The sequence below is a fragment of the Papaver somniferum genome, unplaced genomic scaffold (assembly GCF_003573695.1).
Source record: "Papaver somniferum cultivar HN1 unplaced genomic scaffold, ASM357369v1 unplaced-scaffold_137, whole genome shotgun sequence".
In the NCBI taxonomy this organism is placed as follows: domain Eukaryota; kingdom Viridiplantae; phylum Streptophyta; class Magnoliopsida; order Ranunculales; family Papaveraceae; genus Papaver; species Papaver somniferum.
This window is the reverse complement of record NW_020622934.1, coordinates 6,479,964-6,624,142: the sequence shown is the minus strand read 5'-3', so window position 1 is coordinate 6,624,142 and position 144,179 is coordinate 6,479,964. Positions and strand designations below refer to the sequence as shown.

The following is a 144,179-nucleotide window of genomic DNA, read 5'->3' as shown; positions in this document are numbered from 1 at the left end:
GCTTCAGTCACAAAGTGGAGGAGAAGGGTTGGTCTATGGATGGAAGCGAAGAGAGTGTTGAGACCAGAATAGTTGATTCGGGAAGATTTGTTGTTTGACGACTTGTATCAGAAAGTGGAAAGCTAACAGTTGGGAAAGCTAACAAGTGATTCTGAGTGTTGTATTCTCCTGACCAAAAACTTGTCCTTTGTTGGTGTTGATGGTGGTTTTTAGCTTAGGGTTAAAATCGTAAAACCGCACATCTGACATGACGTCACTATGATTATTAGCACATTTATTGAATCGATCAGCATGCCTACGTAAGAATTACCAGGTTACCTTTAATGTGTCATGTTCCACGGCAGAACCCTTAACATTGATCGACATCATTTATGCCAAACCCTAATTCTTATGCTACCGCGCCAAGGCATGCCAACCATCCAGCCACATCTCCGCCCAAGGCATGCCAACCATGCCAGACGCACCATATGTGCCAATGGCATGCCAACCACCTTGATGCGCCATACCATGTCGGCCTTCCCTATGCGGCTACCAAAACGAAGGCGTGCGATGATCAACGGCCACCCTTCCATCTTAGATGCAAATCTTAGCCATCCAAGGTCGCCAGACAACGCATGGTAACCTTGGCCCAAACCCTAGTTTTAGCCACGCCAAACTGCGCCAAGACATGCCATGCCACATGTGCCAATGGCATGCCAACCACCTTGCCGCGCCATACCATGCCGGACTTCCCTATGCGACTACCAAAACGAAGGCGTGCGATGATCAACGGCCACCCTTCCATCTTAGATGAAAATCTTAGCCGTCCAAGGTCGCCAAACAACGCATGGTAACCTTTGGCCCAATGCCAAAACCCTAGTTTGGCCGCGCCTAAACCACGCCAAGGCATGTCACGCCATCCACCTTGTCGCGCCTAAGCCATGCCATGTCGGCCTTCCCTTAACGGCTGCCAAAACGATGGTGTGCGACAATCAACGGCCACCCTTCCATCTTATATGCAAATATCATCCGTCCAAGGTCACCAACCAACGCATGGTACCCTTTGGCCCAACGCCAAAATCCTAGTTTGGCCGCGCCTAAACCACGCCAAGGCATGCCGACCATGACACATGTGCCAATGGCATGCCGCTCCATCCACCTTGCCGCGCCTAAGGCATGCCATGCCGACCTTCCCTTCACGGCTGCCAAAACGAAGGCGTGCGACAGTCAACGGCCACCCTTCCATCTTAGATGCAAAACTCAGCCATCCAAGGTCACCAAACAACGCATGGTAACCTTTGGCCCAATGCCAAAACCTTAGTTTGGCCGAGCCTAAACCACGCCAAGGCATGCCTACCATGCCACAAGTGCCAATGGCATGCCGCGCCATCCACCTTGCCGCGCCTAAGCCATGCCATGCCGGCCTTCCCTTCACGTCTGCCAAAACGAAGGCGTGCGACAATAAACGGACACCCTTCCATCTTAGATGCAAATCTCAGCCGTCCAAGGTCACCCAACCAACACATGGTAACCTTTGGCCCAATGCCAAAACCCTAGTTTTGGTCACGCCCAAACCGCGCTAAGGCATGCCGGCCATGCCACATGGGCCAATGGCATGCCATCCACCTTGCCACGCCATACCACGTCGGCCTTCCCTATGCGGTTACCAAAACAAAGGCACTACAACAAAACACACGTTTAGTGGCAAAAAAGTTTGTCAGAAAATTCCTTTTTTTTCTCAAAATATTTTCTGAGATGGATTTTCTTTTGTCGCGAAGTTGTCTCAAATACCCTGTCTAGGAAAGTATTTCGTGACAAAATTATGAACGGTCACGAGAAAACTTAATTAACAACTAAAAATTTTTTGTCAATAAAAGTCTCTTTCACCAACGAAATAAAGTTGTCTGCGAAAGATATTTTAATGACCAAAAAATTGGCCACCGAAAAGCAATTTTTTGCGGGCAATTTTTTGGTCGCAAAAATGTAAATTCAAGGACAAACTAATTTGTCTTTAATGATTACTATTTAACACCAATTAAATTGTCTCAAAATCGAAAGTTTTGTGCCAATTTAATTTGTCCTTAATGATAATTGTTTAAGACCAATAAAATTGTCTCAAAAACGGAAGTTTTGTGTCTATTTAATTTGTCTTTAATGATAAATATTTAAAACCAAAAAATTGTCCCAAAAATGTAATTTTCGTGTCAATTTAATTTGTCTTTAATAGTTATTATCAAAAACCAAAAAAAATTGTCTCTAATTAATTTAATTAGAAACATTATAAATAGCCCCTGAATATCAAATTTTTGGAGACTAACTTGTTCGCCTCCAAAAAAAAAATTAGTGACCAAATTCCTTGCCTTAAAAAGAATTTTCGGAGACAAATTCGTCCTCTCCAAAACTTTTATTTTGCCTCTAAATTATTTATTAAAGACAATTCATTTTGCCTTTAAAACGAACTTTCAAATACAACTTTTTTTGCCTCCAAAAGCAACATGTTTTGTCCCAAAATATCCACAAATGACAACTCAGTTTGCCTAGAAATGCCTTATTCAAAGACGAATACTTTCCGTCCAAAAAATCGCCTCTAAATATCATAACAAATGACAAATAATTTTTCCTTAGAAAATGAATTTCTTAGACAACTTTCTTCTTCATCCCTGAGTACTTTATTAAGGACTACTTGTTTTGCTTAGAAGAGAATTTAAAAGACAAAATTATTCCTCTCTACAAGCTTTTTTATAAACCGCAAACTAATATAATTAAAAAAATTAATTTAATTTTCGTGATTCGTTTTTTTATTACAATAAAAAAATCATAACATATGTTGAGCATAAAATATTTATGTTTTATTAAATAAAATATTTAAATATGAGATTAACATTACTTTGGCAAATTGCCTAAAAACAATATATAAATTGAAATTCATCTAGTTCTAAACACTAAAAACTTGAAATCGTGTATTCATAAATTATTCATCAAGATTCAACATTTGAATCGATATCTCTAGTTTGAATAATTCGGAATCTGCTTGTATCTTCCATATTTTATTTTCTAGGTTTTCAATCAAATCTTCAAAAGACAAAATGGTCATGTCTCTTCTTTTAAATCTTCTTCCAGAAACCTCATTGTAAATCATCTATTTGCTCTCCTTAATGATGCTTTATTTACAGACCTCAAAAAGTTTGGGTTCTTCTGAATTTTTTTTCTGTTCCATGTCAAAGAGAGACTCATAAGTTGTAGCAAAAGTATAAATTACGAGTGATAGAGTAATTTTTTTTGAATAGTATAGTAAAAGATATATACCATTTTGTGGTATTTAATGAATGACCTCGACCCTGTGTAAACTTTTTGGCCCCTATTTGAGAGAGTTGCCTGTCGTTTCTACAACAATGATAAAATCATTATCCCATACCTAAACAAGTATAATTATAATAACTAGTAATAGTTATGCTAGTAATACCTTAGAAGTCATTCTTCAGTTCCTTCTTTTCCTTGAAAACGACCCTTAAAAAAATCCGATGGAAGTTTTAGAATCATAGACCTCCCTAAGATATATACTATATCTAAAATCAGGTAAAATCTTATAACCCTATTAGATTTCTATAAAAAAAAAGATTTATAGTAAATCAACTAAAACCCATTGATAATAGTTAACGAAATTTGATAAAACAAGTATAACTGAAAAGAAATATAAAACGAGAAGAGGGAAGATTTATTACTTGAGCAGTAGAAGGTTGAACTTCAAAACTTGAGAAACACCATATAAACTTGAGAAACACCATATGGAGAAAAAAATTGTGTAGAGATTTAGGAGATTTCTTATACTTTATATAAGGCGATAGATCATGAATTTTGAGGGAACTTAAATTGAAACACCATATAAAAGCGGGAATTTCCTCCCAAATCTTTCTTCATTTTTGTTCCTCTTATCTGTATTTTTCTCTCTTATTGCAACTTGCAAACATATCTTCTTATTAGGATCTTTAAATTCTTGAGTTTTAGAATATTATATGTAAACTAATACTGAGTTGTTTCCGTGTATTTTGAGGAACAAATTTATCTCCTAATAAATTAGGTGAGTTGTTTCCGTGTATTTTGAGAAACAAATTTATCTCCTAATAAATTAGGTGAGTTTTTTTCCGTGTATTTTTAGGAACAAATTTATCTCCAAATAAATAGTGGAGCAACATGTATGGAAAGTGGACGAAATCTCTCTTTTAAAAGAGAGATAAAATATCTTGCAAATCTCTCTCTTTTATTTTTGGAGAGAATATCGTGTAAAATTTGTTTGTTGATTATAAAACTTAAAATGGGTCATACTACTAATAATAAGACTTTTAAAGTTTTTGCGGTACACTGTTCTGGTCAGTTTAAAATAAACGATGGGAAGGACTTGGACTGGTATGGCATTCTTCAGATTGGGCAAACGGGACAGTGGACCTATCCACATGGACCTATCATTAAATTTAGTAAAACAAAAACCACTGACGTTCAAGACTAACTCATAAAGTGTCAAAATGAAGAAAAGAAAAACTAAAATCTGCATATTATAAAGTGTCAAATTGAAAACAGTAGACCTATATTTAAATGTAGTAAAATAAAAACCACCTGCTTTATCTAGTCATTGGGGAACCGATCCTAGTAAGAGGTGCAACAAATTTATAAGAGGGAATCGATCCTTGTAAGAGGTACAATATGTTTTTAGTATATGGGGGAACCGATCCTATGAACATGTGAAACAAGTTTGTAGTTTTGGGGGAACCGATCCTATGGACATGTGCAACCGAATACAATTAGTTACCATAAGTTGTGGGGAACAGATCCTAGTACCTAGTCAACTGAATTTTGGTAACTATCGTGACTATGTACAGTACTCACATGGAAGTAGAACCGAACTTGTTTTGGTAGAACCGTGAAACCCATAATTGGTGATTTGATAGGATAATCAATCACATAGTTCTTGGAATCCAGACGAACCAAATCTAAACTTGTTTGGAAGTGTGGAAAATCATTTTCAAGATTGTAAGTATGAAAAAGGACTTGAAAAGAAAAGATGTCGACATACTTTGAACATGTGCAGTAACTCTTATCATTAATTGTTCAAATATATTCCTTAATATATAAAGGAGAATCCCAGGATCGAAATAAATTGAGAATCTTTTAACGGGTGGAGTAGCCTATTCGGAGAGGAAAGTAACCTAATTAGGAGAAATCTCTTACGACCGCTCAGTTTAAAGACTTCTTTGGGATTGAGAAGCTCTATTGTTGGTGGGAAACTAGATAATTGCAGTTTATTATTAGTTTTCGATTGATTTGATTGACTAACAGTTGTTGAACTTTGATTGCACCTAGTTTGTTTATGCTTGAGAATCTTCTCTTCTGATATAAGATTCACTCAAACTAGATCGAAGTTTCGACGGAGATCTTTAGACTATTTGTAGATCTAAAGACGTCTTGTGATAATCCAACGTTAACAGACTCCGTTCTATGTGTGATTGATCACAAGAGATTCAAGTTGATTGTGTGCAGGTGCCGTTTGAAGATTAAAGAAGATTTGAAGACAAGAAGACTTTTTGGGTTCGTAATCTTTGGTGTGCACAATACTTGTTTCGTATGGAAAGGGATCCAACTATAATTGGTTTGTCTTTGTGATAGATTAGATTGATTAGTTGAGTAGACCGGCATCAATACACTTCTTTGTGATTAATAGTATTGATTGCATAGTCTAACAATTATTTCGGTCGTTGTTAAGAGATTGATCTAAGGACCCGACAAAGGAGTTTATTGGTTAAACGAAAAAGTCTTTGTTAAACTCATATCACGTTGTTTGAAAAGAGTTGTTACCGAACAGATTTGTTTTTCCTTTACTGTTTGGAATACGAACTAAGTGAATTGCTCCAAGTGCGTGACTTATTAACAAGTTGGAGGCGCAGGGATACTGAGGGAGCTAGGTGAACTATAAGTTTAGTTGTTTGGTCTCTACTATACGAAGTTGGTTTGATTTTGTATAGCGGATTAATTTTGAGAGTATTCAATCTGGACTAGGTCCCGGTTTTTTTTTGCATTTGCGGTTTCCTCGTTAACAAAATCTTGCTGTGTCATTTACTTTTATTTTCCGCAATTGTAATTGTATTTATTATAATTTAAAGTAAATTGCACAAACGTTAATTCCTATTTTACTTGATATACAATCCCTAGAGTTTGGTTAAGTCCGAACCTATTATCAAGTAAACATACTTCGTTGTTGTATTATCTCGATCTTGTATCCATAAACGATCACATGAAGTGTGAACTGATTAGTTGTATTGTCTCGACTCAGTACATAGACAATCACTTTCGAAAAAGGACTTATAGGTGGAAAAGTTTTATATTGAGGTATATTTGGGTACCCTCGTCTTTTCAAACATTAAAAGATCTAACAATCTGTGTTTGATGCGATCCAACCTATAAGAATTAAATCTATGTATGATTCAGTTAACGTAGTAGTATGATTTGATATCCTCAAGGTCCCATGGTGGAGGACACAAATGAAGAGTGCAATACTCTAATTAAAGGAATTTTCTAGGAGTTGGTTGAGAACTTACAACTTCTCGAGAAAGTCTCTCATATATAAGAGATGACACACCGATTCCACCTTATGATGAATCTCTCATTCAAGGAAATCAATATATCTCAAGAAGGATTCTCAACGGTAACCTGATTGGGATACTGAATACCTCATATTTTGCTTCTATTTCTCACTATGAACATCTCACTAAGAGAAATTGTCATATCAAAATCTTAAGGTTTGTGAATCTTGTCTTTGGTTCTTTATCAACAATATCCACAAACAATCATGTTGGATTAGTATTAGAAGCAACCTTATGGAAAGGAATTCTCGAACAGAGAATCAAATAACTCGAAATGTTTTCAAGAAAGCAAGAGCTCTTACTATATTGAAAAACAAATTGCAATAAAATTCTATTGCAATATAAGTCGAGCTAAAGAAACTCTTCGAACTTATGAGAAAAAGAAGTATCTTTTCATCTTTTCAATGAAAATTAGGCATATGCATTCACCTCACAATGGTTTCTTCGAAACCAGTGACGTGCTAAAAGGATTTGGTAATCCTGATATGGCATAACCCATAACTCATGGGTTGATCTTCGGTTCTGTGGACCATTTCGTTTCCTAAAAATACATGAACAGATTGGTATCATGCCTATTGGAAGAATCTGTCACCGAAAATATGTTCTCCTAAAAATAGATGTCTCCTCAATATCGGAAATAAAAACTTCGATTATTTTGCAAGTCTTTATAATATTTTTGGTCAAGGTAAATTTTGTGATTTCTCAAAAAAAATTATCTGAAAGCTCTCTTAAGCATACTTTCAAGGATGATACTGAACGAAGATCTAAGGAGAAAGCTTGCAACGATGATTCTCTCCAAGAAACTTGCTCGAAGGTTCAAGAGAAAGTGATACCAAATTCTCTGTATGGTGAATGGAGTAACCTGTGGAGAAATTGTCAGTGAATACTGTATTCATGAGATTGAAAAATGTCTTGATTCCTTGGAATCAGACAGGCTAACGTTGTGCAACAACACATGCTATCATTTAATTCAACTCACGCCCTCTTCAAAAGTGCATGCATCCAGTTTACTAGATGGTATACTAGACCTAATCGGAACAAGAGGCTACTTGATGAAAGAGTTGATACTGAATGGAAACAAGTACTCTATTACAAAGAGTTATTAAAAACAACCCATGAAAATTCGTCAGATGATGTTGTGCACCTTACCAATACTCTTAATCATCTTGAGAATGTTTTGTGGAAGTTTCAGTTTCTACTTGATGAGATTACTCCTTAAACGAAACTACGAGTAACCTGAGAAGACACTTGTATTAAAGGATGAATAAGTTTAAACTCTTGTTCAGGAAAATAGACTTCAGTTTTTGATTTCTTTCAATAATTGTAAAGTCTATTATGAATAAAACTATCTTATTATTGTGAATAAATCATCATTTTATAATATTTCTTGTGATAGTTTTCGGTTACATAGCCCGTGCTTGAATGTTTTATTTTATTGCTATGTATGTTTACGGGATGTTTGATTTCGGTTTTATTACTGTTTGAGGGTGAAAACAATTTCTGCTGATTTTGGTAATTTCAAGTGTGTGGGTGAGAAACGAGTCTAAACCCTAAACAATGTACTGCAAGAGAGTATTTTGATTCGAGAGATCAATATGTACAAATCCGGCCTAAACCAAGAAATGGCCGTTCCAGAATTGCTTCGGTCACAAAATGAAAGAGAAGGGTTGGTCCAGGGAGGGAAGCGAAGAGAGTATTGAGACCAGAATAGTTGATTCGGGAAGAGTAGTTGTTTGACGACTTGTATCAGAAAGTGGAAAGATAACATATTGGAAAGCTAACAAGTGATTTCTGAATGTTGTATTCTCCTGACCAAAAACTTGTCCTTTGGTGGAAATAGGTGAGACCTATTTATACAAGTCGCAACAAAACGTACCCTGGTCTAGTAAGAAGTGGAAACGTTTGAGTAAATGGAAGAAAGCGGTAACGGGTAACGCCTAGAATTGATGTTTCCATAATGAAGGAAACGTTTGACCATTACTTCCTGTATTTACTAACCCCCTCACTCTTATGACACTTTCTTGTAACGGGCGTAGTGTACGCCGCACGCTGTAAACTGCCAGACCAATACCCTGATGAGCATCCTTCAGTTTTGTGACATGTTTTGATGTCTCGAGTGTTTTCGTGGAAAACGTGTAGCATGTTGCTATTGTTTGGCAAGTTAAGACTGAGAAGCTTGCCGGTTCGGTAGTGACCTTCGACGGTCGAGATTTTGCATCTTGAGAGGAAGGTTAGTCGTTGATTGTGGCTACCTTCTGTTTGGTAGCCGATGGCGTGTCCATGGTTTTTCATGGCTTGCGTATGATCTTGGCGTGGTTGATTAGGGTTTGGTGCCGTGACCAAAAAATTGGCATAGCTAAGTGTCTGCCGTGGCCATAGAGTTGGCAGCGTAGCCAAGAGATTGCCACAAGTCATTTGGTGGCAAGCTTGTACGGCTGAGATTTGCATCTCAGAAGGAGGGGTGGCGGTTGATTGTTGCAACCCTCCGTTTGGCGTCCATCGGCATGGAGGCATGGCCAGCACGGCTCGTGCATGCTCTTGGCACGTCCCAAATTAGGGTTTGGCACAAACCGTAGAACTTTGGCATCGCAGCCAAGAGGTTTCCACAAATCGTTTGGTTTGATGGAAAGCTTGTACTGCTGAGATTTACGTCTCAGAAGGAGGGGTAGCCGTTGATTGTTGCAACCCTCCGTTCGGCGGCCAGCGGCATGGAGGCATGGACGGCATGGCTTTGGCATGGTTTAGGCGCGGCCAAGCTAGGATTTTGGCATAGTTTTAGGCGCGGCCAAAATTAGGGTTTTGGCATAGTTTAAGCGCGGCCAAAATTAGGGATTGGCATTGGGCCAAAGGTTTCCACGCGTTTGGTGGCGAACTTGGACAGCTGAGATTCGCATCTCAGAAGGAAGGGTGGTCGTTGATTGTTGCAACCCTTCGTTTGGAAGCCAACGGCATGGAGGCATAGCCGGCATGGCTTTGGCATGGTTTAGGCGCGACCAAGCTAGGATTTTGGAATAGTTTTAGGCGCGGCCAAAATTAGGGTTTTGGCATAGTTTAGGCGCGGCCAAAATTAGGGCTTGGCATTGGGCCAAAAGTTTCCACGCATTTGGTGCCGAACTTGGACGGCTGAGATTTGCATCTCGGAAGGAAGGGTGGTCGTTGATTGTTGCAACCCTTCGTTTGGCAGCCAGTGGCATGGAGGCATACCCGTCATGGCTTTGGCATGGTTTAGGCGCGGCCAAGCTAGGATTTTGGCATAGTTATAGGCGGGTTTTTGCATAGTTTGGGCGCGACCAAAATTAAGGCTTGGCATTGGGCCAAAATTTGCCACGCGTTTGGTGGCGAACTTTGACGGGTGAAATTTGCATCTCAGAAGGAAGGGTGGTCGTTGATTTTTGCAACCCTTTGTTTGGTAGCCAGCAGCATGGAGGCATGGCCGGCATGGCTTTGGTGCGGAGGTGTGGCTGGCATGGCATGCCATTGGCACTATAGTGCGACTGGAATGGTTGGGATGCCTTTGGCGCGGAGATGTGGCTGGCATGGCATGCCATTGGTACAGTAGTGCAGCTGGCATGGTTGGCATGCCTTTGGCGCGGAGATGTGGCTGTCATGGCATGCCATTGGCATGGAGGTGCGGCTGGCATGGTTGGCATGCCTTTGGCGCGGAGGTGTGGCTGGCATGGCATGCCATTGGCACTATGGTGCGGCTGGAATGGTTGGTATGCCTTTGGCGCGGAGATGTGGCTGGTATGGCATGCCATTGGCACAGTGGTGCGGCTGTCATGGTTGGCATGCCTTTGGCGCGGAGATGTGGCTGGCATGGCATGTTATTGGCACGGTGGTGCGGCTGGCATGGTTGGCATGCCTTTGGCGCGGAGATGTGGCTGGCATGGCATGCCATTGGCACGGTGGTGCGGCTGGACTGGTTGGCATACCTTTGGCGCGGAGATATGGCTATTAGGGTTTAGCGTGTCGAAACCCTAGTTTAAAATATGTGGCACGCGTGATTGGCACGTTTGGCTAGCATGCACGGCTGTCATGTGTAGAGATGATTAAGTCAGTACCGAGGGCTCTGCCGTGGAGCATCGAATTACGAGACATGTTGAATGGTTTAATAAATGTGCTAGTGGCGACATTATTACTCAAGTGTGACGTCACTGTTTGACTAAGGTTTTACGATTTTAACCCTAAACTAAAAATCACCATCAACATTAAGTCCCCTGCTTAGCTCGGAACAGGGGCATTATTGCGAGGTAAGCATAAGATGGTGACAGATAAGGACAAAACGAAAATGGCAAGTCATGAAAAGATGGTCAGGAAGATCCGTCTATCCTTTTCGAGAGGTAAGGAGAATTCGTGATTCCTGTGTTGGTGGCTTTGCGCGGATTTTTCTCGTGGTGCTGCTAGCTAGGTCGTGGAGTGGTTGGCATTGCTGGCTTGGCTTGGCAAGCCGTTGGCATGGTGTGGCTTGGCGTGAGCGTTGGCATGTGCTTGGGTGCTGGCTTGGTGTAGCGTGGGTGCTGGCACGGCATGGTGTGGGCGCTGGCATGGTGCGACGTTGGCTTGGCACGACGCTGGATTGGCGTGGCGCGGATTGTTGGAAAAGTGAAGCTTGTTCTTGCGGGCCCAATTGCCTTTTTCTATACATAGCTCAAATATGAAATTCTTTCCTTATTCAAATTCCAAAAGTGTCACGCCTATAAAAGGGTTTGCTCTCCTTTTTTATCTCTATCTCGTATCTTTGTTCTCACATCCTTGCGCTAGCGGTAGAGTGGTAGCAATAAAGCAGGCAAGCATATTCCAGGTATGTATTCCAGCGTTTATCTTTCAATATTTTTTTTTTGTATTGGTGCAAACCCTAGCCATAGGTGTATCTTCCATGAACTTGTAAAAATATTTCAGCGTGAACACCGCAGTAATGTTAGCCACCTCAATTATTATGCAAAATAGGCATGCACAGGAAGGTGACTGCCACCAATTCCTTTTCCACAGAAACCTAGTTTTTAGGGTTTCTCCTTTTCCTTGGGGTGACTGTGTGCATAGTTTCCGCGGTGGGGGCTTGCTTTCTTGGCCGGGTGCATATTTTCCGCTGCAAGGTACGACTTTGGCAAGGGACGTGCTTTCCGCGGAAACGTAGGGTTTGCCAGTCCCCATTTCTTCGATTATGAGCGTTATGGCTTGCAACTTAAAACAAATTGGTCCGCGTCCAAAATGGATTCTCCGTTGTTGATAAAATAGTTTTCATGCACTTTGTAGTAACTTCTCTTCGTACCCCTTTCTTTGTTGTAGTTGAAAACGTAAGCATCTTAAGAAGGTTTCGTTAGGATGTCACCTGAGAAAATCCTGTCGCGGCTTTGAAAAATATTGGCATCTCTAAGCCAAACATGGATGATGAATTTTTCACAACGTCCGGCACAGCTAGGAGAAATCATCATAAGTTTGTGCCCGTCCTTCTGACCGGTTCAGAGGGTGAATGAGACACCCAGTCGGTTCGACCAGGTTGTGTAATACGATTTTGCCTTCAGAGGCAAAAGTATCCTGCTTTTTCCATTGACTTCAGAATCTGTCAGAGTCCGTTGCGTTCTTTCGACAAGTGGATGCAATTCATGATAAGTCAGGATTGCGTAAAAGCAAATTTGATCAAAGCGCAAATCATTGGCGCTGTCACAGCTTCTGAGGTGCTTCAAATCAGGAAATATATCCCGAGCTTAGTTGCTTTCATCTCCCGATGGTGTCCAGACACTCACACGGCCATATGCAGGTGGGGTGAAATGACTGTCTCTTTGGAAAGTGTTGCTATCTTGCTGAACCTTCCCATAACAGAGAATCTTGATATCACCTTGTCTGAAGATGAAGAACAAATGCACGCTACTCTCGTTGCGAAGTCAAAAGGCTTTGTCAGGAAGGAAAACGAGACGAGGTGTTTCTACAGCTGGTGGGTGTCTCAATGGTTCCCAGATGAGTCGGAGCCAGATCAAAAGAATAGTACGCTTCATGTCGCGACATTCTTGGTTCTTTGATTATCCAGGGACATTTTTGACGACGACTCTAGTAAGAAGGAAATAAGACAAGGTCTCATTAAGTTTTCCATCGGATTAGCGAAAGGTGTTATTCTCCCCATTGGCGGCTTGTTTCTCGGTTCTTTGTACACACATTTGGATCATCTGGTTGCGGACATGCGTGCCTCAAACGGCTACATGAAAGTGGACTCGTACGTCCATGTTGCTTTTCTTCAAGCGTGGTTGTGGGAGCATTTCGAGAAGTGCGCTCCCAAACCGCTGGCTTTACTTCCCGATTCTTGGGGTGGTTCTAAGATACTTCGCTGGGTGAACAGGCGTCCAAGATCTGGATCGAACCTGGTTGACTTCCTTGAAAACTCCTACATAATAAAATTTCATCCATGGGCTCCGGTGCATAGCTCCATAGTTCAAATAGACACTTTTGCCTCTGTTCTGAATACATCTTTGCTTTCTGAAAAGAATACGAGCACTGGGGAGGTTGTGTTCATGCGAAGTTGCACGCCTGGTTATGTACCGTCTTTCTTTAGAGAATCTTGTCAGGAAGTCTCTTACAACATTGATAGGGCGGCTCGACATATGGGATTTGACCAAGGGGTCCCGCTCTCTCGTCAGTCGGATGTTCCAGAAAACTTGTTGCCAGCTGCTCTTGATGCTAGTGCTCTTGCGCCGGGTATAAGTCTTCCCTTCTTGCTCTCGGAACGAAATCCGACAACAACTTCTAAATATAACATATTCTGGCAGGACGAGTTCCTTGCCATTCATGGATTCGTGAATGACGTAGTGAAGAATACCTGTGGTAAGCCTTTTGCTGCAACTTTAGCAAGACATCCATTGTTAAGGGATCCTTCCTTGCCCAAACAAAAATCTCCTAACACGGACAGTCCCCAAAAGAAGGAGTGAAGGTCGAACGATCGCTCGGGTGGTTTTCGATCAGATTTAACAGCCCTTGTGACTTTCAGTTCTTCCAAAGTTCGAGTATGTATTCTTTTTATTGCCCAATCAGTCGGATTGGACAGTTCTTTCGTTATTTAAAATCTTTCCTTATTCCTTAACCATGGCGTGAACGCCTTTACCCAGCTTGCACGTAGTCAGAAAACGGTATCTTTCGCAGCAGCGTGTGGCAATGCTGAGCCCCAGAGAACGGAGGCTCTCGCGGCAAAGGGTGACAATGCCGAGCCTTCTTGCGGTGAAGAAGAGCTCGAAAAGGAGGAAAGCTCGGAATCTAGTGATGATGAAAATAGCTCTTCCAACAGCAGCGCTGAGTCTTCTTCTAGTCAGTCTGAAAGTGAATCGGTGAGTCTTCCACGCATTCTTCTTCTTCCTTCCTTCCTTTCTCTCTCTTTTTTTTTTTGAAAAATGTCTAAACCACGATATTGCAGGGAGAACCCGCTCCTGAAGATGGCCCCGAGGCGGAAAACCGTGGAGATACAGCTTTGTCTCCAACCGTGGCAGCTGCGCCTAGCGACCCGGAAATGGAGGTCGATCAAGATGAAGATGTTGTTGCGGCTCAAGTAACGGAGAGTGATCCAGCGATCGCTGGCACCATTGTAGTTAGGAATCCCTTGCCAATTTCCGGTTCGGTTGCGGGCGCCGTTTTCGCTCCTCCATACTTACTTCCTTATCCAGATCATGTGTTGATCTGCGGCTTCAGCGTTCCAGCCAAATACGAGACATTATATACCAAGATATGGGAAAGGTATGGACACATCTCCACAACCAAAAAGGTTACTAGTCGGTTTGTGCTGGTCAAGCGTGTGGAGGAAGCTTTATCTTCGATTGACGACATGTGCAAAGTGACTGGCCATATCGTTTATGAGGACGTGGTCTCAAGCTGGAAGTTCCATCGTGATGTGTGCATAGACCACGGGTTCAACGTTCCCTGGTTTGTTGAAGGTTTCTCTGAGATCGAAAATTTGCATACCACGGCGGCTAAAGGCCCTTCCGCGGATGAGGTCACACAGCAGGAGGCGGAGATCAAAAGGTTGTCCACGGAGCTGAAGATGAAACAGGCGGCTCTCAAAAGCACGAATGAGGCTTTCTCCAAGAAGAGCAAGCCATTACTAGATGGTTTTCCTTGAATGCACTCTTGTCTTCTGAACTTCTTTATTTAGGCTTTTTTTTTTGAAAGGCGAACAGAGCGCCTGGTTCATGGTTCGATTTGAATTGATAGATAATCGTCTCCTATGAGGGTTTTGGATTATTCTTTTGGAATGAATTGTTTTTTTTTTTTTGGTTATGACTATATGTGGCATAAATACCCCAGGAAAGTCATGGAGTTGTGAATATTGTGTTGTCAGTAGAAAGTATGGGATGAAATATGGGGATAGCATGACTGTCGGTTTATATTATCTATGTGAAAATTCTCGGTAGTAGAACATGCAACTCGTCTGACGAGACTTACTTGCTTTTTAGAGTCTCCCAACAAATTGGATCTCCCGGATGTAAATCTGAGTTTTTGTGGGCGGCGGCGCCGTGACTGTGAAAAGTCCCCAATCATTCCTAAGTCCCCAGTCGTTCCAGAGTCGTCTGATAACCGAGGTGGCGGCTAGTCTGCTTCCATCATCTCGATATCTGGGTTGAAAAGATGGAATCGGAAATCGGGAATTGATATTGTGACCGATAGATTAATCTCCCATTGTGGTCGCCAATTGTTTGAGGGTGGAAACAGTTTCTGCTGATTTTGGTAATTTCGAGTGTGTGGGTGAGAAATGAGTATAAACCCTAAACAATGTACTGCAAGGGAGTACTTTGATTCGAGAGATCAATCTGTACAAATCCGTCCTAAACCAAGAAATGGTCATTCCAGACTTGCTTCAGTCACAAAGTGGAGGAGAAGGGTTGGTCTATGGATGGAAGCGAAGAGAGTGTTGAGACCAGAATAGTTGATTCGGGAAGATTTGTTGTTTGACGACTTGTATCAGAAAGTGGAAAGCTAACAGTTGGGAAAGCTAACAAGTGATTTCTGAGTGTTGTATTCTCCTGACCAAAAACTTGTCCTTTGTTGGTGTTGATGGTGGTTTTTAGCTTAGGGTTAAAATCGTAAAACCGCACATCTGACATGACGTCACTATGATTATTAGCACATTTATTGAATCGATCAGCATGCCTACGTAAGAATTACCAGGTTACCTTTAATGTGTCATGTTCCACGGCAGAACCCTTAACATTGATCGACATCATTTATGCCAAACCCTAATTCTTATGCTACCGCGCCAAGGCATGCCAACCATCCAGCCACATCTCCGCGCCAAGGCATGCCAACCATGCCAGACGCACCATATGTGCCAATGGCATGCCAACCACCTTGATGCGCCATACCATGTCGGCCTTCCCTATGCGGCTACCAAAACGAAGGCGTGCGATGATCAACGGCCACCCTTCCATCTTAGATGCAAATCTTAGCCATCCAAGGTCGCCAGACAACGCATGGTAACCTTGGCCCAAACCCTAGTTTTAGCCACGCCAAACTGCGCCAAGACATGCCATGCCACATGTGCCAATGGCATGCCAACCACCTTGCCGCGCCATACCATGCCGGACTTCCCTATGCGACTACCAAAACGAAGGCGTGCGATGATCAACGGCCACCCTTCCATCTTAGATGAAAATCTTAGCCGTCCAAGGTCGCCAAACAACGCATGGTAACCTTTGGCCCAATGCCAAAACCCTAGTTTGGCCGCGCCTAAACCACGCCAAGGCATGTCACGCCATCCACCTTGTCGCGCCTAAGCCATGCCATGTCGGCCTTCCCTTAACGGCTGCCAAAACGATGGTGTGCGACAATCAACGGCCACCCTTCCATCTTATATGCAAATATCATCCGTCCAAGGTCACCAACCAACGCATGGTACCCTTTGGCCCAACGCCAAAATCCTAGTTTGGCCGCGCCTAAACCACGCCAAGGCATGCCGACCATGACACATGTGCCAATGGCATGCCGCTCCATCCACCTTGCCGCGCCTAAGGCATGCCATGCCGACCTTCCCTTCACGGCTGCCAAAACGAAGGCGTGCGACAGTCAACGGCCACCCTTCCATCTTAGATGCAAAACTCAGCCATCCAAGGTCACCAAACAACGCATGGTAACCTTTGGCCCAATGCCAAAACCTTAGTTTGGCCGAGCCTAAACCACGCCAAGGCATGCCTACCATGCCACAAGTGCCAATGGCATGCCGCGCCATCCACCTTGCCGCGCCTAAGCCATGCCATGCCGGCCTTCCCTTCACGTCTGCCAAAACGAAGGCGTGCGACAATAAACGGACACCCTTCCATCTTAGATGCAAATCTCAGCCGTCCAAGGTCACCAACCAACACATGGTAACCTTTGGCCCAATGCCAAAACCCTAGTTTTGGTCACGCCCAAACCGCGCTAAGGCATGCCGGCCATGCCACATGGGCCAATGGCATGCCATCCACCTTGCCACGCCATACCACGTCGGCCTTCCCTATGCGGTTACCAAAACAAAGGCACTACAACAAAACACACGTTTAGTGGCAAAAAAGTTTGTCAGAAAATTCCTTTTTTTTTCTCAAAATATTTTCTGAGATGGATTTTCTTTTGTCGCGAAGTTGTCTCAAATACCCTGTCTAGGAAAGTATTTCGTGACAAAATTATGAACGGTCACGAGAAAACTTAATTAACAACTAAAAATTTTTTGTCAATAAAAGTCTCTTTCACCAACGAAATAAAGTTGTCTGCGAAAGATATTTTAATGACCAAAAAATTGGCCACCGAAAAGCAATTTTTTGCGGGCAATTTTTTGGTCGCAAAAATGTAAATTCAAGGACAAACTAATTTGTCTTTAATGATTACTATTTAACACCAATTAAATTGTCTCAAAATCGAAAGTTTTGTGCCAATTTAATTTGTCCTTAATGATAATTGTTTAAGACCAATAAAATTGTCTCAAAAACGGAAGTTTTGTGTCTATTTAATTTGTCTTTAATGATAAATATTTAAAACCAAAAAAATTGTCCCAAAAATGTAATTTTCGTGTCAATTTAATTTGTCTTTAATAGTTATTATCAAAAACCAAAAAAAATTGTCTCTAATTAATTTAATTAGAAACATTATAAATAGCCCCTGAATATCAAATTTTTGGAGACTAACTTGTTCGCCTCCAAAAAAAAAATTAGTGACCAAATTCCTTGCCTTAAAAAGAATTTTCGGAGACAAATTCGTCCTCTCCAAAACTTTTTATTTTGCCTCTAAATTATTTATTAAAGACAATTCATTTTGCCTTTAAAACGAACTTTCAAATACAACTTTTTTTGCCTCCAAAAGCAACATGTTTTGTCCCAAAATATTCCACAAATGACAACTCAGTTTGCCTAGAAATGCCTTATTCAAAGACGAATACTTTCCGTCCAAAAAATCGCCTCTAAATATCATAACAAATGACAAATAATTTTTCCTTAGAAAATGAATTTCTTAGACAACTTTCTTCTTCATCCCTGAGTACTTTATTAAGGACTACTTGTTTTGCTTAGAAGAGAATTTAAAAGACAAAATTATTCCTCTCTACAAGCTTTTTTATAAACCGCAAACTAATATAATTAAAAAAAATTAATTTAATTTTCGTGATTCGTTTTTTTATTACAATAAAAAAATCATAACATATGTTGAGCATAAAATATTTATGTTTTATTAAATAAAATATTTAAATATGAGATTAACATTACTTTGGCAAATTGCCTAAAAACAATATATAAATTGAAATTCATCTAGTTCTAAACACTAAAAACTTGAAATCGTGTATTCATAAATTATTCATCAAGATTCAACATTTGAATCGATATCTCTAGTTTGAATAATTCGGAATCTGCTTGTATCTTCCATATTTTATTTTCTAGGTTTTCAATCAAATCTTCAAAAGACAAAATGGTCATGTCTCTTCTTTTAAATCTTCTTCCAGAAACCTCATTGTAAATATCATCTATTTGCTCTCCTTTAATGATGCTTTATTTACAGACCTCAAAAAGTTTGGGTTCTTCTGAATTTTTTTTCTGTTCCATGTCAAAGAGAGACTCATAAGTTGTAGCAAAAGTATAAATTACGAGTGATAGAGTAATTTTTTTTGAATAGTATAGTAAAAGATATATACCATTTTGTGGTATTTAATGAATGACCTCGACCCTGTGTAAACTTTTTGGCCCCTATTTGAGAGAGTTGCCTGTCGTTTCTACAACAATGATAAAATCATTATCCCATACCTAAAACAAGTATAATTATAATAACTAGTAATAGTTATGCTAGTAATACCTTAGAAGTCATTCTTCAGTTCCTTCTTTTCCTTGAAAACGACCCTTAAAAAAATCCGATGGAAGTTTTAGAATCATAGACCTCCCTAAGATATATATACTATATCTAAAATCAGGTAAAATCTTATAACCCTATTAGATTTCTATAAAAAAAAAAGATTTATAGTAAATCAACTAAAACCCATTGATAATAGTTAACGAAATTTGATAAAACAAGTATAACTGAAAAGAAATATAAAACGAGAAGAGGGAAGATTTATTACTTGAGCAGTAGAAGGTTGAACTTCAAAACTTGAGAAACACCATATAAACTTGAGAAACACCATATGGAGAAAAAAATTGTGTAGAGATTTAGGAGATTTCTTATACTTTATATAAGGCGATAGATCATGAATTTTGAGGGAACTTAAATTGAAACACCATATAAAAGCGGGAATTTCCTCCCAAATCTTTCTTCATTTTTGTTCCTCTTATCTGTATTTTTCTCTCTTATTGCAACTTGCAAACATATCTTCTTATTAGGATCTTTATAATTCTTGAGTTTTAGAATATTATATGTAAACTAATACTGAGTTGTTTCCGTGTATTTTGAGGAACAAATTTATCTCCTAATAAATTAGGTGAGTTGTTTCCGTGTATTTTGAGAAACAAATTTATCTCCTAATAAATTAGGTGAGTTTTTTTCCGTGTATTTTTAGGAACAAATTTATCTCCAAATAAATAGTGGAGCAACATGTATGGAAAGTGGACGAAATCTCTCTTTTAAAAGAGAGATAAAATATCTTGCAAATCTCTCTCTTTTATTTTTGGAGAGAATATCGTGTAAAATTTGTTTGTTGATTATAAAACTTAAAATGGGTCATACTACTAATAATAAGACTTTTAAAGTTTTTGCGGTACACTGTTCTGGTCAGTTTAAAATAAACGATGGGAAGGACTTGGACTGGTATGGCATTCTTCAGATTGGGCAAACGGGACAGTGGACCTATCCACATGGACCTATCATTAAATTTAGTAAAACAAAAACCACTGACGTTCAAGACTAACTCATAAAGTGTCAAAATGAAGAAAAGAAAAACTAAAATCTGCATATTATAAAGTGTCAAATTGAAAACAGTAGACCTATATTTAAATGTAGTAAAATAAAAACCACCTGCTTTATCTAGTCATTGGGGAACCGATCCTAGTAAGAGGTGCAACAAATTTATAAGAGGGAATCGATCCTTGTAAGAGGTACAATATGTTTTTAGTATATGGGGGAACCGATCCTATGAACATGTGAAACAAGTTTGTAGTTTTGGGGGAACCGATCCTATGGACATGTGCAACCGAATACAATTAGTTACCATAAGTTGTGGGGAACAGATCCTAGTACCTAGTCAACTGAATTTTGGTAACTATCGTGACTATGTACAGTACTCACATGGAAGTAGAACCGAACTTGTTTTGGTAGAACCGTGAAACCCATAATTGGTGATTTGATAGGATAATCAATCACATAGTTCTTGGAATCCAGACGAACCAAATCTAAACTTGTTTGGAAGTGTGGAAAATCATTTTCAAGATTGTAAGTATGAAAAAGGACTTGAAAAGAAAAGATGTCGACATACTTTGAACATGTGCAGTAACTCTTATCATTAATTGTTCAAATATATTCCTTAATATATAAAGGAGAATCCCAGGATCGAAATAAATTGAGAATCTTTTAACGGGTGGAGTAGCCTATTCGGAGAGGAAAGTAACCTAATTAGGAGAAATCTCTTACGACCGCTCAGTTTAAAGACTTCTTTGGGATTGAGAAGCTCTATTGTTGGTGGGAAACTAGATAATTGCAGTTTATTATTAGTTTTCGATTGATTTGATTGACTAACAGTTGTTGAACTTTGATTGCACCTAGTTTGTTTATGCTTGAGAATCTTCTCTTCTGATATAAGATTCACTCAAACTAGATCGAAGTTTCGACGGAGATCTTTAGACTATTTGTAGATCTAAAGACGTCTTGTGATAATCCAACGTTAACAGACTCCGTTCTATGTGTGATTGATCACAAGAGATTCAAGTTGATTGTGTGCAGGTGCCGTTTGAAGATTAAAGAAGATTTGAAGACAAGAAGACTTTTTGGGTTCGTAATCTTTGGTGTGCACAATACTTGTTTCGTATGGAAAGGGATCCAACTATAATTGGTTTGTCTTTGTGATAGATTAGATTGATTAGTTGAGTAGACCGGCATCAATACACTTCTTTGTGATTAATAGTATTGATTGCATAGTCTAACAATTATTTCGGTCGTTGTTAAGAGATTGATCTAAGGACCCGACAAAGGAGTTTATTGGTTAAACGAAAAAGTCTTTGTTAAACTCATATCACGTTGTTTGAAAAGAGTTGTTACCGAACAGATTTGTTTTTCCTTTACTGTTTGGAATACGAACTAAGTGAATTGCTCCAAGTGCGTGACTTATTAACAAGTTGGAGGCGCAGGGATACTGAGGGAGCTAGGTGAACTATAAGTTTAGTTGTTTGGTCTCTACTATACGAAGTTGGTTTGATTTTGTATAGCGGATTAATTTTGAGAGTATTCAATCTGGACTAGGTCCCGGTTTTTTTTTGCATTTGCGGTTTCCTCGTTAACAAAATCTTGCTGTGTCATTTACTTTTATTTTCCGCAATTGTAATTGTATTTATTATAATTTAAAGTAAATTGCACAAACGTTAATTCCTATTTTACTTGATATACAATCCCTAGAGTTTGGTTAAGTCCGAACCTATTATCAAGTAAACATACTTCGTTGTTGTATTATCTCGATCTTGTATCCATAAACGATCACATGAAGTGTGAACTGATTAGTTGTATTGTCTCGACTCAGTACATAGACAATCACTTTCGAAAAAGGACTTATAGGTGGAAAAGTTTTATATTGAGGTATATTTGGGTACCCTCGTCTTTTCAAACATTAAAAGATCTAACAATCTGTGTTTGATGCGATCCAACCTATAAGAATTAAATCTATGTATGATTCAGTTAACGTAGTAGTATGATTTGATATCCTCAAGGTCCCATGGTGGAGGACACAAATGAAGAGTGCAATACTCTAATTAAAGGAATTTTCTAGGAGTTGGTTGAGAACTTACAACTTCTCGAGAAAGTCTCTCATATATATAAGAGATGACACACCGATTCCACCTTATGATGAATCTCTCATTCAAGGAAATCAATATATCTCAAGAAGGATTCTCAACGGTAACCTGATTGGGATACTGAATACCTCATATTTTGCTTCTATTTCTCACTATGAACATCTCACTAAGAGAAATTGTCATATCAAAATCTTAAGGTTTGTGAATCTTGTCTTTGGTTCTTTATCAACAATATCCACAAACAATCATGTTGGATTAGTATTAGAAGCAACCTTATGGAAAGGAATTCTCGAACAGAGAATCAAATAACTCGAAATGTTTTTCAAGAAAGCAAGAGCTCTTACTATATTGAAAAACAATATTGCAATAAAATTCTATTGCAATATAAGTCGAGCTAAAGAAACTCTTCGAACTTATGAGAAAAAGAAGTATCTTTTCATCTTTTCAATGAAAATTAGGCATATGCATTCACCTCACAATGGTTTCTTCGAAACCAGTGACGTGCTAAAAGGATTTGGTAATCCTGATATGGCATAACCCATAACTCATGGGTTGATCTTCGGTTCTGTGGACCATTTCGTTTCCTAAAAATACATGAACAGATTGGTATCATGCCTATTGGAAGAATCTGTCACCGAAAATATGTTCTCCTAAAAATAGATGTCTCCTCAATATCGGAAATAAAAACTTCGATTATTTTGCAAGTCTTTATAATATTTTTGGTCAAGGTAAATTTTGTGATTTCTCAAAAAAATTATCTGAAAGCTCTCTTAAGCATACTTTCAAGGATGATACTGAACGAAGATCTAAGGAGAAAGCTTGCAACGATGATTCTCTCCAAGAAACTTGCTCGAAGGTTCAAGAGAAAGTGATACCAAATTCTCTGTATGGTGAATGGAGTAACCTGTGGAGAAATTGTCAGTGAATACTGTATTCATGAGATTGAAAAATGTCTTGATTCCTTGGAATCAGACAGGCTAACGTTGTGCAACAACACATGCTATCATTTAATTCAACTCACGCCCTCTTCAAAAGTGCATGCATCCAGTTTACTAGATGGTATACTAGACCTAATCGGAACAAGAGGCTACTTGATGAAAGAGTTGATACTGAATGGAAACAAGTACTCTATTACAAAGAGTTATTAAAAACAACCCATGAAAATTCGTCAGATGATGTTGTGCACCTTACCAATACTCTTAATCATCTTGAGAATGTTTTGTGGAAGTTTCAGTTTCTACTTGATGAGATTACTCCTTAAACGAAACTACGAGTAACCTGAGAAGACACTTGTATTAAAGGATGAATAAGTTTAAACTCTTGTTCAGGAAAATAGACTTCAGTTTTTGATTTCTTTCAATAATTGTAAAGTCTATTATGAATAAAACTATCTTATTATTGTGAATAAATCATCATTTTATAATATTTCTTGTGATAGTTTTCGGTTACATAGCCCGTGCTTGAATGTTTTATTTTATTGCTATGTATGTTTACGGGATGTTTGATTTCGGTTTTATTACTGTTTGAGGGTGAAAACAATTTCTGCTGATTTTGGTAATTTCAAGTGTGTGGGTGAGAAACGAGTCTAAACCCTAAACAATGTACTGCAAGAGAGTATTTTGATTCGAGAGATCAATATGTACAAATCCGGCCTAAACCAAGAAATGGCCGTTCCAGAATTGCTTCGGTCACAAAATGAAAGAGAAGGGTTGGTCCAGGGAGGGAAGCGAAGAGAGTATTGAGACCAGAATAGTTGATTCGGGAAGAGTAGTTGTTTGACGACTTGTATCAGAAAGTGGAAAGATAACATATTGGAAAGCTAACAAGTGATTTCTGAATGTTGTATTCTCCTGACCAAAAACTTGTCCTTTGGTGGAAATAGGTGAGACCTATTTATACAAGTCGCAACAAAACGTACCCTGGTCTAGTAAGAAGTGGAAACGTTTGAGTAAATGGAAGAAAGCGGTAACGGGTAACGCCTAGAATTGATGTTTCCATAATGAAGGAAACGTTTGACCATTACTTCCTGTATTTACTAACCCCCTCACTCTTATGACACTTTCTTGTAACGGGCGTAGTGTACGCCGCACGCTGTAAACTGCCAGACCAATACCCTGATGAGCATCCTTCAGTTTTGTGACATGTTTTGATGTCTCGAGTGTTTTCGTGGAAAACGTGTAGCATGTTGCTATTGTTTGGCAAGTTAAGACTGAGAAGCTTGCCGGTTCGGTAGTGACCTTCGACGGTCGAGATTTTGCATCTTGAGAGGAAGGTTAGTCGTTGATTGTGGCTACCTTCTGTTTGGTAGCCGATGGCGTGTCCATGGTTTTTCATGGCTTGCGTATGATCTTGGCGTGGTTGATTAGGTTTGGGGCCGTGACCAAAAATTGGCATAGCTAAGTGTCTGCCGTGGCCATAGAGTTGGCAGCGTAGCCAAGAGATTGCCACAAGTCATTTGGTGGCAAGCTTGTACGGCTGAGATTTGCATCTCAGAAGGAGGGGTGGCGGTTGATTGTTGCAACCCTCCGTTTGGCGTCCATCGGCATGGAGGCATGGCCAGCACGGCTCGTGCATGCTCTTGGCACGTCCCAAATTAGGGTTTGGCACAAACCGTAGAACTTTGGCATCGCAGCCAAGAGGTTTCCACAAATCGTTTGGTTTGATGGAAAGCTTGTACTGCTGAGATTTACGTCTCAGAAGGAGGGGTAGCCGTTGATTGTTGCAACCCTCCGTTCGGCGGCCAGCGGCATGGAGGCATGGACGGCATGGCTTTGGCATGGTTTAGGCGCGGCCAAGCTAGGATTTTGGCATAGTTTTAGGCGCGGCCAAAATTAGGGTTTTGGCATAGTTTAAGCGCGGCCAAAATTAGGGATTGGCATTGGGCCAAAGGTTTCCACGCGTTTGGTGGCGAACTTGGACAGCTGAGATTCGCATCTCAGAAGGAAGGGTGGTCGTTGATTGTTGCAACCCTTCGTTTGGAAGCCAACGGCATGGAGGCATAGCCGGCATGGCTTTGGCATGGTTTAGGCGCGACCAAGCTAGGATTTTGGAATAGTTTTAGGCGCGGCCAAAATTAGGGTTTTGGCATAGTTTAGGCGCGGCCAAAATTAGGGCTTGGCATTGGGCCAAAAGTTTCCACGCATTTGGTGCCGAACTTGGACGGCTGAGATTTGCATCTCGGAAGGAAGGGTGGTCGTTGATTGTTGCAACCCTTCGTTTGGCAGCCAGTGGCATGGAGGCATACCCGTCATGGCTTTGGCATGGTTTAGGCGCGGCCAAGCTAGGATTTTGGCATAGTTATAGGCGGGTTTTTGCATAGTTTGGGCGCGACCAAAATTAAGGCTTGGCATTGGGCCAAAATTTGCCACGCGTTTGGTGGCGAACTTTGACGGGTGAAATTTGCATCTCAGAAGGAAGGGTGGTCGTTGATTTTTGCAACCCTTTGTTTGGTAGCCAGCAGCATGGAGGCATGGCCGGCATGGCTTTGGTGCGGAGGTGTGGCTGGCATGGCATGCCATTGGCACTATAGTGCGACTGGAATGGTTGGGATGCCTTTGGCGCGGAGATGTGGCTGGCATGGCATGCCATTGGTACAGTAGTGCAGCTGGCATGGTTGGCATGCCTTTGGCGCGGAGATGTGGCTGTCATGGCATGCCATTGGCACGGCGGTGCGGCTGGCATGGTTGGCATGCCTTTGGCGCGGAGGTGTGGCTGGCATGGCATGCCATTGGCACTATGGTGCGGCTGGAACGGTTGGTATGCCTTTGGCGCGGAGATGTGGCTGGTATGGCATGCCATTGGCACAGTGGTGCGGCTGTCATGGTTGGCATGCCTTTGGCACGGAGATGTGGCTGGCATGGCATGCTATTGGCACGGTGGTGCGGCTGGCATGGTTGGCATGCCTTTGGCGCGGAGATGTGGCTGGCATGGCATGCCATTGGCACGGTGGTGCGGCTGGACTGGTTGGCATACCTTTGGAGCGGAGATATGGCTATTAGGGTTTAGCGTGTCGAAACCCTAGTTTAAAATATGTGGCACGCGTGATTTGCACGTTTGGCTAGCATGCACGGCTGTCATGTGTAGAGATGATTAAGTCAGTACCGAGGGCTCTGCCGTGGAGCATCGAATTACGAGACATGTTGAATGGTTTAATAAATGTGCTAGTGGCGACATTATTACTCAAGTGTGACGTCACTGTTTGACTAAGGTTTTACGATTTTAACCCTAAACTAAAAATCACCATCAACATTAAGTCCCCTGCTTAGCTCGGAACAGGGGCATTATTGCGAGGTAAGCATAAGATGGTGACAGATAAGGACAAAACGAAAATGGCAAGTCATGAAAAGATGGTCAGGAAGATCCGTCTATCCTTTTCGAGAGGTAAGGAGAATTCGTGATTCCTGTGTTGGTGGCTTTGCGCGGATTTTTCTCGTGGTGCTGCTAGCTAGGTCGTGGAGTGGTTGGCATTGCTAGCTTGTCTTGGCAAGCCGTTGGCATGGTGTGGCTTGGCGTGAGCGTTGGCATGGGCTTGGGTGCTGGCTTGGTGTAGCGTGGGTGCTGGCACGGCATGGTGTGGGCGCTGGCATGGTGCGGCGTTGGCTTGGCACGACGCTGGATTGGCGTGGCGCGGATTGTTGGAAAAGTGAAGCTTGTTCTTGCGGGCCCAATTGCCTTTTTCTATACATAGCTCAAATATGAAATTCTTTCCTTATTCAAATTCCAAAAGTGTCACGCCTATAAAAGGGTTTGCTCTCCTTTTTATCCCTATCTCGTATCTTTGTTCTCACATCCTTGCGCTAGCGGTAGAGTGGTAGCAATAAAGCAGGCAAGCATATTCCAGGTATGTATTCCAGCGTTTATCTTTCAATATTTTTTTTTGTATTGGTGCAAACCCTAGCCATAGGTGTATCTTCCATGAACTTGTAAAATATTTCAGCGTGACACCGCAGTAATGTTAGCCACCTCAATTATTATGCAAAATAGGCATGCACGGAAGGTGACTGCCACCAATTCCTTTCCACAGAAACCTAGTTTTTAGGGTTTCTCCTTTTCCTTGGGGTGACTGTGTGCATAGTTTCCGCGGTGGGGGCTTGCTTTCTTGGCCGGGTGCGTATTTCCGCTGCAAGGTACGACTTTGGCAAGGGCGTGCTTTCCGCGGAAACGTAGGGTTTGCCAGTCCCCATTTCTTCGTTATGAGCGTTATGGCTTGCAACTTAAAACAAATTGGTCCGCGTCCAAAATGGATTCTCCGTTGTTGATAAAATAGTTTTCATGCACTTTGTAGTAACTTCTCTTCGTACCCCTTTCTTTGTTGTAGTTGAAAACGTAAGCAGCTTAAGAAGGTTTCGTTAGGATGTCACCTGAGAAAATCCTGTCGCGGCTTTGAAAAATATTGGCATCTAAGCCAAACATGGATGATGAATTTTTCACAACGTCCGCCAGCTAGGAGAAATCATCCTAAGTTTGTGCCCGTCCTTCTGACCGGTTCAGAGGGTGAAGAGACACCCAGTCGGTTCGACCAGGTTGTGTAATACGATTTTGCCTTCAGAGGCAAGAGTATCCTGCTTTTCCATTGACTTCAGAATCTGTCAGAGTCCGTTGCGTTCTTTCGACAAGTGGATGCAATTCATGATAAGTCAGGATTGCGTAAAAGCAAATTTGATCAAAGCGCAAATCATTGGCGCTGTCACAGCTTCTGAGGCGCTTCAAATCAGGAAAGATATCCCGAGCTTAGTTGCTTTCATCTCCCGATGGTGTCCAGACACTCACACGGCCATATGCAGGTGGGGTGAAATGACTGTCTCTTTGGAAAGTGTTGTCTTGCTGAACCTTCCCATAACAGGAATCTTGATATCACCTTGTCTGAAGATGAAGAACAAATGCACGCTGCTCTCGTTGCGAAGTCAAAAGGCTTTGTCGGAAGGAAAACGAGACGAGGTGTTTCTACAGCTGGTGGGTGTCTCAATGGTTCCCAGATGAGTCGGAGCCAGATCAAAAGAATAGTACGCTTCATGTCGCGACATTCTTGGTTCTTTGGTTATCCAGGGACATTTTGACGACGACTCTGGTAAGAAGGAAATAAGACAGGTCTCATTAAGTTTTCCATCGATTAGCGAAAGGTGTTTTTCCCCATTGGCGGCTTGTTTCTCGGTTTCTGTACACACATTTGGATCATCTGGTTGCGGACATGCGTGCTTCAAACGGCTACATGAAAGTGGACTCGTACGTCCATGTTGCTTTTCTTCAAGCGTGGTTGTGGGAGCATTTCGAGAAGTGCGCTCCCAAACCGCTGGCTTTACTTCCCGATCTTGGGGTGGTTCTAGATACTTCGCTGGGTGAACAGGCGCCAAGATCTGGATCGAACCTGGTTGACTTCCTTGAAACTCCTACAATAACTTTCATCCATGGGCTCCGGTGCATAGCTCCATAGTTCAAATAGACACTTTTGCCTCTGTTCTGAATACATCTTTGCTTTCTGAAAAGAATACGAGCATGGGGAGGTTGTGTTCATGCGAAGTTGCACGCCTGGTTATGTACCGTCTTTCTTTAGAGATCTTGTCAGGAAGTCTCTTACAACATTGATAGGGCGGCTCGACATATGGGATTTGACCAAGGGGTCCCGCTCTCTCGTCAGTCGGCTGTTCCAGAAAACTTGTTGCCAGCTGCTCTTGATGCTAGTGCTCTTGCGTCGGGTATAAGTCTTCCCTTCTTGCTCTCGGAACGAAATCCGACAACAACTTCTAAATATAACATATTCTGGCAGGACGAGTTCCTTGCCATTCATGGATTCGTGAATGACGTAGTGAAGAATACCTGTGGTAAGCCTTTTGCTGCAACTTTAGCAAAACATCCATTGTTAAGGGATCCTTCCTCGCCCAAACAAAAATCTCCTAACACGGACAGTCCCCAAAAGAAGGAGTGAAGGTCGAACGATCGCTCGGGTGGTTTTCGATCAGATTTAACAGCCCTTGTGACTTTCAGTTCTTCCAAAGTTCGAGTATGTATTCTTTTTATTGCCCAATCAGTCGGATTGGACAGTTCTTTCGTTATTGAAAATCTTTCCTTATTCCTTAACCACGGCGTGAACGCCTTTACCCAGCTTGCACGTAGTCAGAAAACGGTATCTTTCGCAGCAGCGTGTGGCAATGCTGAGCCCCAGAGAACGGAGGCTCTCGCGGCAAAGGGTGACAATGCCGAGCCTTCTTGCGATGAAGAAGAGCTCGAAAAGGAGGAAAGCTCGGAATCTAGTGATGATGAAAATAGCTCTTCCAACAGCAGCGCTGAGTCTTCTTCTAGTCAGTCTGAAAGTGAATCAGTGAGTCTTCCACGCATTCTTCTTCTTCCTTCCTTCCTTTCTCTCTCTTTTTTTTTTGAAAAATGTCTAAACCACGATATTGCAGGGAGAACCCGCTCCTGAAGATGGCCTCGAGGCGGAAAACCGTGGAGATACAGCTTTGTCTCCAACCGTGGCAGCTGCGCCTAGCGACCCGGAAATGGAGGTCGATCAAGATGAAGATGTTGTTGCGGCTCAAGTAACGGAGAGTGATCCAGCGATCGCTGGCACCATTGTAGTTAGGAATCCCTTGCCAATTTCCTGTTCGGTTGCGGGCGCCGTTTTCGCTCCTCCATAATCATGTGTTGATCGGCGGCTTCAGCGTTCCAGCCAAATACGAGACATTATATACCAAGATATGGGAAAGGTATGGACACATCTCCACAACCAAAAAGGTTACTAGTCGGTTTGTGCTGGTCAAGCGTGTGGAGGAAGCTTTATCATCGATTGACGACATGTGCAAAGTGACTGGCCATATCGTTTATGAGGACGTGGTCTCAAGCTGGAAGTTCCATCGTGATGTGTGCATAGACCACGGGTTCAACGTTCCCTGGTTTGTTGAAGGTTTCTCTGAGATCGAAAATTTGCATACCACGGCGGCTAAAGGCCCTTCCGCGGATGAGGTCACACAGCAGGAGGCGGAGATCAAAAGGTTGTCCACGGAGCTGAAGATGAAACAGGCGGCTCTCAAAAGCACGAATGAGGCTTTCTCCAAGAAGAGCAAGCCATTACTAGATGGTTTTCCTTGAATGCACTCTTGTCTTCTGAACTTCTTTATTTAGGCTTTTTTTTTTTTGAAAGGCGAACAGAGCGCCTGGTTCATGGTTCGATTTGAATTGATAGATAATCGTCTCCTATGAGGGTTTTGGATTATTCTTTTGGAATGAATTGTTTTTTTTTTGGTTATGACTATATGTGGCATAAATACCCCAGGAAAGTCATGGAGTTGTGAATATTGTGTTGTCAGTAGAAAGTATGGGATGAAATATGGGGATAGCATGACTGTCGGTTTCTATTATCTATGTGAAAATTCTCGGTAGTAGAACATGCAACTCGTCTGACGAGACTTACTTGCTTTTTAGAGTCTCCCAACAAATTGGATCTCCCGGATGTAAATCTGAGTTTTTGTGGGCGGCGGCGCCGTGACTGTGAAAAGTCCCCAATCATTCCTAAGTCCCCAGTCATTCCAGAGTCGTCTGATAACCGAGGTGGCGGCTAGTCTGCTTCCATCATCTCGATATCTGGGTTGAAAAGATGGAATCGGAAATCGGGAATTGATATTGTGACCGATAGATTAATCTCCCACTGTGGTCGCCAATTGTTTGAGGGTGGAAACAGTTTCTGCTGATTTTGGTAATTTCGAGTGTGTGGGTGAGAAATGAGTATAAACCCTAAACAATGTACTGCAAGGGAGTACTTTGATTCGAGAGATCAATCTGTACAAATCCGTCCTAAACCAAGAAATGGTCATTCCATACTTGCTTCAGTCACAAAGTGGAGGAGAAGGGTTGGTCTATGGATGGAAGCGAAGAGAGTGTTGAGACCAGAATAGTTGATTCAGGAAGATTTGTTGTTTGACGACTTGTATCAGAAAGTGGAAAGCTAACAGTTGGGAAAGCTAACAAGTGATTTCTGAGTGTTGTATTCTCCTGACCAAAAACTTGTCCTTTGTTGGTGTTGATGGTGGTTTTTAGCTTAGGGTTAAAATCGTAAAACCGCACATCTGACATGACGTCACTATGATTATTAGCACATTTATTGAATCGATCAGCATGCCTACGTAAGAATTACCAGGTTACCTTTTTTTTAATGTGTCATGTTCCACGGCAGAACCCTTAACATTGATCGACATCATCTATGCCAAACCCTAATTCTTATGCTACCGCGCCAAGGCATGCCAACCATCCAGCCACATCTCCGCGCCAAGGCATGCCAACCATGCCAGACGCACCACATGTGCCAATGGCATGCCAACCACCTTGTTGCGCCATACCATGTCGGCCTTCCCTATGCGGCTACCAAAACGAAGGCGTGCGATGATCAACGGCCACCCTTCCATCTTAGATGCAAATCTTAGCCATCCAAGGTCGCCAGACAACGCATGGTAACCTTGGCCCAAACCCTAGTTTTAGCCACGCCAAACTGCGCCAAGACATGCCATGCCACATGTGCCAATGGCATGCCAACCACCTTGCCGCGCCATACCATGCCGGACTTCCCTATGCGACTACCAAAACGAAGGCGTGCGATGATCAACGGCCACCCTTCCATCTTAGATGAAAATCTTAGCCGTCCAAGGTCGCCAAACAACGCATGGTAACCTTTGGCCCAATGCCAAAACCCTAGTTTGGCCGCGCCTAAACCACGCCAAGGCATGTCACGCCATCCACCTTGTCGCGCCTAAGCCATGCCATGTCGGCCTTCCCTTAACGGCTGCCAAAACGATGGTGTGCGACAATCAACGGCCACCCTTCCATCTTATATGCAAATATCATCCGTCCAAGGTCACCAACCAACGCATGGTACCCTTTGGCCCAACGCCAAAATCCTAGTTTGGCCGCGCCTAAACCACGCCAAGGCATGCCGACCATGACACATGTGCCAATGGCATGCCGCTCCATCCACCTTGCCGCGCCTAAGGCATGCCATGCCGACCTTCCCTTCACGGCTGCCAAAACGAAGGCGTGCGACAGTCAACGGCCACCCTTCCATCTTAGATGCAAAACTCAGCCATCCAAGGTCACCAAACAACGCATGGTAACCTTTGGCCCAATGCCAAAACCTTAGTTTGGCCGAGCCTAAACCACGCCAAGGCATGCCTACCATGCCACAAGTGCCAATGGCATGCCGCGCCATCCACCTTGCCGCGCCTAAGCCATGCCATGCCGGCCTTCCCTTCACGTCTGCCAAAACGAAGGCGTGCGACAATAAACGGCCATCCTTCCATCTTAGATGCAAATCTCAGCCGTCCAAGGTCACCAACCAACACATGGTAACCTTTGGCCCAATGCCAAAACCCTAGTTTTGGTCACGCCCAAACCGCGCTAAGGCATGCCGGCCATGCCACATGGGCCAATGGCATGCCATCCACCTTGCCACGCCATACCACGTCGGCCTTCCCTATGCGGTTACCAAAACAAAGGCACTACAACAAAACACACGTTTAGTGGCAAAAAAGTTTGTCAGAAAATTCCTTTTTTTTTCTCAAAATATTTTCTGAGATGGATTTTCTTTTGTCGCGAAGTTGTCTCAAATACCCTGTCTAGGAAAGTATTTCGTGACAAAATTATGAACGGTCACGAGAAAACTTAATTAACAACTAAAAAATTTTTGTCAATAAAAGTCTCTTTCACCAACGAAATAAAATTGTCTGCGAAAGATATTTTAATGACCAAAAAATTGGCCACCGAAAAGCAATTTTTTGCGGGCAATTTTTTGGTCGCAAAAATGTAAATTCAAGGACAAACTAATTTGTCTTTAATGATTACTATTTAAGACCAATTAAATTGTCTCAAAATCGAAAGTTTTGTGCCAATTTAATTTGTCCTTAATGATAATTGTTTAAGACCAATAAAATTGTCTCAAAAACGGAAGTTTTGTGTCTATTTAATTTGTCTTTAATGATAAATATTTAAAACCAAAAAAATTGTACCAAAAATGTAATTTTCGTGTCAATTTAATTTGTCTTTAATAGTTATTATCAAAAACCAAAAAAAATTGTCTCTAATTAATTTAATTAGAAACAATATAAATAGCCCCTGAATATCAAATTTTTGGAGACTAACTTGTTCGCCTCCAAAAAAAAAATTTAGTGACCAAATTCCTTGCCTTAAAAAGAATTTTCGGAGACAAATTCGTCCTCTCCAAAACTTTTTATTTTGCCTCTAAATTATTTATTAAAGACAATTCATTTTGCCTTTAAAACGAACTTTCAAATACAACTTTTTTTGCCTCCAAAAGCAACATGTTTTGTCCCAAAATATTCCACAAATGACAACTCAGTTTGCCTAGAAATGCCTTATTCAAAGACGAATACTTTCCGTCCAAAAAATCGCCTCTAAATATCATAACAAATGACAATTAATTTTTCCTTAGAAAATGAATTTCTTAGACAACTTTCTTCTTCATCCCTGAGTACTTTATTAAGGACTACTTGTTTTGCTTAGAAGAGAATTTAAAAGACAAAATTATTCCTCTCTACAAGCTTTTTATAAACCGCAAACTAATATAATTAAAAAAAATTAATTTAATTTTCGTGATTCGTTTTTTTATTACAATAAAAAAATCATAACATATGTTGAGCATAAAATATTTATGTTTTATTAAATAAAATATTTAAATATGAGATTAACATTACTTTGGCAAATTGCCTAAAAATATATAAATTGAAATTCATCTAGTTCTAAACACTAAAAACTTGAAATCGTGTATTCATAAATTATTCATCAAGATTCAACATTTGAATCGATATCTCTAGTTTGAATAATTCGGAATCTGCTTGTATCTTCCATATTTTATTTTCTAGGTTTTCAATCAAATCTTCAAAAGACAAAATGGTCATGTCTCTTCTTTTAAATCTTCTTCCAGAAACCTCATTGTAAATATCATCTCTTTGCTCTTTAATGATGCTTTATTTACAGACCTCAAAAAGTTTGGGTTCTTCTGAATTTTTTTTCTGTTCCATGTCAAAGAGAGACTCATAAGTTGTAGCAAAAGTATAAATTACGAGTGATAGAGTAATTTTTTTTGAATAGTATAGTAAAAGATATATACCATTTTGTGGTATTTAATGAATGACCTCGACCCTGTGTAAACTTTTTGGCCCCTATTTGAGAGAGTTGCCTGTCGTTTCTACAACAATGATAAAATCATTATCCCATACCTAAAACAAGTATAATTATAATAACTAGTAATAGTTATGCTAGTAATACCTTAGAAGTCATTCTTCAGTTCCTTCTTTTCCTTGAAAACGACCCTTAAAAAAATCCGATGGAAGTTTTAGAATCATAGACCTCCCTAAGATATATACTATATCTAAAATCAGGTAAAATCTTATAACCCTATTAGATTTCTATAAAAAAAAAGATTTATAGTAAATCAACTAAAACCCATTGATAATAGTTAACGAAATTTGATAAAACAAGTATAACTGAAAAGAAATATAAAACGAGAAGAGGGAAGATTTATTACTTGAGCAGTAGAAGGTTGAACTTCAAAACTTGAGAAACACCATATAAACTTGAGAAACACCATATGGAGAAAAAAATTGTGTAGAGATTTAGGAGATTTCTTATACTTTATATAAGGCGATAGATCATGAATTTTGAGGGAACTTAAATTGAAACACCATATAAAAGCGGGAATTTCCTCCCAAATCTTTCTTCATTTTTGTTCCTCTTATCTGTATTTTTCTCTCTTATTGCAACTTGCAAACATATCTTCTTATTAGGATCTTTATAATTCTTGAGTTTTAGAATAGTATATGTAAACTAATACTGAGTTGTTTCCGCGTATTTTGAGGAACAAATTTATCTCCTAATAAATTAGGTGAGTTGTTTCCGTGTATTTTGAGAAACAAATTTATCTCCTAATAAATTAGGTGAGTTTTTTTCCGTGTATTTTTAGGAACAAATTTATCTCCAAATAAATAGTGGAGCAACATGTATGGAAAGTGGACGAAATCTCTCTTTTAAAAGAGAGATAAAATATCTTGCAAATCTCTCTCTTTTATTTTTGGAGAGAATATCGTGTAAAATTTGTTTGTTGATTATAAAACTTAAAATGGGTCATACTACTAATAATAAGACTTTTAAAGTTTTTGCGGTACACTGTTCTGGTCAGTTTAAAATAAACGATGGGAAGGACTTGGACTGGTATGGCATTCTTCAGATTGGGCAAACGGGACAGTGGACCTATCCACATGGACCTATCATTAAATTTAGTAAAACAAAAACCACTGACGTTCAAGACTAACTCATAAAGTGTCAAAATGAAGAAAAGAAAAACTAAAATCTGCATATTATAAAGTGTCAAATTGAAAACAGTAGACCTATATTTAAATGTAGTAAAATAAAAACCACCTGCTTAAAAAAAACTCAGATGCCAAGAACACTGTGATCACTCTATATCACTGTCTTCACCATTCACCACTATCTCGTCGGCATCCAAAATGTCATTATTGTATTCATTCAATGTCTCATCATCTTCGTCATCTGTTTCAAACAAATCATCATTGGGATCGTTAATATTCACTTGTACCATCTCTGGTTGGACGTCATCTCTATCAAGTTCATTTTCTTCAACATCATCCCCTCCCTCAAACGTAGATAATACTGGAAAATCCGCACCTTGCTGATAGGCCTCGTCAACAGTCGCGCCCAGATCATCCACCTCCGGAACATCCCACAAGTGTCTATGTTCCATCTTATTAACAACTTTCCAGTTTGCGCCATTTTTATGATCATCAACATAAAATACCTGCTGCGCTTGTGACGCAAGAACGTACGGATCATCCTCATACCATAAGTTGCTCACATTTATGCTTGTTAAATCGTAATCCTTTCGAATTTTATTTCTATTCGGGCTCACGTCAAACCAGTCGCACTTAAACAGCACTATTCGATATCCATGTTGATATTCCAACTCAATAACATCACGCAAAGTGCCATAGAATTCAATTGCATTTCCCCCATGTTCTCCATCAACTAACAATCCACTATTCTGATTTGTCCTTCGAGCTTCACGATCTTTAGAATGATATTTAACCTCATTAACATTACACGCTTTGTACGAGTTTACTCGGACATCAACTCCCCAAGCTAAAGTTTGCATTTCATCCGTGGCTTCTTTTTTGCTGTGCAGATCTTGTATCTGCGAAAAAAAAAATCGACAACAATATTATATACAAATTACGAAAGATGATATATACAGTGAGAAACTATCAGCAGTAATAACTCAGAAATTTGTACTCACATGTTTTCGAAACCATTCCGGAAACAGTGTTCTTTGCCTCCGTGATAGATTGACATTACTTTCTTCTTTCAACTCGTTCTTATGTTTCCTGCATCAGAACAAAATCATAAGAAGAAAAAAACTGAACGTGTGTCATTCTAGAAAAAAAAAGTATATTCAAGTATGCAAGTAAAAGTTATCACACTTCACATCTCTCCTACTTTATCAAGGTTAAGAGTGTAAGAAAAATAGAATTAACTTTGTACTAACTCTAAATGAAAATAGAGATGAAGTCTAGATGCAGGTAGCATACCACACAAACTGCGTCTCTTTTCATATTGATTCAATAAAGTTCAGTTTTTAAAAGAATCAGTGCAAAAAAAAATGTGTAAGAAAAATCTGTAAATTTATAGACTTTAGGACTGATAGGTTAACCATGCCTTGCACACAATTTTGATATTTATGCAACTTGCGTGATACAACAGCAGAAATGGCATGGCCGGGAGTGAAAGAGCGAGTTTTAGCACTTGTAAATGGAGAGACCCATGTGACGTCGAAGCAAACATCTTTACCATCTATCCAATTATAAACCAAAACGTCCGCTGGTTTTGTAGATTTAGAATTGTTGGTAAGGAAGCCCAAAGAAGCTTCTATCAGATTAGAGAAGAGAATATAGTACAATCAACCACCTAAACTAGAAGCTCCGGTAAATAATTGATATTATAATTGATGAAAATTGTGGAATTTTCAATTGCATGGAAACCTTGAAAGAGTTAAACCCAACAAAATTCCGTCCGAGATTGCAGACGATATTGAACAATTCCGGCGATGTTCCCGGTAAGTTTCCGTCTCGGCGAGAATGCAGATATCATCTCCCCTTATGCCGAAACCGGAAATATCGCCGAGATTCCGGACGTCTCGGCCTAAATCGACTACACTGATTGAAAGCACTGTTAAGAAATTAAAGTGGGTTCAATTTTGTAATGTTGTTCCCTATTACTTAAAATATGAGCACTGTTACTAGTGAAAAATTAATTTATGCAATAAAAAACTAATTTATGCTTTATTTATAGCCTATACACGTGAAAAAGAGGTATACCACCGCCTAGTTAGTAAGTTCGCAAATTATACGAGTATAATTCGCGAATCCGTCCGTATCGACCGAACCCGTACGTATCAGCCGTATGACTGAAACCCCGACTTAGATTCGCGAATTTCCAGCTAAAAACGAATTATACGCGTATTTACGAATTACCGAATCATACGACTCGTATAATACTTTACCACATCATCACTAAATTATCATTCTTTATTATATTTTTGACTTTTAAAATTTTACATACATCAATCTGATTCCAATACCACCAACATACATGTTATTTGCTGATTGTAATTCATATATCATATATATAGTTTATGTCAACTATTAAATTACTGTATCGAAGAAAGAGATTATATTAAAAATGACTTTTTAACAAGTTAATATATGCAGAATTTTGTACGCAGGATTCATATCTGTAAAACGAATTATACATGTACGTATGTCGTTCCGTATTACTGCCGAATCACGAATCGTTGACCGAATTTGAATTTTACAAATCCGTATAATACTCGTACGTATGCCGTTCCGAACGTTCCCGTACCCCGAATTGCTAACTAGGCACCGTTCAACAAAAAAAAAAGTACACGCGTAACATCCCACGAGTAAAGCAAGGGACGTGCTTGTCTCTAATTGGCTGTCATGGAGGTGTGTCTGATTGTATAAGGTATGTGCGAATTTCTTGAGATACTTTTCCATGGATATCTTCGTTTACTCAGTTCTTTCCTTTCTTCCACCTTCCCAAACCATAAGATTTTTTCCAGATTGGGAATGAAATCTTCCATATTAAGAAATTTTGGTATCTTCCTATGCTATAGATTTCGCTAATAATCTCCGATTAAAACTGAGAAAAATCATCTCCCGCTGTCGATTTCATACATACTCCCTCCAAAATAAATATAGGTAACGATTCTCGTAAATCAAGCAACAAATTTGCGAGGAAAATTGAGGTTTTAGTTCTTTTGGCGGGATGTTTCGCGCTAATTGTTTTTTAGGTTTCAAATTTTATCCAAAATTCAGGTTATATAAACCCTAAGGCATTGATGGAACATTTACATCTCATCTTCTCAGAAATTTATCTCAAATTAAATCCTAAGATATATTACATTTTTTCTTTTACATTAGATTTTTACATTTTTCCTTGAATCTTATTTTTTTGGTACTTCGATTGTGAGAAATAAAATCAATTCAATGCTAATATGTGATTATGGTTGTTGATGGGTTCCTCTTCCATGGAATTAAATCAATTCCAATTCTTTGTTTTTGGGTATGGTTGTTGATGGGTTCCTCTTCCATGGAATCAAGTCAATTCCAATTACTTATATCTATTTTTTTGTTTTTGAGTACGGTTGTTGTTATGTTCCTAATCCATGGATTCAAATAAATCCCAATTAATCACATGTGTAATTCCCTAAGAAGATGTTGCTTGTTATGATGTTCCTAATGGTACTTGTAAGTATGAAGGAAGGATTCAATATGGTCACTATAAACTGTAGCATTATACTTTGTTGTCTATTTTTATTAATCAACAATTAGGTTAAATCTTTAAGCTAAACTAGCTGAGAGGAAGCACTACTATGGGATAGTGCATCTTGGTGGATTGCCTTGGCCATTTGTCATGTTGCTGCCTTTTTATTTCCACAAGAATTTTTAGACTTTGATAATCTTGAAGCATCCTTGGTTTTTTATTTTACTTACACTTCTATACTTTTCTTTTCAGTTTGTTCTATTACAAATGGCGCCCCAAAGCACTGCTTCCACGGGTATGAAAAATCACAAATATTGTTGAAATATCAAATACTGTTGTTATGTTATGTTTGTTTGTTTTGTGAGTATTCAATATTGACATTTTCAACATGTTTTGTTTTTTTGTTTCAAGAATCAACTTCCAAAAAACGAAACACAAGGGGGATAAGTCGGGGAGTCGGGCTTGAGAGACTACTAGCGATGAAGACGGATCGAAAATTGCCCGTGAAGTTTAAAGAGTCTAAAGGTCAGGTCTTTTGCTCCCTTGGAATACAAATCATGGATTAAAATTCCATTGCATGACAGAGAAGCCTTAATGGAAAGGGTTAAGGTATGTTTAATAGTGTACAATATTTTACTTGTAAACTACGGGTTGACTTGAGATCCTAACTTTTATCTTGTTGCAGGACAAGTTCTGGGTGGACCTCAACGTCCCCTTTATCTGGGATTACCTACACCGATCAATGGGAAAGAAGTATAACAGTCATAGGAGTTTGATGTGCTCCTATTTCAAGAGTTTGGTCGATTCCTCTCATTCCATCGAACAAATAAAAGCTAAGCCATACAAAGATGTGCCCCATGATAAGTGGGAGTGGCTTTGCAACCACTTCTCTTCACCTGAATTTAAGGTATTACACTGATTTAGATTTGGTGGCTATAAAATTGCTTTACTAATGTATGTACTGATAACTTAAATAAAATTGCAGAAACGGTAGTTAGTTGGATCCAAAAACATGGAAAAGGTTCAGTACAACCATTGCAGTGGTTCCATGGCATTTGTTGTGCGTCATGAGCAGGTACTCATTTGTACTACTAATTACCGATTTCTGGTTAGTTGAATAGTATGATCTATTGTAACACATGAAATTGCTGAAATTTTTTTGATATTATTCTTCATGAAACAGAGTATGGAATCGGAAAATCACTCCCCTATCCAAGTGTTCCATGACACACACACTCGCGTGATTGATAAAACGACTAACAATCGAATCTGGCTGAGTGACAAGGCACGCAGCCAATATGTAAGTTATCATCATGTGAATAAAGGTGTCATATGTTAAGTTACAATGTTTTTTTTCATCTGGAACTATATACTTGCATCATCCATGAAACATAAATGTCTTTTTTCTGGGATCTGTTTAGCGTGCCTCTGTATCTAAATCTGTATATTTAGGTTCTTCTTATTACTTACACATGATCTTTGTGTAGGATCAAATGATCGCTATCAGAGAACAAAGCATGAAAGAAGGATCGGAACCTATAGATGAAGACGACATCTGTGCTGAGGTCCTGGGGAAGAAAAAAGCAAGAAGACGTGTAGCTGTTATGCAGTCGAATCAAGAAACTGAAGAACTGCGTGAAAAAGTCCGAAGACAAGAAGAAGAAATTCGGAAAATGAAAGAAGACCAGGTATTATTCCAACAGGATGTGCTGAATCGTTTAGGTCTGAATGTCACAGTTACAGACACTCATGATCAGTAGTCTAAGTTGAATTTGGTTTTACTGTTTTAGTTTGTCACTTACGAGACTCATGCTCAACAGTCTAAATTTTGGTTCCGTTCCTGCTTTGTATTACCTTCATTTGATGAGAAATAAAATTAATCTTTTAGATTCTCTAAGTTTTCAATCTTCTTCTCTACATATATCAGTCAATTATGTGGTTATTAGCTTTGATTTTTTTAAGTCTTGGGAAGCCATATGCTGATGCAGGTAAGTTTCTCATTAGTTTTTATGTGCTTTTAGATTCATGATACACAGTCTCTTTCCCTCTCCCTCAAATTCTAACAAGTTATCTTTTTTGATTGCAGATTGAAAATGATTATGGAACTATCGATAAGGCTAACAGTCTGCTGCTAAATCTTACAGGCCTGTGAAGCAACATTGATAGCAACTGATTATAAGGAAATTAAGCTTGGTGTCAACTTACAGATAACACTTTATCCCAAAATTGTCAAACTTGGATTGGTTTTTTTCTTAATCGTTTTAGTAATGATGACTACAGAAACTTGGGTTACTAACTATATGGGTTTTTGACAAGCATTGGTCTGGGTGAAATTCAGAAATTTAGAGAATGGGTAGTGGCCGGACTTGGTAATGGCTTGAATTTTGAAACTAGATTTGGTGTTGGATTGGGTCGCAAGTACCCTATTGGCTCGGTCCAGATGGGATACTTTTGCACCACCTATAGAAGTATCAGTGTAGAAAAACATAACTTTCATTTCGTGAATTTTTCTTATGCCAATTACCTTGAACTTTTCTCAGAATGTTCTCAAATATTAGTTGTCTTCTCTTTGTTGGTTTTGTTCTTAATGCATGGGTTCTTAGTGACACGGTTATTGTGAAAGTTAAAACTCATTCCTCTGTCTTATCCAAAATAAAACAGTAATAAGATAAAATAAAGGTTACCTCCATTATGATATGGATGATAATTCTTGCAGGAAAGTTGCATTTGTGTTTCTGCCCATGATGATGGAGCCGAGCTGCGCAAGCTTCCTTGATGACACCATTTTCATTGTGCCAACATTATAGTCATGTTGTTATTACAGTGAGTATTCTGTATCAGTGTTTTTTTTTTTGAAGTTGAAGAAGATAGGTCTACTGTGGACTCTTCACATGCTGCAACAGTCAAACAAGTACATCATCTGGTTAGTTTAATTTCTCCTGTGGTAGACACTATTTTTTTGTTACCGCCATCCCTCTCCTTAACCATTTGATCCAGATTGATACATATTGGACTTAAGATGGAAACTGATGTAACGATCAATAACATGCTAACTAAAAAATTCAGTGTTGATAATAGTCAACATGTGGACCATTACCTGTGTAGGATTTTGAATTCTTGCTGATGCAAGTATAAAACAAAGGATCGTACAATAGTTCAAAGCTGCAAGAGCCAGTTCCTTTGAGGATAATAGTTCAAAGATTCAAGACCCAGTAGGTAGTCATCTTTGAGGATAAATATTTTACTAGAAACATGTGTTTTAATATGGGAACTGAAGTTAGTCCTGTCAGTTCTGTACATAGTTGTGACAGTGATAAGGATGCTTAAAAAATTTCTCGAGATAATATTTTTTTTGTATCTTGACAGGAAATTTGAATGGAAGATTTTACAATTCATGGGTCTTTTGCATCTCTTGGTAATCAGTGGCATGACAGCAGTCGTGAAGTTCAAGCTTCCGTTAATGAAAATGATTATGGAACTATCGATGAGGTTTACAGACTGTTGCTAAATCTTACAGGTCTGTGAAGCAGCATTGATAGCAACTGATTCTAAGGAAATTAAGCTTGGTAATAACTTATGGTTTCAAAACTGGCTTTTAAACTGTAATGTACAAAACTGGTTTGATTACAGGTTTTGTGGATCTATCTTTTAAACTATAGCTTGAAAATCTTTATTTTCTCTTATCAGAGACTTAAAAGGCTTAAAATCCAGTAGGGAGCAATGATCAGATACAATCATCAGATTTGCGTCACTAGCAGTCAGCGATTATTCTGTAAAGGGTCATAGTTTGAGTCGCGGAATATTCGGATTTGCAGACCACAATTTGTCTTGCCACTAACAAAGTTTTAACGGAAAATTTTTATATTTGCTTCGTATTCATTTAGATGATGAATTAATTTTTATCTGCATAAATAGGTATAAGAACAAAAGTCACACGTCGCCAACAATAGTTTTTCGGACGAATTAAATTTTGTCCGCAAAAATAGATATAGGGATAAGAGTTACACGTTGTCATCAATACTTTTTTTGGAGACCAACATTTTTTCTGTCAGTATAAAAAATTCCATTTGCGACAACAATTTGTTTGGATACTAATAGTTCTAACGACAAAATCCTTATTTGACGGGCATTCATTTCGACAAAAAACTAATTTTGTCGGTGTAAGATACATTCAGGGACAAAAGTCTTGGATTGTTAGCAATAATATGTTTGGAGACTATAATTTTTCTTCGTCGCTAGAAACCAATTTCTTGACCGAAATAATTCGTCACAAAGAAGTATTTAGAGACGGAGACAGAATTGGTCACTATATTTGGTCACAAAAGAAATATTTAGAGACAGAGATAAAATTGGTCACCAGCAAGTTGTCACAAAAAATTTCAGTGACAACTTTTAAGACAGAATTTACCTTTTGTCGCGTAAAAAATATATATAGTGACCAAAAAAATATTCCTCCCTAAACACTAAATTTGTAGACAAAATTTTATTGGTCACATAAAATTTTGTCACTAAACGTGTGTTTTGTTGTAGTGAGGCTTGCAACGATCAACGTCCATCCTTCCATTTAAGATGCAAATCTTAGCCGTCCAAGGTCGCCAACCAACGCATGGTAACCTTTGGCCCAAAACCCTAGTTTTGGTCACGCCCAAACCGCGCCAAAGCATGCCGACTATGCCACATGTGCCAATGGCATGCCAGCCACCTTGTCGCGCCATACCATGTCGGCCTTCCCTATGCAGTTACCAAAACAAAGGCTGTCGACGATCAACAGCTATCCTTCCATCTAAGATGCAAATCTTAGCCGTCCAAGGTCGCCAACCAACGCATGGTAACCTTTGGCCCAACGCCAAAACCTTTGTTTTGGCCACGCCCAAACCGCGCCAAGGCATGCCAACCATGCCACATGTGTCAATGGAATGCCAACCACCTTTCTGCGCCATACCATGTCGGCCTTCCCATATTTTGATTTCCCACCTTGATTTTACTTAGGATGAGTCAATTATATTGAGTACAATGTAAAGTTTAAGTGTGGGGGAGTATTTTGCATAAAACATCCAACTTGTAGAGATTTTAGAGTCACTAGCATACTTCTAGGTATGTTTACATAGAGAATTTTGACCGACATAACTGAACTTGGAAGTGTTAGGGAACTACGTTATATTTCTTGCTTGTTAGAGTGTTAAATAATGGATTTAATCATGCCGGCGATGCCAATGAGGAGTAGGGAGAAATGCATTATTAGAGTTGTGGATCAATCATTAGTGGAGACTACCTATTTTCATATCAACAGAGGCATCAAACCAGATTTCTTTGTATATGACTAAAGAGCTTTCTTTTGAGTGTGTGTCACCGTACGTTAATTCCGGGTAGAATGGTGAGCTACCCAACCTCCCACCAATAGAAGTACTACTCTTTGATATCTTGAGTGCTAATTTTGTCAATCATGAGGGTGACGTCTATAGACGAAAACCACCTTCTTGTAGTTTGATTTGCAGTTAGCACCATTCTCTCTCTCGCCAACAACATGTCCATAGAAATACACCATCGTCATCAGCAAGCGGGGCGACATCAAAATCTACAAGGAAAGTTGAAGACGTTTGCGGTTTACAAGCAACAATATAAAGAAAATCAAAAATTTCATATCCAAGTAAAGAAATATACAGTGACCGGATTTGCATATACATGTTGAAGACTTACATATAATGGGCGGAATTCTATATAAAAATTGAAGATTTTAAGTACAAGAGCGAAGAAAATCAAAAGATGAAAGTTATTGAAGTTTATGATACGAACAATACAAGTTGTGAAGAATCAAGCGGTAAAGTACTTCACCATGGCCATTTTCATTGTTATTTTTGTATTATTTTTCTTGTCTATGAAAAAAATAGGAGAAAAATTTGTTATTTTGTTTTTATTTAATAAAGCCACGAGGAAGAAAAATATATAAAGAAGTTTCAAGCAACATGGAATAGAAGAAAAGAGTTACAATTGTAAAAGTTTTATGAATTTCAAGATCTTATCATCAATAGTTGAAGACCGAAGACGAAGACCAAGAAGATGAAGAAGACGAGCCGAAGGAAGGAAGACGTTTCTATTGGATGCTGTGAAAATGATGTTTTCATCACTACCGATCGGATGTGAAGGTGGTAAGTACTACCATCCTTGCTATAATGGTTGATTTCCTTTCTTAGAGATCATCATAAAATATCTTTTATTTCCCACGAACTTGTGGTGTCTCAAAAATAATCCAGAAGGTTTCCTTCCCACCATTTAACGTGTGTAGGATTTCTTTCTTCATTCCTACCTGCACACATGTGAGACCTATAAAAAAAAGCTGTCTTATTGAGTGAAATTATCATAAAATCCTTTTAAGTGAGGCAGAAGTCGAGGCGAAATGCTTATTGATCGCTCTCAAACACGCATTCTCTCATTATGGTGTGGTTATTTCTCACTCAACATTAAGAATGAGAATATGTTCTTTGGTATTTCTAACTTCTTATTACTAGCATGCAGAAACTTTATGTCCTCATAGCTCTTTGGATGCTTGGGAAGCTGGAATGCTTTGAAGTTGGAGTAGGTTTTGTGGGTATACCTCTTGTAAGCCCTCACGAGACTATAACTCGTCCACTAGGGACACCTAGGGGTTTAAAGGCATGTTGCATTAGCTAAGTGCATCCGTTTTCTCAACGGTAGAGAGTTGTTGTATTTAGGTAGTTTTCTAGAGGACTAGCAAAAGTTAAGTGTGGGGGAATTTGATAAGTGCATAATTCACATGATTTTAGTGTTAATTCCGTGCTTGTTTTAGTTAGATTTATTGCATTTTATCCTTGTTACTCTTGTTTTCCACTTTATTTGTTTCTTCAGGTGAATCATTCGAAGTCAATGGACAAGGGCTGCAAAAGAGCTATAAAGTGAAGTTCTCAAAGATCCAAGTATCTAAAATCGAAAGAAGTGGAAGAAGTGCGATGAAAAGGAGCAAAGGAGGTCGAAAACATAAGAAGGACCAGAAGACCAAGTTCAACTCATCCAAATTCAGGATTTCTTATAACCATATTGAAGAAAATTCAATTATGGAGAGAACGGCGAAAGAGGTCATTCCGAGTTCGGACGAATAAGTTGTGGCCAAAACAGTTGAGACGAAAAATGGCAATCTACAACACCACTTTCGGCATTGCTAAAGCAATACCGAAATTAGACATATTTCAGGTAGAGAAGGTGTATTTTAGACCCCAACTTTCGGTATTGCATTAGGGAATTCGACAATGCCGACTGAGACAAGCCTATTGGGTCCCTTTTGACGTATTTTGACTTCCAAATCAAGGAAACTTGGTCCCGGATGGATTCTAATACCTATATATCTTGAAAACTATATAAGAGGACCTCCTAAATATTAAGAGGATCATCTTTTACACAATCTTGCAAGCTTGGAGAGAAAGGACAACAACGAAGCTAGGGTTTCAGAGCGGTTCTCATCAATCGTGACGATTTCTTCTCTAGTTTATCAATTGTATAACATGGATGATCCTACATCCATGAGTATCTAAACCCATACTTTATTGAGGATGAATTCTAAGTACTATATATGATTTGATTTAGTATATGAATCTATTTTGATTTCTTCATATGATTATCGTTTGTGTTTATTATTAAGAATGAATATGATTGATTGATAGATTGTTTAGGTGGCCAACTGAATATATTTGTTAACTCAATCTAATTCTAGTAAAGGTTAGGATATTCTTAATTGTTGAATAACTCCTTACACAAGTAGAGAACGTGAGATCTTGCAGAGGGATTCAGTAAAGCAATCGCGTGTAAACACAACACTAGCAAGTAAACCGAGCGTACTGAGTCTAACTACTAGGATTAAACCTAAATTCACAAATAATAAAGCATTCAACTGAATTACATCTTGTAAGCATACCTCAAGGTGGTTCAGATGAGTAGACTCTGGCGACTAAGCGTACCTGTTCTCCAGTGGCTTAAGGGATTTTGGAGATAGCTAAACGTACATGTTATCTTATGATTGGCGATAATCTATGACTAATGATGAATATACTACTTTGATGAATATTTAGTTACGAAGAAGGATTCCTCGATAAACTCTCTCCCTATTGCTTACAACTCAATTTCAATTGCTTTATTTACTTTGTTTATAATCTAAAACAAACCCCCCCCCCCCATTTGTGACCGTTTTGACAACTAAACTCCCTATTCTTCATGGGAACGATCCTTGCTTCCATTATATTACTAGTTAATTGTGAGGAAATAAGTGATTTAATTTGATTGCATTCACGACACGCATCAACGAGATAAACTCGGCTCGAAATATCAAATGCGTATAATGTAAAAGTCTATATAGCTATTTGACTTAGTCTCATTAGAAGATATAATAGAATAGACTTCTGAGTGATGGATAAGCTTTAGTATTCACATACCTTTTATTGATGAAGTTCCTCCGAGCTCCTCAGTAGATCTTCTTCTTCAATTGGAGAACGTCGTGAAGTATAAATATCAACTACACATTCTATCCTAATCCGAGACATAGCTATAAGTAGACTAGAAATCAAGTATATACTTTTTATCAACTAAACTTGACAAACAAGCTTGAGATAACAACGCTTGCGAGTTTGACCGAGCAGTGCTCTAACAAGAGCCTTTATCAACGGATCATCAAATATCTTTAGCAAGATTGATTAGAGTGGTTACCAAACAAATTCTTCCTTTGTTGTTTGGAATATGATCCAAAGGACTTGTTATTCATGTGCTTGACTCTAGAAGTCGAAGGAACAGGGATACCGAGGGAACTAAGTAGCTACGGGTAGTCTGCTTGGTCTCAACTATACGAAGTTGGTATTAGATTTTATATAGCGGCTTAATTCTGAGAGTATTCAAAACTGGACTAGGTCCCGGAGTTTTTCTGCATTTGCGGTTTCCTCGTTAACAAAATCATGTTGTGTCTTTTACTTTGTTTTTCGCATTATAATTGTTAGTATAATCAAGTAAAATACACAAGTACGTTAACTCCGTAATACTTGATATTGATCCTATAGAGTTTCGGTTATTTTCGAATTTATTATCAAGTACACACTTTGTTGTTGTATTGTCTCGATCTTGTATCCATAGTCAATCACACAAGTGACCTTGTTGTTGCATTGTATCGATCTCGTATCCACAGACGATCATACGAAGTGTGAACCAAATTGTTGTATTGTCTCGACTCAGTCCATAGACGATTATAATCGGTAGAGTACCTATAGGTGGATAATTAAAATATTGTGGTGTATTTGGGTACCCTCGTCTTTTCAGTTGGTATCAGAGAAGGCAAACACGAAAATATCTAACAATCTGTGTTTGGTGCAATCCAACGAGATGATGGCATAGTGTTTTTACAGTATACTCTCCAGAAAGTCAATTTGTTTTCAGATCCTGATAAACAACTCAACAGTGTTAGTTCACACATTGAACACAACTTAGGAAATATTAACCATGGTAAGTTAATAAGAAAACAAACACCTGTGACGCACAAGTCAGATTCAGATGACAGTGATGAGATTAAATTTTTCGTAAAGCTTGTTGAAAAATATAATCTAAGAGATAATATATATTATCCATCTATCAAAAGGATTATAAAAATATTTTTTTTGATAAAGACCGAGTCTCATGAAGAAATTGTGCTTCAAGAAACTCTTGAAATTCATGAACCTCCTGACATGATGATAATCACATCTAGTCTATGTCAAGATGAAAATACAGTCTTGGTTCCTCTTGAAAAAGAATCTGAAAGTTCTGACAATCATTTTAAAGTCAGAATAGACTTATTAGTTAAGACTCGGATATGTGATTCTATCTTTCAGAATCTATTAACTAATAAACAACATCTTGATTCAAACAGACGAACCACCTATAAGAATCAAACGAGATGTGTTTCGAAACATGATCCTTTGACCAATATCCAGTCAAGAAAATCTGTCTCTTACAGCTACAAAGATCAACTCAAATGCACACAAACTAATGATTTCAGATCATTTAGTTTTGATCGATTGTCCAAATCAGGATCAAAGAAACAGTCTCATCTAAAGATGTTATTGTATTCCAAAGAAAAATTGGGTCGATCTAAGAATACTACTCAACTCATGACCCAAAGGGTTTCTGGTCACACTTGCAATCATATTCGTACTCGAATATATCTAACTGTTAAATCAGATCCTTCAAGTTGTGATTTACAGATGTGTGAAACCTATTCTTGAAATTGTTCCATAAAAGAAGATGTCTGAAAACATCAAGATAGATCTTGTTCCATGTGTAATATTGGGCCATTGAGATCTCACTTCAAGAACTAATATTGTTGATCGGGACCTCCTCAAATTCGTGCTCGATCTTAATAAATAGGGAAGTTCTTAAAAGATCACTAGGGAACATATGAAATGTATAAAATATATGTTTGATGTATCTGCATCATGAGCAACTTAAGTATTTCTCTAAAAATGGAATCTTTCACATTTTAGAGTAATACTTTCGGTCCATACCAAGACAATTCATGATAATTTTGTACAAGATATATTCGAACTCTCTTGACAATAATATTTCGAAAAATATTCCTTGATTTTATTTCCGAACTTGAGTATATTCACACCTGTTTTAATCAAACAAAACACCTTGTTCGGTGTTTCAAAACTCGGAAACTAAGTTTTATTTGATATATAAAACATCTTAAAAAACCGATTATTCTCTCTATAATTAGATTTCGGTTCAAGACGGTTGAAAATACTATTGATATTAATTCTCAATTACAGAAGCTTGAAACTTATCTCCCCTCTGAGATTAAGTGTTATTTCTCAAAAGAACATAAGAGGAATCTGAAAAAGCGGGGGTCAAAAAACCACACCCAATATTTCGTTCGGAAATCTGTATGTACTAACTCAAATATAATTCCAAGAGAATCAACTAGATAGTCAGACTCAATCAAGAAAAGATATCCAATAGTTATATCTCTTTATCAAATCAATCAGCAAATCAACAGGATGGAATCCGTGAACTGATTGGTATGAGAATAACTTGAACGATACCAAAAGCCAATATTCAAGTATTAATCAATTTATACCAACAACCAAAGGTTGGATTTACCAATTGATGGAACTACCCACAACCTGTGATATTTCAATTATATAGAAAATATAATGCGGAAAAGAAATAACACAGACACCATAAGTTTTGTTAACGAGGAAACCGCAAATACAGAAAAACCCCGGGACCTGGTCCAGTTTTGAACACCACACTATATTAAGCTGCTACAGACACTAGCCTACTACAAGTTAACTTTAGACTGGAATGTAGTTGAGCCTTAACCAAGTTTCACACCGATTCGTGTTCCTTACGCCTCTGAATCCCAGCAGGACTCTACGCACTTGCTTCCCTTAGCTGATTTAACCCACAACTAAGAGTTGCTACAACCCAAAGTCGAAGACTTGTAAACAAATATGTCTCCCACAAATAAGTCTATTCTGATAGATAAATATGTCTCCCACAGAAGTACCTATGAAGTTTTTGTTTCATCTTTTGATAAACCAAGGTGAACAAGAACTAATTGATAATCCAGTCTTACATTCCCGAAGAACAGCCTAGAAATATCAATCACCTCACAATAACTTAACTACGTGGTAGTAGAAAAAGTTACTGTGGAATCACAAAGAATGAGACGAAGAGATTTGTGATTACTTTTTATATCTTACCTATCTGAGATAAATCTAGAGAAAATCTTAAAGAAGATAGTACTCAATACGGTAGAAAAGTAAGAACACACAACTACAGAGAAAATAGTTTGGTCTGGCTTCACGAATCCCAAATGAAATCTTCAAGTCGTTAACCTATAATGGTTTTGGAAAAACCTAGGTTAAAGGAGAATCGAATCTAATCGCAACTAGAACACAGGAAAGTGTTGGGATTAAGTTTTCCAGTTACCAGAGTTCTCCCTTATATAGTCTTCAAATCAGGGTTCGATAGCTTTGAAACAAAGCATTAAATATTCACCGTTAGATGAAAACCTGATTTAAGTTTCAAGCTAAGTTTGCTTAAAACCAAAGCAATATCTCTCCATTGTTAGATGGTCTTAGCTTATTGCGCACAAATGAAATATACCTTCATTTTGATATGGGTAATCGTACCTAAACATGTATATTGAGTTGGCTCGACAATAGTTAACCGAAGTTAGCCATGTGAACAGTTTTGTATTAGCCACATTCATCTAACACTTGTAGATCAAATATGATGATCAATCAAACATGAAAGATACTCAAATGAATCTAATTGTGTTACTCATAGAGTTGTTCAATTGTTTATATCTCATAGAAGTATACAAGACACAGTTGAAACTAAATCGGATTTGATTCATGATTGTACAAAGTATTTAATTATACAATAATCAATTCATGAACATTACGCCACGATTTGCAAAGAATGCATTCCTTCATTTATAAATATATTTTTTCATGAGTATGAAACATACATAACCGATTTTAGAACTTTAAAAACTAAGTTTGCAAACGGGTATGAAAACTTTAGTTCCGGACTTTGGTCTTGTCCAGCAGTTTGCAAACGGGTACGCATACTGCTGTCCCGGACCATAACTCAGGTAGAAACGTTCGCATACTGGTATGTAAACTTGGTTCTCGAACTTTAACAGTTAAAACTGTTCGCATACTGGTATTCAAACTTGGTTTCCAGGCCTGATCATACCACAACAGTTTGCATACTGATATGCATACTGCGTTGTATCCAGATTAAGGTTAATTGTTCTAAACTCCCATTTCAATCATTGAAACATCCTTAGAAGACGACAATGGATGTCTCACACATACCATTAACTTATAAGTAATTTTCAATTGATCGAATGATCAATTCGAAACTTTTCTAGTCGACATAAAATGATTGTCTCACACAAATCATGTAAGATGTTTCAAGGAAATTATCACATGATTATATTTGACTTATTATTTAGTTTCCAACAATTAAATTGTTCCCGACTAAACTTGTCAAGAATATGACGAACGTAGCTAAAGCAAAAAGCTTTCAACTCGTATTTCGAGAAATAAGTAACCGAATTAGACTCAGCTCGAAATATCAAATGTGTATAATGTAAAAGTCTATGTAGCTATACGACTTAGTCTCATTAGGAGATAGAATAGAATATAATTTTGAGTGGTAGATAAGTTTTAGTTTCCACGTACCTTTTGTTGATGAAGTTCCTCCAAGCACTCCTCAGTAGATCTTCGGCTTCAATCGATGAACACCGTGAAGTCCAAAGCTCAACTACACATTCAATCATAATCTGAGACATAGCTATAAGTAGACTAGAAATCAATACTTATAGTGTTGATCACCTAAACTTGACAAACAAGCTTGAGATAGCAACGCTTGCGAGTTCGACCGAGTAGTGCCCTAACACTCGTGAGCTCGACCGGGCGATGCTATAACATTTACTATGTTAAGTATTGTGGTTATGAGTTGCAATATTTATTAGTTTATTATTATCCATGGCATGTATTATTTAGGATTCAAGTTTTTATTTTTATTTTTTCTCTTTATTAATTAAAAAAAAAAAACTACTGGATCATCCACATCTAATTCGCCTATCCGGGCATTGGATGGATTCAAATTCGTTGGATGCTAGATTAGATGCAGATGTCAAACTTGAGATTCATTATGTATTGAACTTGATGAGGGCGAGACTAAAATATGTCTAATTCGGACCGTTTTCCCCTAGGCATCAAGATATTTATCTAATCTAATAATTTTTGGCTTGGATCGGTTGGCTATACATAACTCGAGCGTAGGGTGAGCAAAACAACCAAATCCGCGGTTTGTACCCAACGTAATCCGTATTTTGGCGGGTGGACACCTGATCCGTATCTCGACGGATTGGGCACGAATGGATTTTTAAAACCCATAGTTTTCACGGGTTGGACGTGGGTGGAAACTTCACCCATCCGTCTGAGACCCTACCCTAAAAATAATGTTGGAGTTATTATTGTACGAAGGTTATGTTGGAGTTATATTCATATATTGTGTCCCATCGGTTAGGACTTAGTCTTTTCATATTCTCCAGAGTACTTTGTTTCTACATAATAAGTTTTAGTTCTTTTTATACATATACGTAATAGCTTTTCATCTTACAAATGCATCGGAAGTCCTCATTGATATCCCAAAAGTTTGAATTTTGGATTGATTGGAAACCTTCGTATCCATGAATATTTTAGTTTTTGTTGTTAGAAAAACACTACATTACTCTTGTTACATCGTAACTACTTAGATTCCAACAACTAAGTTCCAAAACTAGGTTATATTACTATTATTAAACATTTACCTATTATTGTTTATCTTTTTAAAAGTTCGCAAATTCATCCATTCATTTACGGGTGTCAAATCCAACGGATGGACTCGACGCTGAGTAATACCAATCTCGCATCAACCCATCCGTTCTGCATTTTGCACAGCCCAACTACAGTAATCGGGCCTTACAGTTATTACAGACTACGCGCCCTTTTCCTAAAATTGGGCCCAAATCTTTAGGTCCGTAACAGGCTAAAAGTGTCCATTTATAATACAAACCCCAAACCCTAAAAATCTCTATTTCTTTCAACTTCAACCTCCAGAGAGAGAGAGAGAGAGCCGAGGAGAAGAGAGAAGAAGCATCTCAATCTTCATCGATAAAAAATGGCCAAACGTATGATTAACTTCATTTCAATCACTCTTATTCTCAAGGTTTCTGTTATTATCCTTAGAAACTTACTTTTTTTTTTTTGATGAACAGGTAGGGGAGGAACCGCAGGAAGCAAGTTTAGGATGTCCTTGGGTCTACCAGTAGCAGCAACTGTGAACTGTGCTGATAATACAGGAGCTAAGAATCTGTATATCATTTCAGTGAAAGGTATTAAAGGTCGTCTTAATAGATTACCATCTGCCTGTGTTGGTGATATGGTTATGGCTACTGTTAAGAAAGGTAAACCAGATCTTAGAAAGAAAGTTATGCCTGCTGTTATTGTTAGACAACGTAAAGCTTGGCGCCGTAAGGATGGTGTTTTCATGTACTTTGAAGGTATAATGATATCTCTCTCTTGTTATTTTGGGGTTTTGTTGTTTCGTTTTTGAAATGCATTTTTGTGGATTTTTTTTTTAAATTTTTTTGTATGTTAAAATATTGAATTATTGGTTTTGTATGTTTGAATACTTTGAAGTTGATCTAAGAATTAAGATAGAGTTGTTTACTTACTTTCCAGGAAGCTATAATAATGTAAACTTGATGCATGTTAGGTTGTATAATTAGCTCTAGCAAAACAGTAATTTCTCCACCATTTTCTAGAACAAGGGTTTATAAATCAGTTTCATGATTAAATTTTGCTTATCTTCTTTATCTTGTTCTTGAATCCTGCAAAGGCACCAGTTGTGTTGCTATGATGAGAGCTCAAAATTTAACGAAAGTACTTGTACTTGATGTGAAGTAATCATGGTGCTGACCAGCACAATGTTTATCTGAGCGGTTACCTGAGCAATGTATGTTGAAATCTGTGATTGAAACTTGTTGATGCACCAGTTGTGTTGCTGTGATGAGAGCTCAAAACTTAACGAAAGTACTTGTACTTGATGTGAAGTAATCATGGTGCTGACCAGCACAATGTTTATCTGAGCGGTTACCTGAGCAATGTATGTTGAAATCTGTGATTGAAACTTGTTGATGCCCATGCTGGTTATGATGGATCTGTTTTGGTTTTTGTTGTTTGTGTTTCAACTACAGTTTTCCTCCTTGCCGATGGTGTTTCATCAAATTTTTTTCCCCTCTGCTTCCTTTTTTTGACCTCTTTAAACCTGTTTGTTTAATTATTACCTCAGTAGCATAAAATTATACAGCAATGATGAGAGCTCAATATTCTACGTAAGTACATTTACTTGATGTGAAGTCAACGTGTTGCTGACCAGCACAACGTTGATCTGAGCGGTTACCTGAGCAGTATGTATAGAAATTAGTGGTTTAGATCAGATGGTGACTATGACAGTCTGATGAAATCATTGTGGCGCCTTAAATGTAGTCCGTAATTAAATCTTTTAGCAATTGGGTCTTTTTGTCATTTGTGATGGTGTTTCATCAATTTTTCTCCTTGGTGATGGTGTTTCATCAATTTTTTTTTCTTCTTCTTGTGCTTCCTTTTTTCTTGACCTCTTTAAACCTGTTTGTTTAGTTATTACCTCAGTACCATAAGATTATATTGCAATGATGAGAGCTCAATATTCAACGAAAGTACATTTACTTGATGTGAAGTCATTGTAGTGCTGACCACCACAACGTTGATCTGAGCGGTTACCTGAGCAGCATGTATATAATTCAGTGGTTTAGATTAGATGGTGACTATTGTTAAAATTGTTTCTTCTAGCAATTGGATTGGGTCATTTCTTCCTTGAAATTGGTGCTTTATGTGTAATATGTGATTAAGTCTTCCAAGGTATTATAAAAATAAAAATAGGCTCTAGTTATAACTAGTAGTCTAGTACCCACAAGTATAGATGTGTGTTCTTTTTTTTTTCTTTTTTATGTTATGATTTTCATCTCTTTGTCATATTTAAATTTACAGTTTTGCATGTCAGTGAAGCCATGAACTGTCATTGAGTTATTGAGTTCTGAATCTGTTCATTAGAACTTACTTGGGCTCTTAGAATTTCTGCTGTATGATATTCTTGTTTTTTTTCTTCCCTATGTGCTTAGCCTGTAAATTTGAATTGTTTTATTTCTGTCTGATTTTTGGTCATTTTTCGTGTTTGCAGACAATGCAGGAGTTATTGTAAACCCAAAGGGAGAAATGAAAGGTTGGTAACTTTCTTTTATCTTGTTGTCTCTTGCATATTAAGAAATAAGTATATTTACTTCAAGATGGCATCCAAATACTCTCAAGATATTTTGGCTGGATAAAACCTCAAGATACTGTAAAATACTAAAAAGTACACTCCATTAACCTTCTCTTATTTTGGCCTGAATTTAACTGTAGTTCTTATGTGTTTGCCTGCTGTTTGTGCTTGTAATACACACAGGTTCTGCTATCACCGGCCCTATTGGAAAGGAATGTGCAGATTTGTGGCCTAGGATTGCAAGTGCAGCCAATGCCATTGTTTGAGAAGTCCCCACATCCTTCCTCCTAGTTGAAGAAAAAACCATTAAGTTCAGTACTGAGTTAGTTATCAGGTTGTAATTTGTTTTTCTTTTCGATTAGAAGTTCTCTTATCCATAACAAATCACATGTTCAGTCAGAGATTTCTTTCCCTGAAGGATTTGGAACTTCAAAGTTTTGCTCATTGCTTAAAAGATTTTGCTTGTTTTACTGTTGTCTTATTTTTTTACTGTTGATTTGTGTTTGTATTAAACAAATTATACCCAGAAATCAGAGGATTCAGAACATATTGAGCTTGTAACGAATAATACTGTTTTTAGACATCTCATCTCGTTAATTGCTGGATATAAGTGGGTAGAATTTTGCGAGACTCGTAATACAATGAACATATGATAGGGAAACATCAATACTGTTTTTAGACATCTCATCATTGCCTCGATATAGGTGGGTAGAATTTAGTGAGACTCGTTATACAATGATGATAGGGGAACACCCAGGGCTTATAGTCGGCCATTTTGGCAAGAGTGAATTGGTTCGTCGAGAATATAGTTCAGGAAAAGGGTTGTGTTGGCTTTGTCATCGTTTTGCATGAAGTCTTAGGTTGAGCTGAAGCTATTTACTGAAAGCAGCTGAAGCTTTTTGAAGGCTGCTAAGCAGATGCAATTTTCTATGGAGAACAAATATACTGTGCTATGCAATTTTCCGCTGATCAAACTACAAATGTACAACATTAAATCCACACCACCAAGTTCATGGGTGTGTTGCCACTCCGCATGTTGCTGTAGACTGCTGGACTAAAGAGTAACCCTCTTTGATATTTCGTTATGACATTTTTTTATGTCTACTACTCCCTCCGTTCATGACAATTACCATTACCTGCTAAATGAGTGAGGCAAGTTGCTCAGTTCACTAAATGATTAAGCAGACCGATAAGTGTCAAGTTTAGTAAAAATGGTCTAAGAGTAGACTATGTTGACATGACTTGAGCATATAGCTCTGATGATGCCAGCCGCAGGCATTGAGTAAGCGGAGTGGTGTGTTAGATGACCTCAGCTGGGAGGCTCGCTTGTAGAATATTCACGACTCAGGACATGGAGGAGGTAGCTTAAACTCAGGACATCGCATAAGTAAGATGAAGAAATTGGCAGCATTGTACCAAGAACGAGATGGACTACCCAAGCTATTGTCATTAAAAGAGTACCAAGTGTTGCGTCAAGTCATCACTGGCATTAGGCCAACACTAGGTAGAAGTTGGATAAAACCAAGATGTAGTTTGGCACCAATCCGTAGTAATAGGGGAGCTAGCAGTAGGCTAGCACTAGACTAGAACCACAGCTTAGGTTGGCGCCGGAAGTCACAGCGGCATGGTACATAGGAAGGGCACTAGCACCAAGAATTTATCCCAGCGCCAGACAAGGGAGGGCGCTAGCCAGGGACGGAGCCAGGACTGATAACCAAGAATTTATCAGTTTAACTTTGACCTCTTAGAAATGGTAAGACTTCAATTATGTGATTTATATTTGCACCCACAAGACTCTATTATTACAGAAAAACCAAGCCTAATCTTATTAAATTTGAAATTTCAGTGGGTGCAAGCGCACCCATTTGCGCTCACATGCCTCCGTCCCTGGCGCTAGCACTAAGCTATCGTCAGAATTATAGTTGGCGCTGGTCGTAGGAAGAAATTTAGTTGAAGCTACGATATCACAACATTGTGATAGGGACGCTTAAGCACCATGATTTTAGTTGGCGCTGGGATATATCCCAGTGCCAATATCCCAGCGCCATGAGAAATTTAGGCTAAGGCCATTGTTAGAGGGTCGTGAGTAGGGCTGGTGCTAGTCTTAGTTAGCGCCAATGTGCGCTTCTATTGCGTAATTCACACTTAGTGTTATTTGTGCTCATCTTTGAGGGCGTTAAGTCACATGAGTTCTACGGACAAGAATTCAATCTCCATTAATAACATACCACCAGCCTTCCACGGTACAAATTACTGATGATGGAAACTAATCATGCGTGCACTCCTGACTTCCAAACTTGGATACAAGCAGTCAATTTTCATAGGCTAAGGACATCAAATCGAGCAATCAAGAAAATGAAGAACCTTAAATTTCTTCAACTGAGGAAGAACTCAAGATTTATAAATCAGGTACTTGTCTTCTTTGAGTTTGACCAAAATGATATTGAAGATTTCATTAAGAAGAACTTGAGAAGTTCTACATACATAATGCACAACAAAAACGCTTCACGAACTGCCAAAAAAAAAAAACGAGTGAAGAAACCGTGAGGAAAATGCTCTCACATGACGGGACCAAAAACCAGCCCCATCCCCATGTCCACCCTATTGAGAGAAATTCTTTTCTTTTGCTTGTTGAGAATGCACAATCGAAAGAAAATGTATAGAAAACATTGAATAAAGTAGAAAGAAAACAAAAAGTTATTACAAAACTAAGTGTAGAAGCATAAATTGTTAAAGAAGCTTGAATCGGTTACCAGGGACGGTGATTCCCGGCAGAAGGATAACCTCGTGATACCATAGGGAACCTGTCGGTGTTCTTCTTTTTAATGAACTCAAAAATAGATGAGAAATTATTACACCTTTTATTCATATACGAGAGAGAAAGAAAATCTCAATTCAACCTGAAATCCTGGTCGAACCAAGCACCTACACATGGACCAGTAAGATAAAACATGGACAACTAAGATGGTCAAAACGTTAACAAGGCATAAAATAGGTATGTGTATTATTACTAGAAAGTGCACCTTGGTAAATAAACCGTAAAATTTTTACTTAAATTGAGGAAAGAATGTGTAAAAACGATCTCAAGGAGCTAATTAGGATAAGACTTTCTCTAACAAACATCAAGCATATGGTATGTTTGGGTAAGGGCAAGTCTTATGATGAAATCCAGGATATTGCAAACTTCAGAAAAAGAGTGAAATGTCAAGTCTAATAGCTTCTAAGTTAGAGTTGTTCATACTTTTCCAAGGTTTTATGGAATATATTTTGGAATACGAGAGAAAGTAGCAATCTTAAGCGCAATTCTGATTTGCGCTTAATCTACAGTTGATTGTATTTTTAAATCGAACGGTTTCTTTTTGAGCGTCGGTTTTATGGGCCATGATTGAACTTGATTCCGAAACGCGTTGAATGCAATTCGAAATCACGTTTTGGGATCTATTTTACCTTTTAGTATTAAACTTGAACTTCCATGATCTATTCCAAATGCTAAGATGTCTTGGAACTTGGAAGATGTAATTCTACCATCATAAGACTTGCCTTGACGTGAAAGAAATTTCATTCACAGGAAAAGAAAATACTAATCCATACCACCAGGTCTCCATGGGATCTGAATTCTTCCATTACGGAGGAATTTCATTCTCATGCCTACTATTCTTATATATTCCCTCCAAACATACCCGCACCCAAAAATATCTTCAATATGTTTCATAAAGCAGGAGGGATGTCAAAATAAATACATAAATCTTCAAGAAAGTCTTATCTATACCTTCTGAATGACCTCGATGTCCTCAATGAACTATTTTTTATTTATTGTAATTATTGTTTAAAACTAAAATAAACCCATAGAAGAAAAAAAGAAAATTAATTTAGCTTTTAAATTCGTTATAACCACCTATACATCTTAAGGTTACGATCTTACACTATAAGATGATTTATAACCTTCCTGTTATACCATCCTCGCGGCTTACTTATTTCCCTTATTTAAGCTTACCTTAATTAATACTCAGTTTCCTTAAGTTTTTAAATTCTAGAAGTTCTATTATTAATCAGACATCAGTTGCCTTAATTGCAGGTAGTTTGTTTAGGAAGTTAAGAAGCTATAAGTACTTCAATTATCAATCATGTACGAAAAGGGAATTTAACTAAAACAACTTTTAATTATTTTCCTTGTTATTTTACTTTTCAAGGTGGTTGATCCCCCAACTCAAAGGATTAAAGCTTACGATTCTTGTGTTTGGCTCGTGTTCTTGTGCTTTTCTTGTGTTCTTCTTTTGCTCTTCTCATTGTTCTTAGTTTCGAACCCCAACATCTGGTATTAGAGCAGGTTCAATTTTCACCAAAATTTCAACAATTTCTTTTTTTCTATACCATGACGATTATTGAAGAAGTTAATAGTCTCAAAACAAGTCAGGAAGATCTCAAAACAACGGTTGAGAATTTCATGAATGCTATGGCTGAGAGTCATGATGCTTTGGAATAATCTTCAGTTCTTGCAATGGAATCTTTGCTTTACTCAATTATAGAATTCCAATACCGCAAATATGACTACGTTAATGGAAAATAATAGGAAGGAGATGGCTACTCTGATGCAAGCTAATATGAAAGCACAGCTACGCTTGCTGATACTATTGCTAGAAATATGGTATCACTTCTTCTGACACGTTTTCCACTCAGTACTAATCCTCCTGGTTTCAATGCTCACCTGAATGGCAGTAGAAGCAATGGTCTTAATGGTAACAATGTTGGTTTCAATTCTTCATAAAATATTTCAGGTATTCGAGCAGCATCTATTAACTTGAAATTTTTGAGTTTTGATGGTACGGATCCAGCAGGGTGGATTTTTCAGGCAGATCAATACTTCCATCTGCATCGCATAGCTGAAGAACTCAAAGTATCAATAACTAATGCTCACTTTAAGGGAGAAGCCAAAGCTTGGTATAGATGGATTCAAAATAAGTTAACAGACCCAACTTGGCTGCACTTTTGTTCTCTTATTCGTGATCGTTTTACTGATAAAAAGTTTGCCAATCCACGTACGGCTTTATCTACAATATCTCAAAAGGGATCACTACGTGACTATATTACAGGATTTCAACAAATTTTAAACTTTGTTACTGACTTACCTAAAGATCGTATTATTGATCTCTTTATACTATCATTGAAAACTGAGATAAAATCTATTGTGGAAGTGCTTGAACCTCAAACCTTATCTATAGATTTCAAAATAGCTATTAAACAGGACGATGTGCTACTAACAACTTCTTCTTTTTCCAAAACTGTTACTCGACCTAACCCTTTCATATAAGGAATTAATGTTGCGTAGTTTAAGAAAAGTGCGATTCCTACAGGAGCCAAAAGATTTTCATTGGATGTGAAAAATCGAGGGTCTAACAACCACACCCAATATTTCGCTTAGGCAATATGTATGGACAAACTCCAACATATTTCGAAGAGATTCAACTAAACAGTCAGACTCAATAAAGGGAAATACATCTAAGAGTTATATCTCAATTTCTCAAATCAATCTGCAATCAAACATATAGAAATCTGTGAGCCGGATTAATATGAGAAATAACTTGGATGGTACCAAACACCAATATCAAAGTGTCAGTCAATTTATATCAACAACCAAAGGTTGGATTATCTAATTGATTGAACTACGCACAACCTGTGATATTTCAATTATATAAAAATATAATGCGGAAAAGAAATAACACAGACACCAGAAATTTTGTTAACGAGGAAACCGCAAATGTAGAAAAACCCCGGGACCTAGTCCAGATTTGAACACCATACTGTATTAAGCCGCTACAGACTCTAGCCTACTACCAATTAACTTCGGATTGGAATGTAGTTGAGGACTAACCAATCTTACACTGATTAAGGTGCAGTCGCATTCCTTACGCCTCTTGAACCACGCTGAATTCTGCGCACTTGATTCCCTTAGCTGATCTCACCCACAACTAAGAGTTGCTACGGCCCAAAGTCGAAGACTTGATAAACAAATTTTTCTCACACATAAAAATCTATTGAATAGATGAATCTGTCTCCCACAGAAATACCTACGAGTTTTGTTCCGTCGTTTGATAAATCAAGGTGAAAACGAACTAATTGATACACCAGACTTATATTCCCGAAGAACAACCTAGTAATATCAATCACCTCACAATAATATTAATTGTATGGAAGCGAAATAAGATATTGTGGAATCACAAACGATGAGACGAAGATGTTTGTGACTACTTTTTATCTTACCTATCGGAGATTAAATCTCGAGCAAATCTTAGAGAAGATAGTACTCAACACGATAGAACAAAGTAAGATCATAACACGCAATTATAGAGAAAATAGTTGGGTATGGATTCAGAATCCCAATGAATTCTTTTAGTTGTTAACCTATAATAGTTTTAGGAAAAACCTAGTTTAAAGGAGAATCGACTCTAGTCGCAACTAATCTCACACAGGAGGTGCTGGGATTAGGTTTCCCATTTGATAGAGTTCTTGATTAGGGTGTCAACCTATCAATAATATTTCTCTTACTCTACACAATTCGATAAAGAAGTAGTGAGGCAAGTTGAGTTCAAATCCACAGGGAGGTGGGGACAATGACGTTTGGTACCACAATAGAAGTTAACGAAAAACAAAATACCACAATTTTAACATAATAGCATTCCATTTTTGTGTTGACTAATTCGCCCCCAACAAAACATAGAATCAATTTGGGTCGTACATACATAACGATATGGGATCTAGTTTTCAGGCACGATTGATTTGGGTTATTGGAGATCAGAGTTTTCTAATTTTCAGGCATCACTTCATTCAACTCAATCAATAGCTAGGACAGGGACGGTTGATCTTTCTTTGATCGATAAAATAGATGGTTGTTGTAACGAAATAGTATTGATTTGGTCGGTAAGTTTGTGAGGAAGGGTTTCAAGTAAAGAGTTTTAATTAGGCTCGTGATGGAAAACTACTGATGGTCCTTTAAGGTTCTGATCAGAATTTACATCGTTTTTGTGGGGTTCGTTTGTTGTATGACTACTTAGGATTTCCATTCATGTTGATTCAGCAGAAGTAAGTTTGTGTTGCGGTCGATTAACTGTATGGTATAAGAAAGTTTAAAACTGATTAGTTATGATGATTCATGTCAATCTAAAAAACAGTATCTTGTGTAATTGATTTGAAATCTCTATTCTTGAGACTTCAATAGGATGTTGTTTCAATTACTTTTACTTCTTCTTCAAACAGTGGAATCCCTAATGCGAACCAGAAACAATATCCATTAGTTATTAATTTTCCTTAATATGCCCATTAAATTTAGTCGTACAAATGTCATACACCTATCACTCGGATAGCGCAAATATGGTGCTATTAAGTTAAGAGCCTGCCGGCGTTTACTCGGCTTAAACGGATTTGGGCCCCACGTAGTTCATGTGTCGCACATCCATCAAATAAGAACCGTAAAAAGCTATTAAGTTAAGAGCCGTTCGGCTCGGGGTCGCACATTATTTTGAGTGTCGTTAATCAATCTCACTGGAGTCGCGTAATCAGTGCTACTTTTTGCTAGGAATATTTCTGACATTTTGCAAATGAGTCGCACATGTGACGCGTATTCGGTGGTATTTTGTAAGATAAAAGAGTAAATATGTGGGTGGACAAAACCCTCGATTTTGATTGGTTGACCGAAGAAAATTGTTTAATCTGAGTGCAAAACTCATTTTGCAGAAATTTTCAGAAGGGTAACTACCTTCAAACTATATTAGATCCTGAAAATTGTATGCATTTTCAGCATGTTCTCCCAAGTTTTTTTCTCCTGCAATGCTACAACATCCTGCAAAATTAAATTCTTTCTGGATTGAATCTACCTTCAACACTATCTACAGTGATTAAGTTACCTAGTTAGCCTCATTAAACATCCAATTCAAAAAACTCAATTCATTAAAAGTTCTCACAAATCCAATATTACTGTTCTAACTGGATTCCTTACATGAACACTAGTTGTGCAGAAAAGACCCAGTTTATTACAACCGAGATCAACATATGCATTTACAGTTCTCTCTTCAAAGACGCCCTAGTTACCAATTGCTAGCATTTACAACATATCTCAAATCATGCATCTTGTATTATATTGTCTAAAATCTGAAGGCGGCCTTGGGATTGCTAAAATGAAGATAGTAAACAAAGCCATGCTGATGAAGTTGGTAAGTCACCGAATCATGTTTACTTTTTTGGTTCTGGCAATTGAGACTGAAAATGCAGGGGAATGTTATGTTTATTTTTCTTTTTTCTTTTTCTTTTTGGTATTTGGATTTTTTGTGGGTAAGATGGTGAAATACTTGTAAATGGCAGACAAATTTTTCCTTAATGTTTTGGGTATGCTTTAGTTTATGAACATGAGTTTCCATGATTGGTGAATCCGCGATACATATTGGGAGTGGGTTATCTAGATCTTCCTTTGTTACCGCTATCAACTTGAAGTTAAGTCCCATAGAAAGTGCAAATTCTTTCATCCCAAACCTCAAGATATACCCTCTAACCCCAAAGTTCATACAAAATGGATCACCATCATCTTGTCTCATAATTTGCCGTGAGAGTAGATAATGCAAACTTGTACTGCTGTTATGGGTTCCAGGCATATCCAGGAAGTGTCCAACTGCTGTTGAAGCAAATAATGTGTAAGCCTTTTCGCTCAAACGACCCTTGATCGTGGACACAAGATCCATAGCTGCGCGATTTGTTGCTTTCGGGTAGTTATCCCGATACTTTTGTGGGTGAACAAACTTGCTATGCACATGAGATGCTTCAAGTCATTTTCTTCCAAGGATATGCAGCAACTACAATATTTTGAAGGGAGGCGTTCTTTGACATGGTTATTATCAAACCATCTAACAATTTCAACACCAATGTAGTTATAAAACGCAAACACTAATGAATCTAAAAGACTAAAACTAACTTTTGGTGATACGTTCATCTTACAATCATCTACATTAATATTAAAAATTACTGCATCTCCAAATGGAAAACCTCACCATCTACAAATTTTACCAAGTGGTAGATGGTGGTGTTATTACGTAATTCATTACAGGTTGCCTTTGGCAGTATCATAGAGCACTATAAGGAGAACATATTACCAACTAACGAATCTTCTCTCTTGAAATCTTATCTCTAAACAATACTCTGAAATAAAAGACTTTATGAGAACGAAAGAAACAAACATACTATGGTTCGGTTCCTGATGAATTATGTTCCGACGATTCAACAGATGCAAAAGCCGTCTCTAAAGATTCTTTGGAATTGAAATCATCTTGGAGGTCAGTATCCGCTGAACCTCCCGCTATAGTAGCAGACATCTTTCCCTAACACCATGGACAAACAATCAATTTACTATCACATCAATTCATTCAACTGCCGATATATAACAAATCAGGTTCATAATTTCAGTGGGTTTCGAGAAAGAAGAACTACACATACTTAAGTTTGCAAAGAATTATACATCCACTGATTCTTAATCCCAAAGGTGTCAAAGGACTAAAAATATGTATTTAAGATGTATGGTTTTATAGGGTCAGTATCTGAGAGGAGAAAAAAATTTCTTTTTCAAGATGTTGAACTAAACCATGGTCTTGAAAAATTAAGTTCAGCAATAAAACCTTACTTACCTGTCCTAAATGGGTCTCCAATTGTAAAATAAGAAAATAATTAAGTATAAGCAGGATGCATATGATTTTGCATATCACCAACATGACTATGTAGTAGTTTATTATTTTCAGAATTGAAATAACTATTAGAAACCCATGGAACCACTTTACTGAGTATCAATAAGTTTAATGAAGAAGAACTTACCAGTTATGAAGCTTTTACCAGTGCCGATATCCCAAAACCCTGGACACAATAAAATAAAAAGTTAGGAAAACACCCAGATGCATTGAAATCATTCGAGTTACGGTGAAGGTAGGGATAGAATTTAGCTCACGTTTAATGAATTTGATGGAGAAAGCACTAGTGTGGGTATATTTTGCACCAAATGAACTAGGGTTTGAAGGCGACGAAGGGACATACTCGCTGCATATCTCAAGAGAGAGAAATGGTATGGTATCCGGAGTATACTTATATGGCCCATCCAAACGCGACATCAGTGCGACAATTTTTGGGATACATCCGTCATTGGTTAATTAGATAGTATCCGTCTCGGATATATTGGAAAGCTCGTGGTATGTTTCGTTAACTATTTGCAAACCGTGGTATCAGACATAAATATACCTCCGGATGTGCCTTCCAAACACAATTTAACCCAGGGAGGCGTGAGTTTTGAAGTTATTATATAAGACAAATTGATGTTGTTGAAAGACACAACATCTGAAATTTCAAAGATTGTAATTCAAATTATGAGATGAAATTGACTAGATATTCATTCACCACTACCAAACAAGATATTATTATCACAGAAGTGTTACTTTCAAATAGTTTCGATTGTTAAAAACTTTTTAGACAAGTTATAATTCAACTAATCTTTAGATTCCTTAAATCACCGCATAGAATAAGTTCTCTAGCGGATTCTAATCAAGTGAACCACCTAAAATATGCTCTCTAGGTGTAACTCAATCAATTGCATTAATATTTAAGAAACAATTTGTCCCTAGTCACATGCTCGTAAGTTCGACACATTAACCTATGGTTATCTTTTACACACTATTGCATACAAAATCCCTTTGCAACAAAAATTGCACCGCTACTTATGTAAAAATTACTCTAACAATTACGGATTAAAGTTCTCAATACTAGCATTAGAGTTGAATACGAGTTAATGAATTGCGCACTTAGATAACAACCATACTTCTGATGGTCATAAAATCGGTAAAATATAATCAACAAAAGAATAATTATCGGAAGAAAAACTTGCATAAGATTGATCAATAAAACATATTCGGAGTTTTGAAATCCTCTCCAATCAATAAAGAAATTAGCTGCACATATTCTTAGTTTAAGCATAAAGATATATTCAAGATAAATAAGGTTTCAAGGAAAAACAGATGTAAAAGCAAACCCACTGCTGTTGCAGGTTCAGGTACTTGTTTAGGTTCTGTATAGATTCTCCTCTTTCAGGATTTTCTGCGAACAATCTGTAAGCACAAAACTGGTGATCAAAAGGTAATCTTCTCTGTGTTTGTGCGCCTCTCTTTATAGCTTTTCTGCCCTGTAAAATCGTAACCTCCAGCAAACCCAACAATTCTTGTTCCATACAAACTGTGCCAACTTCCAAATCTCAGTCATTCATCACATAAAACTGATGCCAAGACAACACCTCTGGATATATTCTTGGCAATAAAGTTTTTACAAAACTGAGATAAATTGGTACCCAATTCTTCATATCCTGTTGGCTTCTAAATTAGGTCCTAGATGCTGCCAACCGGCCTTCGTACTCAGGCATGGAACCATGGCTAACCAGCCCAGAACTTGTTCCATATTTCCACCGTAACTCGACCTGAACCACCATTGCTCTAGCCACTTTATGTTCCGTCTTGTATTTAGTCTTCTCAATAAACCTTTATCAGCACCTACTGTTTAACTGTAATCTTTTTCTCAGCATCGACCCATAGCTACCAACACAAATTTGGTGCAGTCAAACAACCTCTACTGGTTACGGTCTTGCTTGCCAAAATTGCACCAAATCCTCACAATTTCACATCTACACAAATCATATGTCTTGTTATCCATCCTGGCCTCTTCTCCATTGAATTCTAGTTTTGAAATTCCACCAGACTGTTGCACATTCGAACTACAGCTTCATGATCACAGACATCAGCATCTTGTTTCTCTTCTCGAACTCGCACCATTAGTATCAGTAACTCAATTTCATTCCATTCTGTCTCCCAATAACCCTCATATCTGCATGTACATCCAGCACTTCCAACCATTTACTTCTCAACTGAAACATCACCAAAACCCATTGTAAACAATCCACATAGCTCCATGGATAGACAACAACAAACCCTCATTAATTCTAGCTTCAAACTCGATCCCCGGTTGCGGAAGACAAACATCTTCATTCCCTTGATTTTTAGTTGTTCCTGAATTAGGCAATTTTGTAAACACCTGCTGAACATAATGAAGTGTTGTTACTGTGCATCAAGAAATCTTCTTCTCTAGCTCTCCAACTCCTGCCAGTTCAATTCAGCACAAACCCATTGTTCATATTCCACTAGTAATTTTATATCATCATCAACCTGGGCCATTTATCATCAAAAACCAACAACAACATCTTCAGTTCTTCTGCCTTGTATTCCAGGTCTCAAATGAAGCTCTTAGAACCACCAACAATCCCTCCATTCTTTCACAAATCCTGTTGTTGGGACCTTAGTCACACATTGGTATATGAGGCTTAATTGGGTAATTTATAAGTCAATGGGATCCCTCATCTAGTCAACCGGTTTTCGACTTGAGTTCTACCCATGGGCTTATGACGAGTTTGGGTCGGTACCCTGACATTTGGTATCAGAGCCAACCACAACGACCCATGCCTGCTCCACATAAGGGGTGACCTATAGGCTAGATTAAAGTGTATGGGCACCTATGTATGGGCGTAGTTGTCACCAGCATTGAATACTGGCAGGCGAGTGGAGCCGCCATAAGAGAAAGGGCTATCGTCCGGCCAGTGTCGATAGAGTGATACAACGAGGACGTTGGGTCTGGAAGCGTGGTGGGATGTTGGGACCTTAGTCCCACATTGGTATATGGGGATTAATTGGGTAGTTTATAAGTCAATGGGATCCCTCATCTAGTCAACCAGTTTTCAAGTTGAGTTCTACTCATGGGCCTATGACGAGTTGGGGTCGGTACCCTAACACCTGCTTCCTCTTGATTTATCAAACTCCATCGACATTTACATCAGTTTCTCAACTGATTTTCAACACCATCACGAAATTCAGTTCTTCCATGTCCTTCTCGAATTCCAAATCCATCTGGCCATCTTGAATCTGTGTTCTTCTCACCTTGCAGACAACTCCAAACCTGCCGTGAAATACTCTTGAACCTATAGTCTGCCGGCATGATCCCTTGCAGCAGCTCTCGATTTATTGAGAAGAAGTTTGTGAAATGGTGAAACTGAGAATAATAAATGACCGAATCTTGTTTGTATAAGGGTGTAAAAGACTCAGGTGGCCTTAACGTCGGCCTTCTGCTACAGTAACTAGTTGTTCCATGTTGGTGCCCTGATCCAATAATTCAGTTGCTTCATCAAATGCTAACTGAACTTCAGTAGCTGCCTTGATCAGTCTTTGTTCTCAATGCTTCATCAGCATGTACTTCTTGTGCTTTCTATCCAGCAACGATGATTCAGAGCAATGCTTTAAACCACCATTTTCCTTCATTTGTGCCAAACCATGCCAAGTACCTACTCAGATACTAAACAGAGTAATATACAATGTTTTGAAGAGAAGTAACTAAAAAAAGTGCAAGAAACCGATACAAGGTTAGACCCCTATCAAAGTCCCCCATACAACAACTCCCTTTCGTTGAGGTTACAGTTATACTTAGCGAGTGTAACAAGCCTTTAAACCCCTAGGTGTCCCTAGTGGATGAGTTATAGTCTCGTGAGGGCTTACGAGAGGTATACCCACAAAGCCTACTCCAACTTCAAAACGTTCCAGCGTCCCAAGCATCCAAAGAGCTATGATGACATATAGTTTCTGCGTGCTAGTAATAAGAAGTTAGAAATACCAAAGAACATATACTCATTCTTAAATGTTGAGTGAGAAATAACCACACCATAATGAGAGAACGCGTGTTTGAGAGCGATCAATAAGCATTTCGCCTCGACTTATGCCTCATTTAAAAGGATTTTATGATAATTGCACTCAATAAGACAACTTTTTTATGGGTCTCACATGTGTGCAGGTAGGAATGAAGAGAGAAATCCTACACACGTTGAATGGTGGGAAGGAAACCTTCCGGATTATTTCTAGAGACCCCACAAAATCGTGGGAAATAAAAGACTGTTTCCTGATGATCTCTAAGAAAGGAAATCAACCACTATAGCAAGGATGGGAGTACTTACCACCTTCACATCTGATCGGAAATGAAGAAAGCACCACTCTCACAACATCCAATAGAAACCTAATCTTCAGCTCGTATTCTTCATTCTTCTTGGTCTTCGTCTATTGATGATAAACTCTTGAACCTCATAAAACTTTGGCAATTGTAACTCTTTTCCTATATTCCTTGTTGCTTGAAACTTCCTCATAGATTTTTTTTTTAAAGAGATTGCAACTAAAACAATAAATATGAAATAAAATTAACATGGCCATGAGATAAGTACGTTACCACTTTGATCTTCACAACTTGTAACATATCGTATCATAAACTTCAATAACTCTCATCTTTTGATTTTCTTCGCTCTTGTAAATAAGTCTTCAATTTGAATATGTAATTCCGCTCCTTATATGTAAGTCTTCAACATATACATAAAAATCTTCTCATTGTATGTTGCTTTACTTGGATATGAAATTTGCACTTCCTTGTACTGTTGCTTGTAATCCTTAAACGTCTTCAACTTTCCTTGTATATTTTGATGTCGCTCCCTTGTTGATGATGATTGTGTTTCTATGGACCTGTTGTTGGCGAGAGAGAGAATGGTGCTAACTGCAAATCAAACTACAAGAAGGTGGTTTTCATCTATAGACGTCACCCTCATGATTAACAAAATTAGCTCTCAAGAAATCAAAAATAGTGCTAAAAATGGTGTGAAGTTGGGTAGCTCACCATTCTACCCGGAATTAATGTACACTGACACACACTCAAACGAAAGCTCTTTAGTCATCTACAAAGAATTTTTGGTCTAGTGCCCCACTTGATGCATTTTTCTCTGCTCCTCATTCGCCACCGGCATGATTAAATCCACTATTTAACACTCTAACAAGTAAGAAATCTGAACGTAGTTCCCTACTACTTCCAAGTTCAGTATGTCGGTCAGAATTCTCTATGTAAACATACCTAGAAGTATGCTAGTGACTCTAAAATCTCTACAAGTTGAAGGTTTTTAATGAAAATATTTACAAAATTTTGAAAAATCGACTATATGCAAAATATCCAAACACTCCCCCACACTTAAATTTTACATTGTTCTCAATGTAATTGACTCATCCTAAGTAAAACCAAGGTGGGAAATCCTAATATGATATGCAAAAGAAGAAAATTAAAAATAAAAGGATAAAAAATATAAAACCAGTGGGTTGCCTCCCATTTAGCGTTTGGTTTAAATTCGTCAGCCCGACTTTCAGCTCTAATTACTCCTCCAGAGGGAGTGGATCACTTAATTCTATGATCTCTTGATTCTCCGTCACAAATTGCTCATAATATGGTTTCACTCGATGGCCGTTCACCTTGAAAATCTTCCCTGTTTTGGGACTAGAAAGCTCCACTGCACCATGAGAAAACACATAATAACAAATGGTCCAACCCATCGGGACCTAAGTTTACCGGATAAAAACTTAAGACGAGAATGAAATAAGAGAACTTTCTGCCCTATAAGAAAACTTTTCTGAGAAATCATCTTGTCATGAAAAGCTTTAGTTTTATCCTTGTAAATGTGAAAACTTTCATATGCATCATTGCGGATTTCTTCTAACCCATTGAGTTGAAGATTTCTTTGTTTCCCTGCAGCATCTAGCTCCATGTTGCACATCTTGATGGCCCAAAAAGCTTTGTGTTCAAGTTCTACGGGAAGATGACAAGGTTTGCCATAAATCATCCTAAGCGGAGACATCCCAATTGGAGTTTGTATGTTTTCCGGTACACCCATAAAGCATCATTGGGTCTAAAACTCCAATCTTTCCTTGTAGTATTCACCGTCTTCTCTGAAATTGACTTGATCTCCCGGTTAGAAATTTCAGCTTGTCCACTTGTTTGCGGATGGTACGGTGTGCCGAATTTGTGAGTAATATTGTACTTCTTGAGAAGAGTGTGAAAGGATCTCTGAAAATGGGAACATCCATCGCTAATCACCATATGAGGTGTGCCAAACCTGAAAAATATTTGTTCCTTCACAAACTCACAAACAACTTCAGAATCATTAGTCTTGGTGGTTCTAGCCTCCACCCATTTAGAAACGTAATCAACAGCAAGAACTATATAAAGATTCACATTCGAATTCACAAAAGGCCCCATAAAATCGATAACCCATACATCAAATATCTCTACGGGGAGAATTGGTGTTAGTGGCATTTGATTTTTAGCACCTAGATTGCCGGTTCGTTGGCACCTATCACAAGCTTTACAAAAGTATGCATCCTTAAATAAAGTGGGCCAATGGAAACCACTCTCAAGAACCTTGAGTGCCATTCTTTTGGACCCAAAATGGCATCCACAAGCATATGAGTGACAAAAATTAAGAATATATTGAAACTCGGATTCTAGGACGCACCTTCTCATTATTTGGTCAGCACAATGTTTCCACAAATATGGTTCATCCCATGTATATTGCTTGGATACTTTCTTGAGCTTCAATTTCTGAAAAGTTGACATGGTACCGGGTACTTGTCCCGTCACCAAGTAGTTCACAATATCAGCATACCATGGATTTGTGCTATCCACCATAAAGAGTTTCTCATCCGGAAAACTATCATACAAAGGAATTGCTTCTTTGGATGCAATCAAACGACTCAAATGATCCGTTACGGTATTCTCACTACCATTCTTGTCCTTAATTTGGAAATGGAACACTTGAAGAAGAAGAAGAATCCACCTAATGAGCCTTTGCTTAGCATCTTTCTTTGTTAGCAAGTATCAGAGTTTGCAGCATGGTCGGAGAAGACAATCACTTGCGTATCCCCCAAGTAAGATCTGAACTTTTCAAGTGCAAACACTATGTCTAAGAGCTTATTTTCAGTGGTGGAGTAGTTGATTTGTGCGCCATTAAGAGTTCTAGAAGCATAATAAATGGCATATGGAACTTTACCATCTCGCTGTCCCAACACGACTCCCTCAGCTAGTCACTAGCATCACACATCGACTCAAAGGGCTTGTTCCAGTCCGGTGGTTTGATGATGGGTGCGGTAGTCAACAACTCTTTTAAGGTGTCAAAAGCCTTCTTGCATTCCTTGTCACAATCAAAGGTAACATCTTTTTGCAAAAGTCTTCACAGGGGCATTGCAATCTTAGAGAAATCCTTGATGAACCTCCTATAAAAACTTGTATGTCCAAGAAAAGAACGAACCTCCCTCACAGTTGTGGGGTATTATAAATTTTTAATCACATCTATCTTAGCTTGTCCACTTCTAACCCCCTAGAGGATACAATATGGCCTAGGACAATACCATGATTCACCATAAAGTGACACTTTTCCCGATTAAGAACAAGATTAGTTTCTACGCATCTTTTAAGGATTAGTGTAAGGTTGTCTAACACTTGTCAAAAGAATCGCTATACACACTAAAGTCATCCATAAACACTTCTATGATGCTAGCAACATAATCTGGAAATATACTTACCATACAACGTTGAAAAGTGCCTGGAGCATTACACAAACCGACTGGCCTATGTCTATATGCAAATGTGCCAAATGGACAAGTAAAAGTCGTCTTTTCATGATCTTCCGGAGCTATTACAATCTGATTATACCCTGAAAAACCATCAAGAAAACAATAGTGAGAGTGTCCAGCCAATCTCTCAAGCATTTGATCAATAAACGATAAGGAAAAATGGTCTTTTCGGGTGGTAGGATTGAACTTTCGATAATCGATGCACACTCTCCAACCGATCTGAATTCTAGTTGGAACTAGGTAATTATATTCGTTTTTCACCATCGTGACTCCGGATTTCTTTGGAACGACTTGAACCGGGATTACCCATTTGCTATCGGATATGGGATAGATAACCCCTACATCCAACAACTTCAGGATTTATTTCTTGACCACTTCCATCATCGGAAGGTTCAAGCGATGTTGAGCATCTCATGTTGTTTTTTCCCCCTCCTCAAGAAGTATTCGGTTCATACACATGGAGGGGATGATTCCCTTGATATCTGCAATGGTCCACCCTATGGCAGACTTATTCTCTTAGCACACGAATATGATTCTCTTCTTGCACCTTGGTAAGGTCTTTGGCAATAATCACCGGTAACTCTTCTGTATCACCTAGATAAACATACTTGAGGTGATACGGAAGAGGTTTCAATTCAAGGATAGGTGCCTGCAAAATTGACGGCAAGAGTTTCCCATTAGTACAAGGTAAGGAAATATAAAAAACATCATTTCTAGGTGAGAGCTCTTGTAATGCGGCAAGAGAGCAAATAACTTCTTTAAGCTTATCACAGATTTCTACATCACTTTTTCATGTCATTATGATTTCCATTTCCACAATCTAAACTTTTCATTATAGCTTTATCTAACGTATCATCACCATCTAACTCAAACACTTGTTGAGACAAAGAATCAATCACATCAACCGAAAAACAGGAATGCACGTCACTCGGGTATCTCATAGCCTCAAAGATGTTGAAACTTATGGGTTCACCGTTAAATTCCATAGTTATGGTGCCTTTAAAAACACCAATTTTAGTTCTAGACGTTCTCATGAAAGGTCTACTCAACAGCAACGTTGTAGACGAGGGTGAATCTTCATCCTTCATATCTAGAACATAAAAATCTGCAGGAAAAATAAGCTCACTAACCTGCACCAAAACATCTTCCACAACCCCTTTCAGGTATGTAGTGTACCTATCAGCAAGTTGAATAATAATACCGATATCTTTAAGAGGACCAAGGTCTAACGTTTCATATATTGAGGCAGGCATAACATTAATAGTTGCTCCTAAATCTAGCAAAGCACGATCAAACCTGGTTGTACTAATTGTACATGGTATAGTGAAACTACCGGGATCCTTTAACTTTGGCGGGAGTTTCTTTTGAAGATACGTGGAAGCATTCTCACCCACATACATAACTTCATTACCGACCAATTTGTGCTTGTTAGTGCACAATTCCTTTAAGAAACTTGCGTAGCGAGGAACTTGCCTTATTGCTTCAAGGAGTGGTATGTTCACTTGGATATTCTTGAATATCTCATAAATTTCTTTGTATAGTGTCTCCTTCTTGGACTTTGCAAACCTACTAGGAAAAGGTGGAGAAGTGACATTAGTAGAAACAAGAGGTTTAGAGTGAGAATTTGTTACCAAATCAGCCTTGTTAGGGGTCGTTTTATCCTCTTGTTGCTCTAAAACATGCCCATGAGATTCCGGTGATGTTACCGGTTTCTCTACTTTCTTCCCACTTCTTAGCTCAATAGCATTGACATTCTCCTTATGGTTCAACGTTTGTGAAGGAAGTTTTCCAGATCCTTGTGCCTTGAGTTGATTCATATCACTAGCCAATTGACTAACTTGGTATTGCACATCTCTCATAGCCATCTCGGATTTCTGCTGGAATTGGTTAAACCCTTGCATTGTCTTTGAAATCTCTTGCACACTTTGCATCATAAGAGTAAACTTGTCATCCACACTTGTGCCTTGATGTTCTTGTTGTAGTCTTTGCATGAATTGGTAGCCACCTTGTTGATTGAAAGTAGGATTTGATGCAACTTAAATTTGGATGATCTCGCCAACCCGGATTGTATGTGTTGGAGTACGGATCATACCTCAGCCTTTGCTGATTTTGGTACATAGAATTTGCATGCTTCATATTTCCTTCATGCGATAGAATAATCACTGCAGAAATTTGTTGCATCATCCTCTCCATATTACCCATCCTTTGTTCCATATGAGAAACTTCACTAACTTCATTCACCTTCTTGAAAAAAGTTTCTGATCGTGAAGAGAATTGCTGCAAAATAGATGCTATATTCTCAATCAAAGCTCTTGTTTGTGCGGGTGTCTTGTCAACTAAAGCTCCACCATTTGCAGCAACAATCATTGTCTTATCATTTAATAAGAGTCCTTCATAGAAATATTGGATGATAAGTTGCTTCGTGATTTGGTAATGCAGAAAAATTTGACATAATCTCTTGTAACGCTCCCAATACTCATAAAATTTTTCACATGCCCTTTGAACAATGCCACATATCTCTTTCCAGATTTGTTCTACCTTGGATGCGGGAAAGTACTTCGCAAGAAAGAGTTTCTTCATACCGGTCCATGTAGTAATACTACCTGCTGGGAGATTGTAAAACCATTCCTTTGCCATATCCATAAGAGAAAATGGGAATGCTCTAAGCATAGCAATCGGTTTCAACTCTCTTTGGCTTCACACTTACAAGTACCATTAGAAATTCTTGGAGATGACAGTTTGGATCTTCCCCGCTAAACCATGGAACTTAGGAAATGAGGTGAGCAAAGCTGGTTTCAACTCAATTTCTTCGCCCAACTGAATACACAAGGGTTGAGTGTTCAATTATGGTGATGCAAGATCCTTGAGTGTTGCCATAACTACTTGTTCTTCCTCTATGTTCGAATATGCGAACTCTCTTGATGATGAACTATGAGGTAGCGGAGTGTTAACCGCTCAAATAAAGTCCTTTAGTTGAGTGCCGGATTGAAGACGGATACCAATGAGACTTGGTCTACCCTCTTTAAACATTCACAAAAGCAATAGTACCTGAAAATAAGAGTCTTGAAAATTGCATTAGTAATCTAAAATTGAAACTAAAAGCAAAAATAATAACTAAAAAGAAAAATAACAACTTAATACTACCACTACCACCCCGGAAGCGGCGCCAATTTTGATGAGGGTGTCAACCTATCAATAATATTTCTCTTACTCTACACAATTCTATAAAGAAGTAGTGAGACAAGTCGAGTTCAAATCCACAGGGAGGTGTGAGTTTTAAGTTATTATATAAGACAAATTGATGTTGTTAAAAGACACAAATTCTAAAAATTGCAAAGATTGTAATTCAAATTATGAGATGAAATTGACTAGAGATTCATTCGCCACTATCAAACAAGATATTATTAATCATACAAGTGTTACTTTCAAATAGTTTAAAAAATTTTAGACAAGTTATAAGTTCAACTAATCTTTAGATTCCTTAAATCACCGCATAAAATAAGTTCTCTAACGAATATTAATCAAGTGAACCACCTAAAACATGCTCTCTAGGTGTAATTGAACCAATTGCATTAATATTTAAGAAACAAGTTGTTCCTAGTCACATGCTCGTAAGTTCGACACATTAACCTAGGGTTATCTTTTACACACTATTGCATACAAAATCCCTTTGCGACAAATAGTGCACTGTTACTTATGTAAAGATTGAATACGAGTTACCTAATTGTGCACTTAGATACCAAGCATACTTCTCATGGTCATAAGATCGGTAAAAGACAATCAACAAAAGAATAATTATCGGAAGAAAACTTGCATAAGATTGATCAATAAAACATATTCAGAGTTTTGAAATCCTCCCCAATTAATAAAGAAATTAACTGCTCATATTCTTAGTTTAAGCATAAAGATATATTCTAGGTAAATAAGGTTTCAAGGAAAAAAAGATGTAAAAGCAAACCCACTGCTGCTGCAGGTTCAGGTACTTGTTTAGGTTTTCTATAGCTTCTCCTCTTTCAGGATTTTCCGCGAACAATCTGCAAGCACAAAACTGGTAATCAAAAGGTAGTCTTATCTGTGTTTCTGCGCCTCTCTTTATAGCTTTTCTGCCCTGTAAAATCGTAACCTCCAGTAGACCCAACAATCCCTGTTCCATACAAACTCTACCATCTTCCAAATCTCAGTCATTCATCACATAAAACTGATGGCCAAGACAGCACCTTCTGAATATATTCTTGGCAATAAAGTTTTTCCAAAACTGAGATAAATTGGTACCCAGGTCTTCATATCCTGTTGGCTTCTAAATTGGGTCCTAGCTGCTGCCAACCAACCTTCATACTCAGGCCTGGAACCATGGCTAACCATCCCAGAACTTGGTCCATATTTCCACCGTAACTCGATCTGAACCACCACTACTCCAGCCACTTTCTGTTCCGTCTTGCATTCAGTCTTCTCAGTAAACCCTTGTCAGCACCTGCTGTTTAACTGTAATCTTATTCTCAGCAACGACCCATAGCTACCAACACAAACTTGGTGCAGTCAACCATCCTCTATTCGTTACGGTCTTGCTTACCAGAATTGCACCAAATCCTCACAATTTCACATCTACACAGCTCATGTGTCTTGTTATTTATCCTGGCCTCTTCTCCATTGAATTCTAGTCCTGAAATTCCACCAGACTGCTGCACATTCGAACCACAGCTCCATGATCACAAACATCAGCAACTTGTTTATCTTCTCGAACTCGCACCATCAGTATCAGTAACTCAATTTCAGTCCATTCTCTGTGTCCCAATGCCTGTACAGCCAGCACTTCCAACCATTTAGTTCTCGACTGAAACATCACCAAACCCCATTGTAAACAATCCAGCTCCATGGCTAGACAGCAACAAACCCTCATTGTTTCTATCTTCAAACTCGACCCCCAGTTGCGCAAGACAAATATCTTCATTCCCTTGATTTCTAGTTGTTCCTAGATTAGGAAATTCTGCAAACACCTGCTGAACATAATGAAGTGTTGTTGTTGTGCATCAAGAAATCTTCTTCTATAGCTCTCCAACTCCTTCCAGTTCAATTCAGCACAAACCCATTGTTTATATTCCATGAATAATTATATATCATCATCAATCTGGGCCATTTATCATCACAAACCAACAACAACAGCTTCAGTTCTTCTGCCCTGAATTCCAGGTCTCAAATGAAGTTCTTAGAACCACCAGCAATCCCTCAATTCTTCCACAAATCCTTTTTCCTCTTGATTTATCAAACTCCATCGACATTTACATCAGTTTCTCAACTGATTTTCAATACCATCACGATATTCAGTTCTTCTCTGTGCTTTTAGAATTCCAAATCCGCCTGGCCATCGTGAATATGTGTTTTCATCACCTTGCAGACAACTCCGAACCTTCCGTGAAATACTCTTGAACCCATAGTCTGCTGGCATGAGCCCTTGATGCAGCAGCTCTCGATTCAGTGAGAAGAAGTTTGTGAAATGTTGAAACTGAGAATAATAAATGACCTAATATTCCTGAATCCTATTCGTACAAGGGTCAAGAAGACTCAGGTGGCCTTAACACCTTCCTTTTGCTACAGTATCTAGTTGGTCCATGTTGGTGCCCTGATCCGATAATTCAGTTGCTTCATCAAATGCTAACTGAACTTCAGTAGCTGCCTTGATCAGTCTTTGTTCTCAATGCTTCATCAGCATGTACTCTTCTTGTGCTTTCCAACAACGCCAATGATTCCGAGCAGTGCTTTAAACCACACTTTTCCTTCATTTGTGCAAAACCATGCCAAGTACCTACACAAATACTAAACAAGAGTAATATACAGCGTTTGAAGAGAAATAACTAAGAAAAGTGCAAGAAACTGATACAAGAGTTAGGTGTTTTAGACCCCTATCAGTTCTCCTTTATATAGTCTTCAAATCAGGGTTTGGAATCAATGCTACCTTGGTAACAAAGCATTCAATATTCACCGTTAGATGAAAACCTGGTTAGAGTCAAGATAATATCTTTCAACCGTTATATCGCACTTAGCTTGTTATACACAAATGAAATGTGACTTCATTTAGGTATGAGTAACCGTACCCAAACGTGTGCACATAGTTGGCCCAACAATAGTTAACCGAAGTTAGCCATATGAACAGTTTCATATCAACCTTGTGCATATTAATCACAACTAGTTCAAATGACTCAAATGAAGCTAGTTATGGAGTTGTTAAATTGTTTATATTCTCGTAGAAGTATACAAGACACAATTGAAGAAAAATCGATTTTGATTCACTTGAATCAATTCATGAACATTATAACCACGGTTCAAAAAAGATTGCATTCCTTAATATATTATTTCATGAACAAACCGATTTTAGAACTTAACCCACTCAAGTATGCAAACGGGTATGCATACTTAGAGTTCCGGACTTGGTCTGGGTTCGCCAGTATGCGAACTGGTACGCATACTGTCGTACACCACCAAACTCAGTTGAATTCCCGGACTTGAACTATTACGTCGTTACGCATACGGGTATGCATACTAAGTTCCCGAACTTCAACTTCCAAACCAGTACGCATAGGGTATGCATATTATGGTTCTCAGACTTTGAATAACTTGCAACAGTTAGCATACAAGTACGCATACTGTGTTATATTCAATCAATGGTTAATCGTTCTAAACTCCATCTTAATCATTGAAACATTCTTGGAAGACGGGAATAGCTGTCTCATGCAAACTATTAGCTTCAAAGAATTTTTCAAGTGATCAATAGCTCAATACGAAACATTATGAGTCTACATCAAATGACTGTCTCACACAAATCATGTAAGATGTTACCAGGCGATTTTCACATGATCATCTTTTGACTTTCGTCAAGAATAAAGATAAACTTGGTTAAAGCGAAAATTTACCAACACATATTTCGAGAAATATGTAAGCGAGTTAAACTCAGCTCGAAATATCAAATTTGTATAATATAAAGTCTATATATCTATACGAATTTTGTCACAATAAGAGATAGAATAGAAATAGACTTCTGAGTGATAGATGAGTTCAAGTCTCCATATACCTTTTGTTGATGAAGTTCCACAAGCTCCTCTTAGTAGTTCTTCGTCTTCAGTTGATGAACACCCTGAAGTCTAATGCTCAACTACACATTCTATCATAATCCGATACATAGCTATAAGTAGATTAGAAATCAAAACTTATAGTTTTTGAAACTAAACTTGACAACAAGCTTGAGATAGCAACACTTGCGAGTTCGACCGAGCAGTGCTCTAACAGGATGAACAAAGAGAGAGACGATAAAAGGATTATGCTTTAATTGCGATCAAATATTTCCACCTAGCCACTTGTGTGCTAAACCAAAGTTATTAATTTTGGATATGGATCCAGACAATGTTGAGATCAACAATGAGCATGCTGAGGAAGAAGATGTGAATGTTACTACAACCAGTGAAGATACAAAATCTGAAGTTTTACTATATTCTCTAATGGGATCTTCTTTTCCTAAAACTATGAGAATTACATGATATATCCAAAGAGAACCTCTTATAGTTCTCATTGATTCAGGTTCTACTCACAACTTTTCACACCCGGCCATTGCTATGAAACACGGTTTTTCTAATCAACCTAGTAACACTGCTTTGAAAGTTATGGTTGGTAACAATGGCTTTCTGGAAACTCAAGGCTCTTGTGTTGATATCTCTCTTAAGTTACAGGGTTATCAGTTAACTACTGATTTCTTTCTCTTGGTTGTTAGTGGGTGCGATGCAGTTCTTGGTGTGCAATGGCTACAAACTTTGGGTGAGATCACATGGGATTTTAAGAAACTTCATATGTAATTTCATTCAAGCGGTAATGATTATCTATTAGTTGGGAATTCTTCAGCCTCAATTATGCTCTTGGACATCACCCCACTGCAATAATTATTGGATTATGCACACCATGGTTTTCTACTTCAGCTAGCTCCAACCTTGTCAACAACAACTTCTGATAAGATACCCACTGAAGTTTTTCAACTACTTTTGCGTTATTCATATATATTTGTGTCTCCAACATCTTTACCACCTATTAGATCACATGATCATCGCATACATTTACTGCCAAACACTTCACCAGTAAATGTTCGACCATATAAATATCCAAATTTTCAAAAGGCTGAGATTGAGAAGATTGTATCTGAACTCAAGCAAGCGGGGTTTATTCATCAAACCTCTAGTCCTTATTATTTACATGTGTTATTGGTTCGTAAGAAAGATAATAATTGGCGTATGTACGTCGATTATAGAGCACTTAACAAGGTTACTGTGAAAGATAGTTTTCTAATTCCAGTTGTGAATGAATTGATTGATGAGTTAAATGGTGCTACAATTTTCTCAAAGATGGATATGCGATTTGGCTTTCATCAAATAAGATTGTATGATGCAGATATTCACAAAACAACTTTTAGGACACATAATAGGCACTACGAATTTTTGGTGATCCCCTTTGGATTATCTAACGCACCTGCAACATTCCAGAGTTTGATGAATGATATATTTCGTCTGTATCTTCGAAAATTTGTTCTGGTATTCTTCGACGACATATTAGTTTACAATACCTCTTTGCCTGAGCACCTTCAACATCTGGCAATTGTGTTTGAGCTACTACGAACACATAAGTTATTTCTAAAAAGCTCTAAGTATGACTTTGAAAAGTCATCAATTGGTTATCTTGGCTACACGGTCTCAGATGAAGGTGTTTCTGTGGAGGAAGATAAGATTTCTAGCATTAAGAATTGGCCTATTCCTTCTACAGTCAAGGATCTCAGGTGTTTCTTGAGTTTGGCAGGATACTATCGCAAATTTGTGCGAGATTATGGCAAAATAAGTGCTCCATTGACTAAGTTATTAAAACATGATGCTTTCAAGTGGACTAATCAAGCTACAGATGCATTTAATCAGCTCAAACTGGCCTTAACAAGCACTCCTGTTTTGGAATTACCGAACTTTATAAAAGAGTTTTGTTTAGAGTCCGATGCTTTGGGTAATGGATTGGGAGAAGTTTTGATGCAATCTAACAAACCTATTGCATATTTTAGCAAACCATTATCAGGTAATAATCTGAATCTATTTGTGTATGATAAGGAAATGCTTGTTATTGTCTCTGCAGTGAACAAATGGAGACCTTATCTGCTTGGTAGGCACTTTAAAATCTACACATATCACGTAAGTATTAAATATTTTCTGGAGTAGCGGTTATCTTCGATTGAACAACGAAAGTGGTTGTCCAAACTATTGGATTATGATTATGAAATAATTCATCGATGTGGTGCAGTAAATAAAGATGTTGATGCGTTATCTCGCATATTCTCATCTACTGGCAGTTACTGCTCCACTAATTTATGGCATTGATGCGATTATCAATGAGTGTCACATTGATATTGAATTAAGCATTCTTATAGACAACTTGAAGAATAAATCAGATTATAAAGCTCATTATTCATATGATGCTGGGATTCTACGTTACAAAGGTTGCATTGTCGTAGTACCTACTTCTGATTGGTGTTCTAAACTACTTAAGGAGTTTCATTCATCCCTTTAGGGTGGTCATTCAGGGTACTTACAAATGTCTTCATCTCAATTTATATTGGAAGGGTATGAAATATGCAGTCAAAGAATTCATTAAGAAGTGCGACATTTTCCAACTTAAAAAGTCTGAGTCAATTGCGCCTCCAAGGATTTTATAATCATTAACAATTCCTACTGATGTGTGGATAGATATATCCATGGACTTTGTTGATGGATTTCCAGTCTCCAATCATAAAAGTTCTATATTAGTAGTGGTAGATCGATTGACTAAATATGCACACTTTATAGCACTATCATCCTTACACTGCTACCAAGATTGCTGACATATTTGTACATGAAGTCGTGCATTTACATGAAATGCCAAAGACAATAGTTAGTGATCGAGACCTAATATTCATGAGCAATTTTTCGGAAGCTTTTTTCTCTTTACAAGACACTCAGTTGTGCCGAAGTTTAGCATATCATCCTCAAACAGATGGACAAACTGAGGTAACCAATAGAACTTTGGAATGTTACTTACGCTGCTTTGCTGGAATAAAGCCTAAGGATTGGAAAAATTGGCTACCATGGGATGAATGGTGGTATAATACGAGTTATCATTCAACAATCAAGATGACTCCTTATCAGGCTCTTTACAGTCGAATTCCACCAACAATTTCGACCTATATTCCAGGATCAACTCCTGTGCATGTTGTGGATGAAAGTTTAAAGGCTCGAGATCATAATTTATGCAACTTGAAGGCTAATTTACATGATTCTCAAGATAGAATGAAGACATATGTTGATGCTCACAGAATTGAACGTACATTTGCAATTAATGATTGGGTTTTTCTAAGATTGCAACCATATCGTCAAGCATCAGTAGTTAATCAATCTTATATTAAGCTTTCTCCACGATTTTATGGAACCTTTCGTGTTATTGAGAAGATTGGATCAGTCACATATCGTTTGGACTTACCTGTTACGAGTAAGATCCATCCAGTATTTCATGTTTCATAGCTAAAACTGAAACTTGAATCTTCAATTGTTGTTGATACATAATTGCCTACCACTATTGACTATACATCTTTGGAACCTGATTTAGTTCTGGAGTGCAAAATGTTTAAGAAAGGCAATACAACTGGAACAAAGTGGCTGGTAAAATGGAAAGATCATCCCAATGAAGAAGCAACTTGAGAGGATGTTGATGATATTCTGCTCGATTTCCAGACTTTGAGGCTTCTGGACAAGCCATTTTCAGGCGCGGTGGGATGTTAGGATACCATCCTTGCGGTCACTTATTTCCCTTATTTAAGCTTACCTTAATTAATACTCAGTTTCCTTAAGTTCTTAAATTCTAGAAGTTCTATTATTAGTCAGGCATCAGTTGCCTTAATTGCAGGTAGTTTCTTTAGGAAGTTAAGAAGCTATAAATACTTCAATTATCAATCATGTAAGACAGGGAATTTAACTAAAAAACTTTTAATTATTTTCTTTGTTATTTATTTTTCAAGGTGGTTGATCCCCAACTCAAAAGATTAAAGCTTACGATTCTTGTGTTTGGCTCATGTTCTTGTGCTCTTCCCATTGTTCTTAGTTCTGAATCCCAACACTTCCTAGTTTGGGATATAAGGAATTTATTTTGGGCCTATCAAATTCCTCTCTCAAATTTTACAAATGGCTATGAGGTGCCAAACTTGTCAAAAAGACTATTTTAGCCTCAAATTAATTCCTAAAACTAACCCATTACCATTTTCAGTAAAAAAAAATCAAAAACATAAAAACCAAAAAAAAAATAATTCTATTCTCCTCTAAACCTTCCAAGTTCCATAGACCCTAATCAATTTTTTCTTTGACCATCTTCTCCAGCGATCTCCGATCCAACCAAGAAAAGGTAAATCTCCATCAAGCCGTTATATTATTAGCATTTATTCATTGATTTTACATGTTTAAAATCACAATTTTCAAAATCAAAATCTATGATTTACCCATAACCGGTTTATGTTAAAATATCGTATCAACCGATTATGGGTTTTGTTCTTCGTCCATGAAGAGCATAGAAAACGGTATATAGCGCGATTAGCATCGACCGATTCTGTGTAGAAATCAGAACATAAAAAGACACACCAGGATCGTTTTATAAGTGCATTAGCATAAACCGACAATGCGTAGTAATTTTTTTGAACTCTGCGCTCCTATAATTGGGTTTTATTTACGTGGTAATGTACCGACTGTGAAGTTGTCTCTTCAGATTCCATTTCACAATGGTTTTTATATATGTATCACATAAACCGATTCTTAATGCTTGAAATTCATGTATGTTTTTCTTGTTAGAATCAGATTACATATGTTGCCTTACGTACCAATTGTTGAACTAGATTTATTTTTTTTGTAGACATGAACTTCGGCCACGTAGAATGTTATTCTCGAGAGATTGACCAGGAGGATATTCACAGGGTGCCACAAGCCATGGTGCCTAAAAGCCTCTACAAGTTCGGGTGTGGCTGTGAGACCCGTTTAGAGCAGGCCCTCGCACTGGCAGACAAGCTTGCACTGGAAGAGCTCGTTAAGATCATCATGTTTGCAAGGATAAATAGGGATGCAATTGAAGCTAGGAGGGCACACGAAACATTTGGATGGTCTGTTTGAAGAAATGGCTGCAACCCAAGCCTTTGCTGAAGCTGAAATTTCTGCTGCTCCTGATGCTGCTGCTGATCTCTTTTAAATATTTTAAGTTTTTAATACTTTGGGTGGTTTAAGTCTGAAATATTTTTTTGGATGATGAAGGTTTGTTTATTTGGATGATTATGGTTTTAATTATAACTATGTATATGATGGGTTTATGGAAAACAAGTTTATGCATGCTTCATACTTTATTTTGCAATTATAGGCACACAGTCGGGCAATATGACTCCACTTATAAACCGATTATTGAGACTTCATCATAGAATCGGTTTATGACGGAGTCAGTGTAATCCGATTCTCCAAGCCTTAGAAATGTAGTTTTTCTATGTTTTTTTCTAGTCAGAATCGGATTACATGTGCAAATATATAAACCGATTATTTTCGATTGAAATTCCAATTTTTACAGGCGCACAATCAATTTATGTTTCCAAACATAAAAACCGATTCTTTTGGGCATAAAATCATATCCGGCTTTTTTGGACATCCGAGAATACCGATTGTGAGTATTTCACCTTTTTTCGTAAAAACTAGCGTTGGGGTATTTCTCTATATAAAGAGATCTCATCCCCGGACCCAATTTGCCGCAAACTTGCTCATTCTATTCGCTCATAATCTATATACTCCACAACTACTTATTTCATACCTCCACATACAAGAAATGACATCGTTTGACTCCGCCGAAGATTTGGAAATCACCAAAGCATGGTATGCCAAAAGTCGAGTTCTACATCGCTCTTCGTCCGAAACCTTTTGGCGAAGATATATAACAAATTTAGGCGAGATTATGAGAACCCCGGAGAGAATAAGTATTCAACAAATCCATAATATGCACTAGCTAAGTCTACCTAGATGCGATAGTTGCTTTTATAGCTATCCAACGACGAATTTTGTACGCTAGCCGCTTTAGCTTGTCCCTTCAACAATTTGTAAGTATTTTTATGGTTTATTCTACTCAGTCTACTTTTATCAATTTGTAACTAACAAAGTAAGTTTGTGTCGTGTTTTTGTAGCACGAAGCCGTGAAAGCGCGCTACTTGGAGGAAAAGGGGGAAGGATTCATGTTTGATGAAAGCTATCACTTCATGGTATCCAAAGTTTCGGAGTACGTCCCGGACTTTATGGTAGGTGAATCAGACTCGAATTCCTCGGAGGAAGATTGATAGTTTTAAGAGTTTTTGGGTATATTTTGTGGGTAGATCTTTATGTAAACCCTCACGAGACTATGATTCGTCCACTAGGGTCACCTAGGAATGCAAAGGCTTGATGCACACGCTAAGTGCATCCGTGATTCTATGAAAGGAGTAGATTTTGAAATAAATGAAAGTATGAATGATTTTTTTTTTCTTACGAAAAGGTAACAATCGGTTTATATATGACGCTAATAAATCCGATTATGATAATCAGATTTTACCTATACATACTTAACCGATTCTTGATGCCCTTCTTGAATGCTAAAACACCATAATCGGTTTACGGATGCATGAACATAAACCGATTATGGGTAGTGTTTTCGGGAAAAAAAAATCAAAATTTTTCAGTTGTTTAATGTTTTAAAGATCGATTTACATTAGTTGACCTTTAATGTTTTAAAGATCGATTTACATTAGTTGACCTCGTATCTAATACGGTTAATTAACATCTAGAATGACTAATTAATACTCCATGATAACATTGGTAGAAAAAGAATATTTGGTTAAAGGGTTTTGAAAAATTACTTCGTAATAACTTTTTTTTTTTGTCTTTCAATAACAGGCCCTAAATAAATTCCATAGGCTCTGAACTAGGCAGGATTTACAAGCGAAAATGTATATTCTCAAATGTGAATAAAGGTCTAAATCATACCTCGACGTCCAAATTTTAGCACATAGACGGAGATGCCGGAGGATATCACGAGACACAGATAGCACCAGAGAGACGGAGAGAATCTTTCCGCGCGAAAAACAAGAACAGATCGAGAGAGAGAAAGCTGGAAGCATATGTCTTCGTCGAATGAGTAGAAAACTGCAACCACCTTCTCTTCTTTCTCTAGCGATTGAGTCTGGTATTCGTAATATCTCTCGTATCCCCGATCTTTCTCCTCTTCCTGATCATGTCGTCTTTGACCTCTTCCAGGTACTATCTCCCTCTCAGTGTTTTGATTTTAATTTAAGACTAGTAGAATTCACGTTTTTAACTGTTAATCTTAATATTTCTTAATATTAGGGTTTAATTTAATCAGTTTGTAATTGAATTAAAATCTTCGTTTCCTTCGTTTTTAGACTGGTAAACCTTGAGTAAAATCCATTTGGTTTGGATTTGTATCTATAGAATGGAAAGTTCGTATAAACCTGGTTTTTAATGGGAATACCTGTGTTAATATTTTCCTTTTACTTATGCTAATTTTACCTTTCAACAGGAACTTGATAAAAGATAGGACTATGTATCAGTTCCTTTTCTGCTTAGGGCGCCCTTCTACTTAATCTCTTTCATGTTTGGAGAGATATTTTGATCTTAGACTGGATCCTCTTTTGCCTCAGCTAAACTTTCCTATTAGCTAATACACGTTTTACTTTCATAACAGAAAAACATTAGTAACGCCAAGTGAGGGCTAAATTACTAATGTAAGTTGTGACCTAATTGGAACCGACAATGCGAATTGGGAGAACTTACAGTGAAATTGGAAGAAGTTCTTGCTTAGGAACACCATTTTGTAATGGACAGGAATCACTGTAGTCGCATAAGAGAGCATCCTATTATCTGGTGAATTAATAGTTTCTTAAAGCTTATTAGAAGAAGAAAATTTGATATTTGATGATTTATGTTATATACTAATCCTATATAGACTGAAACTAAATAATCAGTGGTCTTGGAAAATATGGAGGTGAGATAGTAAGGATAGTGAGATCTTGAGTTTGAAACTAAATAATCAGGGCTCTTTGTGATGTAGCTAAAACTTTGAGGCTTCACACTTATAAATGCCTTCTACACTTTCCTGCCCTGCTGATTTTGTTTCATAGTAAACGGAACAATTGACATGTCTTTAACCTATCTGAAAGATTTAAACACTGGCCCTTGTTTATTCTTACTCAATGATAGGGAACAGTGAGAGAAGGAAAGCTGAATGACAAGATTCTGAAAGTGTTTATAGCTACTGACAACAAAGAAGTTTTAACCTACATTCAAAAGCTTGGTATTAAGCGTGTCGTTCTTCCAGTTCTCCCAACTAGTAAGTCATCACAAATTATTAGTTTCTACAATAAGTGTGTTTTATCTTTGGAATCAGCTGTATGATATGAAATTATGCTTTTGACAGGATGTTCTGGAAAGTTTGAGTTTTAGTGTTGTTGGCATTCGAAGAGCTGTCTGATAATTTTATAATTCAAAAGGGTTGCTTGCCGGTGGTTTTTGCAATTCTTGTTTCGCTTTTGGCTTGGTTTTTACTTTGTGTCTAGACAAAATGTCAGATTCTGCTGTGCCAGATAATGAAGTTGATGTGGTAATTGCTGTGCTTGGAGCAGACATTTCATCCTTTTTGGAGGAATGGAGGGCATTCTTTTCACGTTTCCATTTGATCATTGTCAAAGATCCTGATCTGAAGGATGACCTAAAAATACCTAATGGCTTTGACCATGTTGTTTACACAAAATCTGATATGGACAGAGTTCTGGGCTCCAATCCCACTAAAATCAAATTTTCAGGCTACTTGTGCCGTTACTTTGGTTACTTAATGTCTCGTAAAAGGTATATTATATCAATTGATGATGACTGCTTTCCTGCACGGGATGATAAAGGCTTGTTGGTGGATGCTGTGGCCCAACATGTTACTAATCTCACTACACCAGCGACACCCTTCTTTTTCAACACTCTTTACGACCCCTATCGCGAAGGTGCAGATTTTGTCCGTGGGTATCCTTTCAGCCTTCGTAGTGGGGTGGAATGTGCCTTATCTTGTGGTCTATGGCTAAACTTAGCAGATTACGATACACCGACACAAGCCGTAAAGCCAAATCTAAAGAATACTCGATATGTTGATGCTGTTATGACTGTGCCTTTAAGAACTATGATGCCAATGAGTGGGATTAATGTCGCCTTTGATCGTGCTTTATTGGGTCCTGCTTTATTCCCAGGTCTGCAGTTGGCTGGAGAAGGAAAACTTAGGTGGGAGACAATGGAGGATATATGGTGCGGAATGTGCGCAAAGGTGGTGTGTGATCACTTAGGGCTTGGTGTGAAGACTGGCCTGCCTTATGTGTGGAGAAAGGGTGGTGGAAATGATGCTATAAAAAGCTTGAAGAAAGACTGGGAAGGAGTGAGATTGATGGAGGAGGTAGTCCCATTCTTTCAGTCAGTGAGATTGTCAAAGTCTGCAGTAACGTCAGAGGATTGTGTAATCGAGATTGCAGGAATTGTAAAGCAACAACTGGGCCCGTCAAACCCTATATTTGCTGGTGCTGCTGACGCATTGTTGGAGTGGGTTCAACTCTGGAGGACTGCTGGATCTGTGTCATCTTGATTATATGGAGCAAGTTAGAAATCCTGTCTCTTTATTATCTGTTGCTACTATGTCCCTTGTTTGCCTAAAGTGTTCTCTGTTCTATTTTCTGGAACATGATCAAGGAAAACAAGTAAAAAGACTATAACTCTACTCAAGTAGTCTTCTTATTCTGGTTTTTGAACCTGCTCTTAATTGGTTTTGATTTTTAATTGAACACAACTGATAGTGTGAATTCGGCTTTTGAAGAGAGCAGGAATAAAATTCTAGTTCATGTGTTGGCTATTCCATTATTCTTGCTTATGTGTATCTTGTCAACCTGGGTATGGTCTCTATTAGAATGACTACCCTCTGCCAGTTTATGCTTGTAAGATCCTCTAGAACAGTTGATGGCTTATTTTGCGTACTGTTTGTTGCCTTCAGTGACCCGGAGGCTTAAACTAGAAGTGAAAATAATAACAGTGGGATTTGTTCTCGGACTGGATTAGGGGTGTAAATTCGGGCAGGCCGGGCCGCCCGACCCAAAAACTAAGACAGGCCGGGCAGGCCAGGCTTAATATTTGTGAGTCCGTAAACAAATTCAGGCCGGGCACAAGTAGATAATTTGCTACCCAAAGCCCGCTTTTTATACGGGCAGGCCAGATCGGGCCGGACAGGCCACTATTTTTTTTATTTTTTTTTTTAAGTTTAAATTTTCAAATGAACGGTATTAAATACAATATCATTTCCTTTCCAACATCGCATATCGTAAGTGATAGTATTAGTTTATATTTAAATTACACTGACAAATTTTTAATTTTAGCCTATAATAAATAATTAATTAGAGTACAATAAACTTTCTAATAAGAAAATATATTACCATTAATGTTTTGAAAAGGTTAATTATAAGTAAAAAAACAATTATATATTTTATTTTTCTTGACACAAAATTGACAATTATAAAATTGTAACTTTTAAGTCTTTTTAAGAGGATATTAAATGATTAATGGCACATAGAAGGCTTTCAGGCCGGACACCAGACCGGGTATCAGGCCGGACGTCATAATTAATCGCAAAAACCCAAGACCGCCCAATAAATTAATCCAGGCCAGGCCGGGTGGTCCATGACGGGCCATAACAGGCTTTGGGCTACTTCGGGTACAGGCGGGCTCGGGCGGATACAGGCAGACCTAGTATTTTCGGGTATTATTTACACCCCTAGACTGGATCGTCTGTTTTGGACAAAAAAAAAATGTCAACACGAGAGGAAAACATGCAAGTGAACGACTTCATAATTATCGAGTATGACTCGGGTGCTGATCAGGTTCTCCTCATCTCTCCACCCTCTCTGGCAGGACGTGAGACCACGAAGATCGAGTATGACTCGGTCCATTCAAACACTACAACTTCATAATCATCATTTATCGCCGTACTCTAGTAGAAAATTACTTACAACACCCTTTAAACTAATCCACCAAACTCCGTTTTATTTCCTGCGAATCTTGTCTCAAGGGGTATGTTTTTGTTCTCATCGAAATCAAATTCAAGCCTAGGAGTTGTTCTTTTTCTTTGTACATACACTTAAGCTAGTAGATACAAATTAACAATGTCTGAAACTATCATCAACGATGAAGATGTGGACGTCGTTATTGCAGCTCTTCGTTCAGATATGTCCTCTTTCATGGAACAATGGAGACCATTCTTTTCGAGATTTCATCTGATTATTGTCAAAGATCCAGACCTTGGAGCTGATCTCCAGATACCAGATGGTTTTAATTATAATGTCTACACAGAAACTGAGATCGACCAGGTTCTTGCATCCACACCAGTTAAACACATCAATTTCTCAGGTTATTTCTGCCGCTACTTCGGCTACTTGATGTCTCGCAAGAAGTACATCATCTCCATCGACGATGATTGCTTTCCCATAAAAGATGATAAAACTGGTATTTTGATAGACGCAGTGGGTCAACATATCACAAATCTTAAAACTCCTGCAACTCCCACGTTTTTCAACACACTTTATGATCCTTACTGTGATGGTGCTGATTTCGTTCGTGGGTATCCTTTTAGTCTACGAGAAGGTGTGAAATGCGTTTTATCTTGTGGTCTCTGGCTAAATTTAGCAGACTTAGACGCACCAACACAAGCACTGGTACCAGATAAGAGAAACACTCGGTATGTTGATGCAGTACTGACAGTACCTAAAAGTAGCTTAATGCCAATGAGTGGTATTAATGTGGCATTTGATCGTGAGATGATAGGACCAGCTTTGGTTCCTGGATTGAGATTAGCTAGCGAAGGAAAAGTAAGATGGGAGACAATGGAAGATATTTGGTGCGGACTATGTGCTAAAGTAGTCACTGATCATCTAAATCTGGGTGTCAAGAGTGGATTACCTTATGTATGGAGAAACCAAAGTGGTAATGCTGTTGAAAGTTTGAAGAAAGAATGGCAAGGAATGAAGTTGATGGAAGAATTGGTCCCATTTTTTCAGGCAGTGAAATTGTCTGCAACTACTACGGAGGATTGTGTCGTTCAAGTGGCTAATATGGTGAAGGAGAATTTGGGTTCATCTCACGAGTCTATTGGTCTTGCGGCCGCTGCCATGGTTGAATGGGTTAGCCTCTGGAAGGCTGTTCAATCTTGATCCTTTCATTTTCTCTCTGTCTAGAGATATTATACTTGGGCATTTTTTGTATCAGTTTTGTGCTTTAATCTTTGTCTATTTTGTATGTTTATTACAATAAGATCTCAGGAGAGACGAGTCGGTAAACAGGTAAGCAAATAATATATTGCCTGTTCTTGCTTTCATATCGAGAATTTACCCTTTCAATAAACTCTATTCTGATCCTTCTACAGAAACTATGAAATGTAACAAAAGCGTATTTCATTGAGGTTCTTATAGCTTCTTGTGGTTCTAGTCTACTACAGAAATGCCAAAAAAAAAAAAATCGTCCATTCCGCAAACTTTTGCACTGGACTAACGGGGGTTAGTCAGTTGGGATTAGTAGAGACTTTTTATGCAAGAGATTTTGGGTGATTCTCTGTGAGTTTAGAGATTTTGGGATACTCTCTGAATGATTTTCAAGGAATTATAGTGATTCATTGAGACAATAAAACATATATGAATTTCGGCTTACACACATGAGACAAATAATTTAGTATTTATTTATTTTACAAAATGAATATATGAATATTTCACTGAAAATGTATTCGTCCGTGCATGGCTAACAAAAAGTAACCATTTTTCCAATAAAATCAAAACGAGACGAACAAAAGGGGTTTGAATCTCTAGTAAACTTATTGGGTTTTGGAAGACAACAAAATTTTTGTTCTTCATTTTTTATGAATTTAAATGTAGCTTATTTGGTTATTGTTTTTAATATCTTGATATTTAATCCTTAAAGAAAAGAGAAAGAAGAAAGTCTCTCAAAATATTACGTACTTAGGAGAGATTTTTTTTATCCATTTACGGTATGTTTTGTAATAGAAATCTCTACAGGTCTCTCAAAACCATAAATCATTGATTTCAAATTCCAAATCCAATAACAGAGAATTATGAAGAATTTTAGAAAGTCACGATCCAATAACAGATATTGTTTGAGATTTTAAAGAACTCTCTATTAACTAACAAGAGATTTTAGAAGTCTCTAAAACTCTTTCAATATCTCCACAAATCTCAATTGACTAACCCCATGTAAATGAATGTCTCTGGAAACTGGTGTGATGATGGAAGTTTCTTCACGCAACTTTGAAAAAAATTGGTTTCTGTAATGAATGGTATATCGTTACACAAAATGTCTTTCCACTATATAATCACATGTAATTATATGGATTTCCTCGTAATGTAATTTTTTCTTAGAAAGGCTTAAAACAAAATGATCATATGGATTTCCTGGTAATATATTTTCTTCTTATAAAGACTTAAGACAAGATGATCCTTTATCTACTTGCCTTTACATAGTGTGCATGGAGGAGTCTCTCTCCATAGCTCATGGGGGCCTAGCCCTTTCAGATTTGAAGTTATGTGGTTCATGGAGAATGGTTTTCTTCAATTGTTGGAGGATTGCTGGCAATCTAAAATGTTTTGCAGGTAGCCCAAGTACTATTTTTTAGTTGAAGCTAAAAACACCTAAGGAGAAGTTAAAGGTATGGAACAAAGAAGTTTTTGACCATACTAATATTAAACTTAACTTGATCTTGACTGAAATCTAAATATTGGATAGTTCTGCTGAAGACAACATCTTCTCTGAAGAAACTCTTGAGGAGAAATCAAAGTACAAAGTTGAATTTGGGAGGTGTCTAAGATGGAGGAAGTTTCTTGGAAGATGAAATATCACATTAAATGGCTTCAAAAAGTTAATATAAATACTTCTTTTTTCATAAAAAATGCATCCCCAAGAAGGAAGTTCAATAGGATTAGGCAACTCTACATTGATGGGGAGTTGGTTACTAGCAGAACCAAATTACTAGAGAACATTGTCAACTATTATAAAACTTTATCCACTGAAGAAGAAATTATCAAACCTGAACTTGAAGGCATTATTTCTAGTTCTGTGGAATCTGACATTCTTGATGCTGACTTTTCTGAAGCATATATATTGCAGGCTGTCAAAGATCTAAGCAATGATAAGCCACGGGGCCCTGATAGATTCCCCATCAAGTTCTTCCTGAAATGTTGAGATTTCGTTAAAACTGACATTTTAAAAACCGTTGTTGAATTTTTTTTCTGCAGGTCGCATTGATGCCAAGCATAACTCAATTTTCATCCTGTCGGTTCCAAAAAAAGATCATATTGAGACCATCAAAGACTGCATGCCTATACGTGTTTCCACAAGTGCTTACACAAGATCATTACAAAAGTTCTATCCACAAGACTCAAGCTAGTCATGGGTAAACTCATATCTCCCGTGCAGTGTGCCTATATTAAAGGAAGGAAGGTTATTGATGACACTCTAATTACTTTTGAGTTGGTAGATTCCAGGCTCAAATCAGGTAATGCTGGTATTGTTTGCAAAATTGATCTTGAGAAAGATTTTGACAGAATAAATTGGAAGTATTTGGAGTTTTTACTCACTCAGATGCGTTTTAACTGGAAGTGGTATAAATGGCCGAGGTTCCGCTGCTCTACTTCCTCTGTTTCCGTTCTTAAAAATGACTCTTTTTTTGCTTACTTCAGTAGTACCAGAGATGTGAGTCTAGGTTGTCCATTCTCAAAATTATTGTTCAATATTGCTACCGAAGGCTTTTCAAGATACATGGATAAGAAAACTCATTTGAATCTTTTTAGTGGTTTTTCTGTCTTACCCTCTAGTGTTATTGTGATTCATTGATGCTTGTCGTAAGTGCAACAAAATACTCAAGATATTTCCTATTAATTAACTAATATTATAGTGGTAGTAAGGATAGTTCTCACAAAAATCCGTGTAACTGATAGGTTATTTGGATCAACAAAACAAGAATAAATACTAAAGAAGGGGGGTTATTTGATTAAAGTAAATGAAAAGATAATGAGAAAGGAAAATATGATCAAGGAATACTTCGCTGTTACCAAGCATTAACTGAGTTAATATACTTATCTATCTTTCGTCAGAAACATTCATCACCAATCATAGTGAAAAAGCGGGGATCTAACAACCACACCCAATATTTCGCTTAGAAATTTGTATGGACAAACTCTAATATACTTTTAAGAGAATCAACTAGACAGTCAGACTCAATCTTAATAAAAAGTATATCAAAGAGTTATATCTCAATTTCTCTATTCAATACTTACTCAAGCAAATAGAAGTCTGCGAGTCTAATTGAATACAAGAGAAATCACTTGAAAGGTATCAAAGACCAATTTTCAAGGATCAATCAATTTCAATCAACAACCAAAAGTTGGATTTCCCAATTGATCGATTAAACGCACAACCTGTGATATTTCAATTATATAACAAAATATAATGCGAAAAAAAAAATAACACAGACACCAGAAGTTTTGTTAACGAGAAAACCGCAAATACAGAAAAACCCCGGGACCTAGTCTAGATTGAACAAATACTGTATTAAGCCGCTATAGACACTAGCCTACTACAAACTAACTTCGGTCTGGACTGTATTTGAACCCCAACCAATCTCACACTGGTCCAAGGTATAGTTGCGCTCCTTATGTCTCTAATCCCAGCAGGATACTACGCAATTGATTCCCTTAGCTGATCTCACCCACAACTAAGAGTTGCTACGACCCAAAGTCGAAGACTTTAATAAAAAAATTTGTATCACTCAAAAAATTCTACAAGAATAGATAAATCTGTCTCCCACAGAAATACCTACAAGTTTTGTTCCGTCTTTTGATAAATCAAGGTGAACAAGAACCAATTGATATACCGGACTTATACTCCCGAAGAATAACCTAGAAATATCAATCACCTCACAATAATCTTAATCGACTAGCGAAACAAGATATTGTGGAATCACAAACGATGAGAGGAAGATGTTTGTGACTACTTTTCTATCTTGCCTATCGGAGAAATTAATCTCAAGCCAATCCTTATGATTGTACTCAAATATGTTAGAAACAGCAAGATCAGATCATGCAACTATATAGAAGATAGTTGAGTCTGGATTCACAATCCCAATGAAGTCTTTAAGTCGTTAACCTATAGGGTCTCGATGGAAACCTAAGGTTAAAGGAGAATCGACTCTAGCTTACAACTAGTATCACATATGAGGTGTAGGGATTAGGTTTCCCAGTTGTTAAAGTTTTCCTTTATATAATCTTCAAATCAGGGTTTGCAATCTAAGTTACCTTGGTAACAAAGCATTCAATATTCACCGTTAGATGAAAACCTTATTAGATTCAAGCTAATATCTTTCAACCGTTAGATCGAACTTAGCTTGTTATACACACATGAAATGTAACTTCATTTAGGTTTGAGTAACCGTACCTAAACGTGTACAATTCGTTGGTTCAACGGTAGTTAACCATAGGTTATCCATATGAGCACTTTCATATCAACCTTATTCTTCTTTACACTAACTAGTTCAAATGACTCAAATGAACTAGTTAGAGAGTTGTTCAATTGCTTAGATCTCATAGAAGTATACATGACACAACCGAAACAAAAACAGTTTTGATTCACTCGAATCGATTCATGAACATTATAGCCACGGTTTGCAAAGATTGCATTCCTTAATATATAAATGTCTTAGTTCACGAATTAAACTGTTTTTAGAAAATAACCTACTTAAGTACGCATACTGGTACGCGGACTTAAGTACTCGGATTAAGTTTGTTTTCAGTTCACAAACTCCAACAGAATTTCACGGGATGTGAACTTCTGGTAGTGCGCGTACTGGTACGCGGACTTTAGTTCCGGTTATCCTGAGCAGCAAAATACGCATTTCTGTTCAAGGATATTGGAATTACACACATATGAGTTGTCTCACAATGTTTATATCCAACTATGGTTATGTATTCTAAACTCTCATTTCAATCATTGAAACATTCTTAGAGGACGTTATATAGTTGTTGTTCACAAACTATTTTTCGTCAAAGAGATTTTCAAGTAATTGAAACTAATATGACTTTCGTCACTAGTAAAGATGAACTTGGCCAAAGCGAAAACTTACCAACACATATTTCGAGAAATAGATAAGAGAGATAAACTCAGCTCGAAATAGTACATATGTATAATCATTGTCTATATAGCAATACGACTTTTGTCTCAAGATAGGAGATAAAGTAGACTTTTGAGTGATAGATAAGTTCAAGTATCCACATACCTTTTTTTCGATGAAGTTCAACCAGTTCCTTGAGTAGTTCTTCGTCTTTGCATGATGAACACCGTGGAGTCTAGAGCTCAGCTACACTTTCTATCCTAGTCCGAGACTTAGCTATTAGTAGACTAGAAATCAAGACTTAGCTATTAGTAGACTTATAGCTATTAGTAAACTTGACAAACAAGCTTGAGATAGAAACACTTGAGAGGTCAACCGAACAATGCTCTAACAATCTCCCCCTTTGTCAATTTTAGTGACAAAACTATCAGTACATATGAAATACAAAATAAATAAACTTTGCAGCTTCTCTTCCACAAGCATGATCTTCTTGGTTCTTCAACATTACTCGAAATATTCGTCACTTCCAAGCACTCCAATATTCAATGCAGCATCATCGTTGTTGAAGATCCATAGCCATAACAATGAGAAAATAAAAGCTCTTGATCATTGTTACATAGTGTCATAGTATTACTACACAGCATCAAAGTTCAATTGCATCACAACTTCGGCAACAATACTATGGTGATATGCATTACTCCCCCTTAGTCAATACTTCATCTCACATGAAAACCACTCCCGCTTACATAATGATCCGAAAACCATATGTATTTGTAGTGCGAACTACACATTAATTCTCCCTCTTTTTGTCAATAAAATTGGCAAAGGTACGAAAACTAGTGGGATCCTCATGAAATTTCCATAGAGACACTTCATGACCAAAAGAAAGTACATATCAAATTTTTTAGATGCAATCATATAACCGAAGCTAAATGCTTCCATCAAGGAGTTTATAAAGATACAAGATAACCCCTATGATATTCCACATCTGCACTGCCCACAAAGATTTGGTAATTAAGCACAAGTTCAATTAAGAACTCTCCCCCATAAAATGTCCTTCTCGAGAGAACAACAAGAGCGACCTTACTTTCACAAGAAAAGAAGGATTTCTTTGGACATTAACAAATCACATAAGAGTATGAATTTGTATCCAAAAACTCAATTAAATTAACCACAAGAGAACCCACGATTAATTTAACCGGAAATGCTCAACATAAGAGAACTTATGGAGCTGCACAGTATTTACATAAAAATTATGGATCAGGGAAGATCAATACTGCGGAATAAACAAAGATTCATTCTATTTCTCATCACCATTTGCACAATGACATATAATAGACTTAATCTTTGTAAACAAAAGCTCTTCCTATCTTCCATCAATATTTTCATAATGACATAATAGGCTTATCTTTTGTTTGTCAAAAGTTCATTCAATCTTTTATCAATACTTGCATATCGATATATGAAAGACTTAACTTTTGACCATGTATGGGACAATCATAGTTCACGTACACAAACACACATATCTCATAACATGTTGCAATATATGAAACCATAAAGATTATTACTGCAAAAACGATCTTTTCCGTTAAAAGGTAGAATCAATATTTTTCGCCCGGATTTACACCAATAATAGGTACCAAAGGCGTATAAAAAGATTTTCGAAGAAGAATGTACAAAGTCATTAGAGACCAAGCATCATAGTTCACATAAGATGATTGTAAACATTCAAGAATCCCATAACAATGCTTACTACTGCCCATTCTTGAAATTCCTTCTTTGTGATTCACCAACAACATTCTGGTAAAAGCTACAATTGAGCTTAGAAGAGTAGTACTCCAATAATCCAAGTGCCCAAGTCCAAGAGAAGTAGAACAAGTGCGACGAAATAGAGAAAAACACTCATAAACAAGAGACAGGACAAAGACCAAAATGAAATCATCCAAATTCAATAATTCTCATCTCCAATTTGAAGAGAATTCAAAGAGGAAGATAATGAAAAAAGAATGAGGTCATTCCAAGTTCGGACGAAGAAATTACGGCCAAAACAAGTTTACCGAGTATCGACATCTACTGGCAAGTATGCATACGGGTTTGCAAACAAATTTTCATGACCTGGAGCAATATGCAAACGAGTATGCGTACTAAAACCCCTGGATTTTGATTTTAAATGATGGTATGCATACATGGTAGGTGTACAATGAAGTCCAAACATCCCGAACTACTATTTTCAAACATAAACATTTAAGAATCTTAAACACTGATCAAGTTAGGTAGAAATGAACGATTATCAAGGTACATGGATCATTATAAGTACTCTAAGCAAATAAAAGAACAAATATTGCTCAAGTTTATACACATACCTTTTTAGAAGAATCCAATCGAATTCTACATCCTTACTAAACATAATCTGTATACCCCAAATTCTCGTGCTTCTCTCACCGTATACATAGCAGGGCATTCCTCGGTGAGGATGCACTTACAACACACTCAAGTTGTGTTGAGGTGAACAATGTCTTTCTCACCACAAGTGACTTTTGGATTATCATGAAAGAGATCGTTTTATAATCTTTCACATCCAAATCCATCTTTCCAAAGAACTTATTAAGTTCCAACATCATGGATATTGCTTTCTCCATAGTCATGGAATTTTCTGGTAGATCATTCCTTTTCACACTCAAGACATCATTGAATCTCTTTGGTATCCACTTCTGAGTGCGTTTAGGAACAACCAGAACCTTCTTCCCGTTACTCTCTTCAAGATTTCTCGAAAGAGAACTAGATTGACTATTCTTTTGCAAGTTAGTCTTCCTCCAATTGGGAGCATCGGATCTTGTCTTCTTCTTTACGAAGTTATCCTTTTGATAACCATTACGATTATGAAAAGGCTTCGTATGACGTTTATAGGCAAATCTAAGTTTATCACATCAATGATTCCTTTGCCTAAAGGTTGGACAGTTACAACCTGTAGTGTTAAGGGGATTAGCCTTAACATATGATCTTGGTTTCACAACTTCTTGTGATGCTCAAACAAGAACATCATGAAGTTTCTCATTCCTTATACGGAAACGACATCTCCTCTCCAGGTGACCTTTATTTCCGCAATAGTGGCAAACATAAGGAATGTTCTTACCTCGATCCGTGTGTGCTGACTTTGGAGGTTGATATATTTTTCTCTTTTGATCCTTAACTGTCGGTGAAGGTATTTCACTTTTTCCATCAGTGGAAACCTTTTGTTGAGAAGAATCACTATCCTTGACAAATTTTACCTCTTTGCTAGTACTTGGAGCATTTATTCCCTTATAGCCCAATCCATGTGTATCACGATGATTTTTACTTGCTCCTAGCATAATGGTTAATTTGCTTGAACTAGTATTGAACTTTTTCAAGTCATCTTCCAACATCTTGATTTTATCAAGAGCAGCAGCTAAATCATCCTCAAGGCGTTTTTCTCGAGCGAGATACGCGCCTTCTCTGTCATCTAAACTTATTTGCTGGGAATTAATCCTTGCTTCAATTTATGCAAGTTTCTATTCTAAAAATAATTATTTTTGATAAACAGGATCACATTCAAGTGACTTTCTACTCAGGTTTTCCTCGGTATCTTTGAGGATCGATTCGTAAGAGCGATTCCAACCATAAAGACCTCCGTAAATCCTTTTCAATTTCTTGTTTTCTCGACAAAGAGGAGTCAGAAGAGGTGTGACATGAGAAGTTTTAATCTTCTTCATTATTAATGAATCCAAAAACTTAACATACTCTGAGACTTCCTCATCAACATCTCTATTAATATCTGAATCACCTACATCAGAAAGTTCATCCAACTGTTCTTCTAGGCGTGTTTCCCAATCAACATTTTCTACATTCAGAGAATGTCTAGATATTGACTTAGATGTGACAGTTCTCTCAGGTGAATTCAAGCTTTGAAAATCATCTCGTAATTTCTGACCTGGTACGTTATTAGAGATAGACTCGTCCATAATAATCAGATTGCTACAAACACAGACTTATGAGGTCTTAAATGTGTTTGCCTGCTCTGATACCAATTGAAAAGGCGGGGGTATAACAACCACACCCAATATTTCGCTTAGCAATCTGTATGAACAAACTCCAATATACTTTTAAGATAATCAACTAGACAGTCAGACTCAATCTTAACAAAAAGTATATCAAAGAGTTATATCTCGATTTCTCAATACAATACTTACTCAAGCAAATAGAAATTTGCGAGTCAAATTGAATACAAGAGAAATCACTTGAACGGTACCAAAAACCAATGTTCAAGGATCAATCAATTTTAATCAACAACCAAAGGTTGGATTTCCTAATTGATCGATTTAACGCACAACCTGTGATATTTCAATTATATAACAAAATATAATGCGGAAAAGAAATAACACAAACACCCGAAGTTTTGTTATCGAGGAAACTGCAAATGCATAAAAACCCCGGGACCTAGTCCAGATTGAACATACACTGTATTAAGCCGCAACAGAGACTAGCCTACTACAAACTAACTTCGGTCTGGACTGTAGTTGAACCCCAATCAATCTCACACTGATCCAAGGTACAGTTGCGCTCCCTACGTCTCTAATCCCATCAAGATACTACACACTTGATTCCCTTAGCTGATCTCACCCACAACTAAGAGTTGCTACGACCAGAAGTCGAAGACTTTAAAAAAAAATATGTATCACACAGAAAAGTCTACAGGAATAGATAAATCTGTCTCCCACAGAAATACCTACGAGTTTTATTCCGTCTTTTGATAAATCAAGGTGAACAGGAACCAATTGATATACCAGACTTATATTCCCGAAGAACAACCTAGAAATATCAATCACCTCACAATAATCTTAATCGACTAGCGAAACAAGATATTGTGGAATCACAAACGATGAGATGAAGATGTTTGTGACTACTTTTCTACCTTGCCTATCGGAGAAATTAATCTCAATCCAATATTTACGATTGTACTCAAATACGATAGAAACAACAAGATCAGATCACGCAACTATATAGAAGATAGTTGGGCCTGGCTTCACAGTCCCAATGAAGTCTTTAAGTCGTTAACAACATGGTCTCGATGGAAACCTAAGGTTAAAGGAAAATTGACTCTAGATTACAACTAGTATCACACAGGAGGTGTGGGGATTAGGTTTCCAGTTGTTAGAGTTCTCCTTTATATAGTTTTCAAATCAGGGTTTGCAATCTAAGTTACCTTGGTAACAAAGCATTCAATATTCACCGTTAGACGAAAACCTGATTAGATTCAAGCTAATATCTTTCAACCGTTAGATCGAACTTATCTTGTTATACACACATGAAATGTAACTTCATTTAGGTTTGAGTAACCGTACCTAAACGTGTAAAAGTCATTGGTTCAACGGTAGTTAACCATAGGTTAGCCGTATGAGCACTTTCATATCAACCTTATTCTTCTTTACCACAACTAGTTCAAATGACTCAAATGAACTAGTTATAGAGTTGTTCAATTTCTTAGATCTCATATAAGTATACATGACACAATCAAAACAAAAACAATTTTGATTCACTCGAATTGATTCATGAACATTATAGCCACGGTTTGCAAAGATTGTATCCCTTAATATATAAATGTCTTAGTTCACGAATTAAACTGTTTTTAGAAAATAACCTACTTAAGTAAACATACTGGTACGTGGACATAAGTACCCGGATTAATTTTTTTTCAGTTCACAAACTCCAGCAGAAATTCACGGGATGTGAACTTCCTGCAATGCGCGTACTGGTACGCGGACTTTAGTTCCGGTTATCCTGAGCATCAAAGTACGCATACTTTGGTTCAAAGATATTGGACTTATACACATATGAGTTGTCTCACAATGTTTATATCTAACTATGGTTATGTATTTTAAACTCTCATTTAAATCATTGAAACATTCTTAGAGGACGTTATATAAATGTTGTTCACAAACTATTTTTCGTCAAAGCGATTTTCAAGTAATTGAAACTAATATGACTTTCGTCACTAGTAAAGATGAACTCGGCCAAAGCGAAATCTTAACAACACATATTTCGAGAAATTAATAAGCGAGATAAACTCAGCTCGAAATAGTACATGTGTATATTCATAGTCTATATAGAAATACGAATTTTGTCTCAAGATAGGAGATAAAGTAGACTTTTGAGAGATAAGTTCAAGTCTCCACATACCTTTTTGTCGATGAAGTTCCACCAGTTGCTTGAGTAGTTCTTCGTCTTTGCATGATGAAAACCGTGGAGTCTAGAGCTCAACTACACTTTTTATCCTAGTCCGAGACTGAGCTATTAGTAGACTAGAAATCAAGACTTATAGTTTATGCAACTAAACTTGACAAACAAGCTTGAGATAACAACGCTTGCAAGTTCGACCGAGTAGTGCTCTAACACATAGAATAACAGCTGGATCACTGTTATCCCCGAACTCCTTATATCACTGAATACGGAAGTTTTCGACTACCAGATTTTATTCAACCGAACCACCAAGTAGTAGATCACTCAAGGTGTAACCCAATTGAATGATTTAAGCTTGTGAATTTAGGTTGATCCCAGTAGTTAAACTCTTAGATCAAGGTCCACTTTTTGATATTATCTTCATTCGCAATTGCTCCACAAAATCTCTCTGCAAGGTATTGCGGTTTCTACTTGTGTAAAGAGTTATTTTACTATTACTTATCTTATAACTTCTGCCAGCAATGGAATAATCAGTTAATAAATCTAGTATGCATCCCAAATCAATCTAATAATCACTCATAAAGATTAGATATTGTAAAGACAAACGATGATGATAAAAACTCCGAACAAACTTGTATAACTAATAAAGCTTCACGCTTGAACATTGAATTCATCCTTAATCAATAAGACGTTTAGATATTTATATTACAAAGAAGAAGAATATGGAAAAGTGGACGGTTTCCCCTAAAGGGGGTAAACCATAGGTTTAGATGTAGAAGTTGTGATATGAGAGTTAGAGATCATTCTTGGGAGACCCTTAGATGTCTTCTTTTATAGCTTTCACTTCTTGGCCCTCAAGTCTCCTTTCCTCCAACAAACTTATTTACTTGTTTTAGAAGTCAAACTACGTCCCTTGGGTTAGCCACATTCGGCATAGGTGTCCAATAAGCCTTGCGAATTGTTTGGGTCGAAATAACTCATAATCTCTGTCCCTAAACTTACTCCATTCGGCATTGTCGATTTCCTATGAGCAATACTGATTCTTGGGGTCGAAACTACACTTTATTTGCCTAAAATAGTGTTACGATTGGTATAGCTTATAGCAATGCCAATTGTGGTGTTGTAGAGCACCGTTTCTCCGTCTCAACTATTTTGCTCGTAACTTCTTCGTCCGAACTCGGAATGACCTCAGCTCATTCGTTTAGCATCCGCTTCGTATTCTCATTCTCTTCAAGATGTTATTAAGAACTCTTTCATTTGAATGAGTTGAATTTGGTCCTTGGTCCTCCTAGACTCCACTTCCTTGATCATTTAAGCACTTTGTAGATCTATTTTGGATGATTCACTTAATATGACATATAAAGTAGAAAGTAGGGATATCAATGGGTACTCATTACCTGGAACCGGAACCGACCCGCTAGATTAGGGTTTGGTTTTGGGTCCTAAAGTTGGATCTATTAGCAACTTAGGACCCGACGAGTAATTAACCGATTGGACCCGAATGTTAACGGGTCCAAATGGGTAATACCCATCGGGTACCCGGTTATTTATCCTTTTGTTCATCTTTTTAGCAAAATTATAGGTATTTTCCTAGTTTCGTCTTTGATTTTTTTTCCATTTTTCATTTTTTTTCTTACATTTAATCTTTATTTAGTACATTAATAAAGAAATAATAATAATTTTTTATAAAAATAGTTTAGATTCAAGTTAAAAAGAGAAAGAAATTAAGTTTTTAAGATTTTCTTTATAGTTTTTTAATACCCAACGGGTACCCTGGACTTTAAACGGGTCCGGTTCTGGGTCCACAAATTTTGGTACCGCACCCGACCTTTATAAATAGGGTCCGGGTCAGGATCTAGTGATACCCGGGAGGACCTGGACCCATTGATAGCCCTAGTAGAAAGTAATCATAATGACAAGTAATATGGAAGAATTATATATAAAAAAATATGAATTTGACACTCTAAACATGTAAATTAAGCACTTATCACTCATTTACACAACATTGATGTACTTTTTTTTATAACAAAAATAGGAATTGCATAATCTTTACTCCGCACTTCATTGTTTGATTTCATTGCAGGGTAAAAATTCAATAACTTCAAAACTAGACTTATAGAAAATGAAAATATACCTAACTTGTCTAGATGAGTTTGGTTGTGCAGTTGATATATAGTTTTCCTTTCAAGTATTAAGGGATGCCACTTGGTGCCAAGCCAAATACAAAGAACATCTATCCTATCTATTTGGAGAAAATTTTCACTTTTAAAAGGAGGTAAACTTGCCCTTTTGGAATTGTATTCTCACTTCCTTTCCTATGTGTTACTTCTCTATGTTTAAAACTCTTATTTCAATCATTAAAATTCTCAAATAGAAGATGAGAAATTTCTTATGGGAGTTTAAGCAGGGGTCAAAATTTTCTCACCCTATCAACTACAATATGGCTTACTCTACTAAGGAAAAAGGTGGATTAGGTATCTGCAATCTTAAGTTGATGAATCAGACAATGTTGTCTTAATGGTGAATGGGGTTAGGAGTTGAATAGAACAAATTATAGTATCAAATTATTATTGATAAGTATATAAGTGAATTCTCATGATGGATTCCCTTAAGCTCAAAACAAACACACGGTGTTTCTTGGTGGTGGGCCATAACCGTATTGCACATCTGGTAAGTGAAAAATATAGTTTCATATTGCATTCTAGCAAACATAGAGATGGTCACTGAAATGACGAGGGTACCAAGTATTTCCTCAATGCTTCACAAACTGTCCAGAGAGAAAAATATTACATCCGTAGAGATGGTCACTGAAATGATGAGGGTACGAAGTACACCACAATATTTTCATATTAAGCTACTAAAAACATAGCTTGTGCAATCTTACAGAAACACTAAATGCTAAAAGATTACTTCAACGAGATGTTAGCTTGGTATATAGTTATATGTTCGGAACCGAAATAACTATGAGACCGTATACCAAGTAGATTAACATGCGAGTGTATGTACTTAATTATAACTATAAAAATTAGAATACAGAAGCAAAGTAAACACGACAAACATGATTTTGTTAGCGAGGAAAATTGCAGAGGAGCCTAGTCCAGTTCTGAATACTCTCCGACTATACATATTGACTACCGCAACTTCGTATAGTTGATGTGACAACCCGGATTTTCGGACTTCCAACGGATTCGCCCTTATGGGTCGGGTCCAATCCAGCTAGCAAGTCCAAATTTCCGGACCGCCACTCGTGTAGGACCAAATTTTTCGTTGTAAAACATTTCAATATATAAAATCAATAATTCAAGCTCAATTAATTTTACTAAAAGAAATCTAATCTTATTTTTAAAATTACAAAACTTTCAAATAATAATTACAAAATCAAACGTATCAAATTAAAACAAAACAACACTTCGATTAAATTCAAAATGTGATACCCAAATCCCCGTGATACATAAAAATTTCTTTTACGGCTAGTGTTTCTCCATTCTCTGTGGAAAAGGGAGAAAGAGGAGTGAGCAAACCACAACCCAGTAGGAAGTTTCCAAAAATAATAAAGTGCATCGAAAATCAAACACATGCAACCGATATTATAATTAAAACCATGCATAAAAGTTCACAATAATACTTACGCCACTTTAACCATAAATATTAAACATCTTCTTACTCAAATCTTCAGCATTAAAATCTAGATCATTAATCTAGTTGCCATCGTTATTCCGGTAAACAAACCATTACTATTCCCTGAACAGTCTTCTTTTTCTTTCTTCAAATGATTCTTAATCTAATTGTCAGAGTTATTCCGGTAAACAAACCATTATTGTTCCCTGAACAGTCTTCCCAGGATAGCCACCAGTCGTGGGATGCCATAAAGGCCTGACATTTCAGCAGCAGACAGATACATATTTTTTTTTTGTATAACTCATTTCAAATCAATGCATTTAATCCTACGCACCAAACCGAATCCAAAGAGCTAATCGAAGTAAACCCCATTCACTAATGCATTAAACTCACTGTCGCAAATCCAAATTCAATTCCATTCACTAATGTAATGCATCAATGTAACTTTCACAAACCAAAACTCAATTTCATTCACTAGTAGTATAATGCATCAAACCAATTTTCACAACCCCAAACCTCAATAAATGTGCATTAATATAATTCTTATTCTGAGAAAAACATTACTACCTAGATTAAATGTTAAAATAAAAATCTAAAATAATTTAACAATAGTGGTTAATAATCAATATATAGAACTCACAAATAAATCAATTTATACAAAGAAAACAACATAAAAAATTTAAAACAAACATCATGATTATTAGCTTAAAAATAAAAAAGAAACCAATATAATTTTAATGCTAAAATAATTTTTGATTTCGATATTAGGCAGAAACCCCGTACCTCAATAAAAAATCAAAAAGAAACCAAAAACCTTGATTCAAAAGCAACACCTTTTTCCAAGAATAACAAATCATGTGCTTCTATGGATTGTTATTAATAATGTATGCCTTGGGCGCATATAGCTCAGTAATAGGGTGCATTTATCTAAGTAACTTATTCCTTATCAAAACTTGAGTGGTGATTATAAGTTAGCTGGGGTTTTTGTAACAAAATACGTGTATAGTAAAAAGAAAAGAAAATCAAAAAGTAGACGTCACTTTCATCTTCTCAAATTCTTCACTTATGTCTCCTAACACATAAACCCAAAACACTTTTATCAATCACTTTCATCTCTTTCCTTCTCTTTTTGTTTTCTCCCACTTCCATAAAACAATAAAAGAGAAAACAAAACAAAAGATAAACATCACTTTCACCTTTTCTCTTTCACTTTCACTTTCACTTTCTCTTTCTCTATGATTTTTATTTTCAAAACAACAAAAGAAAATCAAATCTCGTTAACCTATCACTTTTACTACATTCTTCTCATGGTTATTTATATATACAAGAAGATAAAAATAAAGAGGACGGATCGGCTCACATGTTTGATATGACGCTATCTCACATGATGTTTTCCACCGTCAGATTTTAAAACGTAAATGGTCCTGTTTTTTTTGGATTTTCACATTTTTGTTCTGGGTTTGATGGGTCACCCCGTGACTTTCTCTATACATTTTTTTTCTCCTTCCGAATTATCCTCTCCCACCCACCTTCTCTTTCACAGACATAAAAACTGATCGACTGTAATTAGCATCCTAGAATCACTTCCTTAAAACGAGATACAGATTATCTCATGGGATTAAAGATATCTGGATTTATATCTATAAACACTAATTTTGGTCCAATACAACATTGATTAACGAGATTTCTGAATCTTTACAGATAGAATCTATGCGCAATTAAATCAATCATGATCTTCAAACCAATCATAATATCTAAACCAGAAAATCAAACTATGATACAATCAAACCTAATATTGCACATATTAGATAGACAAAATGATCAGATAGAGCTGATACATAGATTTTCCATCATATCAACAATCAATCCAATAAGGAAAATAATCTAATCATCGTGTCATTCTCTCTTCTACATCAAGTGATAAGAAATATATTGGGAATCTAATCAGAATTTAAAAAAAAAAAAATATTAGGCATCAGATCTCCAAGGTGTTAACATCACTGAACAATCAGATGCAAATTACCCATTTGATATATTGTTCCTCATTTGCCAGAGTCAATCAATATTCAAGAATCGCAATTCAAAAATTAAAACTTGGTTTGAAGAAAAAATACAAAACGAGAAATATAAATAAAAAACTTCTGAATTTGCTTGAAGTGTAGATGACGGAAAGAAAGAGTTGGTTAAAAAAAAGCTACTTTTTTTCTGAGATCAGATAAAAAGAGTTGGTTGTTTACATATCATTAGTGCTAAGGATTATTCGCTAGTACACAAACAACATTAATCTAATCATTGATTAATCTAAACAGGCAATGAATCTAAACAACATTAGGCGATGAAAATAGTGTGTAACAGTGAATTTTTCCAAACAACCAAACATTAATCTGAATTTTTCCAAAGCTACTATCACTAATTAAAAGTCTTAGCTTTAAAATGAATGTGTATGTCTGCAAAAGAGAAGATGGGTAGGAGAGGATAAGTCGGATGTGGGAGAAAATATATAGAGAAAGTCACGGGGCGGCCCATCAAACACGGAACCAAAATGTGAAAATCTAAAAAAAACAGGATTACTTTTTAAAATCAGACGGTGGAAAACATCATGTGAGATAGCGTCATATCAAACATGTGAGCGGATCTGTCCTCTTTATTTTTATCTTCTGCTATATATAAATAACCATGGGAAGAATGTAGTAAAAGTGATAGGTTAAAGAGATTTGATTTTCTTTTGTTGTTTTGAAAATAAAAATAAGAGAGAAAGAGAAAGTGAAAGAGAAAAGGTGAAAGTGATGTTTATCTTTTATTTTGTTTTCTCTTTTATTGTTTTGTGGAAGTAGGAGAAAAAAAAAAGAGATGAAAATAATTGATAAAAGTGTTTTGAATTTATGTGTTAGGAGACAAAAGTGAAGAATTTGAGAAGATGAAAGTGACGGCTACTTTTGATTTTCTTTTCCTTTTCCTATACACGTATTTTATTATAAAAACCCTAGCTAACTTATTATCACCACTCAAGTTTTGATAAGGAATAAATTATTTAGATAAATACACCCTATTATTTAGCTATATGCACCCAAGACATACATTATTAATAACAATCCATAGAAGCACCAATTCTAGCAAAAAAAAAAAACAAATCACACTACATAATCTCTACGTAATCAAAATTTATAATTATTATTTTATTTTTGGAAATCATTAATATAATCAAATTAATTTTTTTTTACAAATTAAGTATCGGAAATTCTATTCAGTGCTCTAATCACAGCACTACTTACAGCTCAAATCCATGTGTCCCAGTATTATTGGTCAAGATTGTTAATCTGTGACCCACCTTTTTACCAAAATCCCCAAATCTAGGGTCGGGATGTGGTTGAGTGCTAAGTAGTGCTGCAATAAGTGTGTGGAATAGAAGCTCCGATTAAGTATTAGTTAAAATCTAAATAAAATAATATGAATGAGTTTAAGCCGCGAAATTCGTATTAAGAAAATTACAGGGTTTTACAGTTGAGACCAAGTAAACTACTCATAATTACTCAATTTCTTCAGTATACCTGCGACTATAACCAACCTGGTCTATGCACATGAATCCCAAGATAGGGTCCACTATCTCAAGTCGCTTCACCCGGTGTGAAGAATTTTGTTGTCTCACCTCCTTTGGATCGTAACCCGAAATAACAAAGGACTAACATGTTCCAGTAACCACCTCATTGTGTATAAAATCCTTTGATCAAGGATCAATACCAAGATAAAGATTATAGAAATAATCTATCTCAATATGCAACCTCAAGTCAATCAATTCTAAGAGGAAAAGAAATTAACCGGTTTGCATGATATTTCCACTAATACGATATTTGTCGAAAGTCTTCTAGTCTTCAATCTATAAAATATCACTTGTACAAACAACTTGATTCCTACTAATGATTGATCATACATAGAACGGATTTTGTTAATTTTGGATGATCATTATTTCTATCTTCAAGTCTCGAATCATAATAAATCCGAAATAGTCAATCCTCAAACAAACTTGAATGACCTTATATCATAAGAAAAGGACCGTGGAATAAACAAGTTTGATTTATCAAGGATAACTATACAGTTAGTCAATCAAACCAATAAATAAAAAATAAAATAACAATATGATTTAGTTTCCCACTAACGAAACTACTAAAAGCTTCTTGGTCACAGTGAATACTTTAAATGAAGAAAACACAAGAGATTTCACCTAGTTAGATTACTCTCCTTTATCAACGAGTTGGCTTTCTATACAAACGGTTAGGCAGTGTGTCAAGGGATGAGTTTGTAAGATTACAAGCTACACTATTTGTAGGTTATGATCACAGATAGTTTGAACAACAAGGAATTACCAAATCCAAAAATCCTTAAGATATGTAATAAAATGAAAATTTTCGAAATTCCAACTGCAATCCAACCAATATATGAAATCACTCTTAGTTGGAAACTAATATTAGCTAGTACACATACATAAACCTTACTAATATAGCACCAAGAGATATGCAAACCTTTGGGGATAGGAAAAGCATATAAATCTGAATATGTTAAAGATATCAGAATATTAAGGTTTCGGGATCTCACCTTGTGAATCAAGGAAAATACTTGAACATTAAGTAACACGAGTTTAGCACATGTTCAAATCACCATGTCGACATTATGTGAACATTTCAAGTTCAATTCGTATACATCTTGATGTTTGTACAAACCCTAACATCACCAAACAAATTGAAAAAGAAAATACATATTAAACTCCAAACAATATCAATCAAGGATCGGTCCTTGCCAAAAAGGATCGGTTCTTACCAGGGATCGGTCCTATAAAAGGATTGGTCCAGAACTCTCTTTCGAGTATGAAATATTATTTCGCAAGTCCACTTCCTTAGATTATGTATATGAAATTCCTCCATGTATAATTCCAAGGGTTGAATTTATTTCGCAAGTTCAAACACACTATATAATAATAAGTTACCAACTAGTGCAACGTCAATTCACGCTTATAGATAAACTATACTTCGTTACTTTATATACTAAAGTTGTATAAAACAACTAGTACATCTTTCCTTGATCATAAGATAATGACAAGTCACTAGAGACAAGTAAACAAACTATACTCTGTATGTTATGTTTTCAATAAATAACGACTTGGAAGAGCTATAATAGAAATGAAACAAGCCAAGCATGTTGTTACTAACCTCAAAATAAAGGATAGTGTGTTCATTGATGCTGATACGTCTTCAGTTTCCTCATGAGTAGAAAGAGCAAGTTTAAACATTTCTATATTTATACTCTAACCTAACAGATTGCACCATATCAAAAAATTAATTTATCTGTTCCTTTCTATAACACACGTTCATACTATGAAGCTGAAGCTAACTGTAAAAGGATTGCCAAATCATATATGTCCAATTGGCCACAATAAAAAACTGCAAACAACCTCTTCCGACTTGTTGAATATTTGTTCCATTGTTCGACTGATATATCTTGATAAAATTAATTTTGGAACACCATTAGTTCTTCATAACACAAAGGACTCTCCAGATATAACAAAACATTTTGGTACATTGATTAGAATGTCTTTACCTCATTCACCATTTCTGTATTCATATTCAAACACGAACCCATAATTGTCAATTGTATTTTTCGCATGTGAACATATTGTAGCTCTTCTATAAAATTTATGCAAATCTCTCTAGTTGTATATTGCCTCGAATTATTTGTTCTGTACAGGAAATTGTTTTTTGAAAAGAACAAAATCAGGATTCTTTTTTTCAGCCCAAAAACTGAAACAACTATTAGACTTAGAGTGAAGCAAATCCTAGGAGTCACCGTTATCCCTCTAAACGATAAATACCTAGGTTCTATGTTGTTCACTAGTAGATCAAATATAGCATGTTGTGAGCCTTTACTGGAAAAAATGGCAAATAAAATGCTTACATGGAAAGGATCCCAACATAATACAGCGGGGAAAACTGTAACAATAAAAAATGTAAAAACTTCCATATATGTGTACCAAATGAATTGTTTCAAGATACTTGTAAAAATTAGCGATAAAATAACAAAAATCCAAAGAGATTATTGACGAGGGAAATAATGAAAAAAGCTTAAATAAGAAAGGAAAAAAAGGGTTTGTCTTAAGAACTGGAAATCGATTTGTAAAGATCTAAAAGAAGGAGGCTTGGGAATAAAAGATATGGAAAATTTTAACTTAGCAATGATGGCTAATAAGGGGTGGAGGCTAAAAGAGCGACCCGATACTCTCGTTGTGCTTCCATTTTGAAGGAAAAATATTACCCTGATTGTGATATCTTACACATCGACAGTGAACCGAAGAGGAAAGATAGCTGGATTTGGGAAGGTCGTTGTCTGGGATAAACCAAATAAATAAATATTGTTTTGGGGAGATAGGAAATGGTAAAAATGTGGATATTTGGGATGACTCTTGGATCCCAGATACAACATACCCTATGAATAAACCACATAATCAAACCGGGGAATTAAAAAGTTTGCGATTTGATCACTCCACAAAATTCCCGGGATTTGGATAAACTTAAATCTTGCTTTGATAATCAGACCATAGAAAAAATCAAGAAGATAAACATTTAGGGAACTGATGAAGACGACACACCTCACTAGTCACTAAATGACAAAGATATTTTCACTGTAAAGTCTCTGTATAAACAAAACAACTCTAGTGGTAATACCAGCCAAAACTGGAGTAAGATTTGGGGCATGGACATCACTCCATCTGTCAAAAATTTCATACGGAAAGTTGTGCATGCTATACTTCCCACTAGTATGAGGATGGCAACTATCCTACCACACATAAATACCACTTGCAAATGTTGTAATGAGGGACAGGTTACGGTAACCTATAATTTCCTTGACAACAACTTTGCAAGTCAGGTGTGGATGCACTTTAATTTAGATAAGCAGTTTGTTACTAATGGTGCTATAACTTTCCATGAATGACTTAATGATTGTTGTAAACATCATGAGAGAGATGGATACGGAGTAAAATGAAAAGTTCTGTGCAGCGTAATTATCTGGTATATATGTAAAGCAAGGTGCGATATTACCTTTAGGAAGGAAAGTCAAAACAGTGTAATTACAGAAGACAACATAGCAAAGTATATCAATAATTATATGATTGTAAAAAAACAGGTTTACAACATAATGCATTCCCTCTATTATAATCGTATGAATGTTTAATATCTGAAAGTAACTACTCAACAAACATGGGAACAACCAGCGACTATGACTCTGAAAATGAACATAGTGTTATCAATGAGGGACTCATCAACAAAGGCAGGAATATGGCTAAATTTATGTGATTACACATGCACGGTCAGAGAAGCCAGAGGACTCACTGCAAATTGTACAACATGGGAACAATCAGAGATGAAGGGGGCTGAAGCGGCATTCCGATGGGCCAAAGAATAGAGTGGACATACTATCTGGTTTAGAAACAACTCTGAACCTGTTCTACTGCTGCTGATCGGGAAGTGTGCAACAACGAGCGAACAAAGATACCATATAAGTGCAAATTTTAGAACTAAGACCAAGTTTTCGATGAACTATATAGCCTAACATTTCATTTTAGCTATGCGTATTGATGTAATATATGGACAGCAAAACTCTCAGTTTTTTATATAAGTATACAATATAATATACTTGGAAAAACTTTAGACTAGGTGTTTTATTAATCTATGTAAACATTCAAACTTTGAATGAAGCAGTAACTGTTTTCCGAGACTTTCGGATATATGATATGAGGGAAACCTCTTTTTCTAAAAATAAAAATAAAACAATAATGGTGGCTTTGTTTGTAGAATTCACAATTTCCAGGAATTTATAATCTTATGAGATTACAAATTATGGGATTCATGTAAATCCCTCGTATGTTTCGTAACTCAGTTGAGATTCCTAGGATTCATAAAATTTTCTTGTGTTAAAGTCCATGTGATGTTTGGCATCGTCCTAAGAATCTTAAAATTGTATATGAGATTTGGGGTAAAAAAAAGTGCGTCCATAATAAATCCCTTGATAAATTTCCCGGCAAATCTTAGGGAAAGGGATCGGACTTCATATGGAAAATTTGCTGGAAAAAATGAATCACATCGACAACGTAATTCCAGGAATTTGGACAATCAATCATACCGAGCTAAACGTAATTCCCCTATAAATTCTGCGTCCAAACCCACTATAAATTTTCCACTGACCTTGCTCCTTAGCCTCGTAGGTCATTTCAATCTACACGCCATGTCGTCTAAGGCTCCTAGCCTTAATATCACGTGGCAGAGCACTTTACTAACTTTGTTCTGTCAAGTGTTGGCATGGTTTACGAAGAGTATGAACTCTTCTGGTTTGTTTCTACGAAAAAAAATAAAACAAATACATTCTGTTTCTTTTTTACAACAAATGCCACTCGTCATTTCTCTTTCTCTGTCTCCGGTTTAATTCTCCTTCCCAAAACGGGACAAAATTGAATAATCATCCGCTTCTCATCAGTCTTCCTCCGTGTTCCAAAGTGCTTAATGAATTAGGGTTTTAGTTTTGAGCTGTGATCATCCTATTTAAGGTTTTCGAAACCAATCTCGTACTTATTGGTATTCTCTTTGCCTTGATCTGTTACCGTAGGCATTTTATTTTATTTTTCTTCTCTTTTATTATTATTCCTGATTTAGGGTTTTCAAAGAGATTTCTTATTTTGAATCACAGCATACTTACCGATCACAGAAGAAGAACTTCAAAATCTCTTGTTTTTTGATTTCGTAAACATGCAAGTGTTTTATGAATGCAGGTGTTTTATGCGTAACAAAGGCTCTAATTCAGGATCTGGTTTGAAAGAATGGTAAGACTCATAAGAATCTCATTATCAGTCTATTTTTCATGGTTTAATATGGATAAGCTGAATCAGAAGCATTTACTAATATATAAAGCTCTTTATTCCAACCAGAATTACCTTATTGGAGCTTTCAAGTCACCTTGTCACATCTCTATAAACTTTGTTGATGGAAGAACTCGCAAGCAGGTATCTACTTAAGCAACATTGTTAATTTTCATTTTCTTACCTCTTTAGGTGCATCATTCTCTCTCCAATCTGCATTTGTTAAATTTGTTGAGCAAGTAGGTGGAAACCTCAAAAAACAGCAAACACATAACAGTCCGTTAGAATTACTACAAAACAACGGCGCCATTGGAATTGGAGAGAATCAAATTCATCCCCTAGAAAATCAACTATTTCTTTCTTTCTCAGGTGCATCATTGTCTCTCCGATCCAGCTAAATCTTCTATTGTTTTCTAATTATTCGATATAGGTACAATTAAAGAAGGAAAATGGTCAAACAGCAATGGTTCCTCTATTCCGAAGTCAAGAAAGCATTGTTGGAGAGGTATCATTTGTAGTTGTTTTTTTGTGTGCATATTTCTTAGTTTATGTGTTGTTTTATAGATAATATGGACTGATAACTGTGAAACTAAGAGAGTATGCCAAATAATATCACATTTTTACAGGTTGTTTTGGAACCAATCCAAGGGAAGAAAGTCGAACATACTGGTGTTAAAATTGAGCTCCTTGGACAAATAGGTTGGTGTACTTGATTCAAGTTCTCATAGTGTTTAGGTTTCCTTCACAAGACATATCTTCTGAAGCTACATCACCTCATTAAACGCATGTAGTGAGCTGTATGGTTTAACTTGTTTTTACTGAACAGTCACTAAGTGCAGATTATGTGAATGATGTAATTCATGTTTTTTCCTTCCTCTAGCAGGCTATTCTGATGTTTTGGGTTGTTGTTCATGAGTTTGTAGTGTTTTCATATTCCTTATATCAATATAACACTTTTCTGATTCTAAGTGTAATTTTCTTCGCAGAGCTGTACTTAGATAGAGGAAACTTCTACGATTTTACTTCCTTAGGTGAGTGTGCTTTTCACATACGATTTTTTAACTTAATGTAATGAATAAATTTCCTTACATTTATTTTAGAAAAGGTTGGGCCTGGTAAGATTATTAACATAAAAAAGATAAAACAAGTAAGAGGACTTTAAGGTCATGGTTCTTGTTGGCCACTACAAGGGAGTTTCTCCCATGTCCTCGTAGGGGATGCACCTGTAGTCTTGTTAGCCATCATTTTCAATGCACTGGTAGCAGCTGTTTACTCAATTTTCAGTTAATCTAAGTAGATGACTGGATTGTATTGAACGGCCCCTAACTTTTATCATACTCATTGCAGTCCGTGAACTGGATGTTCCTGGTGACATATATGAAAAAAAAACTTACCCCTTCGAGTTTTCAACTGTTGAAATGCCATATGAGACATACAATGGGGTTAATGTAAGGCTTAGGTGAGTTCTGCTCTACTTATCAAATCTTTTGAATGCTCTTGTGTTGGTTAGTGAACTTTACATTGTGAATACACAACTAACCTCTTCTGGCTGTCAGCCATTCTGAAAAATTAGTTCACATTCACGTTCTGAGTATCTACGTTGACCACATAAATTCTGAAGCTTCCAACTAATGTCAATATTGTGTTTCTTCTTTACTTAGGAATCAGGATGCAAATTTCTGTGTGATATATTCAACCGTGACTTGAATTGCGGTTCAATTTTGCAGGTATATTCTGAAAGTGACAATCAGTCGTAGCTATGTGAGCAACATTGTCGAATGTCAAGACTTTGTGGTAATCCGTTTTTTCTTTACAATATTTTACACCTTGCGGATTTACTTAAATTCTGTACTGAGGCACTGAATGCGCCATTTTTGCAATCAATGTGTCCCAAGTTACTTTTTTTTTGGTCAGAGAAGGCATTTATGTAGCATTTCCCTTCTGATCTTGAACCACAAATAACATTATTTGCAAAGTCTGGATATCCTCGTTTAGTGAGAGAGCTTGCTATGTAAATAAATTTGTCATGCCATCTGCTTCAATTAGATTGTTCCATGATAAAGATAGAACATATGAGTCAGTAAACTCCCTAAGAAAGACGACACAGCTCCCCCAGTCTGTTCCTTATCAACAAAGATACAGAAACTGATGATCAGAAGGTCTTAGTATCTGGACTTATCAAAAAAAATGTGATAAATACTGGAAGCCTTGACATTGTTTATTTCGCTAACTTGCATTTGGTTCTTGGGTGGCTTGGTCTTATGTTTATTATAAGAATGGTATTTCAATGCAACTTAATAATATTATAAAGTAATTCTTTTTGTTCTTTCCTTTCATGTCTATTGTGATTCTTTCCTCAGGTACGCAACTTCACGCCACCCCCATCAATCAACAACAGCATCAAGGTGAGTAAAAAAATTCGTTAGCTTGTGAAAAGATTGTTGTTGTTCTTTCACAAAACGTTATTGCTATTCTTTCACAAAAAGTTATTGCTCGACTTTGCCCGTCGGTTTTTGTTATGATCTTTCTTGTTAAGTGTTGCTTCACTAAACTAAATGAAACACCGAGGTTGCACCAGTCTGTACAAAATGTTGCATGTTGAGATATTTAATATATGTTATAGCATTATGCTGATGTGTTGCACAGATGGAAGTTGGAATCGAAGATTGCCTACACATCGAGTTTGAGTACAATAAAAGCAAGTAAGTCGTACATTCTCATGTTTGAGTTTTTATATATACCTCCTCACTGATATATTTCTAATGCAGTCGAATAGTATAAGGTAATAAAAAAAATTCTTTGCTAATTGTCTAGGTATCATTTAAAGGATGTTATCATTGGCAAAATATATTTTCTACTTGTGAGAATCAAGATAAAAAATATGGAGCTTGAGATCAGACGCCGAGAGTCAACAGGATCAGGAGCTAATACATATGTTGAGACAGAGACCCTTGCAAAATTTGAGTTGATGGATGGCGCTCCAGTCAGAGGTATTTTCTTTATCTGATTTGTTTTGGTTCTCTTAATCTCAATGTAGTGTTTGACGTTTTGATTGTTTTCTCCTGCCCCATATATGATGCGAGAGTAATCCCCTTGTCGATCAGATTGTATCTTGAAGAGATTGATCTCTTATCTTAGACCTGATTAATATTTTTTTGCCAGTTCTGGGTGTTAAAAATGTTAGAAAAAGGTCATGTAGGAAGTTTAAATAACCAGAGAGTGTTCAGTTAGTGGGCTCTTGCCCACCTATCTGCGCTGGTTACTTCCATTACTCAGTTGAATTTGACTTGCATTTCTTAAATCATGTACCTGTGACATGTCTAGAATTTCGAAAATGGCATCTGACTTCTCTGCTTATTCTACTTTTCAGGAGAATCGATTCCAGTTAGACTCTTTCTTAGTCCATATGAACTGACACCAACATATCGCAACACTAACAACAAATTCAGTGTCAAATACTATTTGAATCTTGTTCTTGTGGATGAAGAAGACCGGCGGTATTTCAAGCAGCAAGAAATCATTATATATCGCCCCGAGTCATCCTAAGTATTCCAGCCTGAAGTATCTTGCACCAGTCCATCCTAAAAACAGAAAACATACATGAGTGCCTTCTGGGACTTCAGGTTGTATTCTTTGAAAAGAAAAGGCTACACTCAAATACTCGGATGTCTTCCTTCCTATGTTTTTAGTTGTTTGCTACTCATAGTACAAGTTTAATAGCCCATAGCATTTTGTTTTATGGTATGGTATTCTTCAGTTCTAGGTGAAAATGGAGGACATTAGGGTGTGAGGTGGGATTGTACAGTTGATAGCCGGTTTGGCATCAGAAAACCTGAAATAAGGTTAAAATTTGGTCAACTTTCCTGAGTTAATTCAATAATTCTTCTAATTGGAATCCAAAACTAAAGCTGTCTTGTCAGAATATAGAGAATACACTAGCTTTTTTCCGAGTGAACACAGAGAGCCATGGGCAAGTTTTCTGGGAAGAAAACTTGGAATCCATTATTTGGCACAGATTTATGCTGGCGAGATACAGTAACACTTACATTAGAATCCATTATTTGCCACAATAAAAGAATCGAAAACAGCATCCAAACCCAACTAATACAGCTTGTATGAATACAACAGCATCATCAAGAAGTTGGAGAAAAGAATCAAAAACAAAGCAAATAGAAAAGATATATATTGGACTTGTTCACGGAAGAAAAAGCAACAAATCTCTCTGCCACTACACCAAATAAGATCCAGTTACTCAAAACTCAAGAAGCTGGAGAAAAGAATGCAGCAGGATGCCTGGTCACCGCAGCAAGGATATCAGTATAACCAATCACCCCAACCAAAGTCTCATCATGATCATCCTCACTATCAGCCTCCGTCACCCAGACATGTGCTGTCCTATGAGACAACATTTGAGCCATCACTGCAGCCAACGAGCTTGTGACCTTGCATGTCAATGGTGCACTCCGCCCTCTATACAACATCATGTTCCGCCCTCCAGCAGATGGACTCATTGGGTTGCTGCTAAAGAACCCAACACTCCTACTAGAGAATTTCTTCACCCTTGCTCCAGCAGCACCATCATTATTATTCAAACACATATCCGGAAAAGACTTTGGAGTCATATTGTCCTCAACTCCCATTACAAACTGGCCTGCCGACAAGTTGGCTAAGGCCCATGCAGCAGCTAAGTAATCACATTTCCATAAGTTGGAAGCTGAAATCTCACCTATGATCTTTTTTCGCCCATCTGTGGACTCTATAACAGCTATTGCTGTCGGATATTGGGGGACCTTACGGGTAGCTTCTAGTGCCGGCAATAGTGCCTCAATAAAGTGAAAATTAGAGTTCACAGCTCCGAGGGACGAGATAGAGGAGAGAGGAAGAGGAGCCAGAGCACCGAGGCAGCCAATAAGGAAGCGAATCACATCTTCTCTAGATAAGCAGCAGAACTTGGTCTCACGAAACGCAGGAGAAGATGTGGACGAGCGGTTGCTACTGCCTGTTAAGATATTGCTGCTTCCCATGGATGATGGATCCAGATTCTTTAGCCATTTACCATTGTAAATAATCGAGAAGCGCTTGCTCATACCACTCCATGCCACACTCTTAGGAACAAGGAGGCGCATAACTCCTTGCTTCATCATCTCCAATGCATCTATCAATCTTCACAAAGAGTTCAGTCACAGTAAAGAAGAATTAACAGAAGGCACCATAATCCAGAGTAACTCCAAAAATAAATTTAGACAGAAGGTAGAATCCTTTGTTGAGATTAGTATGTCAAATTCATCACTAATGTTGAGAAAATATATGACCTGAAGACTAGAAGTAAGTGTAAACTATAAAGCTCTACTGCCATCACTTTGAAACATTTTAATTGAAAAATAAAATGCTGAAGGCTATGACGATTCGGGGGAAAACAAAAAATATAAGGATGTGTCTAATTGGTGAAGTTTTCTGGGGAAGTTGTATTTTGTTTACTCATATTGTTAATTCACGTTACTGATAATATACACAAGTGATCAGATGCTACCTTTCTTTAGATTGCCTAGAAATATCAAATTGTTTTATAATATATTGGGAGTTCACAGGAACTATATTACATCAAGCATATATCATCTAGAATAAACTAAACACAACATATAGGACTTTGTATAATTCAAATATAATATAGTAATATACTGCCTCAATCAGCTCAAGTTTATTTTAAACAACATATCATAAATTTAAACATGCTTGGATTCTGTCAAAGATATAACAACTTTTAATATTAACCGCTACACTCAAACCTCAATAATGGAGACCAATAATGAGAGTTCTCCTGTAGAAGTGACGAGATATAGACCCACACCAGTACAAGACTCGAACACAACCGCAATCACAAGAAACAAGTAAAAATGGTAAAATCAAGTAAATATAGCACGTATAATATAATCTATATTTATCAGAATAATTTGAATATTCACATCAACTTCACACCAAAACAGTCGTTTGTTTGGACTACATGGCATCCAACCTAACTCTAAAACAAATCTATCTTTTTCTTAACAAATATAAAACCATAAAAACCACATCATTGATAGTTTCAAAGCCACTCAATATGTGCACAAGTATTCAATGAAGTTTGATGAGAAAAGTATAATTTTAAAGCCACAAAAGAGTAAGAACAATCAAATATCAAAATGATTGATAAAGGAGGAGAATCAGAGACAGTCGAAGTGTGTGAGTTTGAGATGATTGGAGAGTTAGACACGGATCTAGAACTACGCCATTGATAGCATTTATCTCAAGTACCAACTCCATAACCTTGAAATGTGTAAAAAAATGAACACCATCAAATCCAATCCACACATTAAACATCTAGAAAAACATGATAACTGAACCAAATTGATTCATAAATCTCAAATTCGACCAAATAAAATCTAAACTAGAGAAATGGATAAGCATGAAAACCTCACCAATTCACCTCTCAAGAAACCTCATATGAGGATCACAAAACTATAATAATAATAATGAAACAAAGAAGCAAGAGAAACCCATGAATCGGATCGAAACAAAAACATAGTTAGAAATTCAGTGGCGCTGCAAGTTTGCCCTAACTTAAGTATTTCCCATGTGATTGAGCCCTGTTAGTTAATCTAGTTTGATTTGGTGATATAGTAGCTTTGAGTGTCATGGAGTCCTAAGTTTTGATTATTCTCTTGTTTATTTATGTAAATAGAAAAATCAGGTCATAGAAAGATTCAAATGAATCTAAAAATAAAATTCTCACCTTGTACCGGGATCAACCTCCTTCAATAATGATTTATTAGGTATAATAAAATCAGAAACAGGAGTTCTCATAGCCTTGTCTTGATCTTTCAAACAATCTTCTCTAGCCAGAAACGCAACAATATCAAGAGAATTGATAATACCCACAAATCTTTGTTGTCTCATCTCGGAATTCTCAGCCATACCCACCATTTGCGTTCTCTTCTTCCAAACAGGTATCCCACCTTCAGTACACTTACTAATTGCTGCAATTGCTGATTCAACGCTTTCATTCTCTGTAAATTCAACCAATTCTGGTTTACCAACAGTCAGATCTCCCACCACGTGATACAAAAACACCGAAGCCATTAACAAAAATCAAGAAAAAAACAAATCAATTTTTTAATTAATTATTATAACAGAGAATGAAGAAATATGAGTAACAAGAGAAAACCACCGATGGGTTTAGGAGGATCAACAAAACCAGGTATGGGTTTGATCGCTGGATTTAGAGGACCATCAGTGGTTTTGGGAGATGAGCTGAGGAAACCCGCCATGGTGGTGATAAAAGTTCAGGGTAATGCCTCCTCCCATGAAAAAGGTATTTTTTGGGTGGAATTTTTCTGTTTCAATTTGCTAAAGATAGACAATACTGAAACGTGCGGGAAATTCGGATGATTTTATGGAGATTTTCTTCTACTTTTCTTTCTGCGATTAGGGGGTCTGAAAAGTATGGTTTTTGTTTTCAGATGATGAAATGGTGAGTGAATCCACTGAGTTAATAAGTTTTGTTCGGTGAATGACAAGAAGATAATAATAGCTGAAATTGTCCCTGCTAAAAATAAACTCATATTTTTGTCTCTTATGTCTATTATCAAAAAATAATTACCACCAGCGATTCACATGTTTCTCTAAATTATTTTCTGGGTTTTTGAGTTTACCCCTAAACGAATTAGTGATATAGTTTCCCCCCAAATTGTGAATTCTAGTGTAGTTTACCCCCTAAGAGCAACTGCAGTGGTGCGATCAAAACCAAAGATCAAAGATCAAAAAAAAAGACCAAATTTTGGGTTTAGTCCGTGTTGTGACGCAACGGTACATGATTAAAATTTCGTCAGGCGGACTTTTAAAGTCCGTCCCATTTTTTTTTCGTAAAATTTCATCAGGCGGACTTTAAAAGTCCGCCCCATTTTTGGTAACTTTCCTCATTCTTTTTCTTTTTTATTTAATTTGAATTTTCATCGGGCGTAATTTAAATCTCCGCCCGTTAACAAGCGTACATTAAATTTACGCCCAGCAACAAGCGTACTTTAAATTTACGCCCGACTATATTAGAATTTGGGATTTGGTCGCGACCATATTTGGTCTGGAATTTGATCTTTGGTTGGGATTTGATCTTTACTCCGTCCCACTGTGTTACGATCTCATCCCAAATTTTTGGTTATACTCGCCCACTGTAGATGCTCTAAAACCTAAACTTTGACAAATATATAACCTTTAACGGTGTGTGCGATCTACTCATGTGAATATTTAACTTTGAAGTGCCCATTTTATCCCAGTGACTCATGTTCTATCACTTAATTTTTTATGTTGCGTCCTCTGGACACCAATTCGAATCGTGTTTGGACTAACCATCACAAATCAATCAAACATACCGAAAACATCAAATAACATTACACTTTAAAAATGTTAAAGTGAACTTGGTAAGGTTTCATAGAATGGTATTGATTAGAATTTTTTCCTGACTCATTGTTAAGTTTATAAAAAAATCAAATCTTTGTCAATTAAGTGTTTCAATGATTAAGTCTTTTTTTTTATAGAAAAAAGAGAGAAGGGCTCAACTGAGCACTTCATCCCGAGTTACAACCATCGTATCAGCCATGCCAGGACCGGCAACAGGATGATCCATCAAGAGGAGATCTCTAACAATGCTAGTGTTGGAATTATTACAGTGATCCAATGTTTCATAAATATTTGTAGGATGTTGTAGCATAGTAAAAAGAGATACGAGATTAGGACCTTTCCAGTTGAAGTTCTGGAAGGAAGTAGAATTTCTAGCTATCCTAGCTAAATTTGCAGTAGTTATATTCTGTTGAGATGTTCTTTTGATCAACCTTCCCAAGAAAAAATCAATTGGATCAATTCTTCTGTCAGTATTTTGAAGATGATCTCCTTGGAATCGTTCTTGCACTTGAGTTTGATAAAGAGATTGAATGGTTTGTAGAATTTATTCTTCTGCTGTTGCATAGTCTATGTGTTGCTGGTGCAGCTCTTCTCCCCAATTCAGTGCTAATTGAGATCCTCTACTTGCTCTGTCTGAGCTGCTGAGACCTATTGTGTAGTCTTTGATGCTTCTAGCTCCCATGCATTGACCTGTAAAAGAAACAACCAAGAGAGCAAAATTAGTATAAGTAAGAGGATCACTATTAGCTATTCCATTGTTCATGTGTTGAATATGAATGCTAATAGTGATGCCAAGATTTCTTCCAAGATTGTTGTTCAGACTGGTGGAGTTTGTGTTCTGGACATTTGGCTTTATGTGGTGGAAGTAACTATTTAGGATATGCCCAGGATTGTGAAGAACCCTGTTGTAGGTACAAAGATGTTGAGTGATCTTTATAGCCGTTTTAGCAACAGAAATTTGAATGTTTCTGAAGATTTGATCACATCTAGCTTTCCAGATGAACCAGCAGATGGTAGCAAAGGTAGCATTCCAATTAGCTCTGGGATTTGTTGGAGAGAACCAACCATTGAACCAATCATGAAAGGATCTATAATTAGAGAAGATTTGATGGTTCTCCCCAAAGATGTGAGTCCATACATCAGAAGCCGCAAGACAGGATAAAAGAACATGAGTGATATCTTCAGAGGAGTTTTTGCATAGAGAGCAGATAGGGTCTATATAATGTAAGATGCTGACAGTCTTGGCATTGGTAGGGAGAATGCCATGGGCACACTTCCAAATGAAAAGATGGATAGCTGGAGTAGTGTCTAGGTTCCATATATGCATCCAAGGAGTAATCATAACATCATTTTCATACTTATCATTGATCTACTTACCATACAGGGATTTGACAGAAAAATTCCCTATATTAGTCAGACTCCAAATTATATTATCTTCAGAGTCTGGGTTGTGATGGGTGTTGATAATGAGGTTTTGGGTGTCTTGAGTGAACCAAAGAGCTATGAGATTTTGGTCCCATTCTCCATGGATAGTGAAAAGTTGATTAACAGTTATGAGGTCAGGGGGGCAAAGGGGAGGTTTTTGTATAATGCAATGGGATCCTTCTATCCATCTGTCCTCCCAGATATGGATTTTTGATCCATTTCCAATCTTCCAAATGTAATTTTGTTGAATGCAGGATATGCCTTCTAGGATTCCTTTCCATATCCAAGAGTCAGTTGCCTTTGGTTTAGTGTCAATTCTGATAATCTCCTGGTTGGGGTAATGAGAAGCTTTCATAGTATTGCTCCAGAGAGAATTTGGTTCTTTCACTAATCTCCATGCTATTCTGGATATCATGGAAAGGTTGAAGAATTCCATATTTTTGAAGACTAAGCCACCTAGCTCCTTAGGTTTGTTGACAACATCCCAAGCAATATAGTATAATCCTTTAGATTTATCTTGCTCCTTGTTCCAGAAGAAATCCCTTTGGATAGCATTTAGTTCTTTGCAGGTTCCTTTGGGTATCTTGAAGCAGTTCATTTGGTAGACACTTGAGGTGGAAGTGACTGTTTGGATTAAGGTAACTTTGCCAGCTGTTGAAAGATTTGTGTTCCATCCACCAAACCTTTGTCTCAGTTTATCCACACAAGGTTTGAAGGATTGAATCTTGATTCTGTTGGTGAATAGAGGAGATCCCAAGTATTTATCAGTGCTGTTAATTCTTAAAACCTGCATGGCTTCACTAATAACAATTTCCATATCTAAAAATGTGTTTTTACTGAAGAAGATCCATGATTTGGCAAAGTTGATTAGTTGACCAGAGGATTGGCCAAACTCTCGGAAAATCTTGATGAGATTGTTGCATTCAGACATGTTGGCTTTGCAGAATATCATACAATCATCAGCAAAGAGGAGATGATTGATAGCAGGGGCATTATTGTAAAGTTTGATTCAATGTATGAGACCTTGAGATTCTGCAGAGATAAGATATCTATAAAGGGCCTCCATGCAGAAGAGAAAAATATAGGGGGATAAAGGGTCTCCTTTCCTGAGACCTCTTGAAGGATTGAAGAAGTTTCCAGGAGAGCCATTAATGAGAACAGCAAGACTGGTGGTGGAGATGCATTGGTGAATGAGGTTACAGCATTGGCTGCTAAATCCCATCTGTTTCATCACCTGAATTACGAAGTCCCAGTTGACTCTGTCAAAGGCTTTAGCCATATCAATCTTGATTCCCATGGTACCATTAGTTCATTTTTTTCCCTTGTCTAGTGTTCATATGATGAATAATTTCATGGGAAATGGCAATATTGTCAGAAATTTATCTGCCATGGATAAAAGAAGATTGAAAAGGAGAAATGAGCTTGGGTAGAAGAGGTTTGAGTCTTTGAGCAAGCATTTTAGATATAATTTTATAGGTGGTATTGCAAGAAGAGATAGGTCTGAATTGAGCAGGGGTAGTAGGGTTATCAGTTTTGGGAATGAGGGAAATGAATGTAGAATTCATCTCTTTAAGAATGAAGCCAGAGGTAAAGAAGTTTTGAACTATATTGGTGATATCTTCCCCAACAACTTCCCAATTAGATCGAAAGAAGTTTGGAGGAAAACCATTGGGACCTGGGGATTTTTCTCCATTCATACTGAAAAGAATGTTTTTAATTTCTATGGCATCAGGGATTTTTAGAAGATTGGTATTCTCATTGGTGGTGATAGTAGTGGGGATGAGGTTAATGAGAGAGGTCTTGATAGTTATGGGTTCAGCTGTAGCCATATTGGTAAAATGGTTGGTGAAACATTGATATATTTCTTTACTATTGTGCTACCATGTACCATTTTCTTGTTGAATGGAGACAATCTTGTTTCTTCTATATCTTTTCTTGGCAGAGATGTGGAAAGCTGGTGTTTTTGTCACCTAGCTTGATGAGTTGGCCCCTACTTTTTGTCTTCCAGAATTTCTCTTGAATGTCTTTCCAATGTTCCACCTGGTTTTTTGCTTTCTATTGTTGGTGAAGATGTGTTTAGTAACCCAATCCAACTGCTTGATGCATTCTTCAAGTTGTGTCTTGATGTTGCCATAAACCTCTTTGTTCCATCTCTTCAACTTAATTTTGACATCTCTTAACTTTATAGCTATCTTAATGGCTAGAGAGCCTTTGTGGTGAGCCTTCCAACAATCAGCAATGATTTCTTTGCGATCCTTGTGATCAAGCCAAGGACCAAAGAATTTGAAGGGAATGTGACCCTGTTTCCAGGTAGGATTGGTATCGAGAAGAATGGGGTTATGATCAGATCCAATGGCAGGGAGGTTTGAAATGGTGGAATTTGGGTGAATGTCAAGACATCTTTCAAAAGAAAGGCCTCTGTCAAGCCTTTGTTCAGTTAAGTGAATACCAACTCTTTTGTTGGTCCAGGTGAAGGGACATTCAGTGAAGCAAAGATCAGTAAGATTTGCTTCCTATATTTTCTCCAAAAAAAAATTAGCCTCATTTGAATCAATGGGATGTTGGCTGAATTTTTCATAATCATGCAAAACAAAGTTCATGTCACCCATTATCAACCAAGGAAGGGTATTCTGAGTGCGAGTGTTTTCTATCATTTTCCAAGAGTTTAATTTATCTAGAGTGGTATAAGGATTACCATAGTAACCTGTGAAAATCCAAGGTTCATTATCTATAGGTTCAACAGAAGCATTAATATGGTAGTTAGAGAAATCCTCTATAGTTACTTTCAGATTAGTTTTCCAAGCTAAGACAAGCCCACCAGCAGTGTTGGATTTACCTCTAGGTTCTACAAACCAGAAATTTGTGACTCCTATTTTGCTAAGAGTAGTTTTTAAATTCTTGGACTGGTGTTTAGTTTCTGAAAGAAAAATTATGTCAAGATTATACTTGTTTAGCATGTTGTTTAGTTGTTTTATGGTATGTGGTTGTCCTAAACCTTGACAGTTCCAAGCTAGAGTAAAATAAGAAATAAGAAACATTTGGGCATGTGAATATGATGATGGTGTATCCTTCATAGTGATAGCTAAGTTGGATAGTGAAAATATAGATGATTAGGCTAATGATGATGAAATTTTTCCTACCAGTGAAAATTTTATAAGAATATAGATGAAGATGCTGGAAACTTAAGGTGAGAATTGAGGTCCATACCTAGATTGGAGAAAAAGGATTTGCTCCCTCAAGGCCACCAGTAGTCTTGTCTTTCAGATGGTCCTCTTCCATTTGTATTGACTGAGTATTGCTCCTTTTTGGAGGCTGAATTTGCTCCCAGGTAAGACGATGATTTCCAGTAGTGTTCTCTGGTTGCAGAAGCTTTACTTTGAGATCAACTAATTGCGGGTGAAGGTTAGTATCCACATCTTTGAGTTTGAACTCTTTTTTCCTTCTTTCCCAAAGCAGTTATTTCTGTTTATTGAAGTCCTCATTGATTTTTTGTTGAATTTCAGATAGGAAGGGTCCAATGACAAAAGCAGTTGGGAGAGAAGCATTTGGGATGGGATATTTTTGTGGATTATTAACTTTTGGGAATGAGTATTCAGGGGTATAAGAGATTTCCAATCCAGCAGTAGTTGGAAAATTTAGTTTTATAGCTGCAGTTTTGATGTGGATTCCTTTCTTCTTCTGTAACCTCTCTTTTTTTTTATAGCTTTCAATGAGTTTTTTATGCTTCTTTTGGAGAACAAGGGCTTCAGAGTTGGTAGTAGGTATTTCTCCTTGTATAGGTTGGTGCAGGCCAGCTTTGAAGATAATGTAATTCTCAGGTCCATCAAGTTCTTCACGGCTGTTTTTTAGAAGAATCTGTCTTTGGGCTATTCTCATCTTGATGGAAAATTCATCAGTTGCATCCTTATCAGAGTAATGTCTAATTTTAATGGGTGCTTGTGGACTGCTGGAGCTGGAGTTGTTGGGAGTGTGGGATTTTTTAGGAGAATTTGAAGATGAGGGGTATTGGTTATTTGAAGATGATGGGTATTGATTGTTAAAGTTTGAGGGGTGGTTGTGCTGAGGGTTGGTTTGAGGTTGCACTTTTTTTACCTCACAGAGAGGTCCAGGATGATCAAGGATTCTGCAAACTTTGCAGAAAGCAATACCATTTAGAGCATAAGCCATTTCAAGCCAGTATGAAGTTGAAGGGTTCTCATAAACATTGATACCATATTTCAGAGCCCTGGTTACATCAATGGTTAGGAAAACCTCAAGATTCTTTTCATCATCATCTCTTCCATAAGCTTTCCTTGAATCCTGATAAATTCCAACTGGTTCATGATGTTTTTGATGTCAGGTATTATGTGTTTTGGGATTATTTTAACTAAAGACCAAATCCAAACCTTGTAAAAGTTTGCTTCATCGATGAAGTCAGGTCCAGATGGAGGAACTTCAGTTAGCACAAAGAGTTTGTCAAAGATTCCCCTAGTTCCTCCTTTCCTGAACACTTTATAGTTTTTTATGCTACCAAGCTTGATTGAGTAGTAGTTTCTTCTTTTCTTCCAAAGGTTAACTTCAACATTCCTTCTAAGCTCCCAGTTTGAGTTGATATCTTGAGATAGTTCTAGTATCATGAGAAGTCTTGCTACAATATCTGCCAATGAAAACCCATTTCCAGTCTTCCTTCTTTTTTGGTAGAGTATTCTCACCATTGATGAAAACTTTAGGAAATAGATCTTCAGGAATATTTAGAGAGTAATTCATTTGATTAACTAGATTTTCAACTGGATCAGAAGGTTTGGTTCCTGAAGAGGAGGCCATGGAATAAATTTGTGTAGTGATGCAGGTATAGACGGATGGAGAGATGATAAGATAAGTACTAGAGCTCAGCACTTTAATTTGAATTTTGTGATGTATGTAAGAGATCCTCTGAAAGTACTTTTTGTTATTTTGTATAAGTTGATCAGTGAGAATCTTAGTGAGATAGGTTTTAAAATTGGTTTGGCTTTGGATTTCTTGTTGGATGAGGTACTGAAGGGTTTTTAGGGTCCTACTCCAAACTGATGAAAGGTAGAAAAACTATGTGCTAGCCCAGAGAGTCATATGCCTGAAATGGTTGGCTTTACTGGCATTGTTGGTAAGCCTTGTGAGAGTGACCTGTCATAGCAAGAAAAACTAGAGCATAGCTTATTATAATTAAGGTTAGAGTTTCTCATGTACTTTCTACTGGAATGCAAAGGATGTTCAGTAAAATACAAGTTATCATGGTGAGCATGCGCAAGAATTTGAAAGATATTTTGTATTATTGTAAAGGTGGAGATACTTAGCCTGTCAGATATAAGTTGTCCAAAACTTTTGCTAGTTGGTTTGTGGCCAGAGAAGTTTTGCTTTGAGAGATTCCAGTCAGTCGAGAAATCTTTTTGAGTCAGAAAGACCGCTAGCTGAGTTGGGTAGATTTCTATCTGAATCAAAATTGAGTGACTGGTGCGTGTGAAGGAAGTTGGGGCAGTTATTGGCGCCGAAGTTTCCATGTTTCCAAATGTAAGAAATTTCTCCTTCCAGATGCCATCTATCAAACATAGTCACAAAGTGTTAGTTGGTTCAATCTTAAATTGGATGAAATCCGTATATTATAGGTACTGATGCTCTATAGAAAGGAGAAGTGAAGCGACAGGAGGAGGGATAGAAGTGTGGGATACGGAAGAGGTTTCGTTTTGGAAACCGTCTTCATTTAAAGAAGAAAGACCCCAAGAACTGTCTCCTTTATTCTTTAATTTTTCTTCTGTTGAAGAGAGAAGTAATTTCATTCGCCCTGTTGATCTTCCATCGACAAAATCTCCAAAGAAATCGAGCTTCTGGTACTTCCAAATACGATGTCTGAAATAAGGACTGGTGATGATCGAAAGGGAAAAAGAAAGATGGTTGAGGTTGAGGAGGAACCAATAATCCATTGGTATCCTCGAGAGCATTGTATAACTCGGCTGCCGTATGGGATTCCTTTTCTACAGGGCTGTGAGTCTCCTGAGTTTGAAGCAGATTTCTCCTGGTATCTGGACGATTTGCAGCATAATATTAAGGTGAAGCTTGAGGAGGATTTGCAAGAAGATCGACCACCGGGCGCTGTTTTGCATGAATTGTTGATGGATTCTCCGGTGGATCGTCTTCGACAACATTTTAATCAACCCAAGCCCGCACCCATTGGACAAGATACCAGTAACCCATTTGCAGATGTGCATGCTAATTTTGGGTTTGGCAGTAGTGCTCAACATGCAGCTGAGAGTGCAACAAGGTAATTTGACGAGGGTGGAGGGTAGTGGAGAATGCTATGTAATTGGTATGCCCAAATCTGCAGCACAAATTAGTCAGATTCATGAGTATCCCACTGTAAAGATCCTCAAGTTCGTCAACGTTGTTAGACCGGTCAAATGACGAATTAGCTGATAACAACTCGATTAGTTTAACACGGATATTAATTAATAAAAATTAATCTAACAACGATCTAGATACAAATCTAGTACCACTAGATAGATCTCTAAAATTTATTCGAAATGGGCTACTCGAACGTGTTATTCGGATATTGGACGAAGAAGATATCGTTGGATTAGTATGAAGGGTAAAATTATCATTTCTCAATAGACCGACTTGGCTGCCCATGTCTAATATTCCGTGTGCCTCAGTAAATATCGTCGGCCTTATCCTCAAGTGGTCTTTTCTTTTCTTCTTCTCTCTTATCTCTTCTTCTCTCTTCTCGTTTCTTCTTTCTTCTTTTGCTCTTCCTTTGTCTTTCGTCTGGCGATTTTGGAGAACAAGTAAGAGGAGAAAAATCAAGAGTGGGTTACTGGTGTTGAATATTGAGTTAGTGTTTTTGATTCCGAGTTAGAGAAGAGAATATTTGAGCCAGCGACGGAACCAGGATTCTAGGTCTGGGGGCTAAATTTTTTTTTCACAATACTTTATTTTCTTTTCCATTGTAACATTTGATAAATGCGTCTACATTACGTGATACAACGTGTTGTCTTTTCTTATCTCCATATCAGGTTTCAATTTGGAGAATTCTTTCCGGAACACATTGCTCGGGATGGCTGCCGTTTTTGCCGTGACGCAACTCTTTTTGGGAGTTATTTCATGAACGCATTGCTCAGAGGTGGCTGTCGTTTTTGCCACGATCCCGTTCTTTTTATCTTTTTTAAATGTTTTATGTGCTCATACGTCTAAATTTTTTCAGTATACTTATATCTGCGGAGGAAGGGGAAAAAAAGAGCACTAACCAACAAAGCAGTGACATCTAATTTAGCGGTTTAGTGTACTATTTTGGACCGAGGATAACTGATTAAGTAGCTCGACAAGAAGAAATGGGAGTTGTTCTTTTATACTTCACATCCTTTGCTATTTAATTTTCATAGCCTGGTTAAAAACATGTGGAGTTAGAAAAAACCAAGTAGAGGGAACACAAGAACAAGCACTAACACACGTGTTATCTGAATAAAATTGTAATACCTCATTTAAATAAGACTCAGAATAGGTGAAAATTCGGCGACTTAGCATGACCCTGTGTTCTTTTCTTTGGTATTTAAAATTTTGAACGGATGAGATCATGTTAGCAAGTATCTTATCTCCTCATATGAATTCCACGTAACATCAAAGTATCATAAGCATCAAAAAAAAGATTCAACTTATGGTTGCCCTAACTTTATAACTCTATAATGGGTATTTCAAATATACGCATGGGATAATTTTCAGGAATGTTGAAAATGGTATAGACAAAATACGTTTTTACAAAATTTGTGGGGGTGGGGGTGGGGGGGGGGATGTTCAGCCTGGGTAAGCCACACCCCGGTACCGTACCTGGGTGTTGTATTTTTGTAAATAAGTTGGGGTTTTCTGGATTTGAAATTAGGTCTGTATAAAGATGATGATGATGATTTCGAGTTTTTAGTGGGTGAAGATCGAATGGGTTGATGTTTTATTGACGATGTGAAGCTTTCTTGATGAAGAATCAAAATTAAAAGGTAATTTAGGGTTTCGCTAATTTGAAATTGTCTTGAGTAAAATGGAATAAGGATTGATGAATCTTAGATGGGTTTGTTTAGATTGAAGTATGATCAATTATATGGAGTCCTAATTTCAGTTTAATTGTGAAACTTAGAATTATGAATTAGGGTTTGTTCTTGTTTTCCCACAAATCAGAAATTAGGGTTCCTGAGTAAGAAGCTATAGATGAATTAAGATTGTTCCTGAAGATTCCGGTTATTGTTGATTGAGTTGCAAATTAGTGTTGGTGGCTAGAGAATGGTGGTGTTTTTTGTGTATATGAAGCTGTAGGTGTTATCGGATAGTCTGAATGAATGAGATTTTACAGGAAATGTGGGTTTGGTGAGGTATGGTATTTTGAGATGGTTATGAAACTGAGAATGATCCAAGATGTGCATTTGAAGTTATAATGTTAGTGTGGTTGAAGTTACAGGGAATATGAGTGGCTGGTGGAGGTTTAAAAATTGTTTTGAGTGAACTAATGATTGAGGTAAGAAGAGCTGGAAATGGTGGATATGAAATTAAGTTACAGTTGGAACTTGTGAACTGGTAGAGACTCAATTTGAGTGTGCGAGGTTATTTGAATTGAAACTGTTATATGAATGATTAAGGATTGTAAGTAGTGGTTTGGAGTATTGTTATGAAAGCTTGGAACTGCTATTGCAGGTAAGCTGAGCTTACGATAATGGTTAAATTATGAAGTTTATCTGAATTGATTGTATCTCTGTGATGAAGAAAATTATAGATGTAATTTGGTGAAGTTGATGTGAATAATCATTGTAGAATTGTATGATAAATAAGAAGGTTATGCTGTAGGAAATGAAGCTGCAATTGAACTTAGGCTTGTCAGTCATCCCAGTCAGTTATGTGACTTATCTGATTCAACGAGTCAACTTAGTTGTGTGAGTTAACTCAGTAATTAGGATTTGACCGGATTTGACTCAGTTGACCTTTTGACCAGGCTTTGACTTGGCTTAACCAGACTAGACTTTGACTATTGACCTGACCTTGGACGTTGACCGTTAATTGACCCTTTTGACTGTTAGAGACCGTTAGTTGGCCTAGTGGACCAAGCCTTGTGTAATGGGCTTGGTTAGTGAACTTGGGCTTAGATTTAGTTTTCCTATTTTGATGTATTTGACCCTTATGGTCTGAATTAGTCTTTAGTGTCTTTTACAAAGTTGTAGATATTCATAAGACTTAGATAATGAACTATGGAAACAATCTAATTGAATTAGTGTACCTTTAGATATGCTAAAGATAAATAATGAAAAGGTGTATAACCATAAATGGACTTAGAACTATTAGATAGACTTGTGTGATTCTTGTGTGAGCCATTTTGGCTAGATTCTTAGAGTTCTTGTGTGAATAACAGTTAATCTTATTGACAATGATCGATTCAAAGGATGAACCAGTGGATCGTGGATCTCGAGGAAGGCGTGGCTTGTCATCAAAAGATGTGGGAATTTACATTTAGCTATTTTGTGATTATTGTTGTTTTCTTTTACAAGAGTTTATGTTTATCAAATTCATGCATTATCTGGTTGTGCTTTCAATACACTGTTTAATTTAAATTCGAAACGTTCTGTTGATTCATTTAATCTTTCCATGGTTTGGAAAGGAGCTGTAATGCTTTGTTTGTCTCTATGAATGGTTTGGGAAATAAGAATTTCCATTTGAATGCTTGGAAAATAAGATTTTCCATCTGTGGTATATAGGATACTGCTCCTTCATTTATACATACTTACTTTCAGCATTTATGTTATGGCTAGGGCGATACACCACAATATTACCTAATAGGTGTGGAGGTATGGAACTGGTGGACACCAATATATACATTGTTTGAAGAATGAGTTAGTTCCATATACATGATTATTTATTTCTGTGAATTAGTTGCCTTTTTAATGTTTAGGAAAAACATGTACTGTTTTCCAGATCATTCTAGTGATTACTTGAAATTTAAATGTTATTTCTACTTGGCACCCCTTTTAGGGATGATGTGCTCACTCATTCCCACTTTCAGTTTCAAAGACAGATCAGAGTTGCGCAGAAGAAGCTTCGAGGAGATGAGTCTGTTAGTTGGTTAACTTCGGCGATGTTTATTATGTTGTTTATTCTATCTGTAAACCAAATGACTATTGTATATGTATCATTTGAGAGGAGTTTCTATATATATATATATGTATATTTCAGAGCAGGGCTAGTTTTGGGTTAAGTTTTGTAGCATATTTCTTAATTGAATGCTTAAATATATAATTTAGATTTATTAGTGCCTCTTTATTTAGTTAATCTCTTGGATTAGTCAACTGCTAGCTTTGGGGGCGCTACACCCATGACTGAAAACTCCCAAGATTTTAGGAATCCATACTATTGAACCTCTAATAGATATGTAGATTTGATGTCTGCGGTATAAGAAACTATCATTGATTTTTTTAAAAAAAATTTTTCCGCTTTGTCTTATATAAAGATTTTGCTCAACAATTTTGGTTAAAACCTAGTGCAAGTTAATCCCTCAACCGCAGATAGTCTCTTCAAAGCCCAGAATATGTTGCTCACTATTTCTATACATGCCTGCCGATGCAGATTAAGCTCAACAACATCATGGTCTACAGTACTCAAGCAATGGCAATTGTATCTCAAGATTGACTAGAAATAACCCGTGCCGTAATGGCACGGTATGAGACGAAATAATTTTTTGTCATAATGATTTAAATAAATATAATAAGACTTATTTTGACCCATGAGAACTTGTAGCTATGAAAATCTTAGATATTTTTCATTATAAATTCGGCTACACTTGTAGTCGATTAAAATAATAATTTCTAAAGAAAAAAATGCCAGGTAAATTATTTTATTTTGGCCTAAAATAATAAATTTTTAGTCGATCCCCAAAGATTGGTGATTTTTGGTATTGTTTTGTGTTCTATTCAGAACATTATGCTGAATCTTCATCGATATTTGTAACTATTTCCGGTTGAAGATATAACACCACTTTGCACGTTTTCCATATTCGATATTTGCAACACCAACTCAGGAGTTGAGAAGCTGGAGGTGAATTATGATAATAAAGAAGGATTTGGTGGTGATGGGTCAGCAATTGAAGGTTTAGATAACAATGCTCAATCGTGTTGTTATGGAGGAAAATACAATCAAGATCAAGAAGATAACAAAATAAACTTAGTAGACGCAGAGGAGAAAGGTAACCATCCAAAAAGTCGAGATTTATGAAAAGATTGAGGTTTCAGTGTCAATATAGCTTTGATAAGGAGTGTGATTCCAAGCTAGATAGTTGTCCAATTTGCAAGGCTAGGAAGAATGCAAGCTTGCTAGTCTACATGTCCTATCTAGGTCAATTATAAGTTTTAAAATAACATTTCTTTTTTCACTAAAATTAAAATTAGGCCTATGATAAAATAACATTTCCATTTTCACCAAAATTAAAATGAAGCCTATGATTGAAGTGAAAAGTTTTGGTAATTTATTATTTGGATATAAATTCTTTTTTTTATTGTTTCAGAAGAAAAAAAGTCAAATAAAAAATGTTTTTTTGTATTTTTAACAAAATATTCTTTGTTCTTTGCAGGTTGGTGAAGGACAGTAATCTTTAACATAATGAAAAAAAAATTTACATGTTGTAACCACAAATGTTCTAGTGTTATTTGTTCTTTGTAGGTTGATGAAGGTGAGATAATCCGATGAAGTTTAAAAAAAAAAGCATTCGAATACACATGCAAATTTTGAGCTAACCACTTTCTTTGAAAGCATATCCCGTTCACAATTGTACTTTAGTTAAGCTCGCAATGAATTTGAAAAACAACTTTAGTTAAGGTGAGCTAATTCGATTTTTAATAAAAAATGTAAATGATGAAGTTTAAAAAAAAAAAAAGCATTCGATTACACATGCAAATTTTGAACTAACCACTTGCTTTGAATGCATTTCCCGTTCACAATTGTACTTCAGTTAAGCTCGAAATGAATTTGAAAAACAACATTAGTTAGTGGACGGGTTTTACATTTTGAACTAACCACTTGCTTTGAACGCATTTCCATTAAATAATGGTAATTTGTAACGGCTATGCCCTAAATAATGGCGACATGCCATTTGAAAATCTTAAGCTCAATCCGGACCATTCTTTATATGCCGGAAATGTAATTGAATAACTTTAATATGTATCTTAATTTGGGCCATCTTTTATCTCAAATATTAATTTTCAACAACATTAATAGGAATTTGTAACCGTTAAATAATGGTAATTTGTAACGGCTATGCCTTAAATAATAGCGACATACCATTTGGAGCGTTCTTTATACCATTTGTGAGGAAACTATAGATGTCAATCCATATGTAAAAACACATAGTAGTGGTTTGATCGTGACCGCCCTTTATGTTCCTAAACTGTCTATTTAAAATACATATTATTGATTTGATCGTGACCGTCCATTGTGTTCCTAAACTATAGATGTCCTTTATGTGTCCAAACTATAGATGTCCGTCCAATAAGAAAAACACCATTGTCCCTTATAATATAGATAGACTAGGATATGACCCGTGCCGTAACGGCACGGGGATATGAGTTATTTTTGTGTTGGTAAGATTTTTTTTTTCTTTTAAGACTACCAAGAGCTGAGCGTGGGAAACTTAGGGGAACTGTAATCTTTCTCAAACTGAATTCGAAGCTTTGATCGATATTATTAACATCAACTGGATCGGTTTCTTGTTAAATGGTGATTAGGATGTCCACATGGATGTACACTAACATATATACAATAGAAAGTATTTTTTTGGTGTTTTCCTACATCGACGACTATCTATAGTTGGGACACATAAAGAACGGTCCAGATCGATCAACTAATATGTGTTTTTGGATCTACATTTTAGACACATAAGGGATGATTGAGATGGAGCGACGATATCTGAATGGAGATCCACATTTTAACCTCATAAAGGACGATCAAGATAGAGCCACTGCCATTGTTTCCAAATATTATCATTTATTCTAATTTATTACCCGTTACAACTCTATTCATCAATGTCAAAGGCGTTTCATTTTTTTTCTTATGAAATAATCTTTGCAATCAACGGGAGAAAGATATACCAACCATCAACTCTTATTTTTACAATCTTGTCGTTCTCCCACTTTCTTTCTCATATCGCAGTTCACCTTTTCTTAGTTCTAACGTGGAATACTTTCGTTTTGCTCAGTTACTCTATGTCCAAACGTTTCTCACCGCAATTGATTTTCCTTTCAGGAAGCAACATTTCGCTGTTCAATTGTTGTACTCTCCATTGTTTAGGAAGCAACATTTCGCCGTTCAGTTGTTCGAGATGGAAATTAAAGCTCAATTCATATATCTATATTATAAGGGACAATGGTGTTTTCCCCATGGACGGAGATCTATAGTTTGTATATATAAAGGATGGCCCAGATTGAGTTACATATTTAAGTTATTCAATTACATTTCTGGCATATAAAGAATGGTCCAGATTGAGCTAAATATTTAAGATTTTCAATCCATATTTTAGGCATATAAAGAAGGGTCCAGATTAATTCACATATTAATTTTACTTAGCCAATAAATTTAGATTTTTAATGTCATTTATTTGGGAGTTATTCCTCCATTTAATGTCAAACTGTTTCTTTTATTCTAAATTAACAACTCTGTTAATCCTTTGCACAACTCTATTCTCAAGGTATGATTCTCTTTTGTTTTGGTTGATTGAGATAATTTTTGTTAGCTTTTCTCTTTAATTTTTGTTATTTTTTGTTATCTTTTCATCCTTTGCACAACTCTATTTCCAAGGTATGATTCTATTTTATTTTGCTTGATTGAGATAATTTTTGTTATCTTTTCTCTTTAATTTTTTGTTTAACATTAATGGATTCATGGTGCCTTGCCCCTAATATTTGTGTCATTTATGAAGTTTAATTTCTCTAGATAATTTTTGTTAGCTTTTCTCTATAGTTTTTGTTAATTTTTGTTAGCTTTTCATCCTTTGCACAACTCTATTCTCAAGGTATGATTCTCTGTTGTTTTGCTTGATTGAGATAATTTTTGTTAGCTTTTCTCTTTAATTTTTTGTTTAACATCAATGGATTAAGGGTGCCTAATATTTGTGTCATTTATGCAGTTTAATTTCTTTGTTACTTTTCATTGAGATATTTTGTTATCTCGATTTTTAATTTATCTTTTTTTTTCATTTGCAGTCAAAAGATATTGATCAGATATGATTGCTATCTACTCATGTTTATTCTTATGTTAGGTTCTTTCTAATACCATGTCATTTAATTAATATTTTTTTACACTAAATTTTTTATTTTTCTCTGGACAGGAAATTGTTTAATTAGACTTTGACTTCTTTGGGCCAAAATCAGAGGATTTACATGGAGTGAAAATAAATAATGAGGAAAATGATGGTTCCATTGTTATGCACTTAACTTGGGTCGGTAAATAGCATTTTTAAACTGTATTACTACTGCTGTTAGAGAGGTCATACTCTTTGTTGGATTAGAGTCATGTACATGTTCGTATCAAATGAATTAAAGTTTCTTGATTATGTGTGTATGTTATTCTTCAAATTTTTTGTATCATGTGAAACTTGAAATTACATTTATTCATATTTATAACCTTTTGATGATTTAAAAAGTGAGTATTTTCTTATCTTAAATTCTTCATGCATAGTCAAATAATGGTTATATGCAGTTGACATCTAAAAATAGGTAAAAGATCATCTTAAATTCTTTATACATAGTCAACCATCTTGTTAATACTGAAATTTAAGAAACCTCAAAACGAGCAATGCAGAACTGGCTTATTGAAACTCACCTATAATCTTTCATTTTCTGATTTCAAGTGATTATTTTTAAGCAATGAAGAAAGCGGTTTAAGGAGAAATACAATTATACAATTTGGGATGCGTCACTATATTTATATGTGTCGGGACTACACAAATTTTCATTGCATGCATTTTATCATTGATACAAATGAAGAAGTTTTGGTGTTCCACAAAGGTACAAGTCTAATTTTTGCTAGAAGATGTGGTTCATATGCACATATGTGATTGCGATGATTAAATGTCGAGTTTTTTAAAGATTATCTTGGTTTAAGAGAGCTTAGTGCATATGAATTCATCTACATTTTTCATCTAAAGATACACCATGACTAATGCTTGATCCATTACCTATCTTTTACTATGTGGATATCATCTAATACTTGAGCTTCTTCTATTTCATTGAAGACACCAAGTAACCAAAGTCGGTAAAAATATCTTACACTTTATAGAAGTGGATTTAAAAAATATTAGTATTCAATTGTATTGTAATATTCATTTTTTGCTAGCAAATTGTAAAATTATGGATGTTTTATGTCTCTTATGTACTCTTAGGTTAAGGTGTAATATCAGTTCCATTTGCAAGTTTTCATACCATTAATATTTAGACTGGGTCTCTTATTTACTTCTAGGTCTCAAACGCATATGATGATAAAGAGCAACTCTCTTATACATGTATCGTATTAGAGGGGGAAATTTCTTTTGTTTGGATATGCAATTTTATTTAATGCGAGTCTTTCACTATTTAGTTAAGAGAATAAGATTGTATTATTAATATTCAAGGAAAAGCATATTTGGCATATGATATATGCAATATCACCACACACGTCATTTTTCACTACTAAGAAAGATTCAAGGACGCTTCGTATCACTAATATCCAAGAGAATGTTGTAGGATTTAATGTTTTACATTTTATTTATTTATTTTTATTTTTTAGTGACGTTGTAAGCTGGGCGTTTTTCATATGTTAGTTTAAACCATAAATGTATAGTTATCATTCTTTATCAAGAAGTTTCGTATTACAGTATAACGTTTCTCAAACCTAGAATATTGTAGCGAATGATAACCTTTATTGTCTGTAAAATGACTGGCCATAAATTATATTTTTCCAACCGATTATTTTTTTTTTACCATGAGTTCAAGTATAATTAATGTGTAACCATGCCAATTATACATTGATACAAGCACAAAGTCAATATTCGTGTTTTAAAACTGTTAGTGGTTCCAAAAATTAATGTGGATATAACACTTTTTAAGGATATGAAAGAGGATTTTCAACTCAGATTCTACTTTTTGAATTTTGAAAAAAAAATACTAAATTTTTTTAGCACAAAATGACAATCTATTTAAATGATGACTGAACTGTGTTTGTAATTTGGAATGCAATCGACAAGCTACTTTTATTCAAACCTGGAATTTCTACGTGCTTCCTCTTGGGACATTAGGTTTTCAAGTTTGTTGGTATTATTTGCAACAACTATGAATGAATGGTCATCTCAATTGCCATAAATTAAAACAGGTGCAGATCCCAATGTACACACTTACGTTGGATATCTTAATCACCAAAAAAATACTTTCTGTTGTATATATGTTAGTGTACATCCATGTGGAAATCCTAATCGCCATTTAACAAGAAACCGATCCGGTCGACGTTAATAGTATCGATCAAAGCTTCGAATTCAGTTTGAAAAAGATTACAGTTACCCCAGGGCTCCCACGCTCAACTCTTGGTAGTCTCACAAGAAAAAAAAAATCTAACCAACACAAAAACAATTCATATCCCCGTGCCGTAAGATAATTTAGATAAGCATCCATTCATTGAGATAAGCATCCATTCATAGTTGTTGCAAATAATACCAAAAAACTTGAAAACCTAATGTTCCAAGAGAGAACACGTAGAAATTCCATGTTTGAATAAAAGTAATTTGTTGATTGCATTCCAAATTACAAATGCAGTTCAGTCATCATTTAAATAGATTGTCATTTTGTGCTGAAAAAAAAATTTAGTAAATTTTTTTTTGAAATTCAAAAATTTGAATCTGAGTTAGGAAGCCTTCTTTCATATCCTTAAAAAGTGTTATATCTACATTAATTTTTGGAACCGCTGACAGTTTTAAATTACGAACATTGACTTTGTGCTTGTATCGATGTGTAATTGGCATGGTTATACATTAGTAATACTCGAACCCATGGTAAAAAAGTTTAATCGGTTGGGTTAATATAATTTACAGCCAGTCATTTTACGACCATCAAACGCCATCATTCCCTACAATATTCTAGGTTTGAGAAACGTTATATCGTAATATGAAACCTCTGCATAAAGAATGATAACTATACATTTATGGTTTAAACTATATATGAAAAACGCCCATCTTACAGCGCCACACAAAAATAAAAATAAATAAAATGTAAAACATTAAATCCTATATTATTCCCTTGAATATTAGTGATACGAAGCGTCCTTGAATCTTTCTTAGCAGTGAAAAATGACGCGCGTGATGATATTGCATATATCATATGCCAAATATGCTTTCCCTTCCAAATTAACAATAAAATCTTATTGTCTTAACTAAATAGTGAAAGACTCGCATTAAATAAAATTGCATATCCAAACAAAAGAAATTTCCCCCTCTAATACGATACATGTATAAGAGAGGTTCTCTTTATCAGCATATGCATTTGAGACCTAAAAGTAAATAAGAGACCCAATATCAATGGTGTGAAAACTTGCAAATGGAACTGATATTACACATTGACCTAAAACATCCATAATTTTATAATTTGCTAGCATAAAATGAACATGATAATACAATTGAATATTAAAATATTTTTTATATCAACATCTATAAAGTGTAAGATACTTGTACCGACTTTGGTTAGTTGGTATCTTCAATGAAATAAAAGAAGCTCAAGAATTAGATGATATCCACATAGTAAAAGATAGGTAATGGATCAAGTTTTAGTCATGGTATCTTTAGATGCAAAATGTATATGGGTTCCTATGCACTAAGCTCTCTTAAACCAAGATAATCTTTAAAAAATCGATAATTTAGTCATCACAATCACATATGTGCATATGAACCACATATTCTAGCAAAAAGTAGACTTGTACCTTTCTGGAATACCAAAACTTCTTCACTTGAATCAATGATAAAATGCATGCAATGAAAATTTGTGTA

The 144,179-nt window shown here is 37.0% G+C and overlaps 9 protein-coding genes, 2 non-coding genes and 2 pseudogenes across 11 annotated transcripts; 8 read left to right on the top strand and 5 right to left on the bottom strand.

Moving 5' to 3' along the window:
• Positions 1 to 53,493: 53,493 nt before the first annotated feature.
• LOC113334998 (60S ribosomal protein L23) lies at positions 53,494 to 56,261 on the top strand. Its single transcript, XM_026581222.1, has 4 exons — positions 53,494 to 53,597; positions 53,685 to 53,969; positions 55,688 to 55,729; positions 55,952 to 56,261. The coding sequence occupies exons 1-4, from the start codon at positions 53,588 to 53,590 to the stop codon at positions 56,032 to 56,034; spliced, it is 420 nt and encodes a 139-aa protein (XP_026437007.1). The 5' UTR covers positions 53,494 to 53,587; the 3' UTR covers positions 56,035 to 56,261.
• Positions 54,320 to 54,423, top strand: LOC113335049 (annotated as a pseudogene).
• LOC113335050 lies at positions 54,470 to 54,573 on the top strand (annotated as a pseudogene).
• A 14,791-nt stretch (positions 56,262 to 71,052) lies between the features above and the next one.
• On the bottom strand, positions 71,053 to 71,441 carry LOC113334547. The gene is made up of 2 exons (XM_026580778.1): positions 71,246 to 71,441; positions 71,053 to 71,186 (listed from the first exon to the last, which is right to left on the bottom strand). The coding sequence occupies exons 1-2, from the start codon at positions 71,439 to 71,441 to the stop codon at positions 71,053 to 71,055; spliced, it is 330 nt and encodes a 109-aa protein (XP_026436563.1).
• A 2,646-nt stretch (positions 71,442 to 74,087) lies between these two features.
• On the bottom strand, positions 74,088 to 75,672 carry LOC113334546. Its single transcript, XM_026580777.1, has 2 exons — positions 75,398 to 75,672; positions 74,088 to 75,288 (listed from the first exon to the last, which is right to left on the bottom strand). Exons 1-2 carry the CDS (start codon positions 75,670 to 75,672, stop codon positions 74,088 to 74,090), a joined length of 1,476 nt encoding a protein of 491 aa, XP_026436562.1.
• Positions 75,673 to 87,392: 11,720 nt separating this feature from the next.
• LOC113334813 lies at positions 87,393 to 89,160 on the top strand. Its single transcript, XM_026581028.1, has 3 exons — positions 87,393 to 87,647; positions 88,611 to 88,740; positions 88,828 to 89,160. The coding sequence occupies exons 1-3, from the start codon at positions 87,525 to 87,527 to the stop codon at positions 88,851 to 88,853; spliced, it is 279 nt and encodes a 92-aa protein (XP_026436813.1). The 5' UTR covers positions 87,393 to 87,524; the 3' UTR covers positions 88,854 to 89,160.
• On the top strand, positions 88,911 to 90,296 carry LOC113334812 (probable UDP-arabinopyranose mutase 5). The gene has a single exon (XM_026581027.1). It carries the CDS (start codon positions 88,972 to 88,974, stop codon positions 90,025 to 90,027), a length of 1,056 nt encoding a protein of 351 aa, XP_026436812.1. The 5' UTR covers positions 88,911 to 88,971; the 3' UTR covers positions 90,028 to 90,296.
• A 1,149-nt stretch (positions 90,297 to 91,445) lies between these two features.
• Positions 91,446 to 92,850, top strand: LOC113334713 (probable UDP-arabinopyranose mutase 5). The gene has a single exon (XM_026580903.1). The coding sequence runs from the start codon at positions 91,592 to 91,594 to the stop codon at positions 92,633 to 92,635; it is 1,044 nt and encodes a 347-aa protein (XP_026436688.1). The 5' UTR covers positions 91,446 to 91,591; the 3' UTR covers positions 92,636 to 92,850.
• A 2,027-nt stretch (positions 92,851 to 94,877) lies between these two features.
• On the top strand, positions 94,878 to 95,321 carry LOC113334544. Its single transcript, XM_026580776.1, has one exon. It carries the CDS (start codon positions 94,878 to 94,880, stop codon positions 95,319 to 95,321), a length of 444 nt encoding a protein of 147 aa, XP_026436561.1.
• Positions 95,322 to 109,221: 13,900 nt separating this feature from the next.
• On the bottom strand, positions 109,222 to 109,308 carry LOC113335092. Its single transcript, XR_003353156.1, has one exon. It is a non-coding gene; the product is annotated as a small nucleolar RNA Z102/R77 (small nucleolar RNA).
• Positions 109,309 to 109,373: 65 nt separating this feature from the next.
• Positions 109,374 to 109,461, bottom strand: LOC113335091. Its single transcript, XR_003353155.1, has one exon. It is a non-coding gene; the product is annotated as a small nucleolar RNA Z101 (small nucleolar RNA).
• Positions 109,462 to 115,730: 6,269 nt separating this feature from the next.
• LOC113334891 (vacuolar protein sorting-associated protein 26B-like) lies at positions 115,731 to 120,173 on the top strand. Its single transcript, XM_026581111.1, has 12 exons — positions 115,731 to 116,021; positions 116,216 to 116,266; positions 116,372 to 116,446; positions 116,733 to 116,807; positions 116,929 to 117,001; positions 117,289 to 117,333; positions 117,650 to 117,761; positions 118,030 to 118,096; positions 118,663 to 118,707; positions 118,949 to 119,004; positions 119,117 to 119,292; positions 119,673 to 120,173. Exons 2-12 carry the CDS (start codon positions 116,264 to 116,266, stop codon positions 119,846 to 119,848), a joined length of 903 nt encoding a protein of 300 aa, XP_026436896.1. The 5' UTR covers positions 115,731 to 116,021; positions 116,216 to 116,263; the 3' UTR covers positions 119,849 to 120,173.
• A 104-nt stretch (positions 120,174 to 120,277) lies between these two features.
• On the bottom strand, positions 120,278 to 123,859 carry LOC113334890 (CBS domain-containing protein CBSX6-like). The gene is made up of 2 exons (XM_026581110.1): positions 123,072 to 123,859; positions 120,278 to 121,465 (listed from the first exon to the last, which is right to left on the bottom strand). Exons 1-2 carry the CDS (start codon positions 123,416 to 123,418, stop codon positions 120,562 to 120,564), a joined length of 1,251 nt encoding a protein of 416 aa, XP_026436895.1. The 5' UTR covers positions 123,419 to 123,859; the 3' UTR covers positions 120,278 to 120,561.
• Between the last annotated feature and the right edge of the window lie 20,320 nt (positions 123,860 to 144,179).

What these genes read in the sequence shown, in the direction of transcription:
- LOC113334813 (XM_026581028.1), top strand. Translation starts at nt 87,525, where the DNA reads ATGAGTAGAAAACTGCAACCACCTTCTCTTCTTTCTCTAGCGATTGAG. An exon ending in TCGTCTTTGACCTCTTCCAG is followed by an intron (nt 87,648 to 88,610) that starts GTACTATCTCCC and finishes ACTCAATGATAG; the next exon opens with GGAACAGTGAGAGAAGGAAA. An exon ending in TCTTCCAGTTCTCCCAACTA is followed by an intron (nt 88,741 to 88,827) that starts GTAAGTCATCAC and finishes TGCTTTTGACAG; the next exon opens with GATGTTCTGGAAAGTTTGAG.
- LOC113334547 (XM_026580778.1), bottom strand. Translation starts at nt 71,441, where the DNA reads ATGGAGCTAGATGCTGCAGGGAAACAAAGAAATCTTCAACTCAATGGG. An exon ending in TCGTCTTAAGTTTTTATCCG is followed by an intron (nt 71,187 to 71,245) that starts GTAAACTTAGGT and finishes CTCATGGTGCAG; the next exon opens with TGGAGCTTTCTAGTCCCAAA.
- LOC113334713 (XM_026580903.1), top strand. Translation starts at nt 91,592, where the DNA reads ATGTCTGAAACTATCATCAACGATGAAGATGTGGACGTCGTTATTGCA.
- LOC113334812 (XM_026581027.1), top strand. Translation starts at nt 88,972, where the DNA reads ATGTCAGATTCTGCTGTGCCAGATAATGAAGTTGATGTGGTAATTGCT.
- LOC113334891 (XM_026581111.1), top strand. An exon ending in CAATCAACAACAGCATCAAG is followed by an intron (nt 118,708 to 118,948) that starts GTGAGTAAAAAA and finishes TGTGTTGCACAG; the next exon opens with ATGGAAGTTGGAATCGAAGA. An exon ending in GGATGGCGCTCCAGTCAGAG is followed by an intron (nt 119,293 to 119,672) that starts GTATTTTCTTTA and finishes TCTACTTTTCAG; the next exon opens with GAGAATCGATTCCAGTTAGA.
- LOC113334890 (XM_026581110.1), bottom strand. Translation starts at nt 123,418, where the DNA reads ATGGCTTCGGTGTTTTTGTATCACGTGGTGGGAGATCTGACTGTTGGT. An exon ending in GAGGTTGATCCCGGTACAAG is followed by an intron (nt 121,466 to 123,071) that starts GTGAGAATTTTA and finishes CTCTTTGTGAAG; the next exon opens with ATTGATAGATGCATTGGAGA.
- LOC113334544 (XM_026580776.1), top strand. Translation starts at nt 94,878, where the DNA reads ATGGGTAAACTCATATCTCCCGTGCAGTGTGCCTATATTAAAGGAAGG.
- LOC113334998 (XM_026581222.1), top strand. An exon ending in TGTTTTCATGTACTTTGAAG is followed by an intron (nt 53,970 to 55,687) that starts GTATAATGATAT and finishes TCGTGTTTGCAG; the next exon opens with ACAATGCAGGAGTTATTGTA. An exon ending in CCCAAAGGGAGAAATGAAAG is followed by an intron (nt 55,730 to 55,951) that starts GTTGGTAACTTT and finishes TAATACACACAG; the next exon opens with GTTCTGCTATCACCGGCCCT.
- LOC113334546 (XM_026580777.1), bottom strand. Translation starts at nt 75,672, where the DNA reads ATGATTGTTGCTGCAAATGGTGGAGCTTTAGTTGACAAGACACCCGCA. An exon ending in CAAAATCAGCAAAGGCTGAG is followed by an intron (nt 75,289 to 75,397) that starts GTATGATCCGTA and finishes ATTCATGCAAAG; the next exon opens with ACTACAACAAGAACATCAAG.